Source organism: Vigna umbellata, chromosome 8, assembly GCF_029865625.1.
Source record: "Vigna umbellata cultivar VRB3 chromosome 8, Vumbellata_1.0, whole genome shotgun sequence".
Taxonomy (NCBI): Eukaryota; Viridiplantae; Streptophyta; class Magnoliopsida; order Fabales; family Fabaceae; genus Vigna; species Vigna umbellata.
In genome coordinates, this window is record NC_142172.1 from 18,137,901 (window position 1) to 18,282,079 (window position 144,179).

A 144,179-nucleotide genomic window follows, 5' to 3' on the forward strand; every position below is an offset into this window, starting at 1 on the left:
TGAGCGAAGCAGTAATTAGCTCTAATGGTGGAAGACAACTACATGATAGGTGGATAGTGGATTCAGTGCAACTTGGCACATGACTTCAAATCGAGATTGTTTTTATACTTATGAACCTATCTCAAGTGAATTCGTGTTCATGAGAAATGGTCATGCATTAGAGATTATTAGAAATGATAATGTCAAAATAAAAATGTATGATGGTACTGTTCACAAAGTTAAAAGATATGTGAAGGACTTTAAGAAGAATTTAAGCCGTGCTATTATTAAATGACCTTAGGTGTAAGATCCACGTTGAAATTGAAATCTTAAAGGTGGTGAAAGGAAATAAGATACTGATGAAAGCAAAGAAGATAATGAAGAATTTGTATGTGCTTATAGGAGATATGTTGCAAAAAGTTAATGCAACAATTGCATCGACAAATCCAAAAGAAGTGGTGATGAAGTGGCATCTACATATTTCTTAAATATAACAATTTAACACGATTAAAGTTTGAGACAAAAACAAAAACTAAAATCTCGTTATAGTTTAGAGACCTAAAACATAGTTTCACTCTTTAAAAATTTCACTTTTTTTTTTCTTTTGTTCACTTTACTTTTCAATAATGCTTCAATAATTTATTAATACATACTTTTAATAATTATTTATATTTACTGAACTCAATATAACTAATTTGGTTTAGTGAATGTAGAATATTAATGCATGTAATATTTTACTCTTTTTATTAGTGTCTCTAATGACTTTCGTTATATGAACTGCGTTAAAAGATTTCCTATCATATTTTCTATAATTTGGAATTACAAAAAAAATGTTTTCTCGTATTTAATATGTAATATTGTCTTCTCTGTAACAACCAATTTTCATATCATAATATTCTCATTATTGCTACTTTCTGTTGTCCCTCTAAAAGTTTATCAATGTTTAAAAAATTGGATGTATAGTAATGTAATAAAACTTGTTAACAACTAAGCATGTTTTTTCACTCATAAAAGTTGAATATAATTAACAACAAATAAGTTTAAAGCAACTCAAGAATAGAAATGAACACTTAGGCGGTGTTCCCTTGAACAGATTTTACTGTTCAGAGGCGAATGTGAGCGATGAATTGAGAGTGAGAAGGTGTTCGTTTATGTGGATTTGCGAGCGTCGAAATGATGTGATTTGCGAGATGGGGTTGTTTTTTCATCCCGCTGAAACGAGGAGATTTGCGCTGATTTCTTCACAAATTACGTGTGTGCCCTCGTGATTTTGTTAACTTCACAGGGATGCTAGCAAACGCGTAACCGGTTACGCGCCGGTTACGCGATATATATTTTTCAGTTTTTTTATAATTATTTTAATATTATAATTTAAAAAGATATACATTTTAATAAAATTAGGTATATTATATTTTCTAATTTATTAAAAATAAGTTGATTATTTAATTTTTATAATTCTTAAACATTAATTTTATAAATTATTCATAATTTTTTTTATAAACATTTTTACAATTAAATATAACATTTTATATTACTTTTATAACTAGGGACATTTTGGTAATCTTTAATTTCTACCAATTAAACTAATTTTTAAAATCTATCACATCAATCAAATCCTACACTAATTCTCACAAGCTTTACTTCCAAATCCACTCTCAATTACCCACAAATCCACTCAAAAAAACAACTAAAAAATTACCCTCAAATCCATTCAAATCATCTCTTCCAAATCATCTCTCCCAAATCCAAACGAACACACAGCCTTACTAAACATTTTCGCTAACTAATGTTTTGGGATGATAGAAGGTACTATATTGAATCTTCAAGATATATATATATAACACATGAGTATCTGCGAAAGGGAAATAAAAAAAGAAGTATTTTGCAGGTTTAGAAGCTTCGTTGCTTGACTATAAACATATTTAAATCTGAGAAATCTAAATAACAAGTTAGTTAGAACTTCGTAAAAATGTGTTCCCTTTACAATATTGCAATTCCGAATCCCAAACTTTACAAGATTTGTTTATGTCATGTTATCGAGGTGTATTATATATATATATATATATATATATATATATATATATATATATATATATATATATATATATATATTCATCTATGTGTGTGTGGAGCTAGAGAAGAAAAATGGACGTGATGCTTTACCATAAACAAGCAGCTGAAGGAATCTTTTAATAGGTCACGGCAAGTTAAATATCATTAATTATTAGGCCTAACTCTAGATTAAGTTCATTTAATTAAAGGATTTGTTTATGTGCACGAAAAAACCTTTTAGAGCTTGTATACAAAATTTGAGAATTTTTAAAAGTGTTGAATATATTTTATCAATTAAACAGAAAAATTGAAAACACTTGAACTGATATTTCTTGATCTTATTATCACGATTCATAGGGTTGGTAGAAGATTAATTTGTGTTCATTAAAATGCACAGGGTTGGTCATATACTTGTTTCTTAAAATAATCTATTTGAGCCAATTAATTAAACAAGAAAATTATTGGGTTTGGATAAATCAGAATAAAAAATAAGAAAATCATACAAAATAGATTAAAGTATTAATTTTCATCAGGTGTTCTGGACTGTGATGGAACTGAGCACCCTATCCAGTGTGCTTGTTTTCACTGTTTTCTCCTTTTCTGCACTTCTGGGGAGAGTGGATAAAAAATGTGTCTTTTTGTATTTAAAATATTTATTTTTATTAAAAAAAGTTGTTTGAAAAAATATTTTATTCCTTGAAAATAATTCAAATTAAAAAAAACCTTATTAGGATTGGAGGGGTTTAGGGGAAGGACCATCTGATTGTTAGAATCAATTTTTGAAGGACCATAGTCTGCAGAGTCTTGTTTTTTCTAACAACCCTAGTATGCTTGAAACTTGAAAGAGAGTGACAAAGATATATAGTGTCCTATATATATATATATATATATATATATATATACATGCTCTTAGGTGGTATGGGACATAATTGTCCTGCCAAATTCCATCACAAATTAAAAAAAAAAAAAGAAGAAAAAAACATAATCTTTCAAAGTAGTAATAAATACATAAAAATTCAAATATGTAGCTCCAATTTCAACCTGAACAGTGATTTTGGCATCTACAAAGCTGAAGAAAGCAGTTTTCTGTACTCTTGCTGGATTCTGCAGCAGACAGCTAAATAATAGATTTTGTAACCTTTATATTCCAACTTTGACATATTTAAGTGCCATATGAAGACAACATTTTTCAACAGTACCATGATATATATATATAAAATTTCACATTTATTCTTTTTTATTGTTTTTGTTTTCTGGTTCAAGACCATGATAATACTGCTTCTTGCAGGTGAACAGGATTTAGCAGGACCACGCCAAAATTTTGAGCTGGATTTGAATCCATCATTTGATAATGACTACCCAATTCAAAACCAATGGCCATGATCTCTCTCACCACTCCACACTTTTGATGTACCCATGTGTACTATATCAAATACTGGATAAAATAGGTCAACGACATGTTTTAAAAATTTTTAACATCTATCTGGGTACATCTTACTCTTAATAGTCCATTTAGCATTTTAGTTAAAAAAATAAAAACTACAACTTTCAAAACTTCATATATATAAGAGTAAATCAGAAATAAGAAGAGAGACAAAACTGTGTGTAGAAAAAATCACGTCAAGGTCACATGAAGCTGAATATCTCACAAGAATTGCGTTCGTGTTGATCAGCTTTTTTACTTTAATCAAAGTAAAAATGATTTGCAAAATAAGGTCACAAGTTACCCACATGGAACTCTGGATGTCATAAATGACAGGATACCGTTGAAGCAAGAAAACCACCTAACCACTTCTTTTCTTCTATAATAGAACGTGTCTCATTTATTAGCATTTTCTATAAACTCTGCACTGTTTCCTCATAAAAAAACTACCCTTCCGATTGAGAAGGAGAGTTAAACTGTCTACAACATCGAAAGCAACACATCATTTAACTATCGTTTAGGTATATACCATACTATTATATACGCATATTCATTTCACAATTCTCAATTCACAATTAATTTATCACTTCACCATCTCCCACAACACAAATATAGGACTTTCCACCCTCGTGTCCTAATCCGCACAAGAGGAAATATAAATAGACATTCTAAGCGCCCATCATTTTAAAATTTTTTCTACTTCCATCTTTCATAAAAACAAAACAAAAAGTATCAAATTTTCCATTAATTATAACGTTGTGAAGAAACGTTCATCTATTAATTACTAGAGTTTGAGTAATAAGATGAGAAGCGAAGAATGTTAATTTGAAGAAAACAAAACAAAAGTTTGATGTTCTGTAATACGATGATGTTAGATACAATTCGAGAACATTAAGAAATGTGTTGGTGTTGAAGCTCTTCCTCGAAACAGTAAGTGCAGCGAGTGGTGCAAGAGGAGGAGGAAGAAGAGAGAGAAGAGAGAGTGGTGGTGGTACTACAAATGGCGTTGGAAGAAGAAGAAGAAGAAGCAAGTGCGAGAGAGAACAAGAAATCGACGAAAGCACGGAGGATGTAGTGGTGAGTGTTTTGTGCATTGACCTTCAAGAACCAGCAGAGAAGGTCCTCGAGATCCTCCCAGTCTCTGACGCTGTGGGTGGCCACCATGTCCTCCATGGAGCGGCGGAAATCCACGTAAGGGTGCGTGGAGTCCATGGAGAAAACCACGCTGTTTTTGAAGGGTGGGAGGGTGGCGAGTTTCGCTTCCCATAAGGAGCTGGTAAAGTCCGGTTCGAAGAAAAGCCGGTCGGAGCGAAGGCCGCGAATGACCGTCTCGGTGGCGTCCACGGTGCGGGATATGTCGGAAGCGGTGGAGAAGCTGTCGGAGTTAGGTGAGTCGGTGAAGAAGGAGTCCGGAGTTTGAGCGATGGAGTTGGTGACGTCGTGGTTGGGGGTGGTGGTGGTGGTTGTGGTGGCGGTGGTAGCTCTGAATGAGAGGGTTCTGGGTTGGTGGCAAGATGGCCATGGCCAGGAGGAGGAGGAGGAGGATCTGAGATGGTGGTGGTGGTTGGTGGTGGTGTTGTTGTTTTTGAGACGAGAAAAGAACTTCATTTTGAAGAGGTTGTTAGAGAGTGAGAAGGTTATTAATGAATGGTCAGAAAAGAGAGTGTGTGGGGAGAAGATTATAAAGAAGAACGGGGACAACTTCAGTATACGTTTCGGATTACTTGGTGGGTCAACACAACAATACACGTTTCATAATTTATTTTTTTTTTATTTTTTTTTATTTTTATTTTTTACTTTTTCAGCCATAGAAGTAAATGTAACTCACCCAAATTTATTATCTCCATTTAACTATTTATTATTATTATTAGGTTAAAATATTATGATGGTAATTTTTTCTAAAATTTTAAGTAGTTTTTCATATTTTTATCAGTCTAAATTGATTTCAACTTTTGAAAATATGATACAATAATTTAGTTGTTAATATTATATTAACAATGTTAACTCATCGGGATTTTTTAATTTTTTAATTATTTACAGTGATAAACATACTCGCTCAATACGAATATTTCCTATTAATCCGGACAAATTTAAAAAATACTGATAAAAATAAAAACAAGTGTATTTATCATCTCCGTCTTAAACTTATATTATAACCTACTTATTTACTGAAGATGCACATAAAGTTATGATAACGTTTTCATTTGTCACTTTTATTTGTCATGTGTCATTATTAACACAAGAAACTATATTAATTTCTATAGCAAAATTGATATAGTTCAATAATATATAGAACGAATTTGAAAAAAAAAATCAATAGTAAAATCAATTTATTAAATCTTATTATTGCTAACTAAAATGTAAGCATTGCTATTTTCAATATATTATTTTATTTTATTGAGATAATGATTTCCCATTCAAAATGTATATTAATTAGAGTTAGACAACGTATTTCCCAAATTAATCGATTCCGAATTCAAATACTGATAAATAGAAGGTTGCATATAGTAACTGCTATCCACAATTACCTCTTTTAAAAATACGATAAAAATAGAAAAAGAGAAAAAAAAGTAACAGAATTGAATAACTGTGTAATTTGAAAATCGTTTTGTTAAATGTGTTTGACTTTAAAAATAAATAATTATTCTAACATTAACTTGTTTTTTCTTTTTGGAGGTAAGTTCAAATGGCAAAGGATATGTAGAAGAGTTTAGAATGAGAAGATTGGAAATGATTCAACGATCATAACGGAGTTTAGCTATTTTAGTAATAATATTTTAAAATATGACAAATTTATTGTTTTTGTTTGTACGTGCCAAGAAACATTCAAATAATTTTTTATGGGTATTTATGATATTTAATGAGGCAATTAATAATTCATTAATAACACTATTAAGTATTATTTTTATTAAAATTATATCTATTGTCAGTTACTTTTATTTTTTTCTGAATACACTGTATCACATTGTTTTTTAATTTATTTATAATCTTTAATCTTCATTTCACTTAAACATCAAATGAATGTTTATATCAGTATAGCATATAGTTTAACATTATTTAAAAATGAAAACCAATAACAATTTAAATACATGTCTTTATTTCAACCTCCTAACGTATTTTGTTGATAAAATTAAAATAAAATTTCAACGTTCAAAATAGACAATAGTTCAAATTTATTTCAACAAATTTAAACTCCGAATATATTCCTTCGTGATTCTTAATCAATTGTATATTTGACCTTTTCATTTATGTAACAATTTTTATTTGTTCAAAACAATGATAATTTAATATTATAAATAAAAATATTATTTTTCTTGAATTCTTCAATACTTTGTTATTAAGAAATTGTAACAATAATATCTTGCCTCCAGATACGTTATATTTGATTAAAATATATTACGTGAAAAAAAACTAGAAAATATTGATTCTATATTAAGCAGAAAAAAAATGACCTAAACAACAATTATTTGTTTCTATATCCTTACATAAATTTTGTACATTAAAAAATTACCACATTATATTTTTCTATAAAATTCATATTACAAATCATTAGATTTGAGTTAGATTAACATGTCAAAACATAACAATTATTTGTGATAGGAAAAATATATTAAAAAAATAATAGCAAAAGACATGGAAGACTAAACAAAACCCTTACAAAAAATACATGACAAGCATTTTTCAAAAAATCTAGAACTACTATAAACATACACATTTATACCTATTTAAAACAATAAATAATCATTCTAAATGACATAATATAATTTATAATGAATTTTATCTTTTACTGGTGACAACAATTAAATTTCTTTATTTTTTAAATCTTCAAAATATAAAAAAAAATTATGAGAAATAACTCTACCTGATTTAGTAATATATCAAAATACTTTAGAATTAGTGTTTTGAATAATTTTTGTATATATGTGTTTAATTCATTTTTTAGTTGAAAGAACAATTCACAAGATAATAATAATACACCTTTTCAATTAAATCTAGCGAACTAAAAGTTCAAATTATTTAAAAACATATTTTAAACAACTAAACTATTTAAAATTATAAAATACTTAATTTTTTAGTATTTATATATGGTCGTATTCTATTTTTCAGTTAGAAACCATTACTTGTATGATTTTTAAAATATTTATTATAGAATTCAGTAGGTTTTTTATATTATTTTGTACTTCATGTAATCAGATAACTGCATAAAACTGTTTCACAATAAATTCACATTTATGTCCAAAGTCAACCTATATGTATTTTAAATAAAAATAGTAACGACTTTGATTATTAATCATTAACAAAAAAAAAGTTGATGAAAATTTGAATTTAGTCTGTGATATTATAGCAAAGATGTTTTAATTACGCAACAGTTACGTTAATCTAACATATAATGCTTCTTCATTGATTAATATTTGAATTTAACAATGAATGATGTCATTAGTGTTTAAATTAAGTGTAACTACCTCATTACCGTTTTGTGGCACATTTTTTGAATCAATTATTTAAGCTCGTTCACCAAAATTGCCTCTTCAAGAAACTCTTAACCAAGTTTAATTAAACTTAAGATCCACTTTACAAATCTCACTTTCTTTTCTTTATTATTATTTTTTTTGTGCTGACTTGTATTCAAATTTTGAAAAATGATTTATAGACATACAAAAATTAGATCAACACTTTATATATATATATATATATATATATATATTTAGAGAAAGAATAAAATTAATGGATTTATTAGTTATACGATATAATATGAAGAGAGATAAAAAAAATGTAATAAATATAAATAAAATTAAAGTATATATTTATCATTGTTCTGAAATCTTCTTGCATAATGTGAGTACTTATTAAAATATTTGAAGCACAGCACGAGAAGTTTTTCCATCTTTTGAAATCACAAAAAATAATTTTCTCAATTGCAATAATAGGAAAACATGCTTTTATTAAACATTAGATATCTTTATGATTTATTCTGTTAGACTATTATAAAGAGAAAAATTATCGTTCTAGGTCACATAGGAAATTGTTCTCTTAAACATACTCCACAGAGTGCAATTTTTTATAGTGTCTTTCATTACTAACAGTTTTAAAATCCTTCTCAAATCTAAAGAATTTTCTTTTAAATAGTTTATTTCTTTTAAGAAACTATTATTCTAAACTTTAAATAATTCAACCTCACAGAGTATGTTTATACGATGCGATTTATATTCACTTAAATATTATAAATTATTATAAATTAATCTTTTTTCTAGTCAATGTAAAACTTTCAACACACTCCTCTCATATGGATGTATATACGTCTCATGTATAATAACATTAAACATTAATGAATGGTCTAATAGTGACCTCATAGCATATTAAACAATCAACAACAAATAACAAAGTTTGCTAAATAGACTTTAATTATGACTTTCATACTATATTAAGAAGTGAATTTAAAACATAACTCAATCTCAATAAATTGGCTCTAATGCTTTGTTAAAAAACTATGACTCTGATATCATGTAAGTAATGAACTTTAAACATAACTTAAGCTTATAAAATTAGTTTATAAGGTGAAGTTTGCACCACTTTTATATATATATATATATATATATATATATATATATATATATATATATATATATATATATTATGATTTAACCTTATTTATAATTGATGACTTCAAACAATTTCAATAGTAAACATTGAAAGAAAAAAATTGATATCATATTAAGAAGTAAATTTTAAATTCAACTTAACTTTACAAAATTGATTCTCATACCATATTAAGAGGTAAACTTTAAGCCTAACTTAATTTCATAAAATCAATTTGTAAAATAAGATTTGCATACATTTATATACTATGAAGTAACTTAATTTTTAGTCCGAATTCCAAAACTTTTAATAATAAATATTAAAAAGTAAAAGAATACGATGCATTTTGATGTCCCAATTTCTATGAAAAAGATTACGAAGGTTTTAGTATTAGTTTCTTTGAAAGCTTGTTTTAACTTATACATACATTACACATATTTTCTTTTTTTACTTCTTATTCTTCTTCTACAAATACAAGTAAATAAGTATAATTTTAAAATAAATTTTTGTTTCTACAACGAATATATTTAAAAAGTATTAGTTATCATCAATTAAACTTTTTTAAATACATAATTTTAGTATATATATTCAATATGTATTCTAAATAATATAATTGAATTTAAATATTTAATTAAAAAGTAATTTTAATCAAAATCTAAATTTCTTTAGTACTAAAATTATAATAGGATTATACTTAATTATTTATTTATCAGTAAAAATGGATCAAAAATCAAACAGTGGTTCTTTGATTACGGCTAATGACTTGGTCACATTTCTGTTCAATTGCACATCTTGATATTTTAGGGGCAGTTTTACTAATAATTTAAAAATGCCTCCTTGTTTCCAATTATGTTTTCGGTTTCAATATCTAGGCAAGAAATAGGTGCAAACAACAAAAAATTGCATATACACCAGTTCGAACAAAGAGGATACTGTTTCTGAAAAATGAAGTTTGATGCTTAAAAATTCAAACCACGAAAGGAAATTTACATTTTCCTCGTACTTAAATACTAGGTTCTAGGTTCACGAAGTAAATCAAACATGTATAAGAAAAAAAATTACTATAAAAGATGCAAGAACTAAGCATGAATAAATACTAGTAATTTAAGGGAGGTTAAAATCGATGAGCTACCTTCACTGTTGCGCACTTGACATTAAATTAATTGTACAAAAGATGGTAACATCAGTAATTTTGTTTGTTTTAAACATAAAGAATTATTGATAAAGAAAATAATACTAGAGTTGATCATTTTAATGATAAATTAATGGTTACATTCGCAAAATTTGTTACAGCAAACACTGTCCTAACCTCTTTTATCTAAGCTTTCTTTCTCTTGGCCTCATTTGTTGCATTCACAACTCACCTTGACAACTCTCATCTTCAACATATGCTACAGAAAGCACATTAGCACTTAGCAGCACTACCAGGTACTGTTAGACCACTCAATTTAGGAAATCATGCTGCCTGATGATTTAGGAAAACTTGTACCTACGATTAGGTATTACACGCCTCAACAAACTCAAACTCTGTCTTAGGATGTAACTTTACATCAAGACATAGTGCTCTCAACATATTCCATTGCTTTCCTCTTCACAGATTCAATACGTTCATCATCACCTTGGGATTTCTCATAATCAAGATACTTTTTGAACAAGAACTGTCAATCAAAACAACAATGTTCCACATGAGTCCGAGATTAAAAAAACGAACCAACATCAGCAAAATTAGTAATATAAACATGTTCACACACCTTCATCTTTTTAGGTGGGAGACTCAGACTAACAGCCCTTTCAAACAGCGCACGAATTATATCTTTGTCTTTATGTTGAATTTCCTGTCAAAATAATATACACAGTTAGGATCAATAAAATATTGATACAAATAGAAAATGAGATAGAGAATAATATACTTGATCGAGATAAACACTCCATAGGTCTGTTCTCTTTGGGTATTCCCGAAGAATTTTTTCAAACAAAGATCGCCCTCGATCTGGAACACCAACTTTGAATTCAAGAATCGCTGTCTGAGAGAAAAATTTAATATGCTTATGTTTGGGAAGGCATAACGAAGCTCGATCGATGAGAGGTTGGATTCCATCCTGGTTTTGCTTCAAAAGACTTTGTACACGCCTCAACCAAACCTATAATTCAACGCAGAATAAGTTCCACATACATTTTTTTGTCTAGACCAAAAGAGTAGTATTTTATACTTAAAAGTTACAATTACTTTGCAAGAATGCTTGAACTTCTTTGCCATTTTATTGAGAAGTTCATCGGCTAAATTATGCTGTTCAGTCCTCTCGTACATTCCCAAGAGTGCTAGATAGACCTTTTTGGGATCATTGTATTGTAGAGCTCTGTGGAATACTTTCATAACGGCCTCCTGTACAGAAACACTTATTAAGGATTCCACATAACATCGGTGAACAAGTAAAAACTGAAATTGCACGTTCTCCTCACCTCTCTAGGGTTGCCATACTTATTTTCCAAATTAAAGTAGGCCTTCCAAATGTTAAGCTTCTCGTTCTCTTCTCGGACATTTATGGTCATCAGAGCTCTTCAAAATTATGGATTATGCGAGTAAAAAACAATGTGAAATCAGATGATTATGGTAGTATGATATTCACATGGATGTATTCTGCCAGGATGAAGGGGAGATATACACTGTATGCAAACAAAAACTTTAAACAAAACCATCACGGGAAACAACACACTACATGAATCACGATATTTCCCCTCTTTTATGATGCATAAAAATACTAGTACGCAATCGATGCATATAGTCTCAAGTCGCTTTATTTCAAATGACATCATGTGGAAATCATCATTTAGTTCTCATATTTAAAAGAAGCTATTTAATTAAGTGCTGAATGTTTGCACTTCACTATGTAAATAACAAGATTTATAAGTTAGTCTTTTTTTTTCTATGCAGCATCCTCAAAGTTAAATGTTTACGTAACTGTTAAAACAGTTGCTGATATAACTGTTCGGTTTAAAAATTTGAGTATTCATAATTTATTTACAAAAACATGTTCTTTTCACTTGTTTACTACATTCAAAGTTTTGCATATGAAATAGTAAACAAAATCACCAAATCCATATGAATATTAAAACCAGAACACAGTGAAAACGGTGTGATTATGTGTGAAAATAGGCTAGCTTATAAGATCACTTGCGTATATAAAAACACTCTTCCTTCGATAGAAGAAGGTTCAATGTCTAATAGCCAAAAATTGACCTAAAAGTAAGCAAGAATAAACAAAAAGAGAACTGTTAAAACCCACTTTTGCCATTGATCTGCATTAGCATAGGACTATGTTTACGATACCCAAAAGAAGCTCAGGATTAGAAAAATCCAAATGAACTTCAATAATAATGTTTTAAGTTTGAATTTCGTAATCATTTAAAAATCTAAACAAAAAATCATAGTTCTTCAGACATACCTTTCAGCAATTGAGCGGGCTTTCTCCACATCAGCCATAGAAATCATGAAATCCATGTAATTTATCCAGATAAAACTGCTATTGGGAGAGCTTCTAATCAGCTTTTCAAACTCATCGGCTGTTCTAGGTACATCCTCCTCCAGTAATCTCTCCTCGGCTGCCCTTATTTGCTTCTCCCTGTACAATATACTTCCCCCATGTTAGAAATTAAAAACCAAATAAGAAAAAACAAATGAGATGGCATTCTATAAAAAGCAAATGCCAACGAACTAAGCATTGTATCAACCTTTCTTCCTTTGCTTTCCTCTTTTCACGCCTTTTATTCTTTTCGTGTATAATGACTTCTTCATTTCCATGCTCTTTACTGTGACTATTAGCATTATTTACATCAATTTGATCAAAGTCATCGAGAGAAACGTCAAGTGGTGGAATGTCTCCCCTATCTTGAGATCGTGAAAGAATTGGGAATTGATTCATTTCATCGTCAGAACCTATATTTGAGGTTTCCAGCGAACTATGCATAGAAGTTATAGACTTCTTTCCATCTGCTTCAATAAGTTCATCCGATCCTTCCTTGGATGCTATTTGAAGTAAAGTTCCATCCGTCATATATGAATTTTTCATTCCCAAAGAAATTCTGTGTCTTTCCTCATCCACCTAATGATAATTACAAAAAAACAAGTAATCAGTAATTTAGTACTTTAATACACACTGATCAAACAAGAAAGCTAAGCTGACATAGGACAAATAAGAATTCAATACTTCACTCAATTTAAAGATAATTAAGATATAAATTAGAGTTTGAATAAGTTATTTATCAACTCTGTTTATGCCTAACCAATTTACAACTATTTTTATTCATTATAAATCATATTCAAGCAACCCGTCCATATTTTCATTGGATCCAATTTTTTCCCATGTGGATATTAGGTTGTCTGTTAGGTCTACCCTTATTATGGTGCAACTTTCTGAATCGTCAATATATTTTATCTGAGTGGAAAGAACAAACATATTACAGATACAACAGGTCTCGTGCAAAGCATTTCCGATTGTAAAATATACACAGAAAATTGCAAACAATCAGTTAACAGCTAGAAGTTGCAGTTTACATTATAACCAACAGGCATATAAACTCCTGGAAAGAACATAGAATCCAGTAGCATATCTAAATCTTTATATATTTAAATTACCTTTAATATTCTTGCATTTACTCTCTCTCCAGCTTTATAGTTTGCTTCGATATTCTCAATCTGGTTATCAGAAATTTCTGATACATGGCATAATCCAACCTAGGTAATTGAAGAAGCATAATCAAGTGAGCTCACAGAACTATGATCATAATTTTAAATACAATCACAACGAAGAATACAATTTTCTTGATGAAGCTGTACAAATTTGAGACATCGAAGTTAATAAAAGAATAATAACATCAGATTAATATGAATAACACTAAACTATGCATACACTTATAAAATACTAAAAGCATGGACTAGAAATGGCAGCCGATGTTGTAGAAATACCATGTTTGTGTTGTCAATTACTATGAACAAACCAAATGACTCAACCCGCTTAATCCTGCCAGATATAATATCTCCGACATGAAATTTACTAAAATCAACAATCTCGGATTTGGAAGTATTGGTAACTGTGGATGTCCTCAGTGTAACTTCAACACGTTTTGAAAGAGGCTCCACAGATATAACCCTGCAATTTTTGCAATTTTCGTTCTCAGTACATTCCTTCAGAAATACATCATTTTAAGCAGTGAACAGACTATAGATTGAGTACTTACCTGCCAGATACAAGTTTTCCCACTGGAAATTCTTTCTCGGGTTCTTTAACATATTCATGCGATAAATTGGATAGAAGAATTTTGGCATCAACCTTTCGTGAGAGCATAATGAAGCAACCCTTTGGTGTGACATTCTTAATATAACCCTAACCAAAACAAGACAAATAAATCAAAAAGGAAACAATATATTGAGGAAAATATACATAACAAAAATTATATTCGACCAATTTATCCATGCCTAGTTTGAGAGCAAAAACCATAAACCCTAAAACAAACAATCTCAACTAATTTGCATTTCATAAACCAAACAAAGCATAAGATTTTTTCCATTACAAATGAAGGGAGAAAATAACAATGTTTCATTCATTATTCTGAAGAGAATTACAAAAGAGGAATCGTAGAAAACAAAAGAAATGTTCCCAGAAGTCCTCCTGACGAAAAATACAAAATAAAATAAAATTGATGTGTGATATAATATAGTGAGTCTACAAATTTAAAAAATACAAAGAAATTAAGAGAGATGAATGGAAATATGTGAGATATAATACAGTGGGGTTCACTAATTTCAAAATTATTTCTCCACAGACATCCCTAAAACAAACAATCTTTACTCATTCCCATCTATACAATACTGCAAACAAAAAATAAGAATTTACCTTTACAAATGAAGTAGAGAAAAGTATTTACCTTTATTTTTCTAAAGAGAATTATATAGAAGAGGAATGGTAGGAAAAAAAAGGTGCACAGAAGTCCTACTAATAAAATACAAAGAAAACTAAAATTTAAGAGCAAAATGCTTGAGGAAAAAGTTAAAAGAATAGCAAGGTTGCGGCATTTATCTCTAAAAGGTACCTACAACCCTTCAAAACCCCTTAAGTAAAAACAATGCACAAATTGATATCACTTCAAATGATTCCAAAACCATAACCTGCCTCGTAAATGATGAATGCTGACTTATTGGCAACTAATCTCCAGCAAATGAGATGGTAAGCAAAAACTCAACGTTAAATAAGCTAGCATGAAACCTACATACATAAGAATTATAAGAAAAGAGACAAAGGAAAATGCACTATACCTTTACAATCATATCAAGGTGTAGATCCTCAATCTTCTCTATACATTTGCCATTGGCATCCCTGAAAAATCAGCAATTGATAATATAACCCGTATAAAATATCAGGTCTAACAGATTCAACTATATTATTATTACTATAATAATTATATAACGTTTTGAAATTACTTGGGCACCAACCTGTGCTTTGAACAGGAGTAAACAAATGCACATAAACCCAAACAAACCAAATCTATTGCAGAAAAAAAATTGGCAATAAAAATTGCACTAAAAATTGACATGTGTCCATATCTAGAAAGATTTAGTAATTTATTAATTAATGGAATACGCACCAAAAAAAGCGCAATCAATGTAATCCTTAGAAAATGCATTAATTAGATGTTTCAACTCAAATAAGTCACAAAAAAAAATCCATTTTTGAATACTACATCTGAGTAATGGGTTCAAGCCCTGACATAACAGTAAAAATGTGTCGTGGTGATAGGTTGCCTGAGTACTTAAATTGGAAAAAAGCCTCTTCGCATAAGCAAGGGTAAGGCTGCGTAAAATAACTCAGCCCCACTTAATTAAGCAGTGAGCTTCAAGTTAATGGCAACTGCATATATTAGATCGATAGAAATAATCGGTCTGGTCTAAGACTAATAAAAATTCATCACAAAGTATCAGTAGTATTACTTACACAACGCTCTCAAGATCTGCAGAATCCTGGGAAAGCTTCACATTGGAAGATCGCAATGACAAGTCAAAATGAGTGGTACCCTTTACAGTGTGAGTAATTTCAAGAACTACGCATTTGACAAACTGCCCTTCATGATATCCAGACAGTGGATCATCCACCCACGTGTCTGCAATTTCGGTAAAATGTACTTTTCCATATGTACGAGGACTAATTTGGACAAGCAATCCACCAACACCTGGAAGTATTTTACTAACCCTTCCAGCCAAAATATCTCCTTCATGAACATATTCTGTTAAATCCTTGTCCATAATATTAATTTGTGGCTCTTCATTTGTTCTACAAGGAAGAGTTGAGAAGGGGTGTAAAACCAACCGCAGTAGCTTCTTCTCTGGGTTGAAACTTAGAACGTGACCAGAAACATGTTGCCCAACAAGGTATCTATTCTGGAAATCCTCTAGCTCACTGGGTTCAGTAGCACTATCAAGAATATATATCTGAGCCCCCACGTTTCGCGATATTGTTAACCAGACCCATTCACTTTCTACTTTGCTCACATAACCAGCCACACATTGCCCAATTCTAAACTCAAGATTTCCAGATACATCATCTATGTCACTGGAACCTGAATTGAAGTTGAGAATAAATAGCAGAAAGATTACAATAATTTTAACAATGAAAGGGCAAACAGTTAAAATAAATTTAACAAATAGATAGATACCGACAACATAGAATTAAAAGTATAAATGGAAACCAAAATACAGTTCAATTATGGGTGGGGATGAAAATATATATGTCCTTGCTTCCAATAAAAATGTGACCAATAACAATATCAATATTTAATGGCATGAGCATATAAGGTTATAAAATAAGGATAATAAGTAAAAATAAAATTATTTCTCAATAATAATGGAACGCTGGGATATAGTCCCATGCTCCACTGAGGTCAGTCCAAACATGACTACAGTTTGTGAAACAAATTATAGGTTTTAAAGGTAACTGGTTCTCCTGCACATGTTTCACAAATTGCCCAGGATTTCTATCGTTCACATCTTTGTTAGCGAGTGGTACACTAACCTGTAACCATTTCAGGTCTGACAGAAAGCTCCCACTGTGAGCCCTTCCTGTTGCCATCTGTTTCATTAGGTTTTGCAACAATCCTTGCAGTCACTGTCTGACCGATTTTGTAGCTAGAGAATGGATTTTTCGAATCATTACCATTATGTACCTGTCACAGGTAGGCACTGAACAATTGAGAAAAATAGTAAAAATGAAATAGCACATCAGCAATAGGGCAAGTCTCACCATTGCAATATTAAGGTTACTGCTATCTAAACATGGTCACAATTTACAGCTACAAAAAAAGCAAAACTACGGGCGCTTACATCTGATGAACTGAGCCCCAGATAGTGCTACAAGCTGTATCAATATATACAACTAAAAATGCTGAATTTAAATCTACACCAGAAACGCAAAAATGGTTACCTCTGTTATGTGAATCCTTCCATGTAGACCAAATCCAAACTTCACTTTCAGTTCAAGCATTTTTATATCAGTAATCTAGAAAACAATGTCATAAAAAAGAAAAATCATGATTGTCAGAAAAACAAAAAGTAGTAGTATTCAGATATAATAAAAGAGTAAAGGAGAAATAGTAGAAAATAGTCAGTCTACAAGAGTTGGAAAATGTTAGCAAGCTCCAGCATGGTACACTTTTACTTGTAACAAAAGAAATAATAGCTAATGTTAATCACATTCAAAAATCAGCAAAACAAAACATAATATTGAAGCCTATGGCAGTCCATGCATAAGCTTCCTTGTAGAATGCAGAGAAAACCTTCAAATAAATACCTAAATTTTAAAAACAAACTGATAAATCCACATACCTCTGCCTCAACCAGAGTTCCCACTTTATAGCTAGACTTCTTAGATCTTTTAGAACTGGTGGTCTCATTGACCTCACTTAGAAGTAAAAGCAACCTTCCCAATGTTTCAGGGCTCGGAAGTGCCATAACAGTTGCAATAACACTGACCAAGTAAAACATGTAATGCCATGTGTTATGGGTAAACTAGGAAAATAATTCTCATGTTTAAATTGAACTTATTTTACAATAAGTAAAAAAGTGTACAAGTATATTTATGACACGAGCTCATGAGACATCTATTACACATAAATATTTGGACTGAATCAAATACAAATAGAATTAGACATGATTAAGGAGTAGAAATTAAGTATTAGTAGTAATTGCTCAACACAGGAATCCAAGAATACAAGAGTAAGGACAAGATTTACCCATGTCCATATTTTATGCAGAAAAAGAAAAGGTCTAAATCAATCCTTGCAAAGAATACAAGATGGAAACTTATATGCAAGACAAGCTGTTAGATAAGTCACCTTCATAGCAGTCATCCTAACAAGGCTTACTTGTAACCTCATTGGAGTGACTTTGATTACAACCTTGAGAATGGCGATTTAGTACCACATTGACTAGGACTATGGCAAAACGAAGGTTATAAAGCTTAGACATTTCTCACTTTACAAGACAACTCAGCTTTGTAGAGTTAAAATAGGTCTAAAAACCCAAATTCTAAGACAAACAAACAGAGCTTAAAGGAGCCTTTCCTTGTATCTCAGAAAAAGAACATGCAACCAGAAACTTGTTTAGGAAGGGCTAAAACTCTACAACATACTGAAAGAGCAATTTAAGTCTAGAAATCACAGAGGTGGCACTGGCCTGGCTCATAATATTCATAACCCAGCGCATGGCTCTAAGGACATTGGTACCGACTTTACCATAAAAAGTGAAAAGCTGAATTGATATTTTTAATCAGTAAATTCTGTGCTCACCTCTGCCCATTTTGGTATTGTTTATGAGGAAACCTTTGTGTGTTATAGTCCGATATAGATGCATATCCTATCACATAATCATTTTCTGGAATTGATACAACCTGCTTTGCAGAGAATTAATTCAGTAAAATACATTAATATGCATGAACAAGTTTTATCAGAAAATAGCCAATGGTGAAGAATAATAACACCAATACTTGCCATGTAATTTTCTTTCACAATTTCCACAACTGCCTTCACAGTCTGATGCAATACCAACTCCTTGGATGCCTCCCTTCTACGTTTCTGGAATTGAGTTATTTCATTGATTTTGTAAAAGTAAAGAAATAATATTGGCAAAACGTATCAAGAAAATCGTTGCCCTTCTCAAGACAAAATTGAATGCTGATTATGGAACCTTCTCAAGACAAAACTATTTCTCCTTTCATTTAAAAAGGGAATGCATATTGGAGAGAAGAAATAGTGTAACTAGATATTTTCATTTTTCAAATAGGAAGTATATAAAAATGTTTCTGTAGCATGACAGTGTATAACTTATAACAAAAAATTCAATCAGGTCTTTCTCTGCGCTGTGGAACAAAAATGTGAATATGTGCGTGAAGACAGGAAATGGGTGAGGGGATGCTTACCTTCTTGTTAGTACGACTTACGGAACTTTCTTTAGAACTATTAAAGAACTCTGGTTTTAGAGTTAAATCAACAAGCCGTTCTGCCTTAGCAACATCAACAACCAACGCTTCCACTTCGGAGCCACTCTCCAAAATAGTTCCAGCCACTAAGTAATCATACAGTGAAAAGTGGAACTTGCAATTGAGTCAGAATCACCAAAACATATTAGTTAGAAACTAAATTATAAGTTGAAAGGCCAAAACATACACTGATAATTGGTAATAAAACCAAAAACGTCACTATACTTTTCAAAGCTTAGAACAAGTCCAACATCTGTAACATCCTTAACTCTCCCTTTTGCAACCACACCAATGTTAAATCCTTCAACCCACTTCAAATCAGATGCACCAGAGCCCAAATTCTGCAACTTGGCAATCTAATTCAAAGAACCACACAAGATTAGAAGCAATTGAAAAGGGAGAGGACGCGCAAAGAAATGAATATGGTAAGAAATATATAGCATTACACTGTTTGCTATGACAAGTCCAAAAACAATTCATAGCCTGAACCTTTTTCATGAATTCATCAGGAATTTGCTAAAATTCAAGGGTGATTTTCAGACCAGTCAAAGTGGTACAGACCACTTACCTATCCATGAATCAATAATAATGTCAACTCATTTCCGTTAAATTTTTAGTATTTTGTATTTTCCAAAATTTAATCAAAAGAGGAGGTGCAAATCAAAATTTGCAGCTATGGTTTTTTATAAGGGCTAGCTACATATACCACCTAAAAAAATGCCACGAGAAGAAAGCAAAATTGTAAAAGTGCTCTAAAACTTCATCCCTGATATAGTTGCATAACAAAGTGAACACCTCTATATTATTATCTAATCAAAATAAAATAACCACCTAAATATACAAAAACATACGGAGGTACAACAGAAATCTACTAAACTAAAAAAAAAGAAAAAAAACATGTACTAAATTTCAAAAGAACAATCCAGACCAAAAGTAAGTCAACAAGGCCTAACATGTTTACTGAGCACTGAAAACAGCATAAGATAAACAATCTAACATGTAGAATTAAATCTAACATGTAGGGACATACATATATTGTCGTAGGGTAGTTCAATTTTCAAGCCAACCCAATTAAACATAATTGGGTTACATATTACCTTTTATATTTAGCAACCCAACCCAACCATTACAGCATTGGTTGGATTGAGTAATTAAAAATAATAGTAAAAGTAAAAAATTACAATCTAGCAACAGTACCTAACACACATAAATAGTAATTGTCAACATATTGCATAATCTAAACAGCAATCATAAAATAAACGCCATAAATTTGTTTAACAACTTTGTAATGAAGTCTCTAAGTAAGAAGGCAAACACAATTTAATTGTAATAACATGGATGATATGTAACGTTTAAGAACAGTACTCATAAAACAGAATAAAACTGTGTTTTGTATAGTAGAAACGCATCTATATGTAGTTGAGCTGTATTCATTGGTTTTGAAACCCATGAACTTGGTTCCGAACCCAATTCTAATTGGATGCGCTATAAGAAACCAACTGAATCCCATGACCCGACCCAACTTACAAAAATGTTGGGGTGGGAAGGAATTTATAAGGTTTAAGTGCACCCAATTAAGGAATTTATGGGTTTAGGGTTTAATGACAATTGTTCATACCTTTTCATCCATGAGAAAATAGTCCTGAATAAATGATGCATCAGTTGAAGAACATTCTGTCTGCTTTAGAGATAGCGTTACTCTACCAGTTTCACTACTAACCTGATGTTTAAAAAAAATTACACTGTTTTAGACAGCACTAAGCTTTCTTAAAAATCAAATTTACAACTTTCAATATACTAACATTGGATATGTTGCTGCGAACTGATTGCCCAATGTAATAGGCTTCCAAAATATTGGTTTTGTGGTCATCTGCAGCCTATACAAAACCAATAGAATGAGGTCCCAATTATCATGTGCCAAAGATACAGTGAGGTGTGTAAAAGTGAAAGAAAGGATAGGCCTGAGATACCTTATTTCTTGGAGCAAAGCCAGTTAAATGACCAAGGAAACGAACAAAGCAGCCAGACTCAATTAAGTTACATATATAGCCCTGCACCATACACAATTTAAGTCAATGACATGAAAGAAACTAAAATATGTAACATTAAAAAATGTGACTTTGAAAAAAGTGCTACAAGCAATTCATATATGTTTAACGAGGTTGAGAATACAACTGATCATAAACAAGGGCTACAGCCTGTCACAGACAAGGCATGATAAAACAGCTTTCAAAAACCAAACAATATAATCATCACCAAAGACTTCCCCTCAAGTTGGAGCAAATAAATTGTATGTACCAAGCATGGAACATATAAACTGAACTTGAGGTCCTCTAATGATTCAGTCAAAGTATTTGTAAGTTGATTACTGGAATTGATAAATTCAGTACTAATCTGTACCAATAACAACTTCTTTCAAATAAAGTGACGATCATTCTCAATATAAGTTTAGTTCTTTCATAAAACACTAGGTTAGAAACGGTTGTCTGTTTATCACAATATAACTTCATCTTGAAGAAGATGTTTAATCCACATAAATTCACCGCTCTGCTACCAAGTTGAACGTTACAGATTCAGAAACAGTGTTCCTACACTCCACTGATGTGTGTGTAAATATAAAGGCTACTACTGCCTATAACATACTAAGCATAACAAAAACAGCTTTATTAAAGCTATACAGCAAAAGATAATCATTATTCGATAGACATCATCACTTACATTCACAACAGAGTTAGGCTGAATCTGATTGATATCTGAAGGAATCTGCTGAGCATGTTTAATAAGAGAGCTTTTGGCAGACAGAATCAAATTGTTTCCCTTAACATCTACATTGATTAAAATCAAACATTAAATTACTAATTGTAGGTTTATAATGAAAGTTTTCAACTTGATAAATGACACGGAAAGGCAAAATACAGAACAATAAGAGTACATCCCATTCATATCTAAGGAAAAACATTAAAAATTATGTTGAGTTTCTAATCCACACGACCCAAAGGCAATAAAATGATGAATCATTTTGATGTCACGATGTAAAATTGACCTCCTATTTCTCTGATACTTTAGGCAAAGTACAATTATAAACAAAAACATCATAGTTTTAATTATAGTAGTAAACTAAAAGGCAGAATCAACAATTCCTGCTTAATAGTTCTGTACAGGCATCAATTTTGTCGTGACATGGGATACTACATAGAATGCCCTCAATATCTTAAGTGTACCTAGAACCAGCAGTTGATCAAAATTATATCCGGGTTTCAATAGTTTGTTCATCAGAATAGCTTGCCCTGAAGAAAAAAAGCTACAATTAGCAATTATATTAAGAGTAAGCAGAAAATGCAAAAGCCTTTACCTAACAAGGGAATTTTTACCATGATGATCTGCCAAGTGCTCTGTGGATATTGTACCCCTTGAGAAACCACTTGCATTGACATAAACAATTATATTAGTGGATGTAATTCTGTCAACAACTCCTGAAACAAGGCTGCCCAAGGTAACTACATCATCTTCCGACACCCTGTCATTATTCACATTGGATTAGCATATGTCGTCCCAGAATGTGCCTGCCTATACCTTTTAAAAACTTCACTAAAGTAAGTCAGCAGATGCTTCTCATAAAACATAAAAGAAGTCAAACTACTATTCTTTTATATTTGGAAGTATATGATCCCCTAAAAAAAGCAGTCTGATGATCAATTACACATTCAAAAATTTAGTAGACATTTCCAGAAGCAGGAACTCAACAAGCATAAAGTGGAAAAATGCAAACCTTGTGGGTTTTATTATGAAACTAAGGTTGATCCTCTGTGAAGCAGGAATTGAACTTACTACCCGGCATTTGACAACTTGTCCAACATTGTACACAGTACCTGGATCAGCACCTGGCTCTAATCCAAGTTCAAATCTGCTCTTACATCAAATCAAAACAATGAATATATTACATAATTAGCTCTTTTTGAGAGAAAAACACCAATACCACATGACGATGGGAATTTATTAAAAAATATAGTCATTAGTTTCCAAGAAGCCAAAACATAATCCTAGGAAAGCAATACACAACCAAAACTACAGGCCTGAAATTATAAACTAGTTCAAATTTAAAAATGGGACAAATAAGACAGGACTAAAGTCGCAGATAACCCTTCCATTCACAAGAGAATATGAAAGGCATGATCAGTTGATAAGATCAAAGTCGTTAAAGGCAACTAACAGAAACAAAAAAACAATGAATTGGCAAGTACATATTTCGGGAACCTCCAACAGAGTCAAAGGAATACCCTTCTTGGCAATATTATTGGGTACTGTGTGCACAAGTTCTAAACTTACGACCATTATTTATAATTAACATTAAAACTTCTTACGTTTTAAGAAAATTATACATGTAAATAGAAGTAAAAGTCAACTAAACAAACAAAATTGAGAATTCGCCAATACTGTTTCAAATAGGAGACATCAAACAATCAATAAAATTAAAGAACAGGTAGGGAGTTTATTATTCAAAATTCAAAGTTCAATGAAGTGAAAAGAATGGAGGCTAGATGGCATTGGATATACTGCTCAAGATGAGTGAGTCTCACAAAGTTAATATAAGTTTAGGAAACTACATCCAGATAGGTATTATTATTATTACTACTACTTTTAAGAATGAAGAAATTAGTCAAAGACTAGAAGGTGAAATAATGAACATGGAATTTCAAAAACAAAGGTCACGCGATTTAAGCAACAATCAAAGTATAACTGACTGTGATTATGATACAAGTATACAGACAAATTTGAGACTTGCCTAGGAGCATATCCATGCACCCCATTGTAAAACCGTACAAAGCATCCATGAACTTCAATTTTTGTTATCCATCCATGGGTTATCAAACCATCAGTTGCATCAGTATATGAGCTAATAATCCCATGTTTCGATTTCACCTGTAAAAATATCATATATTTTATTCAAAACTGAATGGAGAACCGGTCATTTTGGTTGGAGTGGGGAGATACTAATAAATGCTCAAAAATCTCTTCTCCATTGAGAAGAGTGCATCAACAAACAAGCATATTGATAGATGTGAACAGAAAAAGGAAGCTTTTTGTGTCACTTCTTCAAACCCCCTACCCCACCCCCTTTGGGTTTGAAGAAGTGGGTGGGGTAGAGTGTGTTTGAAGACATAAAGGCTGTTATCAGCAAACAAATACTGCTCCACAAACTTTATGATCTAAAGACTGTTATAATAGGAAAAACAGAAGCTAAAGTTTATGGACATGCATTATCACTATAAAAAAATTATTATACTGCCATTTAGATTGAATAAACAGGAGAAGAGTTCACATGTAGAAACATACAAGGGTTTTCTTGTGTGTAACCGTCACTCTCTTCGACTTGCAACCGAGCACTCGGAAAACCAATTCAGCTCCCACCTGTAACATAATTCAAGCAAAAACTTCAGCCACATAGTGTCAAATCTGTCCCACCACACAGATGCAACAAAACAAATCTACATTATATTGTCAACAGAAACAAAAGATGACTACTAAAAATTAAGTAAAAGCATGCACAGCAAGAATACAACCTTAAATTTTTTTCCAGGCTTTGAAATTTCCAATTCAGACATATGTCGAAGCGGACAAAGAGCCTTCACACCACCTGGAATTTGCACTATAGCACCAAAGCTATCAACTGAAAGTATCTTAGCCTTCACCACCATGCCTGGCTTGACATCAGAATGAGTAAACACTTCCTCTTCCAAAGCACTAGCCTGCATGATACAAAAACATTAAGATGATTAAAGTGGAATGCCAACATAAAAGGTACCATTCAATTACAAATGCTAAACATCTTTTGGAAATTAAATGTTGTACGATGACAACCTTCAAAACTCCTGTTGCCATTCCTTCCAAATATCTTAACCCAAGAATTCGAACTCGAACATGATTTCCTTCCTTGAACTTCTTCTCGAGTTTTTGGATCTCCCCTTCCGCAATATCTGATATCTGTCAACAATAATTTCAAAAATCTTTTTACATTTTTCCTTGGTCAGGTAAGGCTTATTGTTATTGTAATGAAGTCTAACATTCATATTTCATTCTGTAAAATTCTACATCATTAAAACTTATGCAGACAGTACTTACATTGACAAAAACAGGAGTTGGCTCCGGAATTGATGGAACTTCAAGCAATAGTCCAGATCCTTTATCAACCCTTACAACCTTTGAGTTGTCATATATATCTCCAATTTTAACATGCTGCACAATAATGTAGTTCATTAGTCTACAAAATGGAACAATGATTACCAACATCAAACACTAGGAAAGAGAGAAAAAGGAGAGATATTACTATGCAGAAATAATTTTTTTTCTAATAACATAAATCTAAAATAGTGAAGCACCTTACACAAAAAACAAAGAAATAAAGCTTCACATCGACTTCAACCCCACAAACAACACTGGCAAAGTAATTTATATCAGCAACAATCCTACTTCTATTACAATGTAGGTACTATAAGAATAACAAATGAAAATCACTTATAATCTAGTGGAATTCCCCAATTTATAAGATTATTAAAATCACTACATCAGTAAGATTCAACCATTTTTAAAATGGATAGTTTTTCCATGTAAATTTCCCAGCATTCCTTCTGGCTTCGCCAGACATAACAGAAAGTGTAGAGAGAATTCACGGCAATGCAACACATGCATATACAATGATGCAACCAATTCATTTATTAATAGGAAAAAACATTATTATAGTAGAGACCTGTTGAAGTCATCTTCCCTCTTATTATAGAGATGATTTTAGGATTCTTTCAAATGCATTTCCATTTATTGCCTAAGATTCCTATAAATAATATTAAAACTTTAGAACGTTCTCAATTTTTTTTCCAGACGTGTATTCAAGTTAATCCAAACATGTTCCAATCAGTATATTAATTGTGGAAGCAACAAAAGAAGAAATATATCATTTAACAACATTGAAGAGCAAAAAGTAGTTGGAAAGAAAAGAAAAAACAGTTAAAGAATTCATTCCATGGAATGAAGTATCCCATCAACAATATATAAGCTAAAAAACTTACAGAAGGAGGGGCTCTGTTCTGAACAAGATGTGGATTCAGCGTCAAACCAACAGATCTACTTGATGGATCAATGAATAATATTCGAGAAACAACCTAAATTACATACAATGCACTTAGAAATAGAAAAGTAACTTTGAAAAGTAGTAATATGATTGGCAGAACAAAAGACAACTGTAAAACACATCAACCATATATCAAACCCAATGCAAACATCCATCAAGGCAAATGAGTATGAAGCCAAGAGAAAACAAATGAACACGACAATGCATTATGAAGTTATAAGTGTAATCCGAAATCCAATTATATCAAAGAACAAGGGAGTTGAGTAGAAACAAAACATGAAATTCTTTTGATAGAAAAAATAAAAGCCTTAACACAACTTGTGAAATGCACATATATCCACTTGTACAATTTAAAGTTACAAAAAATACACTTGAAATTAAAGCCGTATACAGTTAAGAACAGTTGAAGAAGAGTAGAAGGCAAGGCTAAAGAGTTTTCATCTGTAAGCAGTTTCTAATGGATTGCTTGTACTATAATAGGCCAATGCTACCTATTAGCATAAAGCCAAACAAGGCATCAAAATGCTTTTTCCATTTGAAAATTAGATCAAATAACACATGGGCATACATGCATGAAAAACCTTGCACTAAATAACTCAGTAAATATAGAAAAGGAGCTTGCAACAAAAGCATTCCACTGTGATAGGAAACTACATGAATGCTACAAGATAAAAAATAAAAAAATAAAAATTGGAGGGCAACTCGTATATGTTGCATGTAAAAATTAAAATTAAAAAGTACCTTCTGAGATTGAATGTATTTCTCCTTCCAGTTTGTTCCAGGATAAATATTTTGCAAATGAAACAGATCAACCTGCATGAAAAGATTCTTAATATTAATATTGTGAGGGTAATGGGGGTGTCAAGAGGATCAATTAACAGTGTGATTGAAGGATTGCAAATACATCAATTATCAATTAAAGGATACACTTACAGTTCCAGTGAAGTATGTGAGAAACGATAACATAACACCATTCTCAAGGATTGACTTCACACGGGCATTTATCATCATTCCTGGAACTAGAAGATCAATTGATAAACCTCTGAGATCTTTTGTCTGAATAAAATGCATAAAGAAAGTAACCATTCAGATAGGAAAGTGAGAACCATTAAAAATAGGTACCAAAATGACAAAAGAATGAACACAGAAAGCATACCACACTTTTGGACATTGTATCAGGATCAGAACTCAGGTAAACAACTTTACGAACTTTATCAATGCTCCTAACCAAACCCTGCAGAAGTTTTCCAATTTTTACTTCACCGCCCCAGCCTTCTGCATGAGGAAAGAAAAGCACAAATTGAACTCGGTTCAATCATGCCAAACAAGAATATAAATAAAACCCACAGCAGTTGATTTTATTTTACCAGTAGAGCTGTCTTTTGGTAGGAATCCCATGAAAGAAGACACACCAAAATGAAGAATGTAACCATGATCTTCAATGCTTTTCACATATGCAGCAAGGACCTGATTTACGTAGTGTGCAAAAAAAATCAAAAGTTCCATCTATCATATTCCTAATCCCTATTACTCTCAAACCACAACAGGCTATATAATATGAAAGGCATTGCAATCATCACATCACGGTGGACCAAAATAAAGTAATAAAAGGTAAAAAAAATAAGAACTAATTTTCTTTTACCTTGTTATAATGCAAGAATCAGATTTAAATCAACAGAAAAAGGTCTAACATAGTATACTTCTAATTTATTATTTATTAAATGTAGCAAATCCTCGGTATAAATTATTTAAAATAACTGTTTTCAAATAGAAATATTGATCAAGTTAGCAATCTAATTTATAAGAAATTCCATAGAGTTCAATTCCTATATATTTTTTATGGAAAGTTGCTCTGTCAGAAGCAACAAGTAATACCGTAAGGAATGTAACACAATAAGCTACAAATATCCAATCTACAAAATATAAATCATCTACAATAAGTAGACAAATGCAAGGTGAATTAAACCACATAAAAGTCCATGTGCTACCATCCAGAGTAGCAGATAAAGAAATAAACAAGCCTAATTTAATTATAGTATACTAGAAAACATACTGACTCCAATATATCACAATAATCTCAGGTTAAGGTCGGCATAGGACTGCATAAAATGTTGTTGAAATTACCATTCCAAATGAAGATTTGGTAAATAGGACCCATGTATGTCATAATTGACAATATCTTAAAAATCAAAGGAGGAAACTAAATTCTAGTCTAGATGAATCGTATAAAAAAGCTACACATAATTTCATGATAAAATAGTGACATACCATGCCTTCCTGAACAACATCCAAGTTGTAGTTCTTGTGCACCAATGAAAGACGCAAGGAAAGCCAAATTTTCCTTCTTCCTTTTTCTTTGTTTTCATCATCCAATCTCAGTACAACACAAGAAACCAGTTGCCCAACATAAAAAACACCAGAAAGGAAAATTTCCCCAACCTGATGCAAGCAAGAAAGAACAACAAAATTAAAATATAATTAGAAAACTTACGATGAGGAGTGAAATTATGTGTGAGAAGAAGAGCAAGAACAATCAGAATTTGACAAAAAGCTTATTGCACACCTCAATCTTGTCATCAAAAATAGGATCCACTGCATCTGATGCGTGTACCAAACCACGTAAACCGCCTGGTAAGCTAACTACAAGATCCTTCTCATTTACTTCAGCAACAACTCCCCAAAGCTTCATTCCAGGAGTTATATTCTGCCATACATGCGAGAACAAAATTTTAAAGCACAGCACGCACAAAAAATAAAAAGGAATCCAACCGGTATGATCTCGATAAGCAAATAATAAAATGTAATAATCAGAGACTAAATGCATGTTATACCACTAGTTTGGTCATCCCGATTGGAAAATCTTGAAAAAAAAATAACAGTTAATTGAATGAACAAAAAAATTCAAATTAAACTTTCAACTACCAACTAAAAAAGCTAAAAGTTCTACGCATTTAATGTAATTGTACGTATTAAGCCCATACATGGCAGGCCACCGTAGCTATTCTTTACATGCAATTACAAATATAAACAATATGCAAAAACAAGAAGCACAGCACAACTTGTAAAACAAACTCGTTTCTAAAAGTTATATTCGTTGGATAAACAATTCGCCTCTTCCATCCTACCAAACACCGCATGGTACCTTGAGAGTAACTTTATGCACGCGCTTTGGCAACTTTCCGGTGATACCCCCACCAGAAAGCGAGCCCCAATCATCTACAGCCTCATTACTCTTACTCAAAGCCTTTCTTCCCTTATTCTTCTTCGTCTTTTTCGTGTGATTCTCGCCACCAAATTTATCATAATCACTCCTTGGATTAAAAAAAACTTCTCCACCTACATGAAACACATTCAATCCAAACCAAATTCAAACAAGAAAATATAAAACTCAGTAGAAAAATTTGGAATACGGAGAGTGACTGGGTGCAACCTCGAGGGAAATCGGGAACCTCGTCTTCTAGCTGCAAAGGTAGTGTTTCCGACTTAGTGGCGGCGACGGCGTCGTTTTGCTTCCTCTCCTTCCGTTTGAATTTTTTCTTTGAGGCGTTATCTATTTTCGGTTTGTCTCCTGACACCTTCGTGTTCTTCGTTCTCTTAGAATGCGGTGCCATGTCGAAACGTTTCTTTGCAGAGACGAAGAAACAGGGTTTAGAAGGAAGGGTTTTAGGGTGGGAAGTGGTAAGAAAAACAAGAAGAAACACATTGGGCTTAAATAAAAAGGGACAAAAATGTATAGAAAATAAAATTTCTATATGCACCCCTTACCTTAATAGTAAAGGCGCCTTTTATAAGTTAACTCTTCTCCCTCAACTACAGCTAATCAAAAGCTCTTCGAACTAACTTTTTTTTTTCAATAAAGAACACTTATAGATATAAATAATTAGTATATCTGTAAAATAATTAAGTAAAAAATTGCCTAGCAATATTTTTTATTATTTATAGTAGAATTATTTATGGAAAATAGTTAATTTTTTTAAAGAATAAAAATCTAGGTTGTTAAAATACAAATAAATATTGCAGAAGTTAATAATTTAAATAAATTATAAATATTATATAACTTTCATCGTAAATAATATCAATTTGTATAATTAAGTGCATTTTTTACTTGCAATGTTACTATCACTGAGTCTTAAAATAATTCTTTCTTTGAACGATCAAAGTTATAATGTAATTATATTTAATCAAGATGTGTTACATTTTCAAAAATAAAGTAATATTTTTATATTTTTTATGTCGGTGTAATAATCTAATTCGAGTATACTAGTATATATAGTAAGGAGCCTTAGACTCAAAAGAGGACGGTGGTTTAGGGTAATGAGCCCTTTTGGAATTAAATCCACTACGGGACCCAGATGGTTCCCTATTTCTAATAGACTGACTCTGTTGTCCTTCAGCTTTCTTTTTGGTCTTCTTCATCACATGGGTCATCTCCACCAAGGTAGGGAACTCCTTGATACGCAGTCCTTTCACCAACAGTTTGATGTCTCCTCTTAGATCATTTTCAAACTTCCTGCACTGCCACTCTTCATCCATAGTCATGGTGTAGAATCGGAGTAAGTGCTTGAACTTGTCTGCATACTCTGCCACAGGCATATTTCGTTGTACCAGCTGGAGAAATTTAATCTCCTTATCATACCTCACACTGTCAAGGAAATACTCAGTGTAGAACTTCTCCTTGAACAACTCCCAAGTAATAGGAGTTTCACTCCCTTCCAAAATCATTTTCATGCTGCTCCACCAGTGGCCTGCTTCCCCAGTCAACAGGTACTCAGTATATGCCAGTTTGTTCTCATCTGGACACCTCTTGGCATGGTAAATTCTCTCCATGTCCTGAAACCAATGATCAGCTTCATTCGGGCTACACTTCCCATCAAACCTGACTGGATGGTGTTGAAGAAAGTTTTCCAAGCTCCATTCTGGGACCGAACCCACAGATGAAGACGCGCCTGCAACGGTCCTACCACCAACCATCATGTTCAGGAATTGCCTCTGAGTGGTATCAGCCGACGCTCTGGCGTTTTCCGCTGACACTCTTGCAGCTTCCAGATTCTACAAGGCTATGGTGTTTTGTTGAACCAGTGTAACATTTTGCTGTTGCAACGCCTAAGCACAGTCTCTAACATTTGGTTAGATTCATACGGCTCGGCCTGAGGGGGAGGATGAGGAGGAAGCCTAGGTGTCATCTTCTGTTCACACAGAGAGAAAGACCATTAGTCCAACTCAAATAAACAACGACAACCAACTTAAACATGACTAAGAGTACACAAGCATAAGCAAGGCACACACATACCCTACAAGATTTTCTAAGGACAGAAACTGCTCTAATACCATAAATGTAACATTCCAAATTAAATAGAAGCATATAATATAGTAAGTCCACATTTTAATATAATAGAACACTTAGAGTAGACTATAAATAAAGTTGTTAAGCTTATAGTCATCCCAAATTGAGTCATAATTTAAAACTTAAATGTAATAGAGTATTTTAAAAGATAAGGAACCATTCAGAGTCCTAATTAGACTAAGCAGCATCATCTTCCTCCAAAGTCTGCTCTAGAGGCACCTCATTCGCCTCTGCTCACATCCAAGTGGATGATAATTGCAAAAGAAAAGCACATCCAAGCAAAACACAAACACAAAAGCAAGGGTGAGCTAGATATACAAAAATAATGTTATAGCAGTCAGAGGCAACATACAAGTAAAGACAAATACACTACAATACACAAACGTGACTGGTTGCACTTAAACTTGACTCGTCCGGACTTAGAATGATTGTCGAGCTATGGCGGGTCATGCACTCGTGGTGGCCTCTACTGCTTTGCAAAGTCATTGCCAATGGGTTTCACCCCACCACACTCACGAGGTTAGTCCGTTATCACTCACCTTGGGTCATACTGGAAGCACCCAAGACTAGGACCTCGTGCTACTACTCACGATATGATTCAATCATCTCTACTTGAGAATGATTGACCATTGTAGTTTCAGGATAACCTCCAAGACTGAGCTACCATGCAAATCATTATAAACACTAAGGGCACCACTATGAATCTTCTCCTTGAAGAACATGGAATTACGTCCAATAATATAGGGCACCACCATGTAACCTCCCTTTGAGATCCATGGAATTACGTCCAATAACATAAGGTACCACCATGTAACCTCCCTTGAGATCCATGGAATTACGTCCATCAACCATACTTTTAAAACCACATACTTTCAATCACCAAACATGTTTCATACACTCGCATACTTTCAATATAATCACATTACCACCATCATACTATGCATTCCAAACATCCCACACACTTAATTCAACCAAAAAGAGAGCAAAAGAGAACTCTGGACTCAGAGGATTCGCACAGTGCACCCTATTCGTAAGGCGAGACAAGAAGGTCTCGCACAGCGCACCCCTTAATTCGCATAGTGAATTAACTCGCAGCATGCACCAGACTTCCAACCTCTCGCATAACGCACCCATGTCGCTATGCGAGAGCTTAGACAGAGACCACACCCCCAAACCCTCTCGCTTTGCGCCCATCTCGCTCTTCGAATTAAAAGGGCAGTGGTTCCAGACCACCCCCAGTTGCATAGCAACAGGATTCGCCAAGCGAATCCACAAACAGAGAGCAGCACCCTCTGGTCATTCGCACAGTGCACCAGCTCGCACAGCGAGTGACTTAGACAGTGAACACCCTCTATAGGGTCTCGCTATGCGAGACAACTCGCATAGCGACTCTGCATCATCTGCAGAACGCAAATTCTGCAGAATCATACACTCACACCAGCCCTCACCATTTGTAGGCCTCTTATCCGATTTCTAACATCCCTAATTCTTGTATTACACCTAATTAAACTTGTCTAGATGATTATATACGTTCCTATTACAACTCTAAAGTGGTTTAGACTCAATTTCTACTCTAGAACACCAAAATCAACAACTTAGGGACCCAAATCCAATTCTAATACTTGTAACTCGTTTTAGACCATTTTGAGGTTCCTAACAAGTGCACTCAAGCTCTCCAATGCCCAAAATCACTACCTCACTTCCTCTCACAATGACCTAAAACCCTTACAGAATACCAATTTTTCCATCCATTCACTGTTACAACATCTCTCAGTCCAAACACATCAACATAGAAATTACAGAAATGAGATACATCCAAAATAGTATACACACATTGCACTTCAGTTCCACAGCCATACAATCCAGCACATGCAAATAAATCTTCTCAATCAAAGCACAACATCAACAGCATAATAGTACAAAAATCTATATACATACACCACATGCAACCAATTAAAAAAACGTATTCTAGCTCCCCTTACTTCAGAGTGACTTGACTAAACCGCACAGCTCACTAGAATTCCCTAACGATACCTCATACAGCACGAACCCAACAAACCCTACAACCACCGGAAAAGTGATGGAAATCGCTATTAGAGTTAGGATTGAGTAGAAATGGAAGAAGGAAAAGCAAGAAGGCACATGCAACCAACAAGAATGCACGTCTCCGTTCAAGAATAGTGAAGAAGCTGCATGCAGGGACTTACCAGCCTAGAACTAAAAACAAATCGATCCGTTGCGAAGCTCACTACGCTGCGGACGTTTTGGCACCACCTAATCGGAAATCTACTGGTTCAGTGAAAAGGAATGGAAGAGAGAAGGCAGAGGAAATCTGAAACTAAGTTTTAGAGAGAGACATAATGCATAAGCTAATGGGCCAGTATGTTTGAAATGTTTTTTTTTAAGTCTTGTTCTATTAACTTAAGGCACCTTTACTCCATTTTTCAGGTCTTCACATTGATTACTTAAAATATTTCATTTTTTCTCTTTTTTTTAACTTAATTACTTTCTTATTACGTCATTTAGCTTATATAAATTTGAGTCTTAAAAACATGTGAAATTTTGTAACTAATATTGGAACTAATGTAAATTAGTATCATTTTTATTGAAAATTTTTTAATTTTAGATTCTTATTTTATATATTTTAAAATACAATTTGTCAGACCTCGGAAATTTAACCCAAAACCCCTGCTCAGATTCGTTTAAAACGCACCCAAAACTCTGTAAACTGACGCCAAGTGTCAAGAATGGAAGATTCGAAAATCAGTAGTGAAGGACAGATGTCTATAGGAGAGTGTACGTCCGTTGGACGTGGGGTAGCCAAAAAATGATTTTTCTGAAAAACCCTGCCACTCTCCTCTGCATGCACCTTCTCCTTCCAAACTCTGACTTTCCATTTCTCCTTCTTCTCTCTAGAAACTTCCCTTCTCTCTCTACTGTAACTCACCTTTTCTCTGCTCCGATCACCGTTCAGGCACCGTAGGAGCATTTCCGGCGTCCCAAGCTTCCTCTTAAACCAAACAAGTTTCAACTTTGAGCTGGTAAGTTTCTCCCCTTAGTCGTTCGTTCTTTTGTTACATGCAAAACCACGTTCTGGTTGCATGCAGGGGTGTAGTCTAAGTTATTTTTGATTTTCATGTGGTTCGGTTTAGTTGGAAGAGTTAAGTGACCGTGAGGGTAGAAGTTGTAGTTGACGAACCAAGTTGCAGTCTGTAGGACGTTCTTTCACAGATCCAGGTAAGGGAAGCTTATCTAATTTAATTGTATATGGTTGTATGCTAGCTGAAAATGAATGCATTGTTGCTGAATGAGTGAATGTATGTATCCAGTATGAGTATGATGTATGATGGTTGAGATGTATGATGGTTGAGATGTATGATGGTTGAGATGTATGAAGTGTAGGAATATGAATATGAGTAATCGTTTTGGAGTATGAATTATTTATATGGATTATATGAAGTATGTAAATTGATATCTGGTGTGAAGTTATAAGGTTATGAAAATGATGTGTTGAGATTTGAGTTGGAAATAAATGAAATCTGAATATGAAATTCTACTATGATAGAGTACGTTCGTTACTGAACGGTCATTGACCGTTCGGTTTTCTGTGAACATAGTTAAAAAGGGATTCTTTCATTTGGATAGAATCCTAGTGTAGGACGAGCGCCCTCATGTGGAAACACTATGTTTGAGCATTCGGCCAAGCATAGTAGTACCCGGATATCCTGAAATAAAGTAATACATATATATACTTTAAGACTAGTAGTGCTCGATCTTACACCTAGCGTCCCTACTAAGTAGTGTTCGGTCTTATACCTAGCACTTGTAATGAGTAGTACTCGGTCTTATACCAAGCGCTCGTACTATTGTATAATCAATCTTGATAAAATAACGTTCGTCCAACTTCAGTAATATTTTCCTTTACCATGTTCGGTCATTTACTGGCATTGGATTTCCGTATGTGAACTATTCTAAATATAGTTCCTTAACATCTTAATTATTCTTCTTGCATTGGATCCGGCCTAGGGCCTCCATACTTGATTTCTTCTTTAAGTATTGGTTTAAATTCAAGAGAGTCAGCTCACTCAACTGATTCAAGTGGTAAATACCTTTCGTCACATATTGCACTATTTTACTCGGTTCATTTCTTAAATCTAAAAGTAACTCTCTTAGTCTTATTCTGTTCTGAACGGGAGAATCATCGATCTCGTTCTTAGCGTTCGTCCTCGTTCTAAAGAGGTCTGAACGTTCGGTATTTTATGTTCTTAGAACTGATGATGAAATTTAACTTATTGGTAATGAAAGATGAAATTGAGAATGATTACGAATGAAATGGGAAGGGAATGTGATATGAATGAAATGATGTGGATTTGAACGAGCGTTCCAGGGAGGAACGACTCATGGATGAATATTGGAATTGGTAAAGTATGACTGTGGGCATGCTAATGCTGGCAGTTCATCCTGATGTTCCGTGAGTACTCGTCCTCACGTAGAGGAGGGTAGGTCATGTGTGGGAACGGCAGGAGGTCCTAGTCCTTAGGGGTACTTTGGACGGAACAGACTAACCTCGGGTGGCAGCTGATGAAAGTATTCCAGTTACTACATCACCCGGGTGCACGAACGCCTGTAGCTACACAGATTCATACAGTCCGGACAGTCGGTCTAGTATCAGGGTTTGATTGATTCGTTTATTTGAATGTATTTGAATGTGCTTGCATATGAAAACGTATGTTATTTCTTGAATTAAATTACATAAGCTTACCCTGTGTTTCCTTATGTTGTCTTGTTGTACGTCCGTCTTGTCATTGCAATGATCATCCGTGTGGATGTGAGCAGATGGAAGCGCGCTACTTGAAGAGGCGCTGGAAGAAGAAAATTTGGAAGATGCGAACCTCGTAGACGTTGAAGTAAAAGCCGAACCGTAGGACGTTCGGTCTATAGTTAGTAGTTTAGCATGAAGTGACCATTCGGTCACTTCCTTTCCTTTTTTTGTTATTTGACCGGTCGGTAATTTGACTTTTGTAAGCCGTTCGGTCATGTTTCACTAAATCTTGTACAGTTTACTTTTGGTAACCCTATGTAAGGCCATTCGGCCAAAATTTGTTAGTTTGTTTAGTATAAAAATGAACTGGTTAATTATTAATGTAATTAATTCTATTATATGGTTTTTACTGTATTTTTGGGATGTTACACAATTCAATTTTAAATATTTATTGAATTAAATATATTTTTAATCCTTAAATAATATAAAATTAAAATTTTTCAATTTTTCAAACTTTAACATATATTAATCTCAAAACTTTAAACATAAATAAATATAGGCAAACATTTAAATCAATTAATTTAAGATAATTATATTTATCTAATTTTAAAACATGACCAATCTATTTTAACATTTAAGACAGAAAAGAATTTAATTTCAACTATAAATATATTTAATTTTTTAAATTGTGAATAATTATTTATCTATTTTAGGAATTTATTATACTTTAAACGTAGATAGACTATTATCGTATTTTGTAATAGGCTCCGTTGGAATTATTAATACTTTATTTTATCATAATATTTGGTCTTAGGATTTGTTTCGTCTTAAAAAAAATTCGATCACCTTAGGAAAACATTTATTTTTATGTTTATTTTCTTTTAGTCTATATCCTTCCACACTAATTTTATTTTATATTGCTTTTAAATAAAAAAAAAATACACGCTCCCATCCCATCATGTATTAAACATCACAAATAGAAGTAAAACAAAATAAAAAAAGATCGCTATGCTTCATTTCACAAAGAAAAATAATTAGAAACGTATCTTAAAATTATAATTTAACTTTTTCAAATTATACACATTTTAAAGTTAACAAAAGAAAAACAAGCTTGGCTTAGCAATATCTTAATTTTATTCTGTGCATTTATTTGTTTATAATAAAAAACCTTGAATTAAAAATCTGACAACTTTTTTCAAACTAAAACAAATCTATGAGCTGCTAAAATATGCCACGTAACTAAGTAATTCATTAAAATTAAATAAGTGTGAATAAAATAAGATATTTTAATAAATATCTTTCCAAGCAGATAATACTACGTAAACCATTACGAGCAAATTAAACTTATTACATCCTTTTTTTCTAATATTCATATTAGAGAAATTCAACTTAACAAATTAAAACCACTGTGCCAGGTTATATTAGCCAATGTAAATCTCAAACACCATCACATCCCAGACAGGCTTTGATTTCTCAACAACAATAATATCCAAGTTCTACAATTTTTGTTTTATTTGAAAATAAGTTCAATTTTAATATACATGTATAAATTTACTCTCTCAGCCAACTAAAAATTACTGAGATATAAAAAGACAAAAGTATTTATCCATATGTGAAGTTATAATTAAATAACAGTATATTTTATATCAAGTGTTCCAAATATTAACAGTGCCTAGAAACTTGGTTACTTTTGTTTCATATCAGACTGATTTTGGTGAAAATTATATAAAGAACAGACAGCAAGCAGATCCACATTGCCATTGCCAATTTTCCATTTGGCTCAACCTTACTTACAGAGGCAGTGAGAAAGTGAAGCTATAAGAAGAAGCAAGAGTAAATTTGAAAGCACCTTTGTGATTAAAGGGAAAATACTACTTAAAGAGTTGCTTTAGAAATATGACACACATAATATTTTAATCAAACAGTCCCCCTTCAGAACAGTTGAGAAAGACAACAAAACAACTCTGAAGCCATGGATATGGAAATATCTTTTGGGGCATTCCCCTATTATATGTTCTTGAATTCGGAAGGAAGGATCCACAAAGCATTCATTACACACTATATATTGCATACAGAATATGCAATACAAGCTGACATCTATACCGTCTTCAATGCTCTTCAATGCTAAAAGTAGGTACCTTCTGGGGGCTGGACAAGCTTCCGGTTATGAGGAGCTGCCATTTCCTTCTTCAGCTGGGTCAGTATGTCCTCCATGGTGTACTCTCTTTGCCAATTTGCAAGAAGACCAAACTTCTTTGGTTCAACCTGTTTCATGTACCAGTCTATTAATCTTGAGAAAGATTATCAGGTCAACAAATATGAGATCCATGCTTTCAAATAAAGGAAGAATGAAATATATTTGATTATTCCCTTATTCCCGAAAAACCCATATCAAACTTGATTAGATCTCCAATAGAAGCGATCTCAAGTTATTACAAATTGAAAAATTGAATTAGAAAGACAGTTAACAAAACAGTTTAATTATCCCAGCAAGCACTGCACAAAATATTTATACAGTGAATACATATGAAAGATTATAAATGATACCACTCCATTTTCATGATTAACACAAGTCATGTTGATCCGTGAATGAAATCGAACACTTGGGGGCTTTTCAGGGTAGTCTTTATCACAAAACAGCTTCAGTTGATAGATTCTTCCTTCATGTACAGTCTGACAGAGAAAAGGCAAATGAGAAGAACACAATTATAGGACCCGCAAGCAGCCTTTTAACTATAAACAAAATGAAAATATATATTATATAGAAAATATAAACTTATCGCAAACTTACATACCCAAGGTCCATACAGGCATAGAATAATACACAATGTTCATGTACAAATACATAAAAGTCGATACTGACAAGAATCAAACCAAATTCTTAATTTTGGACAGAAACCATGCTGGCATACATACTATGATCAGATACACTTGCATGAAGATTAATCTACAGAAGTGACAGAAATATTTACATTATGGGGGCCAATAATGGTGCCAGTCCAAGAGCGCATGTAAATGTCATCACCATCATCCATTCCATAGCTAACTGTGCCATCTCCAATACCTTTTTCTCCTCGTTCAAGCTCCTCCAGCAATCTGAAGTTCCTTGGAACTGCAAATAAATGTACAAATATTTAACAAAACATAAACATTTTCTATTTGAGCAACACAATGTAACTAGTCATTGTAGGATCCATTCTTTTGACAACAATATCTACACAAATTGATAAAATCCTTAAACCAAGAAAATTTTACCACACTTGAACCATAATTCATTCATTAACAGTGTTGAAAATGACGGTAGAAAATTTCAGAAGGCCAAAATTCTGCCATATAAAAAAGCCATTGCGACCATAGTGTCACAATTGCGGCTAATGAGCGCATTCATTACATGCCCACCTTCACAAATTGCCTATGGTAGTTGGCAAAAGATATGCCATGGGACCACCACGTAACAGCACTTTTCATTGAAATATTAGACTGGTACAAAAAATAGAACAGTATATCTTCACAAGGCATTTGTTAGGACTTACGCACAACAGGAAGGTTTACACCCAAAAGACTAGTTCATTAGTTGGGAGAGGCCGAAGGCTCAAATACCACACCAAGTAATTCATCCTACTCAATGTGAGTCTACGTTTAAGGCCTTACCTACAAAGGTACTTTCACTCCCAGTGGTAACCCTTTACTCTGAGCGTTATTCACTCATCAACCAGTGTTTGGTTTGACACCTTGATCCACCACAGAAACAGTTATTTCCCTAGCCCAACTCTCAATGAAAATACCAATTGTAAGGACTTAAGCAAAAGGGGAGAACCCCAATCAAAAATACTACTCCATTAGGTGGAAGACGTAATGTGGAACTCCTAACAGCATTTGACTAATTACCCGACATCATCCATAATGATACAACAAACACATCAACAACAAAAACAAAATCCTTATCCCACTACCAGCCAACATCACCATCCATGCACTTTCCAATGGGAGAGATCAGATACCAAATGCTGTGTAAGAATGCTTTAGGCACAAATACAAGTTCAGTTTCACAACTATATGCATGCTATTGACAGAAAACGTAGACGATCAACTTAGATCATCACTGTCAATCCCACTACTTAAATTGAAAAGGCATGCATTACACAGCATTGAAATTATGGACACATGCAGCTGCAATTGCTGAAGTAATACCTCGACATTACAGCTCAAATCACAGTCGCTTTTAAAACCTTCCTAAAAGGTTCAACCACACATTCTGAATTATTTTTCCAGCTTGCGCCAAAGAAGAAAAACTTCTAACAAGAGCCAGCGAACAACATTACCAACAAAACATACACATTTCCAAAACATGCATACTAATGCAAAAAACCTTATGCCCATGATTGACGACATGGAATAAAAGAAGAAGAAAAAATATTTAACATGATCACAAAAAACAAAAACACCAAAATCCATCCTTTATAGAACTAGGAAAGCAAAAACATTCGACCAAAAATTCCCAGGCAGGAAAGCGCAGCCAACGATCCAAAACTCCTCCGACAAAACACAAACAGAAAACCCCGAAAACAAACAAATAAATAAGAATTGAGAATATAAAAAAGCGAACAAGGAACGTTCTAGGTCAACGTCAAGACGAGGTAGGGGGAAAAATCCGATGACCAAGAAGAAAATTTTGGAAAAAAATAAGATGAAAGAGAAAAAGGGCGTAGATAAAGTAGAGAAAGAGCAGTGAGGGACTGACCCACGACACTGGATCCTCCTGAGCCAAGCGTCATGGATGGGTGGCAGAGGGTTTTGGCGAGATGGGGTTTGCAGATCTGATCGAAAGAATCGAAATTTGGAGACGGAAGAGGAACGCGGAGAGGAAGGAGAATCTGGGTGGGTGCGTGGTGGAGGCGATGATGAATGATGAAAGGGTGGGAAATGGGAATAAAGAAGGAAACGAGGGATTTTGTGGAAAGAAAGAACGATGTAAGATTTTCGCAATGAATAATGACTGTTGGTCCCTTATTGTTTATCTGTGGACCAGAAGGGCCCGTTCTGTTTCGGCCCACTGGTTACCTGTTTCTAAATTTTCTATTTAATACAAAATTGTTGTATTATTGCATCTTGTCATTTTATTTAATACAAGTATTCAATGTGTTGTCGTGTTTTTAAATTAAATTGATAAATAATTAATTTTAAAAAAAATATAAACATTACACGATCGTCTTACTTTATTTACTGTAATTTTTAAAAACAAAAATATCATGCAAAACATTGCTTTTGTTTTTTTTATATACTAAATTTTAGAAACTTTTCTATAACGACACTTCTATTTTTAAACATGTAAGATGTCTAGCCATTAATTACAATTATTAATGTATATCATGTAATTGTTTTTTTCACCCTGTCAATAATTATTCTATTTTAACAAATTTGGTGAATTAAATTTTATGAGATTCTTTTTATTACTTTTTTTTGTAAAATATTTTGAAATTAGTTTGATATAAAATTATCCAACTTGTTTAATAATCATAATATAATATCTGATGTAATGTAATATAATAGAAAAACATTGAAAGATTAAATATTTTTAGATGTTTAGTAAATATCTTAATGATAATTGAATATATATAAACGGATTTTGATATTGATAGTGGTGATGATAGTAATATTGATAGTAATAAGAATGGTAATATAATAATAATAATCACGATGATATAAAAAATAATGATATTAACATAATAATAATTGTAATTATTACTGTAATATTATACAATAAATATGATATTAACATCATAATATTTAAGATAACAATAACGATGATAATAATAATAATTAAGGATAATGACGTAAGTATACAAAAAATTACTACACTAATCAAAGTCATAATTTCAACCATTTAATTGTAAGTATTAATAATTTAAGTTGAAATAATACTCTACCTTTGCATATTCCAAAAAATAAGTTAATATTTAAAATTATTTATTCATCTTTTATAAAATCAGGTTATCAATAGATTAAAAATACTAGCAGATTTACTAAAATTGTGACTAGCTAATTAGCTCGCCTACCCCTTTTTATCATCTTTATTTCAATATATATATTATTTTATTTTAAAAAATTATATATAAAAGTTATTTTGTGTATGGAAACTTATGCTTAGTAGTTATTACGAGTTATTATAAACAAATTTAACTTAAATAACAAGTTCTTTTTCTTTAGTAAGAAACATTAATAACTCATACCTTTTTAGTGAGTTATCTTTGTAATCATACAAACAGTTATTATTGTTGTTATGGAAATGATAAGTAAAAAATGCTTAAGAAGACAAAAAGTGACTTTGTAAAAGTCATCCTAAACAACTATTTTATTAATTAAAGACAATAGTTAAATATAATACGTAGAAAAACTAGGAGTGATATCATGAAATAGATATATATTATCTATTTTAAGGGTTATAAAAAAGATGAAAATGAATAATTTTATATATTTATTACAAATAGTATACAAGTAATTTAATGGATTGCATGACTGATTAACGAATTTAAAATCAAGGTCTATAATTAAATATCCCGAACATAATAGATTTAAATTTGAGTTAAATTATAAATATTTATTAAAATATATTACCAGTCTTAAATTAAATAGCTATATAAAAACACATAAAAAAAATTAAAAATAAATAAATTAAATATTCATACTTAAAAAAACTTTGAAAAAAATATCTAAAAAAGAAGAAAGAAACACGACAAATGATTTAAAAAATATCAAACTCCAAAACTCATACCAGTAATATAAAATGAAAATGGACGGATGAGTTAAATTTTAGTGAGAATAAAATTTATTTATTTTTCTCTTCATTGTGTTGACCAATGATCAATTATCAATAATATTTTATTGAATTATTAATATTTAATTACTGACCAATTATCAATTATCAATAATATTTTGTTGAATTATTAATATTTAATTAGAGAATGAAGTATAAAAAGAAATTATATAAAAGGTTATTTATGTCAACATGCAATTTATATTTTTATTTTATATTTTTTAATAATAATGAGATCATGTTTTAATTGTCTATGATTAAGTACTTAGTCATGTTATTATAAGACTTGTTCGTAGTTAAATATATGTTAGATTATTAAGTTGACATATACTCAACTCATCATTACTTGACCAACACAATATCACTAATGAACATATAAATAATATATATTACGAGGTACGTTAATTATGTTCATTAATTACTATATTTATTTTTGGTTAACACATTAGGTTGACTTGGGCGTTAGATTGTTTTTTGTAAACACAATCCCTACTCAGCTAAAGGAGAATGAGTACTTAGAAGGAGGACGAGTACCTTGGAGATTGAAGGTTGGAAGTGTTGGGATGCCCTTGGAGTCTTTACAGGATACACATTCTACTTTGTAAGAACAATTGACGTCCATCACGAGGACAACTTGTATTTTATGGAAAGAACTTTTATGGTGTCTACAAGAAATAGGATGGTAGGAGGAAAGGAAGCATGACCATCTTCGACAGACATAATTACTATCTTATGAGCTTGGGTGAAGATGTAGTTGGAGTTTGCCGAGTTTAAAAAAGTAAGTGTCGAGGAATGGACACCCTAAGGTAGGAGAATGTTAGGCTGAAAAAAAGGTTCAAAACTGAAGGAACGGTTGGCAAGAGAGAGGTTAAGAAAACCCTTAATAACACAAACTTGATGTAGAAAATCGCACATTGCATCGATCTTGTCTGTGAAAATGAAGATGAAAGCAAGTACAACCATATTCCCAAGACACAACTCCTTGGCAATAGGAGGGAGTCGTCAACACTCCTACATAGATGACATCATTGATACCCCACTTCCTAAGAAGTGGAAGACTCTTACCTTGGACCAATATGATGGTATCACCAACTCATATGAGCACATGAGTGGTTCACCTGTCTCTCTCTCTATTTCATCGATTGTTTCGATACTATGGCTTCATTTTTTACAACACATTTAGCCACATGTCGACATCATCACCTTACCTTCATCGCCCTCCTCAATGTTAGGCAAGAAATAGGGAAATCCATGTGATCCTTTATTGAAAGGTTGAGTAAAGTAGCTTTAAAGATCAAGAACCTAAATCTTGAAGTGGTTATCCACTATATAACCATGACACTAAGGCTTGGTTCCTTTGCGAACGTATGACATCGGTTATAAGCATGGATGAGTTAAGGTAGCAAGTCACCAAGTTAATGCGAGTAGAAGAAGTAAGAGAGTACCGAAACAAGATAAAAGTTGTGACCATGTCAAGTGAAAGGAAATATGTTGAACGAGACACACAAAAAAGGTAGCTCCCATCAAATGGAGTCCATACCTGCCCAATTCTTGCATTACACACTTCTAAACGCTCTCAAGTATCGTATGTTACAAGAAACATTGCAAGTGAATCTCATATCACCACCCAGGAAATCACATAACCCACCGAACGCTAACATGAACAAATATTTTAAGTATCATCGCAACAATGGTCACACCATAGATGAATGCATCACACTAAGGGATCAGGTTGAAGAGTTAGTTCGGGTCAACCACGTTAAAGGGTTTGTAAGGCGCGACGATGAAGGAAGTTAGCATTTTGGATACCGAAGACACAGATCCACCCTCTACATCATGACCCGCCCCACCCCCATCTAACAAAAACATAATACTGAAGCAAAACCCTAGTCCCGAGATGAAAAGTGAAAATCAACCATTGAAGAAAGCACAACACAATTCCGTGCAAATCATGATCTATGAACGATCATAGAATTGCAAGCAATTTGCAAAATTAATAACATCAAACCCTGTAAAAAAACAAAAATTGTGGGGAAATGGTTTATCACCGAAAATAAACCGCATCTGGCGAAACAAATGAGGGAAATCAAGTAACGGAGGTGAGGTGAGAAAATTGTCCCAAAAGAATAGAGATGTGTCCATTGAATAGGAAGAATCACAAAATGGGTACCGAATCAGAAGATCCAGGTTGAAATTTTAATAGATCAAGAGAGAAAGATAGTGGAAAGAGAGGGGACCTGAAAAACGAGAAAGAAAGCGATGGAACCAGAGGTGGTTGCCGGAGCTGCCGTGGAGGGTGGCGCGAGTAAGGGTGGCCGGGTGAGTGTAAGATGAGATCTAATGAATAAGCTGAGAAACTGAAAATGGAGACCAAGATGGAGAATGGCAGCCCCACCGACGCGGAAGAGGCAATTGGGTATCAACATGGCCTTGTTGTTCCCAAAGTACTAATTCTGAGTGATGTTCTCGGTGCTGACGACGACATAAGTATTGCGATGAACCTCAAGCATGTCTTTGGCGAGATCGATGGTGATGATGCCGGCGCTGCAGTCCACGCCGCCAATGTTGAAGCTTTTGACATTGCTTGTACTTGTTGACGATCATGGCGCAAAGGGAGGGCGTGGGGTTGACGACGAGGATTCCGATGTCCTTGGGTTTGACGCGGGTGTTGGTGAAGAGGTTGTCAAGGGCGCCGAACATGACCTGCTCGGCCTCTTCCCTGGCGGTAGGTTTCCTTGCCGAGACCAGAGCGGAGGAGAATCTTGAACTGGAAATCGAGGGAGGATGGGAGGAAGTCGCCGATAAGGGTGGAGTGGTGGATGAACTTTTGGAAGTGGATAGTGAGGTGATTTGGGGGACGGTAAGAGGAGAAGTCGAGGAGGTAGATGGAGGTGAAGCGGGTCATGATGTAGATGGTGGATCCGTGTCATCACACGTGCCAAGAGTTAGGAAGGAAAACGGTGAACACACGTGGCAAGACGTTAGCCACATCAGCTGGTTTTTAACGGTGTTAGTTTTGGAGGACCAAAAATTAAGATTTCCTTAAAAAGATGACTAAAATGTACCTTACTTTGAAAGAAAGACTAAAAACAAAGTTGCTTGATAGTTTAGGAACTAAAAACATATTTAACCCAAAAATATATTTATTAAACATAACTTCTTTCACACATAGCCAATACTTTTAATTTTCCATTAACACAAAATACTGTACTACATTGTTTAGTAGTAATTATCCCATAGCCCATTAAAGTTCTACTCAATAAAAGCAATGTCATTCATATATTCCTCTCTATTTGATGATACATGTTGTAGTTATAATGAACATTAGTATTTAAAATTTGAGGATCAACACATATCTTATTATTACTCAATTTGTTTTTTTTCTAACTTTCTGACTATAACAATTAGTTATCTACATTTTCTATTAGATTAAGCTGGAACAGTTTTAAAGATGTTAAAACGATATATAAGTTAACGGAAATGAATTATTGGCAATATAAACTAATTTTACATTTGTTATTGGTTAAAAGAATCCTTTATATTTTTATTTTAAAATATAAGGACTAATAATATATTCAAATGAAAGAGAATTAGATAAAAATAAACACCAATAATAATCTATTTTCTGAAAAACCAATTTATATTTCCTTTTTCTATTTTATATTTAATTTAAATTTTTTATAGATTGCTATCTCATTTTTGTGTAAGCCAAACCTACACTGACTTTAATTTGACTTATTTGTGATTCCTTTTCTTAAAATTAGAAACTGAATACAACAATTTCTTTTTTATAAAATTTCTTAAAAGATGAGCACAAATTATTTTTTAGAAGAAATAATAAAAATAAGAAAATTTTAAAGAAGCTACTTAAAGATTTTTTTTCTAGATTCCAATACAAATCATGTCTGACACATATTTCATAATTTTTTTCTTCCTCTATTTTATTTTATTTTTGGAAGATTTTCCTCAATTATCTGTCTATTTAGTTTCTGGAACATAGCCTTAAAATTATTTATTTATTATTTACTTGTTTTTAGTTCTATATGATAATAGAATTAAAATTCTTATTTTAAAACAATAGCATGGTACAATACACTGATCGGTACTCAACATTTATTATTTTTAGTTTTATTTAAAATAAAAATTTTCAGAGAGAAATAGCATATATAATCAATATATTTTATTACAAAAATCTTAAATTTAAAAAGAAAAACAATAAATTATTTTCTTAAAACTCTATCATTGTTCGTTGTTCATTAATAATAAAATCATGGGAAAACAAAGGGTTATTTTCATACGCTTGTGTTCTGAGTTTCTAGGTTATGACAACATTCTCACTATTCAAAATCACTATCATTCTCAACACCTTTTAGATCCCACGCAGGGAGTTTCAAAGAAGAACGAAGCATAGACCCAACAGCACTCTGGTGCTTCTAGAGGGTTCCTTTCGTCACTGTTCTGCCACACCCTTTCAGGCTTTTCGTCGTGGTACTGAACCTTGAATCATTTCTGTCTTTTGGTTAGGGTTTGTTTATACTCGTTAGTGGTGCGTTGTACGTGTTTGATGAAATTCCTGTTCCATTTCAAGATCATGCTATTTACTGTGTTAATGTGGTCTTTTAATTTGTAAAGTTGCAGATGTCACTTTATATTGGTAATCTGTCAGAGGATTCTCGAAGAGATGAACTTGAACGTGTATTCCGTCAATTTGGACAATGTAATGTTCAGTTGAAAAGAGATGGATATGGCTTTGTAGTATTTGATTTCCCTCCTAATGCGGAAAAGGCTCTGAGAGCACTGAAAGGTAAAAGTATATGTGGGGAGTTGTTGACAGTAACGTGGTCCAACAAACAGCCTAGCACACATTTTTCTAGAATTTCTAGGGGTGGCAGAAGAAATGCGAATGAGTTTAGAAGGAAAACGGGTTTCAGGGGATGGTCGAATCAAAAGATGGGAAGGGCAAATTCTGTGGTTACACCTGATGAGGAGAGGGGATATCGTCGCGATGATTTTAAAGATTATATTGGGGAGGAAAAGGATTATGATGGAGACTCTCCTGATGAAGGGGGTGGAGTTATTCCCAAAACGGAGGAAAATGATAGATGGGGTGAGCCAGTTCACGACCTGGTTGACAACGGGAATGAAAATGCGATAGAGTTTGATCGTTATGAGCCTTATCAGGGCCATGATAAGAAGTATGAGAATGAAGATTATCATGTTGGTTACTCTGGTGGTTCTCCTGAAGTCAATTCCCCAGAGAATGTGACCAGAGCACATATTGTTGAGGGTACCACAAATCGTCCAAATGGCTCAAAATTCCATCAGACTTGTTTTAGATGTGGTGATCCAGGTCATAAAATGCGAAATTGTCCGAAAGAACATTCTTCCCAGTGGAGATACAATAGGTTGGGTGTTCGGCAAAATAGTAGAATAGACAAGAGCCATGAAGATGTGAATAAATTTGGATATGCTTTCCGGATGAGGCTGCAGTCTACTGGGGAGGCTTTGCGAATGAGACACCAGAGAGGTGGGAGGCGGTTATCTGTAAGCAGAGAAACATATAGGCATCAAAGAAAGGAATACGGGGAAAAAAAGAGAAGCAGAAATGAAATGGAGTTGCCTAAAAGGTCTAAAGCAAAGATACGCAAGAGGTCAGTCTCGTCCTCTTTTTCATCTGATTTCTCTGAATCTCGCTCTCTTTCAAATTCTCAATCTTCCAAGTCATTGCAAAAGTCTAGTTCCCGTTCTAGATCAAGACCAGTGTCTTCTAGATCACATTCTTCATCATCAAAATTAAGGTCTTTATCCGTATCACTCAGTTCGCCTTCATCATCTCCAATTAAAACACGGTCAAATTCAAAAAGCTCACCCATTAATGGTACAGCTGTTGAAACTGTGGATCACTTACCTGCACAGGGGCAGACAATTGGTGGCAATAAAATGGAATTGGAGAATTCAAAATCCAAGGACACAGGTGTTGATGTAAATGGAAAAGCTGCAGCAGTTTATGACACAGTTGTGAATGACGTGGAAAAGAACCAATTTGTACAGGAGGATAATCATGAAAATCATGTCTTCTTAAAACCATCTGACAGAGTTACAGATCTAAATGAACCACCTGTTGAGAATTTATCTCCATTTATAGTAAAAGGGACAAAGGGTCTTAGTCATACCGGAAAACATGTATTGAATCCTGCTCCTGAAACTAATGTCAATCTCCATTCTGATATTTCAACCATTGTATCTATGGAGGAGATGCACATGGTTCTTAATAATTATGGCTTGGAACTCCCAAAAGACGATGAAAACAATTTAACAGTTGATGCCTTCTTTGGTTGTGCTCGGTTATGGCCTTGGCATCTTGTTTATTACCGTAAGTTGAAGAAAGGCCCAATCTCAACTGAGAACTATGCCAGACGGGTTGCTCAGAATCAGGAATTCGGCATTATAGATAAGTATATAAGAAGCAGTAGCGGATGGGGAGAGTTTGGTTTTCAGAACTCGTAATTATTCTTTATTGTTCATACTGCTAAGATGATGATGCCCTTTAGATTCATTCTCAGGGAGCTACATGTTTTATATTGCCTTCTAGAAGGCTCGCAATGGAATTTAGATGTGGTTACTAACTGCTAAAAAGGTAATATGCAAACCATACTGTAGCTCATTGTATTACTTTGCTTGCCTTAATGCTTATGTCTTGTATTTTGTTTGTCACACTCTTCATATTATTTTCCACAATTGTTATCAATGCTTGATAGCTGTTGGTTATCTCTCCACAACTACAATTTTTTTTCTCGTCCAATGTTCCACTAGAGAGACATAGTGCATAACAGGATAATCATTATTATGCATAAATTAATATGACATTTCCGAAATTAAAATTGAAGAAAGATCTCTTAAGTCTGAACGTAACACAAACAAAAAAAGAGAAAAACGTAACAAATGCTGTAAAAAAGGGATATACCTCTCTCACTCTTTGATCGTGGATAGAACCTAAATAAGAAGGAAGTTGATCGTGAAATTAGATTGACACTTTGTTGAAAAGCTGGAACACTGATGTTTATGACAACAAGAGATGGTTTAATGTAGATCGTAAACAAATAATATTGAGTATATTATTGATTCAAAAAGGATGATATTTGGTTAGTCGAATTGATATAAGTGTATAATGTGTCATTGATAAATTTACCGAACAAGCTTTTAGAAAGTAATGGTTTCCATCGGCTGAGGGTGAGAAGGTCTAGAGTTAGAGGTTGAAAAGAAGATCGCTGTCATTATGCACTTACTGGGAAGAGGTCTATTGTGTCGTGAGAAGATGACTGCTGTGCATGAAGTTCGCAAAGGATAAATACAATAAATTAATTAATCCGACCTTAGTTTATATTGGTTTTGTTGGTGGGTTATGTGGAACTGTATAAAATTATTGTTGAATATGATAGTTATATTTTTCCTAATAGCAAAATGAAAGTTAATGTGTTATTCTTACGTGGCCTGTATCAAATGGGTAACTTCTTTTATTGTCACTCTTGATCAGGAAAGTCTATTAGACTGAGATTTAGTTTTCCTGAAATTTCCCAACTTGTCAGATAATTGTCTTCCTTAATTACTTGATAAGTCATATTTGTCAGTTGCTATTTTCCATCATATGAAAAAAGTTACATTCTTTATAGAACTGTGATTGCATATTTATCCCCTTATAAATTTTTTCAATTGCATGGATGAGTTATATTCACTGTTTTTTTTTTTTTCATTCTTCTAGGGTTGCACAAGGGAGCGGCGGGACTAGGGTGGAGTTTTTCTCTTCATTCTGCAGTATACAGATAGCAAATTGTGGAGAGACATCGAGTTTTTGAAGAAAGTAGTTGTTCAACTCTTGTCTGTTAATCTTTTTGAAACATTTTGAATATTTTGGCAGCTAGAATCTAAAACTCACTTTTAAGAAAGTGATTGATGATACATTTGTATCATTTCCTATGATGGTTTATAGGTTACATGTATTAAAATCTGGATTCATGCTTGCGATAGTGAAAAATGATTAGATGGTTCTACACTGCAGCTAATGCTAATGTTATAACACAATTAATTTTTGTTAATTTATTCTGTTAATTGTAATTTGAATGTGTTATTCAACACTATGTATTTGTTAGTTTTTACACCTTTGAAAAAAAAATCGAAGTCACTGTTTTCCTGAGATCAAACATATAACTATTTTAAGATTGGCATACTCTTAAATTGGTTTGGTGTTTTTTTTTATTGTTCAGGGGTGCGCTTTTATTCATACGAGGCTACAGTTTGCGTGCATTCACATTTTCTTTCACAGAATGTGATTATTTTTCATTATATCAGTGTAAAAGATGAAAAGATGGTAAAATAAAAAGAAGTGATAGAAAATTTAAAGCAGACATGTCTAATGGTGTGTTTCTATAGCTACTGAAATCAACTTAGGTTCTCAAAACCACGGTTAAGAATTTAAAAGGTAGGATTAAATTTGTGTTTGCTTTTGACTTGGAATTAGAATTAATGGAGGAAAAATTTACTATGATCAAAACAGAGGATAACAGTGAAGATTTAGAAATAGGAGAATTAGAAAATATTTTATAAATAATAATCAAATAATTTATCATTAAAATATCAAATTATAAATAAAATTTCATTTAAACGAGTGTCATTTTTATAAAAATCTTTATTTTTCTATAATCTTTTTTTAAAACTCTTCCTCTTCTAGACAAAGCTTGTATATTTGATTAGACTTATGAATAAAGTAAGTTTTTTTTTTGTTATTTTTCTTTAGTCAACTTTTTATCATGTTGCATGTAAGTTTTAAGAGGTTTGTATGTAAGTATAGATAGCTCAATTTGATTATTTACTCTTTTGTTATATTATGAGGGTATGTTCAAATTATTAATTTAAATCTTCTTTGTGTAATAAGAGATACTTGAGGAGTTTGTTTGTGTGTGGAATTTCTATGAGAGATGATTTTTCTTTTAAGATAAGGGAAACTTGTTTATTTACAGTGATTGATTTCTAAATTGATTGTTTGATTATGATGATGAAATTGAAAATTGCTAATATATTGATTTGAATTGGTGATTTGATTGAATTAAAAATTGTGTTTGCTGAACTAATATTATCTAATTTGCCTATTTGAGGCTTATTTTAAACTAAAACATGATATTTTGAATTAAAACATGATTCACAAGGTTTGATTGTTGGTATGACGCTAGGTAGTACCATAGAATTGTCAAGTACCAAGTTTAAATTTGAAGTCATTGAGTTATAGTGGGAAGGATGCTGGGCACCAAATTGAGACCGTTGGACACTCACTTGACAATAAGTTATAGTGGTTTAGGGTGTTGGACACCAGCCTAAAACCGTTGGGCTCTCACATGACAGTAAGCTTTAGGAATTTGATGCTACGTGTCATAACCCTTGCGTTGGGCGTCACGAGCCTTTCACTTGGAAAAACATGGACATGTATTCATGAAATTAAGGAAGCACTAATTCTCAAAGACTTTACTTCCAAATTCACTCTCGTTTACCTCCAAATCCACTCAAATAAACAAAAATATACTTTCAAATCCTCTCAAATCCCCTCAATCACTCTCCCCCAAATCTATTAAAGTGAACAAGGTCTTAGTGAGCTTTTATGGTGTTGATGATCTCATTAATGCATTCATGTTCCTCTTTTGACCCAATCTATTGCCTTTATTTGGGTATTGATGTTCAGAAAGAACAAGAAATCTGAATGAACTTTTTAGAAGATATCAAAATAGGAGTAGTTTTGTATATAATCTTTTGTTGATTTTTTTATATTGCTACAGTCACTTTATGAATGTGCCTTGTTGTAATAGAAAATTTCATAATTTTTTATATTTAAATATAATATTCAAAAAGTATAAAGAAAATATATGTAAATTTAAAAGTACGAAAATTTTTAAAATTTTAACTTTTGGATAACTTATAAAATTATTTCATTTTAAATAGTTCAAAATTTTTAATAAAATTTTAATTTCTTTTAAATATTATATTTAAATAACATATTTTATTATAAAAATATTGCAAATTTTTTATAAAACAATTCTCGAAAAAAAATTGTGTATGAAACACGTTATTTGATTATAGAAGCAAAATGAATTGAGCACATAAAGAGACATTGAAAGAAAGAAGATAGTTGAAGGATTTGTGGGATTTTTGTTGACCAATCACTAAAATCCAATGAGAGGATTATGAATAAAACAAGAGAAAATTAATACCAAATGTGTCACCATTTATAACAAAATACGCTTTGCATTTATCATTATTAAATGCTTCACTCAATTCATTATTATCCTTCTATATTTTTTGGATTTGAATTTGCTATATCACTTTTAAACTTTTGTTGTAATTTTTATTCTAATATAAAACTTTTATATCTATATTTTATTAGAGTTTTATTTAGTTGTTAGAAGAAGTATATATTTTGAAGATGATTTTTTCATTTATTCTTTATATTATGACATCATATTTTAAAAGAGAGATCTTATAAAATTTAAGTCTTGATCTTATGATATAGTATATGATTCATATTAGATGATCTTTATATAGATTACTATTGAAAATTTTCGATTATAAAAGCTCAACTTTAAAAACCACTCAGAGGTAAAGAAAATTTCATGTTTTAATGCATGAATATTGTACAAAAATATAGATTAAAAAACTCGTGTAAAATATATTTTTTATAAATTTTATTAATAACTTTATTTGAATAAATTTTAAATTATGTTTTATTATCTGTTAGAACATTTTCATTAAAAGGATAATAACATGAGATGTTAATTTTTTTTTTACTTTTCTTATCCAAGAATATTATGAAACTTCATTTAATAATGTTATTTAGTCTTTAACTTAAAAAAATGTATTAATGTGAAATCTTTTTCTAAAGTAAAAAATGGTTTTTAATGTAAAAATAATAATTTTTATTTGTATAAATTAGAATTTAAATTTAGAACTAAATATGTTTTTTTTAATTATTTTAAAAAAAATGTGCTTCATTTTTAAATTAAATTATAAATATTTTCTCTACACACTTTATGGAAATTATGTGAAACATTATCTCCAATACATAATATGTGGAGATTATTTATAATATAACTTTTTCAAATCTTCTGTTGAGAAAAATATTTTAATTTTCATAAAACATAGAAACTAAATATTTTATAATTTAATTTTAAAAATAAAATTAAAATTTTTATAATAATTTGGAGATGAAAAAAATATATTTAACTCTACGTTTATTATCATATTACTAATATATATTTATTATTATAATATGCTAATATGATATTAGCATATTTGTAACACTAAATGTGACTCTGCAATATTATGCTTTGCATTTCAATTGTTTCCCTTTTGACAATTCTACAAAATCAATTAATTTCAATATGACATATACTCTAATGTACAATTCACCATCAAGATTAACTTGATTATATTTAATTTTATTAAAATGAATTCAACTCAAATTTAATAATGTATCCGTAGTTAATTTTGGAGAAATGTTTCGTGTGAACAAATTTGAGGTTCACATAGTTACAATTTATCATCACAGGTGGTCATCCTCGTGAAAAATAAAAAGTAAATAAAATATTACTATAGGATATAAATCAAATTAACAATTTTGGGGCAATAATTTTAATACTAAATTAGCTACTTTTGCTTTTTTTGTGAAAATTTGAGGCATTAAGATGATATGACAATGAAACTTATATTTTTTTTTTCCATTTTTTATTTTCCACTTTTGTGAATTAATAATTAGTTGTAAAAATTCTTTTAACATGTGTTAGTATTAACTAGGGTTATTCATAAGAATAAACTAGACATAAGAAAATCACATAAGAGCAAATCAATTTCTAATTACTTGACTATGTAAAATAATTTTTCCATTGGTCAAAATTAAATGTTAAAATAAAAAAAAAATGGCCTCGCTTATTTGTCAAATAACATTTTTTTTTGTGATATAATATTTAAAATAAAAATGTCCTATTTTTTTTCACTTGTTAGTAATTAGGTTTGTATTATTTGTATTGATTGAATAAGAACTTGTCAATTGATATAATATTTAATATGTTTAATATAAAAATAGTTAAAAAATAAATTTTAAACTTAATCAATCATACAAAATCAGTTTATAAGGTGAAATTTATATTAATTTATATATTTTAAATTAGTCTTATTTCTAATCAACTTGGAACTTTTAACACACTTCCTTCAAGTCAAAACATATATATTTCGAACGTGAAACTAAATATTTAATTAGTGATCGATAATGAGTGAAACGATAGATACAACAAATAATAAATTTGGTTAGGATAATTTTTAATTTATGAATATGATATTTATGTTAAGAAGTGAACTTTAAAAGCTTAACTCAATTTTACAAAATCGGTTTATAAACTAAGATTTGCACTTACCTATATGCTCAAAATTGATTTTATCTATATTTAGTACGAGACTTTCAATATAAAAATAATTATTTGTTTAAGATGGTGATATTTACCATTACTATTATATTTGTTATATCTTATAAGCTACTAGATTAAGTTAATTTAAATATTGATCATTTCCACCTGTAAGACTTAAAATATCCTTTATTAAAAAAATAATAAATAAAATATATTGACATATATTTTGAAAAGATTCAAATTTATTTTTTTTGGTTGAACTTTTTTATTACATGTCTATATTTAATCGTGTTGTTTTATGACTTGTTATTATTAATTAGAGATTAAGTTAAAGACAAAAAAAATGATAAAAAATAGTTAAATAATAAATGTTAATAACTTAAAATTACTTCAATTCGTAATATAATAAAAACAATTAAAATGGGCTTACTCATACATGAATCAAATAAGGAATTCAAAGATAGATAATTAAAGCATCTTGCATATTATTTAGTATAATCAAACTTACATTATTTATTAATGACAGAAAAAACTAACTCACTAAACATTTAAGATGGTCAACCTAGTATAATAATCATTTATTAAATATAACCTCTATGACAAGCAACGCCATTTACTCTAAACTTTTTGTGATTTTTTTGACATAAAGGTCAAAAGTTGAGTAAGTAGCATTTCTTATAGAAAGGGTTTAAGGGAAAAAGATAACTTAAAAAAAAAAGATAACATGCAAGAATGATGGTAGAGATGTCTAACACTTTATCCATTTCTTATGACAGGGTTTTTGTCATCAGGAAAATAAATCAAAGTGGTGTTCTTGCATCTGGGGCAATGGTGTTTATCCTCATTGATCATCATATACATGAGACAATTAGGGCATCCCACTAGTTTAAGGGAAATAGCTTCTGGGTTGTTAGGGTTTTCAACATTGTTGTTGTTACTGTCATCTTGGTTAAGCTCAGTGGACACACATGAGTTTGATGGTGATGCTGGTAAAACTGCTGGTGATTGAGTTGCAGATTGATTGCTATTGTCAACTATCCTTGGTGGAGATAGGTTCAAATTCAACCCAAGTTCTGCAGCATTTTCATTTCTGTCACTCATGGTTCTGAATATTTTGCTGAAGTATGTCAGTTTTTTTCACTTGAATTTTTAGATAATGAATTAATACACATAAAAATATATAAACTAAGTTGAGTATTTATATACCTTAAAATCCCACAAAGAGCAAGGTTTGGCTAAAGGTAATTGAAGTTGTGAAGGAAAAAAGAAATATCAGGATGAAAAGAGAAGATGTAAGAAGCTCCAAAACCAACAATGTGATGTGTGTTAAGGGATTGACCTTATGCCTTTTTATATGATTAAAATGGAGTGGTTGAGTTAATGCAATTACTTTGATAAGAGCGAAATTTATTTCTTTTTCTTCTCACGTTACTTTTATCAGTTGAGAATTAATTGGTAATAATAATTTATTGAGTTATTAATATTTGTTTTTATTAAAATCTAGAATATGACTTTTCATAATAACAAATGGCAAGATAAGAGTGAATTGAAAAATTCAAACGTATATTTTTTAGAGTTGAAAAGTGAAAAAATAAATTATTTATAAAAAAATATCTAATATTCAAGTAAATAAGAAAATTTAAATTTTCTATAAATATAATAATAGGTTGAAATATTATGAATACAATATTAATTTAGAGAATAAATTAGAAATAACAAAATGAAATAAAAGACAATAGCAACCAATGCAATTTACTCTTTTATTTTTCGTGTAATAATTGTATATTGTATTAGGTTTACTCCATTTGTTTATTTATTTATGACTTGTATTGATTGAAGAGACTGACATTTTGTGGAATATTTAAGATTGTTGACTAGATAAATGCATCTATTTATTAAATATAATTTTCGAGTAAAGAGATGACTTCATTAAAGAGAAATTATCATCTATTACGACATCATGAATGTGATACTATATTATTTTTTAGTCCTTACCTAATATAACCATTAAAAGAATTTCACTTGCTTCAAAGTTCATTCGTATATTGATTCTCTACACTCAAAATGATATGTTTAAGCTAGCATGAACATTAGTAGTTGAGAATTGAATATTGATACGCTGTCGTTGAAGCTATCAAATTAATATTACTTTTCAAGGCAACTTCAGTATTGCCAAGTAGTATTCAAGAAGGTAGATAGGGCTAAAGTAACCCTGAGTCATCTCCCAACGAACACGGAATTGCTTTTTAATATCTGACTCTTACGGAATGTTATGCAATGCTTATAGATAAAAGTAATGTTTGGAGAATGTTTAAAAAACAAATAAGAAACTTAAAAACAGTTACGATGAAATAGGCTAATTCCACTACTTTTCCAAGATAAATTCATCATCGGTTATTCACAGATAATTGTTCAATTGATTATTGTTTAAGTTTCAAATTAATTAAAGTATATTCTTAATTAATTCGAGGGAGATCATGCATTTAACCAAAGTAAATTCTCAATCAAATGCAAAACCTTTCTAGATTATTCACAATAAATTCAACCAAAGTACATTCTCAATCAAATTCTATTGTGTTTAATCATGTCTATTCTTAAATCTCCTAACCAAATTAAAAGCTAATCAGTAATTCTCAATTGATTATAGTTGAAATTATTACTAATCAATCAAAGTACATTCTCAATTGATAGTAAAAACCATTTAATCATATGAAAGTTCCTAAATTAAATCAAAGTATATTCTCAATTTAAACCTAGAAACCCTAAAACTCACATAATCAATAGAAACCCTAAAACTCATATAATCAATATGCATGTAGATTCAAACACATTATGATGCAAAAATCTTTGCTTTTAACAAGATAGAAAGATGAAAGATATAGAGAGAACAACTTAAATCAATAATCAAAGTAAACAATTGCATTAACTGAACGTAACCTCAAAATCCGTCATGGAATTACAGCAGAATAGCCCTATGCATGTAGATTCAAACACATTATGATGCAAAAATCTTTGCTTTTAACAAGATAGAAAGATGAAAGATATAGAGAGAACAACTTAAATCAATAATCAAAGTAAACAATTGCATTAACTGAACGTAACCTCAAAATCCGTCATGGAATTACAGCAGAATAGCCCTAGATGCTTAGCTCTCCATGAATGGAGTTGAATACGAGATGAAAGAAAAGTAAGAGGAGTATGAGAGAATGAATGAATTAAGTGAAGTCCCTTTTTCTGCCTCCCTTGGGTCTCTTTATATAGGCTTGATTGGGCTTGGACTCTGAATAGTTTGTTGATAAGATATTTTCTGTTGATATATTATATCTTTCAAATATTCATTAGATTAAATCAGTTTTAAAGAATATTTGATAGATATTAATTCAATTATCTTATATCCTATATCTTCCAAATAACTAAAAGATTTAGATAATGATAAAATTATTTGGAAGATATTTTCTGTTGATATTCCCAAATTAAATTCAACAACTGAATTTTATCTTTTAGATTTTCTGACTTTCCAAAATTGCACAAATATCCTGAAATTTCCTCTATCTGCACTTTAGCCCCTTCTGAATGTTTCAAATAAAATCTGATTTTGGGCCTTGAATTGCCATTTGGACCAATAAAACTTATATTCTTAACTGCACAAATAAACATTAGAACATTCAAGAATAATTTATGCACTAAAACTCACTTTTTACGTCTCTTTCTTTCCCAAACCCAACCATTCCAATCATCACAAATTCACTTAAAATCAACCATTTAAGCACAATTATTTCATCAAAAATTTAAATTTTAAATCATAAATGTGGGCATAAGTATGCACTCATCAAATATCAACACATATTTTCTTTGTAAGACAAATGAATAACTTTTATTGGAATATATGACACGTGTTCTTCAAGTGTTTTTTTATTTTTTTTTACACTTGTCCATCACATGTCTCATTTTACATAAACATTTACTTATCAATCTCGTATATTTAATCTTCAACATATCATTTTCTCAATATAAATCTAAATTACTAAATTAGGTTCCCGTATCATAATTTTTGTACTTTTAAGAAATTCTTTCAAAAATTTTATAAGAATCAGGAAAACCATAATTTTTTCTTGATAGATTTGATTCACAAATCTAATATATCATTACAAAGTTAGAGTAGTAAAAATTCATTTATTCGGTTTACATTTCCCATTTGATCTTAAATCTTACTATTTTTTTAGTAACAAATTTTTTTATTATGATTTGATTCAAAAGATAAAGTCCATAATTAAAGAAACAAATTTACAGTTTAGAAATCATAAATTATAGATTTCGATCCAAATCAAAGGTAAAAAATTGGTTTGAATTTTACTTCATGTTCTAATCAAAATATAATATAATTTTTACGTTTGATTCAAACGTATATTTGAAAAAAAAAAATCAACAGTACAGCAAACATCTTATATTTAACTTGGATTAAATGCAATTTAGTTCAATTTTTGGTTTTAGTGTGTTTGAACTTTTCTCTTTTCTTTTGTTCATTACTCAAGCTCCAAAATTGCGTTTTTACAAAATTACATTCATCCTGAAGAAGTTGTCGTAATTGGATTTGGGTAATGGATATATTTTAACTTCAATTTACACATTGTTATGTATTTATAAAGTGTAGGTTTATAACTTAATTATCTAAAAAATTGAATAAATTAACAAAGATTTATCTTTTTTCTTTTTACTAGTGTAGAAAATAGTTTTGACATCAATAATATGTGATATTTTGTTTCGGTTGTAGAACTGAAGCATATTTAGACGAAGTAAAAGAGTAGTCTTTTAGCATTTGTATAGTTTCAATTTTATAAAAACAAAAACCTATAATTTTGTACCATGGTAAAATAATAAAGAAAATAACAACAATTTTAAAATTTCACACACTTTTGAATCTCGGTTGTAAAAGAATCGAAACTTATTAGTTCACAAAAATTTTAAAATTTTTTAAAATTGTTACTTTATCTTTATATGTTTCATTCGCTTCAAATTTGAAATATATTATAGGATTTTAAAAATCAAAATTGCAATTAAATTTCAAGCTTAAGTTTTAGTTTATTTCTAAATTGACTTTATTTAATTACTCTTTAGAATCTTATATAGGTTTAAACATCTTTAATCACACATATTTCATTTATATTCTAATATATGATTACTTCTAGGAATGTTATTCTTAAAAAACTGATTAGAGAGTTGAAAAAAAAAATAATGTGTAGGACCATTAGGTGTTCTGTATCTTCTTAATTTTCCTTTGGTTTTTTAATGATTTTTGAATGAACTTTCATAGAAGACACTATGGATTTTACTGACATGAATTGAATTTAAAAACTGAATTGATTACATAGAGATAGAGAAGGTGTGACCGTTAACCTGAATTAATTATTTTTTTATGCTTAACTTAGTAAGTATTTTCTTGAGATGGACTGATTCATCGGTAAGTTGAGGTAAAATCAGGATTAAATTAAGAATAAAATTAATCCAAAGAAAAAACAACTCCAAACTGGTATTTTCATTTAATGAACTTTTTGATTATATTACTGTGGTAATTTTGATGAAACATGCTTTAAAATTAAACGATTTTTTGTTTTTAGCATCTTATAAGAGATATGTCATATAAATTATCCGTTTGAACAACTTAGTCGGTGGTAAACTCATTAAAAATGAATAAAATAAACATATGTAAACTGATATAAACATTTATTGAGTATAGAATTAATATTTAGTAATTTTAATGAACATATGTTGACATCATATAATATACATAGAGAGATTAAAAATATAATATTAATTAAAGAGTAACATTATTAAATACAACATATAATATAAAATATTGGAGTAAGTTAGGTCAACAAAAGTATTAAATGTAGCATTTAGTTTATGAACACTAAATGTAAAATTTAATTTATAAATACTAGTTGAAAAGAAACTCTTCAAATCTTTATATATTTAAATAAAAAAAATAATGGATGATTATATGATAGTATTTTTAGTATTTGAAGTATTCATTTTTATTTTTATTTTGTTTTAATTTAAAAAATTAAGAATAAAATAAGAATATGAATATATATCTTCTTTAAATATTATTATATGTATTTTAATTTTATAATATAATTACAAATAAAATAAGATTATAAAATATGTAGGCCGATAAATTTTCTTTATAAATATAATTGTTTTTAAATAATAAAAAATGTGTGTGATCAAATATATAATATTAAATTCACATTCATGTTTTGTGAATATATATATATATATATATATATATATATATATATATATATATATATATATATATATATATATATATATATATATATTAAATATATAATATTATATTAATAAATTCACATTCATGTTTTGTGATCAAACAAATAAATTAAATATTCATTACGTTATCTTTTTTGCTTTTTAAAAATGTTTTACAAAACCTATTATAAAAAAGAAATGGTTTTTTATATACATTTTTCAATATAATATATATTTACCTGTTATATGTCATATAAACTCTACTTTGTTTTCGTTGAATAACTTGGGTGTGTTCTCTCGTCCAAACTGCATTTTTTTTTCAATTCCTTATTAAATTGAACATTGAAAAGTTAAAATTTTCATGAATGGTTTCAAGATTTTCCAATTGTTTTTAACATATAGATATAATTAATTAACATTCATGGATCATGTACAATATACATCACAGGTCAACGCAATCTCAAAGCGATCAATCGATTAACTCTCCAAAACTTTCAAAATAACATAGACTGATAAGTCACTAGTAACATTAGTGATCGATCGGTATCTCACATGATTAAGAATATTTCATGTTAATTAGTAGGGTAAAACATATTTATAAGACATTAGGCTGGAATTGACCAATCCTTCATTTCAGAATATATAAATATAGAGGTAAGGTAAGAAGGTATGTGATTGCATTGGACATTTAAGACTTAAGTGTGATAATCGATTGATATAACTGAAAACTTACTTGAGCATTAGAGTACCTTTGACAGACTTCCGGACTAATAATGTTTAACATTATCTTATTTAAAAAATAAACTTAAAAATAAGTTGAAAATATAAATATATAAAAATAATTTATTTTAAAAAATAACTACAATATCTCTATTTAACATATTTTTATTATAGAATATTTAAAAAATTTATTGAAAAAAAAGAAAAATAACCACACGAAAATATAAACCATGATTTAGTTTATTTTAAATTGAAATTGAATATAATACACCTAAGTTTTGTTTTATATTCGACTAAAAACTCAAACCAAACTGAAAACATGGTGTCTATTAATGTAAAATATTATTATAATATTAGTTATTATAATGTTTACCTTTTTAAACTTTTCTTACAACGTACTTAATTTTAACTTTTCCATCTCTATCTTCTTTTATAATATTTTTAAATATATTATTAATATAAAGAAAAACACATTTACATTTTATAAACTTAATGAAAAATTAAATATATTTTTAGTCAATAAAATTAATGAAAAAATAAAATTTGTTTATATCTCAAATTTTAATACATTGGTCTCAAAATTTTAAAAATAAATGAATATAATCTTTTAATCTAAATGTGTTAAAAAATGTTGATGTATTAAATGCGTTTTAAGACGAGACTTGAATTTTTTATATCATTTTGACACATTTTAAACAAACTTAATAAAATTAATATTATTATATTAAAAAGACTATATTAATTATTATCAAAATATACAAAATTAATTCTAATACGTATTCAAGTTAGGACTAAAAACATATTCTAGATAAATTTCATTTTGTAAGTACATTTTTTTCATGTATAGAAAAGATAATTTTAAAATTGTAAAATTAAAAATTTTTAGTTATATTTAAAGAATATAAATTTTAATTTTAATTATTTTATTTTTGAACTTTATGGAGTTACATGTTTTTACTTTTGCAATTGGATTTTGTTACTTAGAATGTCATTATATTTGTAATTGTAATAAGTGTATTTTTATTGTTAATTATCTTACCAGGGACATAGTCTCTAATTTAAAAATAAAGAATAATTTAAAATCAATAATAATAATTAATTAAAATGGTAGCTAATGTTAAAAATAATTTAAATTTCAGTTTATAATTAATTATTATATTTTTATTTGTAACATCCCATTTTAATACTATAAAAGAAATTATCATATATTTCATAGTTAAGAAGAGTTAACAAAAAAAACATATAAAAAGTAATTACAGTTACAAAAATATAACCATAATTCAAGTTTTATATACCAAAGCTCTAATTCTAATATTGTCTAAACATTTTAAAACTAAAGATTCAACAAAATATGGAAAATTAAAAACTATACTAGTCTAACCATCTATATATTTGCATCCTCCACTCCAAACATCCTCCTCTATTCACTAATTAGGTGATTACTGTCAAGGAGAGAGATCAAACACAACAAACGAAACATAAACAACACGATAAGCTAATTTTGAAAGAATCACACATACTCTTAGTACAATTCATAAACATAAAAGTTCAATATCATCCATTAAAACCAAGCATAACTTTACATACATATATCTAAACTTTAGACATGATTATCCAGATACATGTATTGATGTCGAACTATTGAGACACCTTTGCATGTGTGGTGAAAAACAACATATCACCCAAATGACCACCCAAGGTTAGTCCGTCAAGCACCTATGGTCAAATAGATCCAAGGTTAATGACTTTCTCCTACTCCTCACCACATAACTATTCATCTCTACTTGAGATTGGATAACTATTTGAGTTAGAAACATTTCCCAATTTCAAAACTCCTACAACAATACATTATACAATCACAACACAAGGATCTTTCCCACAAAATTCTCTTCCACATACTTAAACTGAAAATACTTTCATCATTTGCATTCACAAGACATTCACAACCTTATCACAAACTCTATATAACTCTTAAACATACATACATTAAATTGCATCTAAAACACTTACATCAAGCTTACATGCCAAAAAGACATTGGAGAACCCATAGAATTAATAGAAGTTCAAAAAAGGCAAAACTAGGAAGAATAAAGTGGCGTTGAGCGACACCCCCGTATTGTTGAGCACCAACCTTCTTGCAAACTTGGAGCCTAAGCGCCACCTTGGTATAACTAGGGATAACAATGGGTTGGATCGGACACGAATAGTGTGATACTCGAACCCGACCCGCATGTAAAAAATTGTACCCGTACCTGCCCCGCTACGCACTGGATACCCGCATAAAAAAAAACCCGCAGATTATTTTCAACTCGCGGATACCCGTTTCAACCCGTAAATTTTTTTTAAAAAATAATATTTTATGACTTTTTTAAATTGTTTAAATTAAATTGAAAAAAAATATAATTTTCTGAAACAAAATTGGGCCAATGTTCAAATCATTTATTTTATGAAAACGAGTCAAAAGTCCAAATCACCTTTTTTATTATTAATTTTTTTCTTGAAAATGGGCCAAGCCCAAAACCTTATTTAGGGTTTCTTCCTCAAGTTCAGATTAGTGGTCCTTTTCCTCCCCATTTGGTGCGGTACGAAAGCAGGGGAAGGATGCCACATGGCAGCCCTTATTCTCACCCAAAAAATTAGGGTTCCAGAATGCAGAGAGCTTGCATCGCGAATTGGACCAGGGCAAGGATGCTTCGCGGCAGCTGCTAGAAATATTTCCCCGCGTCAGAGGTTCTCTCGTGATGATAGGGTTTCGCTTTTAGCAAAATGATGAAGATGAAGTTTTGATGATGTCCAAATCAAGTCAAGAGAAATCAAGATTCAAGAAGATCTTATGAAGATTTGTATTGCAATAGAAAGCTTTTGTAATAATTGTAATTTAATGTTTAGAACTTAGGTTCTTAGTGGTTTTGATTCCATGTACTTTCATATTATGTAATTGATGTTCAGAGTCAAAATCACATTGTTTTAATCGATTAAAACTAGTATTAATCGATTAAACAAAGTAAAAGCTGAAAACTTAAACTGTCTTTGATTTAATAGATTAAAATACCTTTTAATCGATTAACTAATCAATTAAATAGTTGATTAATCGATTAAAGGTGACCGTTGGAGTTTTCTTGCCGTTGAACTAGTCGTTGTACTCATTTTAATCGATTAACAAGAATATTAATCGATTAAAAGCGTTAAATGGCTGGAAACGAAGAACGAAAGAGTATTTGCTTGAGTCTATAAATAGGCTCTCATTTTCCTTCAACAACAATTCTTCCCTTGTGCTCTAAAACTCAGAAATTATTGAAAATTGTGTGTTCTTGTTCAGCTTGAGAAACTCTCGTCTGTGGAGCTAGTGAAGTGCTGCTATGGTGACAGAGGAATAGCCGATTCATCCGTGGTGTGTATGAGGAGGTGTTTGGAAGAGGAAGTCATCCTTCGTGAAGTATTTGGAGGAAGTATTTCATCCTTTGTGAAGACTCAAAGGAGGTGTTCATCATTTTTGAAGTATTCGTAGGAGGTGTTTGTCCCTTGGTGTGTTTAAAGGAAACATGTTTCATCTCTTGTGGCTTCAAGAGATGTGTTTTCTAAACTTTTACAAATTGTCTCTTTGTGATTGTAATTTGTAATTGTTTTGTGAGTAGTGAACTGTTTATCTTGATTTGAGATAAGCGACTGGACGTAGGATTAATAAGATTCGAACCAAGATAAAATCATTTATGCAAATTTCTCTCAACCTTACTCTCTTTATTTGTTATTATTATTTGTTTAGTAAGTTTAATTGAGTAGAAATTTAAAAGGCACACGTTTGTATTAAAACCCCTCTTAGTTTGTTATCCCACGCTAACCAGTTTGCTACAGCCGCTCTGACATTCACCTCTTCTCTTCTGTAGCGGCGCTCTCATGGTGGCTCCTTCGAAGGAGGTGACAGCGGCACAAGTTGCGTTTTTGGTTCCCTAGAGCCGTTATTGAGAGGCACAATTAAGTTTGCAATTTTGTTCTGGAATATCTATTTGGATTCTTCTTGAAGGTTGCGCAAGAGAAAGATGACGAACTCACAAGATTTACGCGACAAAGATGACTGGTTGGTGTTGCTTGTGACCACGATTTATGGTTTGAAAATGGTAGATGACGAGATCTGTGGAGAACGACTAGAGGAAACCCTAGGATTGAACTTCATTTTTTTCTCTCCTTTTGTGACGACAATGTGAATGAAAAGAGAGTGTAGGAGAAAAAAAAATTGAGATTTAGGGGTTTGACGACAGAGACAAGATACAACAACTACTTAGAAAATAATTTAAAGGACGAAGGATAAAATTGTAATCTCATTTTTCAGACGGGTAACGGGTACCCGCGGGTACGAATAGTATGATACCCGAACTCAAACCGTTAACAAACGAGTATTAGAATACCCGCTACCCGCGGGTACTAACGCGAGGACGAGTTTTTATGTAATTCTTAGGTTTAACTGAGTGCTCAGCTTTCTGGCGTTGGGACACCGCTAGACACTTGATACGATCCTGTCCAAAGACATTGGGTCCAAAAACAACTTTAAAAATAGAAACAAATTGTTTGCAATTAAAATAAAAAAATTACAATTTATTTAATTTCCTAAATTATTCTTCAATTGTGCTCATGATCTTCACGCTCTTTAAATTCTTCTCTTCATGGAAGATTATAAGATTCAAGATTCAAGATTCAAGGAGACGTGTTTTGATCTTTGACATTGTCATATATCCTTTGAATTGCAAATGTTCTTCTTCAAGTTCTTTTCAAATATGTTTCAGGAGATAGTCTTCTATCATACCCTCTTCTTAAAGAGGATCTGTCCTCAAATTCGTACCCCTTAAAGATTCTTTATCATTTTCCCCTGTTTAGAGAGAATTCGACCCAAATTCTAGAAGATCCTACGCACAACCAAAAACATAAATCAAAGAAAAAAATCTAGAATAATCCAAAATAGAAATATATTAAAATGAGATTTGGATCCTTGAAGAGGTCACTATCTTATTATCAAAGATTTGGAGGTCTCCCTCAAGGTGCAAATACCCATCTAAAAATTTCATCAAACAATTTTAAATTAAAGATGCAATGCTCAAAGAAAATGAAAAGAATACTTCCCAAGTAAACAATCAAACTATAAGTATGACTTTGTTTATCCAAATGAATTATCAAAAATAAGTTCTTTAAATTCTAAGCTTGTGTCTTCCTTTTCTATCATCTTGTCTTGTTTCCATTGTTGATGTCATGGTTTCTTGATATACATATTAATTTGTCAGTTCAACACACAAACAAAGATTGTCATTCAAACACCAAAACTCGTGCAAGATCAATGTAAAGAGTTAATTGGGACTACAATTAACATAAAAACACAAAAAAGGAAAAATAAATAATTAATTTCTACGAATCAAATGTAGAAATACACAAATTAAAATAAGAACATAAAAAAATACGAAAATTAAAAAATCAAGGGAATTTTATTTTGTTTTTTTTAATATGAAGGAAAAATAAGATAGAAGAGGTTCAAACCAGAACCTTGCTTTAAATACCAGATGATACGATCCTGTCCAGGAAAAAGTACGATCTTTTTTGAATTTGAATTCTCAAGGAGCACAATAAAAATAAATCAGAGAAGAACACAAAATAAGACAGAGATGGGGACACCACAATCTAGCTGATTGATAAGTAAAGTGAAGATTCGCCACAAAGATGTTAATCTTTAATAAGAATCAGAGTTCTAATCCAAGAACTAAGAATCCTCTCTAAAAAATGCAAACACACATATTATGACTTAAAAGTGTCTACATATGTATTTGGTGCCCCTATATATAGGTACAAATGTTTAAGGCACCTAAGAAACCCTAAAAGAAAGCTCAAAGACATTGAGCCTAAAAATAACTTGAAAAACAGAAACACATTGTTTGTAATTAAAATTAAAAAAAAATACAATTTATTTAATTTTCTAAATTATTCTTCAATTATACTCATGATCTTCACATTCTTTAAATTCCTCTCTTCATTGAAGATTATAAGATTCAAGATTCAAGGAGACATGTTTTTATGTTTGACCTTGTCATATATCCTTTGAATTGCAAATGTTCTTCTTCAAGTTCTTCTCATATATGTTTCAGGAGATAGTCTTCTATCATACCCTCCTTCTTGAAGAGGATTTGTCCTCAAATTCATACTCCTTGAAGATTCTTTATCAGCATTCAGCGCCACACCAGAAGCTTAGAAGCTCTATATTTTTTTTATATGCTCCTAAAACTCATTCCAATGACCCAACTTATATCTTTAACACTAAAATTTGATTTGAAACATGTTATACTTCGAATATGAAATTGGTCCATTACATCAACCTAACTATTCAGAAACACATACAATAAATTTAATATGCTACCAACCAAATTTTGTTGAACTAGTTAACAAAGCATGTCTTAATGACCTAACAACAGGCCTAACTATCATATTTACTCATCCGATCATTACTACAAAGTTTCACTTGTCAAAAGCCCTATTTTTGTACCAAAACTAACATACTGTATTTAGGACTGGGCATAATTAATTGAATTATACTATACTACAGTTAACTATATTTTTAATAAACATTGAACTATTAAATTAACTGTATTGCTTAAGAGTTCAGTTTTAAAAAACTGAATTTATATCAATTAATTAATAACTAAACTTAACATCTAATCATGTCTCTGGTTATCTGTCTTTTCTCTATACTGCGAGTTCTACTGTTAATGTGGGTACTGATCATATATTAGACCAAAAATGACGCAACTCTCTAGTGCAAGTTCTTCAAGAAGTAATTCATAAAACAAAAACTTTTAAATTAACAATATTTTATAATACTTTTTATAACATTTCCTTTACCATTTCAACTAACATTTCTATTGCTCAGTGTATTTTTTTACCAACTTTTATAAAGCTTATATATATATATATATATATATATATATATATATATATATATATATATATATATATATATATATATATATATATATATATATATATATATATATATATATATAAATACAATATTTTATTGGATAATGATTATTTAATCAAAATTAAAATTTCACATCAATCATGTAAAAATTATCTACAAACTGGATGACCATTATGAAAACCAAAACTCAAATTTGAATATAAAACATTAGTGTCAAATAATCCATGTTTATCTGTATTTTATATAGTTTATTATTCATAAACTTACTTGACTGATGATTTTTGTTTTCAAGATTAGCATAACAACTTGGACATTTTAGCACTTAAAACCCATTAATCTTTCTCTTTCTCCCGGTCTGTAACGTCTGCAATGGAGCTATGCAGCAAAATCGAATTAAACAAGTAGTAAAGAGATAGGGGAATAGTGTCTATTAAAGCAAAAAAAACAAGTTTCCAGTTAACTTTACAAACTGCACTGAAAACATTACGAGTTCAGTTTTTCTAACATGAACTAGATAATAACATAAATAGTTTTTGGTTAAAATAGATTAGTTTTTCTTAGTATAAAATAATTTAGTTAACTATAGTTTAGTATAGTTAAGTTATTTTTGTCAGCCCTAACTGTATTCCCTTTTTACTACGTTATATCCCACAACAATTTTATACCTCCTTAAACCTCAAAACTGTAGCCTTAAAGATTTATACAATTACATATTCTAACCTACATTCATACTCCTTAACACTAAATTAAATAAATTATTAGTTTGTCTACTATAGCCGGGCAACCGACCGTTCGAGGGGAGTGTCATCCGCACCACCAACAGGTAATCCAGTGATCACGAGCCAGGTAAGATGGATGTCATTAATGGCCAGTTAATATATTTAATGATCATATCAAAGGCAAATATATGGTATTTATGGGTGATTGGCAGATTATATTGCACAAATATATTGTATTAATGAATAAGTAATATAATTAATGGGCTGGACAATTATGAGGCCAATAAATACAATATTAATGTTCAGGTAAAATCATCTTATTCCAAATTACGATCAGAATACACAAGGGGCAGTTTTTTCTGACTTGAGCGTCGGTGTGTATTTTCTGCAGGACCACCCCTGGCCAGGAGGATAACTTAAACACTGGACGAACGGATTGGCATAGTGAAGGTCATATCTGCAGGCAGAAGAGGATAGGATTGAAGACGGACAACCTCAGACCCCAATTAAACCGAAACAGTTTGCTTTATCTGGGTTGGGAAAGCTCAAGCAACTTTAGAAAGCAACTATTCGTGCCTCAGTTTAAAAAAACTTTATTTACACCTACAATATGTGAAATTTTGATTCAAGTAGACCATTATAATCAATGATCATTAAAGAACACACAGAAACGCTAGGATTATACATACAATCAGATAATCTTCTCACATGCATGAAAAAAGTTCAACTTAAAAAAAGAGTAGAAACTAACTTACTCTTTTTAGAAAACCAATCGAATGAAGTTGAAGATATCAGCGTCATGATCTCCTATATACTTCTTGATTGGCAAAGAAAAGACTAAAGAGTTAGAAAGTTTAGAGAGAAGGAAGAGGAAATCTAGAAAGGGAGTTATAGGAAGATGATAAGTGTTTTAGATAATGAGACGTATTTAAGAAATTTTATATTATTAAATCATTTTAACATTAAAATATTTGGTCTCATTATTTTAAAACACCTGTAAATTTTAATACTCCATTTTATAAGTTCTCACATGATTCATAACAAAGATTATTTTAAAAATTAATAATTTATAATTTAGAAAATAATATTTAACTTAATTAATATAATGATTAATTATTTTTTTAAAATTAGTTGTTATTAGCTATTTTCTTGTAATAAAGTTTTGTTATATTTTTTCCTTTTATATTCATTTGATTATATAATATAAATATACACATGTACATGTAATTGTATGATTTTATTCAACTTTAAAATTGCATTTTTTTTATGATATACATTTTATATATATTAAATCTAATAAATATATTATATTTAATAAAAATTCGAACAAATAATACTAAAATATTCATTTAATGAACATTGAAATTAACAATACCAAATACTCATTTACTAAATATTATGATTAATAATAAATATTGAAATTAATAATACAATAATCTATTTAATGAATATGCTAAATTTTTTTTCACACAAAAGCTTTAACAATTGTCTATATGTAATAAATTATTTCTATTTATGTAATAAATTTGATGTTAAAAATGAAATGGTGTTGGAAATTATTTATTTATTTAACATGATTTCGACTGTTAAACAATATATGCTTATTATTGTTGTTTTTAGTACAAATATTATTTATGATTTTTGTTTTTAATACATTTACCAAAATTTGAACGTTCTAAATACATCACGTTTTAGTTCGTCTATGTAATTTAATGATATTTTTTTTCCTAATAACTTCTTTGATTAGTCATTTGAATTTGAAAATTTGTAGAAAAAACAAAAAAGAATATAAATATTACTCATAAAATGCCAACATTCATATTAGAGACGAAAATGGATCGGTTCGGACACGGATAATGTCTACTCTAATCCGACCTGTAAAATTAAATTTTGATTGGTAACCCGCTGCTACTTATGCGAGATCCGCTTAAAAAATATCCACATATATCTTAAAACCTGCAAGTACCCGCAATACCCGCAAATATTTAACAATTATATTTTTTTAGAATAAAATTTAAATAAAATTACAAAAAATATATAATATAATATAAATTAAATTAAATATAAATTAAATTTAACATAATAAAATATAAATTAATTTTATTTTTAATTAAATTTAATTTAAAAAACATAAATTAATTTATTATTATTATTTTTACTGGTAAAGAGTATCTGCATATTGAATAGTACAATACTCGTACCTAATCCGTTTAGAAATGATATTAGAATAATCGCTACCCGTTATCCATATGTAATAAATATTTGTCAATAATAATTATTCACCGTAAATTTTATAGGCGGATAATGAATTTTTTTGTCATCCCTACTTAATAAGATTTCTATTGATATCAAAATTAAAGTAAGAAATACTCATTAGATTAAATAACCTTTTCTTTACCATTAATATTTTTGGTGATTTTTGGTCGTTAGTTCTTTTCATTTTAATAGACTTTTAGGAAGAAATATCTAGAACGTAAAAACCATTACTAAATTAAATCAAAATGTGATGTACTTTTCAAATTTTAGCTAACATACTAAAGGAAAAAAAACAAAAAAAAAATGTAAAAAAATTTATATAAAGAACGAAAACATGCGAAAACCGAAACTTTATGAAACGGAAATAAACCTATTATATGAAACCAATCCATCTTTTTAATTGTAGTACTAAAAAGGAAAATTATTATTTTTTCTAATAGAATTAAAGTTAATTAAATTTGATTAGATCCAATTATTATAAGAAAATTTAATTTTCCACCTCTTTTGAAAATATATATAAAATACAGACAAGATAAATAGATTATGTGTATAATACATTTATTAAGTTTACAATGAAAATGGATAAGTACAAAAGTCATAAATATATTCATCTCATGAGAATGGTGATATGAGTGTTGGGAATTCAAGTATGAATGTAAGTCTCACATTGGATACAAATGAAATAGAACATTATATAAAGATGAAAAACCCGCCTTAAGGTTTTGGATAAAGAGTGGTGTCAATCCTTATATGGTTGGATTCAAATTTTATTGGTGTTTGTGTCTTTTCGGTGAACCTCATCTTTGATAACCCGACATGAGTTATAAAATTCTAGTTTTTCAAAAATAAAAGAAAAATATATTTTAACACATATAATTTTTTTATATTCATTTAACATTATTATTATTATTATTTTAAAAATTACACAAGTTTATTTTTTTATGATATTGTGTGTCACTGCATCCTTATTTAAAATAAAGTCAATTTTTTTGTTTATAATTAAAAATAAATTTAATGTAGTAATACTTAGCAATTAATATTTTCATTAATATTTGTAATAAAGTTATGATAAGTAGATTGAGAAGTGGTACAGATATGATATTTAGTAACATTTTAAAATGATAATGATTACGATGGTTTTTCTTATAATCCGATTAGGATGATAATCTAATCCGAAATTACCTTTCATTGACACATGAAAAAAAATAAATAAATAAGAGTCTATAAAAGATGAATGATATCTTATCAAGTTTGTTTTTGAATTTTGATGCAATGGGGCAAAACCTTGATGAAACTCACACCATTTCTTGCTTTGATTTCCTTTCATTTCAGTCTCTACCAAAAGTCAAATCTTTGAAAGAGAAATTCAAACACTATTTTTCTTCTTTATTTCGTCGATCTCCTAAGACCTCCACCAACCATACTCAGGTTCTGTTTCTTCCTGCTACTTTTATTAATCTGCATTTCTTCTGTTTAAATTGTTCATTCGGAGATAAATATAAATATTGTTTGGAATTTGTATTGGGATGCCTACTCATATCGGTTTTGTGTTTCTAGATTAGTAAATGATTTTAGAGAGAGCAATGTGATTGGCATGAAAAAAAATTACAATGAGGTTGATGTTTGTAAAAAAATTTTAATTCTGTCCTTTGATTTTAAGTTGTCTCAATTAAATTCTTAATTTTGAAAATGTGATATAATTTAACTCTGTTAATATACATCTGATGACGTTAACTCAATGTCACATGTTATAGTGATTTTTAAAAAAAATTATTTAAAAAAATTGTCACATGTCAAATGAAGATTTTGTCATGTGGTAGAGTTAGTTTGACATGACAATTTTAATCTAGTCATTTTATTTAATTGATCTAACCTTAATCTTTTAATTTCATCACTTTCCAAATTAAAACTAAATTTAACTTTTATATAAATATATAATGATATTTTCAAATACTAATATTAAATGATATATTAAAAATAATTAATGTTAATAATGATAATATTAAATTTATATTTTACATTGAACTTTATTTAAATTTTATTTTAAATATTTATATATTAATAATTTCTATACAAATGTTAGAGTTTGTTTAAAAATAAAAATATTATAAATTGAAATATAAAATTTTAAAATAGTTTTATAAAAACTTAAAATACTTAATCTTATTAAAAATATTTTTAACAATATTAAGTTCATCTAAATTTATATTTTACATTGAACTTTATTTAAATTGAATTAGTTGGCCTATTTTGTTACCTTATGTTATAATTATTTTAATGATGTTTTTATTAATATTTTTACTAAGATTAGGTTTAATTAAATTAATATTTTAAATTCAATTTTATTTAAATTTTAAATAAATTTATTTTAAATTGTTATAAAATTATTTTAAAATTTTATATTTGTACTTATAATATTGATATTTTTAAACTAACTATAACATTTGCATAAAATTTATTAATATATAATATAAATTTAATATTATAAAAAGTATTTAATATAAATATCAGTTTTAATGAAAATATCATTTTATATATATATATATATATATATATATATATATATATATATAAGTTAAATTTTTGTTTTAATTTAGAAAGAGATGAAATTGCTTCAATTTAAAAAAAAATAAGACTAAAGTAAAATCAAATTTAAATAAAAGAACTAAATTGATAAATTTTGACATGACATTTTTTTCAATAATAACATGTACCATTGTCACGTTACACTATTTTTATTAGGTGACAGATATTCATTTGACACGTGAGAAGTTTTTTAAAAAAAAAAATTAAAAATTCAAAAAAGTTATGTACGTGACATTAAGGTAACGTGATAAGTTATATATTAATCGAAAGGGTCAAATTATATTACATTTTGAAAATTGAGGACTCATTTAAAACAATTTAAAACAAGAAGACTGAATTGACATCGTCGAGAGTTTAAAAAATAGGAAAATTTATTATTTTTATTAATTTAATTAAAAAAATAGGGTTATTAGAATCTAACATTATGATATTTTAGATGTTATAACATGAAAGAAATTTGAATCAACCCGTATTGTCGTTTTTAAATGTGAGTTAATTCGATTTGAATTGAAAAAAATTTAGATTTTTGAAATATTGGTAAAACCGAACCTACATGTTGAAGAGTAGGAGTAAGAAGAATTTCAAATTCTTGCTTAAAATTTGAAATTTGTATAATTTAAAATTTCTTTTATAAATTCTAAAATTTATGTCAAAAGAAATTATCAAAAAGTTATATTTTGTTACCAAACATTTCAAATTATCTACTAAAAGAACTATCCCATAAAAAGTTATCAACCTAACTCATTAGAAAGAAAGATAGAATGATGAGTGGTCAAAGCTTCAATTGCAGTTCTTGCATGCCCTCTTCACAACTTTCATTCATTTGGAAATTAGGTTAGCTGCATCACCACCTTTTTTTTTCCCTGTTAACATTTTATTTTGTATTAAGTATATCTATTTGACACGATTTATATATAATAGTTTAAGATATTTTATCGATTTTTATTAATAAAGTATTTAATATATGAAGTAATAATATTTTTATAATAATAATAAATTATAAATTATAATTTGTAATTTATGAATTCTAAAAAGGATGGCGAGAAAGATGAGGCCTCAAGAAAGAGCAGAAGCAGTTCTCAAGTTTCAGAAGAATTCCATGAACACCATTCTCCAGAAACTCCCAATTTCGATAATCATTCTACTTTCATTTCTCCTCAGTTGAATCAATTTTTTGACTCCTGCCTCCCTAATACAACAAAAGGCTGTCAGAGGGTTCTACTTTACAGGTAATTAATTTTCTCCTTTTTAGTTTAATAATTTCATTTAAAATTATAATTCATTTATATATAAAACTTTAGTATAAGTTTTTTCTTTAAAGTTTAAAAGTAAATAAATATATATTTTTTTTAATTTGATTGTGTTAATTTTTTGAATGTGTCAAGCGACATTCATGTTTATGTTTGAGTAGTTTATAGTTTGATACATTTTAATTTGAAAAACCATTTAATACATAAAGTAATTAACATTATTGAATTAAGAGAATCATATTCATCCACTTCTAAAAATATAAAAAAAAAACGAATTTTAATTTTACATCCAAATTTAAGAATTAAAACATATTTAACATTTGAAATATGGATTTAACATGAGTTGTTTGAACGAAGGGCAGTTCCATGAAACATGGCATATCACTTAGAACACTTCTTCGCAACAGTGCTAAACTTTCTGGTCCTGCTTTGCTGGTATGTCAATCTTTTATGAGCTGAATGATGCTGTTCATTCGCTCACTGCAGATTAATGTATTGTTCTGTTATTGTATTTGCCAAAACATTTAGATTGTTGGAGATAGAAAAGGAGCAGTGTTTGGTGGGCTGGTAGATTGTCCCTTGCAACCTACTTTCAAGAGAAAATATCAAGTACCATAATCTTTTCTTTTTCTTCAGTTATTGCTAACATCGTTACATATAGTCATTTTGTTCTGTTTCTGTGGTTACAGGGGACAAATCAAACTTTTGTATTTACAACTGTATATGGTCAACCAAGGCTTTTTCGACCTACTGGTAAGACTTCTTACAAGTAACATCATTCGTTTTTATTTAATTAAGTTTATATATATAACAAAAATATAAGTTCTTACAAGTTGATATGATGGTTGTAGGTGTGAACAGGTATTATTACTTATGTTTGAATGATTTGGTTGCATTTGGTGGTGGTGGAAGTTCTGCTTTATGCTTAGATGAAGATTTGTAAGTACTTTATTAGTGTTACTTAAGTAATTTATTAACGTTCTAAGTAGCACTAATTGAATCTCTGTGCTCGATTGAAAAGGTTAACTGGAACCAGTGGACCGTGTGATACATTTGGAAACATGTGTTTGGCTCATACATCAGAATTTGAATTGAAGAACGTTGAGGTAAATGCTTACTTCAGAAGTTGATGTTGATGTGATTAACTTATTATTTGTCTTTAGGCCTATGATTACCATTGGATTTAATATATGTTTTAATCTTAATGCAATTATTGTATACTAATATGGCATTAAACTAAGAAATATCTTATAAAATTAGTTTGTGCTAAAATGGTGAATAAGAGAGGAGGCTGCAATGAGAAATGTTGGATAAAACAAGGTCAGAACAATTCAATTTTTAACTAAGAATTACTATTAAAAAAAAGAGAGAAAATGTTAAACAAAACCTTACCCTCATTGTTTTCTATGAAATTTGGCTTTTAATTATCCAATGATGTGTCATTGTTCTATGCTATTATTTTATTTCTAAAAAAAATGTTAAACATCCTTATATATTATGATATTTCAGTTAAGCTTACATCTTTAAATAAATGTTTTATTTCCTTGATTATTTTTTTCTATTACCATAACTATGATTTGCTATTTTTACACAATTTCTTTTATGTGCAGTTGTGGGGTTTCAGATATACTTCTCCTTACCTTAGTCAACATTAAGATGAGCACAATGAAGTCCTTAAGCAGTGAGATATTAAAAAGAACAGATTGCAATCGCAATATCATTGTTTAATGGTTGGATGGTTTTACTTTTAATTAGACCATAGAAATGTCAATATAGATCCTCTTTGTGTGGATTGAAGTTAAACAACCAAAAAAAATAATATGCTTGTTGGTAATATAGAACATTTCTAGTATAATTACACATAATAAAAATTAGTTTTGGTATATTCTTGTGACAGTATTACAAAACACAAGTAATCATATTATTTAATAGGAGTAAATACAGAAAACAAATATGAAGTTATGCATAAGTTATAAATTTTCTTTTGAAAAGAACAATTTATTTTGAAATGTGTGTTATAGTAAGGATAAGAGGGAGTAGCAAATAATTCTTGAGTATTGAAAAGAAATTTGATTCTTTTCATATATTAAAATTAATTTATATGTAAGTTAATTTGTGTAAATTCTTTCCATATAATTTATCGTATAGTTTCGAAACCTAATTATATTATACATTAAGTTATATGTAATACAGTTTAAAAAATATGACAGTCAATTTAAACTTGTTATGTAAAGATGTATAAATAAATTTTCACTTGTTAACAATTACTTTGTATTTAGTATTTATTTTAAACCAAAAATGACTTTCCATTAATGATTGAGAAAGATGCGAAATCATTTAATTCTAGTTTACAAAAGATGAAAAGACGTCTGAATTTATTTAGACAAAAAATAAATACAAAATTTACATGAAAAATAAAAAATGAGTTTAATTATTTAAGCTTGAGTAGAAAGCTTTGAACCAGTTATGTTCTTCAAATTATTGTGTTGCAAGATTAATTTATCTTGCAATTGTTGAAATGGAATAATTCTTATATTATTTTTAATTTAGTTGAAACTTCCTTAGCTGAGTTCCATAACTAATATTTAAAAAAGGCTTTTAATTTTATATTTGTTTGGTCTGAGTGACATTTGAAATTATTAGAACTGTTCATCCTTCATTGTTTGTGCAATCAGAGTGAACGACTCTGATTTGCAAATTAATCACTTTTTTTTTAAATGTAAGAAATTCTCATGGTTTCTAGATTCTGACAACTTGAGGTAATGAAGAAAATGGTGAAAAGGGGCTGTGAATTTCAAAGACACCAGAAATCATATAGGACAGCTATCGTGGATAATATTTGAAAAAGCACTGTACCAAATTAGTATTACTACAAATCTTCAATGAATAAGTTGGCAAACAGAAATGGTTGACGACTAACACAACGATCTGTCTCATCCATCGGTAAGAAATATTTAAATAGACTACAATGAACTTCAGGCAGCAGACAATATACGTTTCAGACATCCCATCAGTCTAATCGATGGTCTTTTAATCTTTTACATTACTTAAATGACAAAAAAAGAGTTTTGCTCAACATGAATTTTCATAACTAGTCTACTAGAAGTTGATGTCTATTGCCTTTTTTTTTAATAATGTCTAATAAATCAAGAAAAGCACCCCGAATAAGAATAGTTACAACCATATAAATTTCCGATGAAATGGCCGACAAATCAGTTATCTCACTAATTTAACAGTTTACGTTACAAAATTATCTACGGACAACATAAGCTTCGAGGTTTTGAAGACAAGGCAAATATTGCAGCTTCTGTCACTTAGGTTAGCAGCCATGATCAAAGGCATAATAATGTTGCTGCAGAAAGCCTGAAAGTACATTTGCTCCATCCCTCTCATACACCATTGTGTGTGAGAACCAAGACCAAATAATCAAAGAAACCACTACCTTCATTAACTTCTCCAATCCATGATTCTGACCAAGCACCAAATGGCAGCAACAGTCACTCCAAAACAGCATTTTGGCCTGTACAACTGACGCATTTTATGACTCAGTGGGAGCATCTTCGCCAGGCAAGCCAAATATTCGAAGATTCCGGTCCATTGATCCAACAGCTATGTATTTAGAGTCTGCACCAAATTTTACACACGTGGCCTTACCTGGGAAGAAAAAGTTCGATTGCCGTCTTAGTAACTGAAGAAATAAGAAACTCTCAAACCCTGAAGGAATTATAAACAATGGGGGAAAAGATACAAAACCTGTTCCGGATAAATCAGGGAAGGTTTTAATACAGTTCCATTCAGATTTCACATTTGCAACTTGGTAAATCCTACATAAATTAACAGGAACTGGTAATCAATTTCAGGTTAAATCTAATGAAAGAAGGTACTGACAAAATAACAGGCTTCAGTTGAGGATATTTTTTCTGTAACGTTCAGAAAGTCACCAAACCAAGTACTAGACATTTTTCTTCACCTTATATCCGAGCCAGCAATTGCAAGGTAGGATCCACTGTGGTCGAACTCCACTGCAAAATACAGAATTACATGAAGGCATTTTGAAATAGGTATAACTTTACAAGTACAGAAATAGGTTACATAAGGTCATCGACAACTGAAGATGTATACCAGAGTTTGTTGGTGTTTCCGAATCATATGGAGCAAAATTCCTAAAGTTCTTCAATTTCCGTAGATCCCAAAGCTTAACACCATCGTGAGCAGCAGTCTGCCGAATTTAAGAGTACAATAAGAATACTGTACAGACAATCGTATCATGTTTTTACAGTTAACAATTTCTCACATACCGCAAGGAAGTATCCGTTCTCAGAAAAAGAAATGGCAGTTACTGGACCAGCATGTCCATCGAACCTAGCAACATTTGCCTACAACCAATGAAAGAAGGTATCAACACAGATAACAGTAAATACTAAAATTTAAATTCAAACAAAGTAAAAGAAAAATTGTTTACCTGGCTTTTTACATCCCAAATCTTAACAAGAGATTCTGTGGTACCAGTTCCAAGGATGAGACCATCAGGATGGAAAGCGGCTGATGTGTAGCCTTCAGAAGAACCTGAAGAGTCGAAAACCTACACAACACCATATTACAATAATCTGAATCAGAACTTATATACATTCAGACTGAACAAAAAGGTAAAAATCTAATACTTAGAAAGGATGAGTTTTAAAGAAACTAAAAATTATTTACATTCTCCAGAACCCTCTTATAAGCACTAAATTAACTTTCACATTCTGACAAGAAAAAAGTGCTCTACTAAAAGAAGATTTATGTGCACGCATAGTTCTTATGGACCGTATTACATAAAAAAAGGAGACCAAACCTGAGTCAAACATGTCCCTGAAGAAAGTTCATAAAAACACCAAGAGCCATCAAGTGAAGCAGTCACAAAATAATTATTGGTAGCATGGACAGTGACAGCTTGCACCTGAAAAATTGAAAAAGCAAATCATCCTTGCATCACATGTAGAGCATAAACAGGACAGGCATAATTGAAAGGAATTGGGAGAAGCCTTATTTAAAAACAGCAATCTTAAAAGGCATGCAATTTCATGGTTCTATATAAGCAAAATTTATAATGCTGAGTGGATATTATGTTTCAAGCTGGACAACATCAGATTACAAAATGATAAATCAACTGAAAAGTAGAACTGCAGTTATAAGCATTACATTAAAGCAGTAGGAACACCGAAATCTAATGATAAAGAATATCAAAACCTAGCAGTCAAGAGTTTCAAATAGCTGAATGGTTGTTAGGATATTTACAATATTGCAATTATGGGAAATATGCAGGGCATATAGGTACAGAAAGAATAGAGATTGTGAGTAATATTTTCTTGGGCATAAAATACCATATGAAGTGAAGGGCATCATACAAGCGATAAACATTAGCCCTTATATGTAGTAGTACTAAATTCTCTAGATATGAAAACAAATACAATGACCAAACTGAATTTTGGACGGCAACAAGCTACACTGCATCTAGGTAGGATCAGAGACAAAAGGAGCCTATCAACAAAAAGATACGGTACAAGAGAGCCAATCAATGAAAAAAAAAGGACAAATTGGCAAACCTTTGAAAAAGAAAAAAAAAACGGCCCATTAGTGAAAAATAAATAACTGAAGCAGACAAAATGCATAAATTTGGTGGAAATTGGGTTCCATGAACTTCACACAAAATGGAGAAACTATTTTCAAGGTGGAATAAAAAATGTTTTATTAGAGAAATGGGGGGATACTGAAGACCATTAGGTCAGCCCCGGAGGTTTTGATACCACGTTCAAATCATAGTTTAGGCAAAGAAACTGTGATTTTAGAGCCGAAGTGTTCAATTTTACTCGTATAAAATAGAAAAGTGGATGGATTTGACAGATGAATCTGAAGATAATTCAGATTCCAATTCCATTACTTGAGAGGATGGAAAATCTATAAACAAACATCTTACCAGGGTCAGTAAGGATGCCGTTGCTAGGGTACAACTGATTCTTAAACAAAAGATCAGCAGGGGAATGGTAATTTTTATATTAGATCTGCAGGAATGTCGGTGTCCTATCCTATGCCTGTTTTTTAGTATTGATGATACAAGAATAAATTAGCTGAAAATGAATATTCTACCGTGATTATTTGTGATATAGATGAAGCACAAATCATGGGAAATGGCTTCCGCTGAAATTAATGGAACACTCACCACTCACATCCAAATATTCAATGACTGTCCTATGACTGTTTATGTGGTCAAATCAAACTGGACTAGGGAAGTTATCTATGGTGAAATTTCCAAAATCCAAATCCAAGATGAAGCACAAATCATGGGAAATGGCTTCCGCTGAAATTAATGGAACACCCACCACTCACATCCAAATATCCTATGATTGTTTATGTGGTCAAATCAAACTGGACTAGGGGAGTTATCTATGCTGAAATTTCCAAAATCTAAATCCAACCAAAGTAGGAAGTATACACAGAATGCATTGCAGAGACTTGCAGCAACTGTGAATTACAGAGCAACACGGTAAGAAACTAAATAAGGTGCTATCTCTATTATGTTTCTAAGCAGAAAGATTATAGAAGGTTAGGCAATCAGGAAGTAAAACATTTGGAGGTGATTATTTGAGGACATTCTAACTTGGTTCTGATTGCGGAGTTGTGTTTTTGAAGAATTTCTACAATCTTTCAAACATTTTACACTAACTTATTTCCCGTTCAGCAAAAAATTCATATTAAGCCATATCATCAAACATGGAAAGTTATTGATTCGTGTAAAAAAAATAGTCCAATCCTATAAATAACCTTAGACTCCACCAAATCTATCAAAACAACTATCACACAGCAAAGACCATGGCATCTGCCCATGGGTAATATTTAATACCATGTCAGCAAACTAATCACCAAAAAATGTGAAATAAGTATAACATTGAAGAGGAATTGGGACTAAATTATTTAGAAACACCTAATAATGCCAATCCATAAGCTTTTACAATAAAAATTGAGCCACTCAGAATCAAGTAAACACCATGCCCCAAACACTTGATGATATTGTTAACCTAAAACTCATCTTGAGTAAGAAACTCGTAGGCCTGCTTCAATTTCATAAATAAATAAAAAATCAAAATTTAGATCTTCAAAAGTTAGGAGGGTATTCGACATAAATACTACAAAAGCAAAAAGAGAATGATTTTATACACGATATAACTGATTCTGATATAATATGGTGACATTAATTCTATTTACCTCAGCTGTATGATCCTTTAAGATGTGCCTGCAGCTATAGTTACCATCATCTGACCCTTGCCACAGACGAACTGTCTGCAATATAAAATAAAAACATTGGGCACTGGAAAATGCAAAGTAGAAACAGCTAGCAGATTAGAGAAAACTTCACCTAACTAAGTAGCATTTGGAATTTGATAACACTAAGTTGAAATAATCACATTACTGACTAAACTCTCTACTACGAGAAACCTAGTCTGAAACTTCCGATCCGATCAAACTCGTAAAAAGTTACCCTTCAAAAATCAGTCTAGCAACATACTACACACTTTAAATTTCTAAGTTCTTTGGATTTCACATTCACAAATAAACCATTATCTGTTGGCCAAGTAAAAAGAATAATCATTATGAGAACAATTAGTGTAGCAATGCATGGATGGAACATTATTGTGATGTTATACTATGTCAGCACTTAGGCAGAGAGGGTTATCAAGGCCCATTTGGAACAGCTCATTTGGACTTTTCTTATGACAAGTCGACTAGACTAAGTGTTCTTGACAGCATATGACATGTTCATTTGATTTTTTGTTCACCTTATCATTTCAACAATCTAGCCAGAATAACTTATGAGAACAGCCAACAAGCTTATATAAAAACAGTATAACCCTATTACCCTTTTGATGAAAAAAAAAAAAAAGCAACTTATATGCAAGTGCTTACACTATTATTTGAACATATTCATCCAAAAAGACCCCAAATAAAACACTTCCAACTTCCAAGCAATTAATAGTAGAGGATCACCCTTTACCTTATCTGCTGAACCAGTTAAGATTGATTCACCCTGAGCTACAAACTTTACACTGGTCACCTACCAAAAACACCCACAATCAGCAAAAAAATTAAAGAAAAGATAACTCCAGCAATTCCAACTGAAATAAAACCTTTTTGGAGTGACCACTTAGTGTAGATAATATCTGTCCTGAAGATCGGTCAAAAATAACAGCATTTGTATCAATACCTCCAGTTGCAATTAAGTCCTGTCAACAGAGAATAGGGTGATCCTGGATTACCTCCCATTAGTTTTCAAGGGAAAAAAAATCAAAGAGCCTTCTTGTATGCTTCTATTCTATAAAGTTTAAAAACCATACCTTAGAACAATGGATATCAAGGGATATAATGCCTTGTTTGTTTGTTTTGTGAAAGGGATGACTAGATATCTGGGTATATGACTCCAGAGCTTCAATAGGAGCCAAAGTGGCAGGAATCTGAAACAAACCAAATCCAATGAAACAAATGCAAACATTATCTACATATTAAAAGCACTAAAGAAATAATTGAAATATGCCACAAAAATTTATATGCACACGTGTATATTACAATTTTAGGATGCAAATCAAAGCAATCAACATGGAATATTACAAGTTAAACAAAATCCAACAAGTAAAAAAGGTTAAACAGCAGAAATGAACCCAGTATGGAGAAAAAGGAAGGTAGTAACAGCAATGGAAACATGTGAAAACGTCAATGTACTTGTATTATCACCAAGAATACCTGTCTCTTCTTTCTCTGCTGGGAGAGAGCAGCATTGCAATCAGTTAGCTCAGAAATTACGCTAGAAGATATTCCAGGATGAATTTTCTTTGCACCAGGAGCCAGATCCTCATCCTCAGCAGCTAAATGCGAAAAAGATAATTCAGATAAACAATCAAAACAACAAAAAGAGAAATAATAGCCGCTAGGTAAAAATGTCCCTAATAAAGTGCCAAATGTAAGCTTTTTAAACACTTTCATCTATAACAACAATGAAGTAAGCAGTTGCTGTATGAGAGTTTAATCAAACTCAGACTAAAATGTAGTCTGCAGAATTGCAATATATAGAAGAAAGAAAAAGATATCATAATGTCGAAACCTCTTTTTCCATTGCTCAGAACAGGGGCATTTGCAGTTGGAGCATTTAGTGCAGAAACAGGGTACTGCCTTTCTGCTTGCGCAAGTAAGGACCTAGCTTCATCTCGTTCCTTTTTAAGTCTAGCAATCACTCGGCATGCAGCATCATGCTACAGATTAAAACAAATATAAATAATGGCAACTGAGGTACTGGAAAATATAGTAAAGCTAATAATATAATCCTGTAAAAGAAAATTGAGAATCTAAAAGAATCAAGAAACATGAAAACTTTGGAGATAGTATAACACAAGGCTGAGAAATGCAATGCAGAACTATAAAAGGACAATTGTTATATTAATAACTTTGTTGCTCTTACCTGGTAGAGAGCATGACTAAGCTCTTGCCTTGCCGTGTGCAATTGTTGCTCCAATGCAAAATTAGATAACATCAACCCATCCCATTCCTACAAATTAGGCAAACCAAATCATCCTTTGTAGATGCCTATATAATTGTTTTCTTCAAACAGAAACAAGACTATACATGCCTAAGCATGCCTAAACATTTATACAGAAAACTTTTTAACAGAAACCATCACTTAAGTCGCAATCCAATAATGCAGTGCAAATAATGTTTGAGAAAAAATGCAGCAGACTATTTCAAGTAAAATGTACCAAAAATCATAAAGAATACTTCATAGCCTAAATTCCATACATTTTGGAACATTCCAAGCATGCCAGGGATGCTAGCTGCCTGGACAGGTCTGGGCTTCACTATCTGCACAAATGATCCTGATTTGATCAGTACACTGCAAGGGAACTCTTGAAAAGTAAAGCACAACAGTAACGTAGAGGGCTTAGTCTTAGTACAAAATCCACACTCAATATTGGAAGAATACAACTGAAACCATTACCACCATACCTTCCCTGTCTTGATTGGTACAATGTCATCCATAGTAAGTGGTTCGCCAGTAATTGGACACTTGCCATAATCCTACACAGTATTTTATTAACAATGTTCATAGCATGAAATCTCATAATGAATAATATAACCTCCTATATACCAGCTTAGAGAAAAAAAATACAACATATTATCAAATTAAGTACCACCGCAACACCCAGCACATAGCAAACGCAGACACCACAACCACTATAACCAATTGTCTTCTGATTTAAAATCACTTCCCTTTGTTATCAATTAGACAAACACAAACAACAAAGCAAACAATCAATTATGCAATGCTTCAAAATCTTCCAAATCAGAAGTCATATGAAAGAACTACTACAAAACAATACTTTAGATTGTATTCTTTCACAACTCCATTTCTGACACGAGAGGGAGAGGTATTTTTCTTCAAAAACTAAATCAAGACGGAATCTAAATCCAGTCACAGAGCCAAGAAACTAGTTCAAATTTGCCTTCACTAACTTATAAAAAGTGTAATTTCTTCCTCCTTTCTCAATGATCAATTAAAACATTTTTTCGGCTACTCTTCAGTCAGCTTTCTTTTTATCATTCTTCAGTAAACTAAAGAACAAAAAATGAACACGCATATATTTACAGAGAGAGAAGCTTATAAAGAACACAAATAAATACATGGGAACTAAAGAAGGGTTACCGAAATGTGTCGCTCGATCAAACGCTTCTCGAAGAGAAGACCAGAGTTCCTGGACACGACGGGCTCTTCCGGAACTTCGCCGGAGACTGCAAACATAGGGAAAACGACGACGTAAGGTCAGATCAGCGAAAAAGAAACCAATTTCACCAAAACAAAAAATAAATAATAGAATGAGAGAGTGAGTGTGAGTGCGGAATCGGAATCATAAGAGAAGAAGAAGTTACTGGAACAATTCATGGTTGGGGGCGAGGGATAAAGAACGCGAGAGTTAGGGTTTTGGGTTTTTTTGAGCTGTGGGAGTGTGTTTGTGTATGAGAGAGAGAGAAGGAAACTGGAGTGACCCAAAGGAAGCGAACCACAGCAAATGATTCAGAGAGAAAGACTCGTTGTTTGGTTTATCTTTTATTACAAGTGGATATGATATCTACCCGGCCCGGCCCAATACCCGGATCATTTATACTATTCGGATACGGATCCAGTTGTTTTAAAATTTTGATGGAAGGTTTAAAGGAAAAGTGTTTTTAGTTTGTATAAGAAACTATTTTTTATTAGTCATCTGATTTCTTGGTTTGGGGGCATATGTGTCATTCTAGTAATGTTATTAAACTCATTGGATTGGATCCTACGGTACAAAACAATTGGGCTGAAAACTATTGTTCTGATTCAAAATGCATGTATGAAAACTATAATTAGAAACCCTTCAACTCCACATACATTTTAAGATCTTACACAATGAAAATGTATTTATAGATAATGTATTCTAGAATTTTAGATCACACACTTTAGAATCCATTTCTAAATTTGGAAATACGTTTTTGATTGCATAATCTATAATTCGATTATGAAATCTGAAATACATTTATGAATTATAAAATTAAATAATGTGGAATACGTTTTTGAATTATGTAATTCAAAATGTTTTTAACTTCAAAATAATTTAAAATTTTCTTGCAACTATGTGCAAAAAGAAAGTATAGGGTGCTAAAAGAACGAGTTTTATACATAAAAAATACACTTTAGTGTAATTCAATTTAAACAAATTATTTGGAGTAATTATGGAGGTCCAGAAAGAAAATATGGGGTGGGGTGCTAAAAGAATGAGTCTTCATTTTGTTACATAAAAATTGCCCTTTACATAAAGTAAACTTGTGTGAGTGAACTTTGATAATTTTGTTACACCACATGCTACAATGCTAATAAGGAAAAGTTTGAAACCCAACGCTAGACAAAATTTTGATTAAGGACTAAAAACAAAAATCTAAAAAAGTTTAGGGGAAAAAATAAGTTAAACCCTTAATGCTAGATGTGTGGTATAGAGTATATGAAAGGAAAGGTCACACATAGATGAATGGTTTTATCTCTTCCATAAAATAATTAAAAAAATATAGTTTCTTTAGCATTACTTATAGTATTGCATAATGTGTCTCCATCTTGTAAGACCCATGAAAAATATTTAAATTAATAGTAACAATTTTATTACTAGTAGTAATAAATTTCTTTGTTAATGGAAAATATAATAAGTTTATGTAAAAATAAAATGTGGAAAGCTAAATAAGAAATTTTGATAGCTTAATTGGTAGAAAATTGTGGTGATTTCAAGAACATGGGTTCAAACTCTTTTTTATCGTTTTGTTTAAAAAAAATTAAAATATTGATAGTGGATAAAGCATCCCAAGTTTGAAGGCATTATTGAGAGATCCAATATATCAAGTGGTGATTAAAATATTAATATAATAAAATAATATTAAAAGTAAAATTTTTGGACTATAAATAGCCATGAGAGGGGATGTTATTCTGCACAAAGAGAGGAAGAATCAAGTGAGAAATAGAGAAGAAAAAGTTAGGAAGAAATTTTTAGTTGCAAAAAGAGTAGAGGTTCTTGAAGGTTTTCGGAGAAATAAATTCTGAGCAAGAGATTAAGTCTGGAATAGAGGTAGGGGAGCTAACCTTTCTAAGCTTTTATATTATGATTTAGTATTGTTTTATTACTATTCATGTCTTGAAATTCTGTGTGAATATTGTTAATGAAAAACATATGTACTGTATATCTATCTATATTGAATTTCTGTGTTAATATTATATGTTGTTGTTTTGAATCTGTAAATAAGAAATTTGTTAAAACTAGTTGAGGAACACTTTGGCTAAGGAAAGACTTGGTACTTAAGTGGTCCATTGTGACGCACCTTTCTTTCCTCGAAGTCTACTCGACCAGTTTTTAACTTAAATCTTGTTGAACAAATTATGTACTGTTAAATTATTGTGCAATATATCTTGTTGGAATGAAAATTTCTGATGAATTCATGTTATTGTGGTAGATATGAAATTATGAATTATAATTGTGATGGTAGGATAGAGGAATCTTAAAAATCGGAGTTGTTACATCCCTGATCATAGAGCAGCCCTGGTCAAATCCAGTAAGTTGTGACTAGTCATATGTACTGGCATTTATGGTGAGTTTGATTCGTCAAACATTTGATTCTTCTCCGGTGACTATTTATGGTGATATTTTAGTATTGTTAATTTATTTTGTGATATATTCATTTTGTATGATTTCCACGATGATTGTATTTTATTATATTGGATTTGACTTTATGCATCTGAACATGATATGAGTATTATGGGGAGATTTTGTAATGGTATAATATGAGTTGGGGAATGTGAGCATGGTATGAGTCTCGTGGAGAGATTCTGTAATGATATGGTATTTGTGTATATGTTGATGTTGAGGGTCCTGTCGTTGGATATTATCCTGATACTCTAATAATCATCCAATCTCAAGTAGAGAAGGATGAATTATGTAGTGAGAGGGGCAGGAGGTCCTGGTCTATGTGCCGGTTTTGTACATAGTGTTGAGGACTAACCTTGTGAATGGTATGGAGTATTTTAAAAGTGTATTTGTAAGAAGAAGTAAAAGTCATCACAAGTGCATAACCTCCCGTGACCGCTCATCAACGTATCATCGGAGTGAGTGTCTATTATGTATTGTGGAATGAGTGTGTATTGAGTATTGTGGAACGAGTGTCTATTAAGTATTGTGGGATGAGTGTTTATTGGGTATTGTGGGACGAGTGTCTATTAGGAATTGTGGTATGATGGGATGAGTATCTATGGTGTGATGGTATGAGAGTGTCTGACATAATTATTATATGATGTTTGTTGAATGTATCAAAGTAATTATGCATGTTTTATAAATGATTTGTTGCATGTTAGCTCACCCTACTTGTTTGTGTTTGTGTATGTGCGATGATCGTATAATTCGTTATACGGGAGCAGATGAAGGAATGTCGTCTGATCTAGTGCCAATGAAGAAAGAGATAGAAGAATAAATTAAAAGAATCTGAGTTATATGTATGAGTTTGTAATTGAAATTTGAGTTTAAAATATATATATATATATATATATATATATATATATATATATATATATATATATATATATATATATATATGGGGTTTGCTAACGCGCGTACGCCTGTTTTTCAGTTGGTACATTTTAGCAATGTGTACCGGATTTTAGTAGACAAAAATATCCTTATATACCATGGATTCTAAGGTTAAGGGTATTTTAATAATTTTCATTCTCAAAACTTAAAAAAAAAAAAAGAAACCCCCCAAACCCTTACTCACCTCTCTCATTCCTCTCAACCCTTTCTCTTTCATCTTTCTCCCACCAATCTTTTCTCTATCATCTCTACTGTAGTCCCAATTGAAAAAAAACATCCTACTGTAGCCCCAATTGAAAAAATCAGAAACACCCTATTGTAGTCCCAATTGAAAAAATTAGAAACACTTGCCGTCAAACAATCTTACAAAAAAATGATTTTATAATGAGTTTTGATCTTATAATTTTTGTCTTATCTAATTTTATCCAATTTTCACAAACATAAAGGAATTGGTAATTGACCTCGAAAAGATCAGAAATATTTGTTGTTAAACAATTTCTTACAAAAAATGATTTTATAATGAGTTTTTATTTTATAATTTTTGTCTTATGTAATTTTTTCTAATTTTCACCAGCATAATGACATCAGAAGAATTGGTAATTGGCCTGGAAAAAATCAGAAACACTCGTTGTTAAACAATTTCTTACAAAAAATGACTTTATAATGAGTTTCATTTTATAATTTTTGTCGTATATAATTTTATCTAAAGGAATTGGTAATTGGCCTGGAGGGTTTTTTTAGAGATGATGATTCAATATATGCAGATGATGAAATTAGAGAAATTAGTGAAGATGGTGAAATTGAAGAGATCTTGAATGAACCTTTGCCTGAAGGTGAATATGTCAATGACTCAACTCTTTACAAAGGCAAATTGTTTAAAGACAAGTGCTTCTGATCTTTTCAATTGGGGCTACAGTAGGGATGACAGAGAAAATGTTGGAGTGAGAGAGATGAAAGAGAAAGGGTTGAGAGGAATGAGAGAGGTGAGTAAGGGTTTGGGGGTTTCTTTTTTTTTAAAAAAAATTTTGAGAATTAAAATTATTAAAATACCCTTAACCTTAAAACTTAGAATCCATGGTATATAAGGATATTTTTGTCTACTAAAATCCGGTACACATTGCTAAAATGTACCAACTGAAAAACAGGCGTACGCGCGTTAGCAAACCCCTATATATATATTTATATATATATAAACTATGAATTTTCAAGTGTGAGATTATGGGATTTACATATCTATTAATAACTTTTTATAAAAAAATAAATAAAACAAAATTTAAAAGTATAAGAATGTATATGCTTTTTTTACACAAAAAAAATATTTGATATTTGTACCTTGTGGCATAAATGCTATATAATTTATAGAATTTACTTTTCAGATACATGTACAATATTTCAAGAACATTAATATAAATGATACAGAAAGTTTATTCTTTTATCTCAGTTTTAAAAGATTTGTCAAAATAAAAGCATTAAAATATGTCATATTCTTATGTTCACAAATTGTATGAGAAATGGTGTTTTATCCATAATAAAATGCATAACTTTTTTTATGATAGTTAAAGTTAAACACGTCATATAAAAATAATACTTTTTATGACAAATTTAATATTAACTGTTATAAAAAATGTATTTTTCTTTAACATTTATTTTCCTACTTGTATAAATACCCTTCATATAACCCAAACATCATATTTATTTTAAATAAAATCTTAACAATTTGGTGTATAAAAAATTACAAGTTTTACTAAAGGTTAAAATGTTAAACTTGATACAAAATTGTTAACTAATTTTAACATGTTCATTTACAATAAATACTTTAAAGAAAATGAAACCTTTTATAGTAGTTCATTCTTTAAGGGAAATAAATCACTAATATATACCTAATCAAATATTTAGATGAAATTAACAATTAAATATTTAACATATTTAAATTAATTCTACATTTCCCTCTCATAAGTCACTCATGTTAGTGAATATAATTGAATGCATGTGTTTCATCAAATAATTCACACTCGTAACTTTTTAATTGATGTGAGTACTATAAGGTAAATACAAATATTAAAATATAATAATTCATATATTGCAATTGAACAGTAGAAAGATGATGATTTACATTTGCTGTGATATATTATAGCTTATTTCCAGACGGTAAGCCTTGTCCCAATAACGTTAAATGAGTTCCTATTACTCTGAAAAGTTAACATGTTCAAATTGTATTAATTATGAAATAAAATAATACAAGAAAAAAAAGTAATAAAAAATTTTGTGTTTAGAACCGTTCTAATTGTCAAATTATTAATTTACTGTGAAACGAACACAAGATAACAAGAAATAATTGAGGAATAATTACTATCAGTTGTCAATAACTCTACAAATAAAATAATATTAGTAAAAAATAAAATTTACATAGATGTACATTAATTTATAAAATCTATAAACGTATTTATGCAAGTAAGGTGCTAAGTATACGTTTTTTTCTCCATTTTGAAATGTCTATATTACATACGTTTGCATCTTAAGGGTTTTATTTCTAACACTATGAATGGCAACAAAGTATAATAAGAATCTATATATGTAAACGGTTGAGATCAAGTATGATAAAATGTGTTTTTGATAATGAATTGCATTAATGTTCTTTCTTAGATGTTTAGATTGTGTTTTTAATGATAAACTTAGTTAATGATCGTTCTTAAAGTGTTTAAATTGTTAGATTAGGTTAAAGTTATGATAAAGTAGGTGTTGTATAAAATAGTAAAATTGCATAAATTTTGTATAGGCTTCTGTCTTAATCGATTAAGTATAGCTAATAATCAGTTAAAGTGAGTAAGAGACAAATATCAGAAGTACTCTTTGTTTTAATTGATTAAGAAATTAACTTAATCGATTAAAATAGTGAGAAGAGCCTAGTCGATTATGTAAATAACACAATCGATTAAAATGTATCAGTTGTGCATCTAGGCTATATATATGTGCTCTAACTCATTTTCAGAAACGAAAAACATACTCAGAGCTTTTAATTGTGAAACAAGAACATTCTTTGAGAGGTCTTGGAGTATTCTTGGAGAAGCCAAACCTCAATTGGGAAAATTTAAGTTGCAAGACTTCAAGAGTGAAAGAAAAGACTAAGGAAGGATCTGAATTCTGGTTTCTTTGTAGTATCAACACTAGATGTGTATCGGGTTTTGTTTTTTCTAGAATTCTTTGTGAAATGTGTTTACCTTTGCTAAGTAAACAAGGTTCCTATTGTGAGTGTGTGTAGCATCACCCTTAAGTGTGTGTTCTTGATTCCTAGTGTGAGTGTGTGTAGTCTCACCCTTAGGATTTTTGTGTTCTTTAATATTGATTCTTGTTATTAGTGGCTTTCCTTCCAACTCAGGTTGTTGGAAGAAGATTTGATGTAAACTCTTAAAGAGTTGAACCAATATAAATATTTGTATTGATTTCTTTCTTTATTCTTGCATATTATATTGTTGAATATTTAAAGTGTAAAGATCCTTTGAAAACAACCTTATACACCTAAAAATTTTTAAGAACTTTAAAAAGTGTTTTCAAACCAATTTTCCTCCTCTCTTGTATTGAGATATAGGAGTTTCAATTTTAACATAAGCATTTTTCTTCTCACTGAAAAGATGATGTAAACATCCATATATCTATCTTTTTCACGTAAAGGACACACTTTATGGCCATTGGTGATGTATCCACCTAAATTATCATATGTTAGAAAGTCATTGATTGTACAAAATAACATGACACACATCTTAAAAATGTCACACATGTACTCTTCAAACATGTCAACACATTTATCTTCAAAGATTCAACCAGTGGGCTTAAATAAACATCAATGTTATTTTATGATTGTTTTTGACTTAAGATCATAAAAGATAACTCTCATACTTGTGATTTGTGTACAACCATGTAGGTAAGTTGTAAGTCACTCCCAATATAGGTAATGAACTATGTTTATTACTAAGTTACCATATGAAGTCATTCCATTTGTAGTAAGCCAAAACCTATCATTGGAAAATTTTGGGAACATGAAACTAGTTTTCTTCAATTGCAAACCATTTATCGAATACATCAAATGACTATCGTTTTTACGTCAAATTGCATGTCATTACATAAAATCACCATCATGATAAAAAAAGTTACATTACTTGGCCTACAATTAATGGAGCATAGACATCCATAATAATATAGTTGTTCTAACATGACTAATAATTCCACATTGTATAGGAGTCAAAGTCAAGAGCAAATTAATTATGCATTTCTTCCTTCAACTCTATAAGAAGTTTTTTATGGACAAAATCATGATATTTTTAAAACGAATAATACCTTGGATGTGGTTATTGACCATAATGTTATCTTAATGAATTTGAGGTCAAAATATTAGCATAATTTGTAAGGACGAAAACAAGGTTATAAATTCAAACTCCTATTCTATAAGAGAATTCGAACCACATCCTCCTCGATTAGAGGTTTTATTCTAATACAATAAATAATCTCACATCACTTAGGAGTTGAAATCAAAAACAATTTAAATATACTTTTTTCTTCAATCCTCAAATATACGGATAAAATTGTAATGAAATTTTTGACTCAAAAAAGTTAACTATAGCTCAAATACGATAATTATTGACCCTAATAAGATTATATTGTAACATTCAAAGTTTTGCCAATACAATACTTTCCATATGCAACATTATTAGAGGTTGTATCATTTATAAAGATATGAATATTTTTATTACTTCAGGATAAATATAGATACAATACAACAATAAATTTTATATATATATATATATATATATATATACCAATCAATTAATTATAAAAAAAATTGCATTTAAAATAATTATGATAATGGAAAATAATGCTATTATTAAAATAATAATACTAATAACTAAATTTAATAATAGAACAATATAAATATATTAACAATAAATGACTATTTAGTTATCACAGTAAATAAATGTTTATATTATAATTATAATTATAATTATATATATATATATATTATAATATTATTATTATAAAAAGAATATTTGTATCTTAATAAATTATATATATATATATTATAATTATTTATTATATGATAAAAAAATATAATGATATATAGCATAAATAAATAAATAAATATGATATAAATATTATTAAAAATATATGAAGATTAACACCTTATCTTAACATACAAAAGAGATAAGGCTGAAGTGTGGGGTATTTTGGGTGAAAGAAAATTTTACGGTAGAATAAGAAAGGAAGGAGGAGAGATAGAGAGATAGTAAGGAAGAAATAGGAGGAAAAAAAAAGGATAAAGAAAGAGAGAAAATGATTATTACTTACTTACATCATTTATAATTTTTTTTGGGAAGAGAAAGAAATATTTATCATATTATTTTTTATTTATTTGTTATCTATTTATATATTTGTATTAAATGAGTATCTCTAATTATTTATTATTTATTTATTTTTATTTACACATTTATCTTAATTAATTAATTGATTAATTTATATTTATCTCCATTAATTATAATTGCATTTTTTATTTGTTTAATTTTACTTTTAGTTATAGAATATTTATTTATTTATATTTATCTTGAGTAGAATAATGATCCTATTTATTTAATTATATTTGTCTCTAATTACACACTCATCTTATTTATTTAATTATATTTATCTTTAGTTTTGCATTGATTTTATTTAATTAATTATATTTACGTCACACTCATTTTGCTTATTTATTTATATCACCTTCATTTGCGCATTAATACTATTTATTTAATTGTATTTATATTCAGTTACACATTAATCCATGTTATTTATTTATTATATTATATTAATTGGTTTTAAATATTTATTATTTTATTTATGTATGTCAAATAATTATCATGATAGTAACTATTGTGGAGTGATAAAATTAATGATAAATAAAAATTTGATTATTGTAGTGGTAGGTGTCACTTTAGATATTTAAATAACTAAGTTTTACTAAATATGAGATGTTTTAGGTTATTATATTTTGATATATTATACCTGTTGTTAACAACTCATTAAGGTTTCAAGGGACGAGTTTCTCTATCGTCACCTTTGTTTCAATTCCTTGACAAACCAATCATTTTAGAAGGATTAATGTGGTCACTTTCTATATGCTTCCCACCATACATATGAATCCACTCACTAACCTATTTCCGCTAGATGTTTGAAGTTTAATAAGTAAGAGTATTATTACTTAAAGAAAGAATAATAAATAAATAACATTCTTTCTCTTCCTCCTCTTAGTATTAGAAAGATATATGTAAAATATTTGGTGTAAAAATCTAGTGTGTAAAATTATGATGTATAAAAATTGTAATGCATACAAATATGTATAAATATATCTTTAAGGTTATATTTCAGTTTTATTAAATTTCAAGTATAATACGATTTTCTCTTAAATAATAATTAAAAATTAGACTATTATAGAAGAATCGTAACATATCTCAATGAACTTTAGGTCGAAACATTGAAGTTATCTGTAAAGATAAAAACGATGTTCTAAACAAACAAACTTCGTTTCCTTATCCCTCAACTAGGATAAATAAAAAGTTAGTTCCAAATATTAATCTTCATTCCTCTTAGACCTTGATTGGGGGCTTATTCCAGTACATGATAACCTTACATCGCTTACGAGTCAATGTTAAGAGTAATTTAAATACATTTTTCTTCAATTCTTCGATACACTTTCTGAAAATAAGATCACAAAATTGTAACGAAGCTCTGAGCTTCAAAGTGGACAGTTCATGTAATGTAATGATTAATCATAATAATGTTATTTCAACAGATTTAAAGTCAAGATCAACTATAATTTTTTTTTTGCAAAATACAAACATATAAATATAAATATATAAAGTGATAAGTAAGTAATTAAAATGGTATATTTTTTTTTTAGAATAATATCATAATTTATAAGTTGAATTGTTGAAGTAGTAAAAAAATTAGAATACTTGTAATACCAAAGTTCACCAAAATTAGTAATTATGAAATGATAGTCACTAAAAAATGAACAAACCATGTTCTTGCATATGAGGTGATTGTGGTTAGTCTCATTGATCTCTATTAAGAGTTTAAGTGAATTTGAATTTTATATTGAATAAAATTAAATAAGTTGAGTAATATATACGAAAATTTAACTTTACACTTATTATTTTAAGATTTCAAGTTAAAAAATATTGATTTTTTATATAAATTTATTTATGACCCATTAGTATTCTTAGTATAAGTTCCTTCAAAAGATGTAAAAGTGATATTAAAGTCAATAATATTAATAAGATTGATGGTGTAATTGTGATATAATTTTTTCTTATAAAATAAATGTTGCCTTGAGATAAATAATAATATATACTTGAGATATATAGTTGGTACCATGATGTTAGATAAAGGTAGAATTGAAATTATACGGATAAAAAGCACAAGTTCATGTAAACTTGATATATCTTTCTTTTCACTGTTTTGTTAAGTATGTTTGAATACTACCTTGATAGTCAATTAGTCTATTGACTCCATATGGAAGAATAATTTCTGTCGAAAAAAATCTGATGAATTAGTAATTTTCTATCTATATGATGTTTCAACTTGAAAATGTTTAAAGATTTTAAATTTCTATTTTTTTTTATAAATGATGGATTATTTTCATAAAATAAGAAAAACATTCTTCGATAATTAATTCCATCAAACTCTAGATATGTTAGTTTTATCTTTATCATTATTGATTGCATCTTCATGCTTTATTCTTGTCGAAAGTGTGTAGATTATTACTTGCATGTTTTAGAAAAATTTCTTTGATATGATTTATTGTTTCCCATGTGCCTGTGCAGAAGGTATATCACCGTATATATTATGCATGTGTCAGAAAATATTCCTATATAATATTACTGGTGCCAACATGCCTGTCATATTCTATGCTACACGAGTTCTTTTGAAACCTATAAATTTAAGGTATTAAGTGAAAGTTTAAGATTGATTACATGCATATCTCTATGGAACAATTTAAAGTTAAAACATAGATAATTTGCCTTTAAAATTCAACATTTATATATGACAATTAATGCTTTAATGCTTAATGAAAGAAAATTATTATCTTCAAAATATTTAAAATGTTGGATTTGAAGCATAAAAAGTTATTTTTATATAGTTAGCACATTGCAAATCAAAACATTTCAAACCCAATTAGTCTATCCATATCTTAATTTTATTCCAAAATTCGATCTACACAATATATCATGCCATGGAGGTACCAAAACAAAAATCCTTGTTGTTAAATCTTAAAGATGCCAACATGTAGAATATGTTTGATATATAGATGGGACTAAATTGATGAAACACAAAATGTAATAAATTTTTTTAATTATTTAAATATTTAAAACGAACGATGTTACGCATGTAACTGTTCAGAATTTTCTTGCATCAATCAATATTGCATGTGGAAATACTTTACAAATTTTTTGGAGATATATTTAAAACATATTTGTTATATTTTTTTTTCAAAATATAGGGAAAAGAAAAGCATGTACGTAATGGTATTATTATAGAAGTGGAAAAAAAGAAAGGAAATGTGTGAGAATGAGAGTGTGCATGAATTATCTAAAAGAAAGAAGAAGAGAATCACTTAAGATTTTTGGTTAGAAAGAAAAGCTGATGAATTAAAGAAAAAGGTTTTGTTTTGAACCTTATATTTTAGGGTTGGTAAATGAAAGAAGAGAACCAATGAAGAAGCATGCATGTGAAAACCAGATTAAGGCTATCTCATAGGCATAAACATAGGTGTCTTTGCATCGATGTTTTTTAGACACGTGCCACTGTCTTAAACATTGCATGCTGCATCTGTCTAACCAAAGAAAGTTGCATTCTTATAGTTGATGTTTCTCCACGTAAATTCCCTTCTAGAGAGCTTCCAAATTGCCCCTTTTGGCAAAAAGCTCGAGGGCTTCCCTTGCTCAGTGGAAATTCTAAATTTTGATTTCGATTCTGGGAATTCTGTTCATGTTTTTCTCTCTCTCTTATTTAGTTTTGCCTTTGATTCCGAATGATTTATGTAAGATTCCATGTGTTTCAAAGGACCAAAGGTATTACACATGCTGTACTTGTCCTTCTTCTCCACCAACCAATCCTGTAACAGTCGCATATGTTCAAAGCCATCTTTCATTTCTGCACCATAATCTCTTGTTTATATAACTATGTTTTAAGTTTATTCAACTGTATAAAATAGTTAAGTGAAATTTATAAATAGTTATATATTATAAATTGGTTTTATTTTTAGTTTATAAAAAACTTCTAACAATTTTTAATTACAAAATTATTATAACTCTAATTTATGTTTTTTTAATATTTTATTTCCATATTTTAGAAAAATTCTTAACTAAGTTTTTTTTTTGGTTCAATTCAGTAATGATATCTTCATTTAAAATACAATTAAAAAACTATTTACTTCTTTAAAATATAAAATTAAAAAGTTACATATATAATTAAGAATTAAACCAAAATTAAAATTTTTAAATTATCATTTAGTGGAATTTCACTTATTTATTTATATATGTACGTGTTAATTAATTAGTTTAGATACAACTAGTGTTGAGCAACTTTTACTACATTTGAGTCAAACAAGATGTCGTTTATTCCTTTCAGGGTTGCAACACCCATGAAACAATTTCAGAAGGACAACCTTTGAAAATGGAATCTTAATCATTCTTTTGCACTTTGGGAGATTTTTATTGGTGAAGCCTCCATGATACTCTAAATAATTTAAAGAAAATGGTTCCTCAAATTTTAATTTTGTTTTTTTAATCAGTCACCGTTTAGAAAAAAAAATACTTTTTTTTTTCAAATTTAAATAGTTAATTTTTTTATCAAACTAATTAACCAATATTTAAAGCCTTTGAATTTATCTACTACGTGAGCAATCAAGATAGGGATACATATATAAATTTCTTGTGCTTTCTCTTTAAAAAGTATCATTTGGTTTATCTTAAAAAAAAAAATCAAGATAGGGATATTTGGATTAGATAATAATTCGGTCTTGAGTTCCATTAATTCTTTTTCTTCCAATTAAAATCTTTTCAATGATGGAAAAAAAGTTAAGTTGATGAGCCTCTCGCAAGCCAAGTTGAAGTTATGGCAAGTTATTCCACATTTGATACAGTCTAATCAGTATGTAGATTAATTGATACACTTTTCTACAAAATAAATAAATAAATAAATAACTCAGGTTTTGGTATAGCATCTCTTTATGTGATATTTTATGGTGTGCATCAGATACAGCTTTTAAATCAAGCTGTGATTTTCACCCAAGATATCAAGCAAGCAGAATAAGTTCAACAAATTCTAGATTTTCTTGATTTACATTTTAATTCTTGTTAACTGCTTTCAAAGGATTTTTATCTGGAGAAGATAAAGGATCGTGTTTTAGCATACTAGGATAGAGAGAATATTTTCTTAATGGGATTTATATAAAACATAAGTGATGTAGAATTATTATGGATGATGATAGATATAATTTGTAAGATAATTATTGTAAGAAAATCGATCATTTATCATCATTGTTAATTTATGATTAGATTTTTTAAGATGTGTAAAAAACAATTAATTTATCATAAATGTTCATATTTTTATTTTATGCTGTAATTTTTTATATGTTTGTGAGTGTATTATTTTTTTCTTAAGCAAATATATTTGTTGTTATTTCACTATTAATGGAGTTTGATGAAAATGTTAAATAAATTAATATGCATATTCATATAACATAATTTTTTCAATAATTTTTTCAACATTCATGTTAAATATCTACAAAATTTATTAGAATTTTAACATTTAAATCATACTATATTCAAATAAATCTCGTACACTATAAACAGTACATATGTGTATAAAACTATCTCATCACATTGACATACTTTATCTTTCATTCACATACATTTGTGATTCACAATATACATTTTTTCATTCTCAATATATCAAACCAATATCACAATAAGTACCTAACAACCAATCAACATATCAAAGTAGTAGTGTAATTCAGAACAGAAAAATAAGGTGGCATGCGACACCCAAAATCCCATAGATCTAGACTCATTGATTTAAGAGCACCCGAGAGTCTAAAAGTGGTCATTAGTGCCAACAAGTCAGTGAGCTAACGGTTGGATTGGCATCCAACGGTACTGTAGGGGTGTCCAACGTTGCATTATATATCAAAATTCATTTTCATGCGTATTATATTAGTTCAATAATTTGTCTAAACAACTTTACCTTATTCAACCCTTAAAATACATATAATTAGAATTGAAACATGCTTAGATTCAACCAATTTAGCAAATGCAATACATGAGTTCAATCAAAATGACTTATCAAAGACTAAAACATTAACTCCACATAGTCATTTCCAGTTCACAACTCAAATATCAAACTCAACTTACAACACGATTTTCTATCCTTCCAACCCATCATCATCATATTAACCAAATCAATCAAGTGTCGCATACCAATTTAAAATAAAAACACAGTGTATTAACCAATCATTTTTAAGCAAAAGTCCAAGAATTAAGATTAGTTTTCCTTATCAAGGTTAAACAACCCTTTTCCTCAATGATGTTCTTTAAAGCTCTATCTAACACATGAAAACCTAATTTCTCAATAAAGATTTCAATTAGATATCTAAGCATATAATCAAGATCATAGAATAACAAATTCAATAAGAGAACTTTAACATATCTCAAACGAGAAAAAAAAGAACTTACTCTATTTGTTAGAAGTCTCACATCGACTAGAGATAAGATCAATTTATAATATATAAGTGAATGCAAATCTCACCTTACAAATTGATTTTATGGAGTTGAGTTAGACTTAAAGTTCACTTCTTAAGATGATTTCAAAGTTATGATTAGAGTTTATCCTAACAATTTGTTGTTTGTTGGGCATGTTGTCAATTTATAATATATAAGTGAGAGAAAAGGTAGAAGAAGTTTAAAAGAATATATAAAAAGATGATAACTTTTATAAAATGAAATTATGTTAATAGAAAATGTATTTATAATATAAACTTTTTATTATTAAAATATTATAGTGTTATTTTCTAAAGGTTTATCTAACCCTAAATATTTTTAAAAATCAAAATTTAGAGTTAATCCAAAATGCATCACATTTACTTAATTATTTATTTGATCTAGTATTTTGTTTATACTGTTTTTCTAGTTAACTAGTTTATAAATCAATTATATAATACGAAATCAACAAGTTTGACCTTTTTCTAAACATATATAGTTATGACTTTTTAAGTATATCGATCTCGACTTTTCTTCTTTATCTGTATCAATCATTGACTTTTGCTTTTTTGTTTGTTTTCTCAAGATGGTTTTTGTAATATATAAATAAAAAAGTCCATCTTATTTATTAACTTTCATGTAATTGTAATGTACTAAAATTTTGTCGATGTATACACTTTTGCTTTTAAAACATGTTATAAAAGCTTATTAACTCTTAAACATGTTTATTTCATGTTTATTGTGAAATATTTATAACTCTTCATATATATTACTATATAAATTACGCTATTATTAAAAACATTTGAAATTAAATATTTAATTCTAATAACTTCTTTAAATATTTTTCATTTCATGTAATTCTTTATCAACTTTCTTAACCGCCTAGCTCCATTGGTGTTTTCACCGGTACAAAAAACAACATATAACGTCACACATTAACGTCGAATGTCCCAACGTTAGACGTCAAAAGGTTAGTGAATTCAATAAACATTTGAGCGGGAGATTGAAAATTCATTCACTTTATCTTAGCGCGCGAGACCCTATTTTCTTCTCAAATTTTTCTTGAACGAAGTTTGACGACCATCACATGTAATCTTTCTTTCATTTCATGCAATGCATGTTAATTAACTACTTTATGTATGATTTTTGTTTGTTTTGACCAATTATTTTCGTGCTTTTGTCCTTCATAGGCGCATTTTGCTTTCTCTCTCACTGGTGACGACACTTTATTCTGATGAACCCATCTTTTGAAGGTTAGTTTTCGTTTTCGTTTTGAAGAACTTATTTGTTCAACTTGTTTGTTGTTTTTTTTGTTGAACTTGTTTGTTGTTGTTGTTTGGTTGAACTTGTTTGTTGTTGTTGTTTTATTGAACTTGTTTGTTGTTTGTCATTGTTTTTTGTTGTTGACACCACACTACACGTTCATAGTTTTTGCTTTATAAAATACCAAAAACTGAAATTTTTTGTTTTTTTGTTTTTCAGGTCTCGTAGAGTTGTAAAAAAGATCACAATTAATTAAAAAAACAAAAAAAAAGTTAATTAACGTCGTATATTGACAAAATTTAACTTAACGTCGTATATTGACAAAATTCGACATATATTGACAAAATTTAACGTCGAATTTTTTAAGTTTAACGTCAATTTAACGTATCATGATATAACGTCGTTCGCGAATTCGCCGTTAAAAGCCCAAAATATTCGACGTTGCACGCGATTTTTGTATTAGTGTTTTTAGTGCAACTCCCTAAAATATTTCATCTAAAGGTTTAATGTCCCGGTAGATCCCTATTTTCATCCAGAATCTCAAGTAGGTATCGGACTTGTTCGACGTCTCAATTGGGTCCCTATTTTTGTAAATTTGAATCAAATAAAGGCTTACCGTCAAATTGATCAAGCGTCGTTAAGGAGAGTGTTACGTGACATGCTGACAGTGTAATTTTAATTTACGTGGCATTGAAAACGTGTGTCAATTGTATTATTTTAATTTTTGAATTAAAAAATTAAGTGTATAGAGTGGAAATATAATTTAAGAAAGGGCAAAGTTGGGAAATCAAATTAAATTAAGTGTTGAAAGCCCTATTCTCCTCTGCAATTGTGAAATCGAAATCAAATTGGGGGAATGTGAGTTTTAGGGTTCCTAGACAAGGGTCTGGATGTTTGTTTCTTTTGCTTGAATCAAGAATTTCAGCGTTGGAAGCACTTTTTTTTCTATTCCTTTGCTTTAGCCGCAACATAAAGAGATTTCTTCCTTTCTCTTTCTTCGGGGTATGGCTGGGCATCGCAGGAACAAGAGACGACTCCGGCGATGATGGCGCGACGACGGTGTGGAGATGGCGCGACCAAGCGGAGTTCATGGTGGTTTGTGGCGGCACGTTGGACGTTCTTCTTCTTTCCCATTTCCCTTTTTTCTCGTTATGGACAGCGAGCGTTTTCTTTTCCTCTTCTCCTTCACGATTTTGATTGGGGATTTGTGGCAGATGGGGCGCGAATGCCCTTCTCGCGGTGCGGTGCGGGTGATAGTGACAGAGGTTCCTTCTCTCCGTTTTGATTTACGACGCAAGGAGGAAGCTTTCTTCTCCTCCTTTTCTTTTGACTCTCGATTTGGGTTCTATTTCGATAGAGTTTTCGTTTCAAACTGATGTGGGAAATCCTTGGTTCTTTTGAATTCGAAACTTGAGTTGGGATTCTTCTGCTTTGGAGCCCCAATTTTTTTCCCCAATCTGATTTGGATTTCTCAATTGCAGGACTGCATTTAAATTTTTTTATTTTGCCCAGTTTGCCCTTGAGTATATCTGATTTAACCTCTATGCAATCCATTTTTTAATAAAAAGATCAATTCAAACTCGTTTTTAATGCCACGTCTGATTAATCAATACACTGATCATGCCACGTAACACAAACTTAAACGATAGTTTGTCCAATTTAACGGCAAGCCTCTAATTGCTTCAATTTTACAAAAACAAGGACCCAATTGAGACACCGAGAAAGAAAGAGACCTATTTTAGATTTTGGACAAAAGTAGAGACCTACCGAAACATTAAACCTTATTTAAATCATAAAGAATATGAGTATGTTTCACTTATACTTATTTTGGTTTCAAAATAAAAATTTATTCTCATTTCCATTTATGTTTGACAAGTATGAAATTTATATTTATATTTATTATTATTTTATAATAAATATATTTATATTGCATCATATATGCTTAAATATTTATTAAATATTCATATATATATATATATATATATATATATATATTATTAAAAAAAATAATTTTTATCCTGTCAATGTGAAATCATAACAAATAAATTATAATATTATTGATTTTAAAATAAAATGTCAAATAAACTAATAACAATTTAATAATTTAAACCAAACTATCATAAAAGTTTGTATTTCATTCATAAATTAAATTATAAAGCATTTAGTCTAGGCATTTTATGAAGGTCTAAATAATAAACTCATCAAAGTCGTTATTAAGAACATTGACATTTCATGGAGTTGATAATTCAAAGTTCATTAATCATTTGTCATCATATAAAATTTTATTAAAATAAATAAATAAAATAATACAAAGCATGAGAGATCACACTAATTCCATAATAAAATATTACATTTTGTGAAACATAGACTAACTAAATTTTAAATAAATACATTTTGGCTAAATATTAAATTAGCTACATTATTATTTACTCATAAAAGTCAAACTAGCAAATTAATAAACACTCATGTTATCTTTTCCTAAGACTCCAAAGAATAGATCCAATAAACTATGATAAACTGAAGTAGAACCATTATCTAACTAAAGCTTCTGAAAACCTTCCCTTTAAGGATGTTCTAAAATATAAATGATCCCATAAGCTTAACATAAACGTAGAAGTTTACACTCCTAAAAGTAACTTAAAAACTATTCATATATTATCTCTGTTTTTTTTCTTCTAAAAATATTAACACATGTAGCTAAACCATGATAAACACTAGTTGCACTATTAGTATTAACCTTATGTCAATTAATAAATGAAACTTGTCATATAATGTAACATCCCAAAATATAGTAATTACCATAAATTAGAACTAATCACATTTACATGATTAAACAGTGCAGTTTTAACTAAATCAGCTATCAAAGCCGAACGTTAAATAAATACAAGGTTCAAAAATTAATACAGGAATAACCAAGGTCCAAGACGAACGGTTTTACAAAAACTAATAACCGAACGTCCCAAAATTCTAAGTAAGCTAAACCTACTGGACGATCTAAGTCTCGGCCTTCACTTCGACGTCCACCAGGTTCTCTTCTTCAATCACTTCTTCCAAAAGAGTGTCTCCATCTGCTCACATCCACACGGATGATCATTGCATGGACAAGACGGACGTACATAAACAGTAGACAACACAAGGAAAAGCAAGGGTAAGCTTAGGTAATTTAATTCATACAACCATCATACAATTTAACATGTACAAATAAACATACAAGACATACAACGATTTATCAGCATAGAATTAATCATTCAAGCTCTCACAAGACCGACCGTCCGGACTGTATGAATCCATGTATCTACAGGCGTTCGTGCACCCGGGTGATGTGATAACTGGAAACACTCAACAGCTGCCACCCGAGGTTAGCCCTATCAGTCCAAAGTACTCATTAGGACTAGGACCTCCTGCCATTCCCACACATGACCTACTCCCCTCTACATGAGGACGAGCACTCACGGAATATCAGGATGAACAGCCATCAACAGCTTTACCATGGTCATACTACACAACTTATCACATTCCAACCATAGAGTCGTTCCTCCTTGGAACGCTCGTTCAAAATCCACTTTCAATATTTCAATTAAAATATCATTCGCACATTATAACTTTTCCTCTTAATCACATTTTCATTCTTTATTCCACTTTCATAAATTGACGAGCGTTCATCCTTTTCAAAATAAGGACGAACGTTATCACAGTACAGAGAAATCCTCATTTTCTGAACAAAAAGGAACGAACTCCTGTCCGCTGATAGACGTTACGAATACTTAAATCAGTTAAATGAACTGATTCTAGAAGATCTGAATAATACTTAGAATAATTTAAGTACAATTACTTGAGATCGAATCCAATGGATAGGTACGCCACAATTATCTAGATAAATAAACCGAGCGTGATTTAATTCAGGAGACAACACCGCCAGTCAATGACCGAACGCCAACTAATAGTTTGGACGAACGCTATTTACGTCCGTTCAGGAATCAAAGATAAGGACGAGCGTTCAGTATAAAACCGAACACTACTTAGGACGAACGCTAGGTAGATGACCGAGCACTAATTTGAACGAACGCTCGGTATAAGACCGATAGTTCATTTTGACGAACGCTTAGTATAAGACTAAGTGCTACCTATAACGAACGCTGGATATAAAGCTGAGCGTTACTATTATAACTTCAATTAATTACGATCGTTGGGTACCACTAGGCTGTGCCGAACGCTCAAACCTAGCCTTTCACAAGAAGACGCTCGTTCTTAAACAGAACTCTTTCCGAATGAAAGAATTCCTATTCTAAGTCATTTTCAGGGGAAACCGAACGGTATAAGACCGTACGATGACAAACGTGTTTTATCATAGGGAAGAAATATCATAATCAGATTTTTCATCTTATTCTAATTCAACATTTCTCATACAAATTCTAAATCTTATACTTTCACATACATCCTTAATTCGCATACTTTATAGAATTCTTCATATTAACCAATCAAACCATACCAAAATCATACATCTCTAAATCCATGCGTATCAAGATCGACATGCAGTTAAACTCACAGACTCATATTCAACACAATAGCAATCGTTCCTGATAATCAAATCAGCATACAGTTCATGCATCCATTTAAATTCATGCTTTCACACGCATTATACAGTATCAATTAAATTACTAAGCTTCCCTTACCTGGTCCAGTAGTGAACGCCCTAATAGAGTGATTTTTGATTCGCCCAACTATGGCTTTCTCTACGCTCAACGACTTCCTTAAGTCCTTCACTAAATCTAATCAAGAGAAACGTAGAAGAACTGAGATTACATCCCTGAATGCAGTTGAGTCTGGGCTCACATGAACTCCAGAAACGAGCGTTTAGAGTTCAGAGGCTTACCGGTTTCAGTATCGGAAGTTGTTCGGTTCAGATTGAAGCTCACAACTCCGGAAATGCTCCTATGGTTTCTGAAACGTGATCAGAGGAGATGGTGGTGAGTTAGAGTAGAGAGAAGATGAAAGGTTCTAGAGAGAAGGAGGAGAAAAATGGGGTCTGAGGTTGAAGGGAAGAAGATGAGTGCAGAAGAGAGAGGAAGGGTTTTCCAGAAAAGTTCATTTTGTTCCTTCCCACATCCGCACGAACGTGCGTCTCCCCCTTCGACACCTGTACCCCCATTTCTGATTCTCAATCTACCTCGGTGACACTTGGCAGTGCGACAGAGAGAATGCATGTGCGTTTTTAATGCACTGCAGAGGGATTTTTTTCGGGATTAATAAAGGGAGGTGACAGGTAATTAAGAGTGTGCATTTTCCGAGGTCTCACATATAATATCTATATATGAAATCATACTACTCTTCCTAATTTGAATATTAAAAAATTTTAGTACAAAAAAATCAAAAACAATATTACTCACACTTATTTAAATTTATTTATAGTCATACGCACTGTCTTTTTAATTAATTAAAACTTAAAATTTACTATCATTTATCATCTTCCTGAAATAATTTGAAAGTTAAATAAAACAATTTTCTAATATGTGGAGGGTTTCCTATATAACAAAAAAGAGTTTCAGAACGTACTATAATATAGGTTTAATCATTCACTAAGTCCCTATTTTCGCATGGAATCTCAATTTCGTCCCTTTCTTTCTGAAAATATCAATTGGGTCCCAATTTTATGAAAATTGCAACAAATCGATCCTTTCCGTTAAATAGTGTCAAACGGCGTTAAAAAAATTTATGAGTGGATGCTGAGATGACGAACGAACGCTCGTCCACCAGCGAACGAACGCTCGTTCACCAGCGAACGAACGCTCGTCCACCAGCGAACGAACGCTCGTCGACCACCGAACGAACGGTCGTCCAGTGTGGAACGAACGGTCGTCCAGCAGTAAGAGGTCCACGAGCGTTCGTTCGCTGGTGGACGAGCGTTCGTTCGCTGGTGGACGAGCGTTCGTTCGCTGGTGAACGAGCGTTCGTTCGCTGGTGGACGAGCGTTCGTTCGTCATCACAGCATCCACTCATCAATTTTTTTAACGCCGTCCAGCCAATTTAACGGAAAGGATCGATTTGTTGCAATTTTCATAAAATTGGGACCCAATTGATATTTTCAGAAAGAAAGGGACGAAATTGAGATTCCATGCGAAAATAGGGACTTAGTGAATGATTAAACCTATAATATAATATGCACATACCCGCTACGGAGAAGATGCTTTATGTGAATTTTATAAAATTGAAAAGACTAAATATTATATAACTTAATTTGAAAACAAAAGGCTCTTTTTTTTTTTAATAATAGTTTAAAGATAAAAAACACATCTAATCTTAATTTAAAAATAGAATGAATTTGAGAACCAAAAGAATATATATAAGTGGTATGTTGTTTTCGTTTTATTAACATAAGAATGAGTTCCACCAATAAATAAATATGAATTTATTTATTTAAAAAATTGTCTCCTAATTAAGTAAACAATAAGTAACATATGGCCAATGGAAAGAATACTCTTTACAAGTAACTCAATCTTTCTAGATCGGGTCCTTAACTTAAAAGGGTTTTTGGACACTTTATTCTCTTTCTCTCTTAGTATACTAAGTTTACATGCAGATTTGACAGCATTTTTGTTGTATATGCACACGCATTATTAATTAAGCTATAACATTTAAACATAGTGAAAACATTAAAAGTTTCATCTTTAGTGCAAAATATATCATTATAAGCAAATTAATCAAAACAATATGATCATTTTCTAATAGCTTTAGTTTGTCCATGACATTTTTCCTTAAAACTTTCATTAGCTTCTAAAGTAAAGCCATGCAGAAAAATAAAATAGTTTTAGCAATTTTTTGATCTTTTTTTTTCAGCAAAAACATTTAGATAGATATAAATAGTATTTTTTTTTGTGATACTTTTTGTCTGTAACTAAAATCACTGTCGTGTGCAGTAGAAGCTGAGATCTATGCAATGTATATCCGGAAAGCTATAAATGTTCCCAAGAAGAAAAATTCTATAATTTGAAGTTTGTGTATCCACTATTGTCAATGTTTTATGGAAATCATAAATGAAAAATACTTTTTATTTAACATGTTCATGGGAATAAATCGAACGAATATCGTGTAATGCTTTAAATCTACGTAAAGAAAACTATATATTTTGAAATTTCTTTTTTTGCCACTGAAGTGAATTTTGGTTTTAGTCACAATTGTTTTTAAAGATTTCTGGCATTACGAAAGTGAAAGGCGTCTCTATTTTGTTTCTAATAACGTGATTAATATGTATTAGTTTTTCCTTTTTTTTTTCTAATTCAGTAATGTTTTAGGGGAGAAAAAAGAGTGTACATCTAGTTCTCACTGAGAGACAAAATTGCTTAATCTTTTTAAAGCATCCAGAGTTAATATTTTAACATAATTCTGACATGGTTATCTCCCATTAATAATAACTTCTTTAAAAATTTAAATATTTTAATTGAGTTTTTATTAAAAAATTATATACTAAATACTTAAAACTAGTAGTATAATATACATATTAAGAAATATGAAGTTTAGAGATGGTAATAACGTGTTGAAATGGATGATGTTGGTTATCTTATTTGCAAACAAAAAAAATTATCCCTTATATGTTAAATATATGTTTAAAAATATTTGCGAATATTCATTAGAGTGATGAATATTTAAAAAAGATATTTTATTAAAATTAAATATAAATAAAAAAAATATAATATATAATATAAAATAAAATAAATTTTAACTTTAATTAATTTAACTTAAAAATATAAATTTAATTTTAATTTTAATAAAATATAAATTTAATTTTAATTTTAACTTTTTACGAGTAATAAAGGTAGTATGATACACATACTTGATCAATTTATAAATCGATTTTAAAATACCGTTACCCACAAGTAATGAATATCAATTATTTATCGCAAGTTTTATCTGCAGATATCCATAAAAATGGATATTTTGATCCGTAGATACCGATAATGTGTTTAATGTAAAATATCAAATTATTTTTATTGTTTTGATTAAAAACATGTTAGATAATAAAATTGTTAGACTCCTTGATAAGTACAACGACTAAGGACGTGTCACCATCATTACTTTTAATGTAGGTGATGATGATAACATGTTTTCAATAAAACACAACAAGAAAATTAGTCAGTAAAATAATATTTATTAACAAATTTCACTGATAAATTTGCCGCTAAAACAAATTTTATTGATGAAATTTACTAACAAATTTTAAGATTTTAATTATTGATAAAAATATTTATTGATAATGAATCCGTTGGTAAAATTTATCGGTAAAATCGGTAAAATATGTTGGTAATTCATAATTTATTCTTGACGGATATTATCCTTGATAAAATGATCATCAAAGATCTTGTTTTATCTTTGACAATATTATAGTAAAATTCGTTGATAACTAATTTTTTTTAATCTATCAATAATTTAATTTTTTGAACATTTGTCGAAAAATTTGTTAGTAATTATTTTTTGAAAATTTGTCGATAAATATTCATTGATAATTCATTCCATATGATTTAGTGGATCATTTTTGAACCAACCTAGTCTTGTATCTCTCAATGGTTCCATCAACCTTGTATTTTACTTGTCAAACTCACTTGCACCTAATATTTTTTTTAGTTGTAGAGTGACTAACTTTCAAGTATTATTCTTTTCCAATGTCTTCATTTTCAAATACATAGCTTGCTTCCAATTTTTTGTGAATTAATTACAGTGTTTAGGCTTGTAAGAAAGGTTTTATGTCTAAGAGAGAATTTTTCAAGCCGACAGCGGATGACAGTAAAAAAGACATTGTAGAGAACTGAAATTAGTAAAGTTGAACTGAAGTACTCAAACACAAGTGTTAAAAGATAAAATTCATAGGACATTCGTTGACGACATGATGGTCGTCTAACCGAGATGATAAAAAATCATGTGATCGACGATCGAAACTGGAAGTTTAATGGTGGCAGCGGTAGACGACGAACTCTAGTGATAGACGGCGCCACGAGGGATGTAGTGGCATAGACAACAATACCATATCAAATATAGTGAAAACTATGTATAAGATTAATATCCCTTATATTAAATATACATATATGATACTTTATTTATAATAAAAAGAATATGAATTAAGTCCAAAAATAATAAAAAGGATAATGAACTAACTAAAAATAAAAAATAAAAAATAAAAATAATTTATTTAATAAAATTAATATAAATAATTTAAATTTTGTAAAATTTAAGTAGTCAATTTTTATATAGCAAAAAATTATTTGATCTTTTTTTTACATTGCTTCAGGAACGTATATTAAAAGTTTAAGAATTCTTGAAGCAGAGTGCAAGAAGTTGCATTATTTATTTTTGGTTTAATAAGTATTTTGGTCCCTCTTTTCGTAGGGTCTGTTCAAATTGGTCCTACTTTTTTTCAAAAGTTCACTAAGATCCCACTTTTCGCAAAAACGATGCACGTTAGTCCTTTTTTAGGTTTAATACGTATTTTGGTCCCTCTTTTCGTAGGGTCTGTTCAAATTGGTCCTACTTTTTTTCAAAAGTTCCCTATTTTGATCCCTATTTTGATCCCTCTTAGTAAACTTTTCGTATTTTGGTGAGTTGTACATTTTGATCCCTCAAAAGTTCACCTCAACGAAAAATGTACAGCTCACCAAAATACGAAAAGTTCACTAAGAGGGATCAAAATAGGGATCAAAATAGGGAACTTTTGAAAAAAAGTAGGACCAATTTGAACAGACCCTACGAAAAGAGGGACCAAAATACGTATTAAACCTAAAAAAGGACTAACGTGTATCGTTTTTGCGAAAAGTGGGATCTTAGTGAACTTTTGAAAAAAAGTAGGACCAATTTGAACAGACCCTACGAAAAGAGGGACCAAAATACGTATTAAACCTTTATTTTTACAAATTTTTTAAAGGATTAATTTTTTTTTTTCATACCTAAACTATTAAAAAAATTACGTTTCACTCCTAAACTAAATTACAAAATATTTAATTGCTACTTTTATTAAAGTTATTACATAAAATGTTATTTCCAACAAACAACATGGGTGTTAGAAAAAAAATATACATATCTTCTTTAAATTGTAATAATGATTAAAAGTAATTATTGAGCTAATTAAAATGATTAACTGTAACACTTATGAAAAATATTTACCTTAGTAACAATTTTATTACTAGTAGTAATAAATTTTTCTTCATGAATGGAAAATATAATTAATAAGTTTATGTAAAAATAAAATGTGGAAAGCTAAATAAGAAATTTTGGTAGCTTAAATGGTAGAAAATTGTGGTGATTTCAAGAACATAGGTTCAAACTCTTTTCTACCTTCGGTGATTGAAATAGCAAAACACCAAAACATCTTTCGGTGATTGAAATGATAAAATATATATGTAATAATAATAATAATAAACATCAAATAGTACCAGAATCTTGGCCTATAAATACCAAGCAAGGGGGAGGGGGATTTTGCACCAAAAAGTAGAGAGAAATCATAAGATTAGGAAGAATTTAGAGTAAGAAGGATTTTAGTGTGGAGAAGGGGATTTTGCACCAAGAAGTAGAGAGAAATCATAAGATTATGAAGAATTTAGAGTAAGAAGGATTTTAGTGTGGAGATTCTGAAAGTTTTCCGGGAACAACCTCTGATCAAGAAACCAAGTCTGGAATAGAGGTAGGGGAGCTAACCTTTCTAAGCTTTTATATTATGATTTAGTATTGTTTTATTACTATTCATATCTTGAAATTCTGTGTGAATACTATTAATGAAAAACATACGTGCTTGTTATATATCTATCTATATTGAATTTTTGTGTTAATATTATATGTTGTTGTTTTGAATCTGTAAATAAGAAATTTATTTAAAACTATTTGAGAAACACTTTGGCTAAGGAAAGACTTGGTACTTAAGTTGTCCATTGTGACGCACCTCTCTTTCCTGGAAGTCTACTCGACAAGTTTTTAACTTAAATCTTATTGAACAGATTATGTACTGTTAAATTATTGTGCAATATATCTTGTTGGAATGAAAATTTCTGATGAATTCATGTTATTGTGGTGGATATGGAATTATGAATTTGAGCATGGTATGAGTTGATGAATATGAACATGACATGAGTCTCGTGGAGAGATTCTGTAATGATATGGTACTAGTGTATATGTTGATGTTGAGGGTCTTGTTGTTGGAGGTTATCCTGATACTCTAATAATCTTCCAGTCTCAAGTAGAGAAGGATGAATTATGTTGTGAGAGGGGCAGGAAGTCCTGGTCTATGTGTCGATTTTGGACATAGTGTTGAGGACTAACCTTGTGGATGGTATGGAGTATTTTGGAAGTGTATTTGTAAGAAGAAGTAGAAGTCATCACAAATGCATAACCTCTCGTGACCGCTCATCAACGTATCATCCGAATGAGTGTCTATTGGGTATTGTGGAATGAGTGTCTATTGGGTATTGTGGAATGAGTGTCTATTGAGTATTGTGGGATGAGTGTCTATTGGGTATTGTGAGATGAGTGTCTATTGGATATTGTGGGATGAGTGTCTATTAGGGATTGTGGCATGATGAGATGAGTATCTATGGTGCGATTGTTGTATGATGGTATGAGGGTGTCTGACATAATTATCATATGATGTTTGTTGAGTGTATCAAAGTAATTATGCATGTTTTATAAATGATTTGTTGCATGTTAGCTTACCCTACTTGTTTGTGTTTGTGCGATGATCATATAATTCGTTATACGGGAGCAGATGAAGGAATGTCGTCTGATTCAGTGTCAATGAAGAAAGAGATAGAAGAATAAATTAGAAGAATTCGAGTTATAATTATGAGTTTGTAGTTGAAATCTGAGTTTAAAACATATATTATATATATATATATATATATATATATATATATATATATATATATATATATATATATATATATCAACTATGAATGATCAAGTGTGAGATTATGGGATGTTACCTTAAATGTAATTCTACAATATATCAATTATGAATTATCAAGTGTGAGATTATGGGATGTTACATCAACAATGTAATTCTAAACTAACATAAAATCAAATTGAAGAACCATATTTAAACTATGAAGAACTGATTAAGTGTTTAAAACATAAAAATCAAATAAATATAAAAGAGTTAAAAGAGTTAAACATATATATACTTAAGCATTGCGATATAATAATGAGTTATCACAAATCTAACTATGACCTTTTCAACTATAGATCTCCAATTATAAACATCATCAAAGAATGCCTTAATAAAAAGTCAATCCATGAAACATCTTCCATTAGTAGAAATTCAAAGTCAAAAGATAAAAAGTAATGCATTTTAAAGAAATTAGCATAGAATTTTATGTAACTTATTTAATCATCAATTAAAATTATATTAAACATGTCTGGTTTTTAAGCAGCTAAATAAAATAAAATAAAATTCCTAATAAGTTAAACTATGAAGAAAGCCTATTTTTACACCATGAAAATTCTTACAGTAGAAAATCCTATTTGTGTATGAAATGACCCCAAAAAAACCGAAACAAAGGTTTGCAATTGTTTTTAAGACATGCTAACATTAACACAGTGAGACATAGGACAAAGATTTAACTGTAGAAAAAACAGAAAATTTATGTTCAAGTTAACCATGTCATTCGGGTCATACAATCCATTTATAATATATGTTCCAAAAATTGAGTTCAACTACACCCCACCAAAGTAGTGAATTAATGGCCAAACGTTAGTCTCGCGTTGACGCCCGCGAGTGCCAGGCTTTGACGGCTCTACGAACAACCTCGTTCCTCTATATATGCACGTAACAAACATTCTCTGTTTTTGACAACCCTCATACACCCCATCATCTCAGCAAACACAACACAACACAACTTCTCTCTCAACTACTTTCTTTTTTTCTTTTTTGTCTCTTCTTCTTGTTGTCTTCTCCTTAATAAATTTGCATTTTTTATCGAAAAAATATCCCCTGAGGCTTCATTTTCTAAGCATATATGCATTGGTTTTAGTCACCAACAAGACTTGTTTCAACACCTCTTTGTGACCACACCAAATTTCACTTCTTTCTAAGTGTGTGTACATAGATTTCCTTTTTCTGTGCAAAACAGGATTCATCACCACCATGTTGCAGGATGTTATCCAACCCCCAACACCAGATGAGCAACAACTCCCCATTGTAATCACCTCAAGCTTCTTATGTTTGGTTTTAATGCATGTGTTGGAACTAAGCTAGATATATGTATACATATATGTCTTTGTGTCCTGCAACATCTCACCATGGCTGAATTGTTTTCCTCTGGTTTTTTGTGATCGTGTGTGAATAACAAACACAAGTTTCTTTAGAAAATGGCTTGTTTTTTCTGTCAAAGTTCACACCTTTGGAGGGAAGAGACAGAGAAAGATAGACCCCAGAAAAATAAAACAAAATATGGTCTAAGTTTGATGCAAAGATTAATGTTTGAAACCTATAATTATTAGCTTCTTGGAGATGTGAAATCAAAACGTTGTAAGGTGTTTAAAAATTCATCTGGGGTGTTCTTTCTTACATGTTGTGGCCATGTTAAACTAACTTCTCTAGGAATTAATTAATTAATTAATAGTTTGGATGCATGAATCATGAATGAATGATGGAAGATTACGGTTTGTTAGTGTCAGTTTGGCATGTTAATTAATTTGATCATAATTAGGCTCTGAGAAATATGCAGAATGCTTCCCTTATTTGGTGATATTCCTGGGGCTGAGTGGAAGCTGCATAATGGTATTAGCTATGATGGGAAAACCAGAAGCCATGTTCAGAATTTGTGAGATGGAAGGTTTTCTTTCCTCTATTTATATGGTTGGAGAGAATAACGTAATTTTATTGACTGAAGAATTTGTGAGTGTGTGGTCTTTTTGATATTATTATCATCCAAGGACCCTACCACCAAAATGTTAAATGTCACTTTCGAAGGGGCGAAGTTGTAAAAAGATGTTACATTTCCGTGATAGTCACTTAGACAAATAGCTTTCGGTTGGTGTGGAATATATATATCTCTTTGGGGGCTTGTTGTGTAAGCTTTGCTAATTTTGATATTCTTTATTGAGTTAGATAGAGAGAAGGGTGTTAGTGAGAAAAATTCACATGAATGGCATATATAGCATTATGGGGTTCCCTTCAAGTGGCTTTCAATTCCCATTGAAGAACAAAATTCCACTAAATGAACAAAAATAACATAGCAGGAGGTTCCTTCTTTGTTTTCACATAACTTGTATTTCATGCTAACATTGGCTACCTTGGCTCCTACCTGTCACATGAAGGCATAGATGCACATCACTTTCACCAATAAATAGCCCAACAATGTCAATCCTTTTGGAAAATTTCTCTTCAGTCTATTACCAAATATGGACAAAACTGACTAGACTATGCAACAAACCAGAGTCATATGTAGAATTCCCTGTTGGGGCCTTTGCACATTCATTTATTTCCTTCTCTTCTTCATAAATAAGAAGGGGGTGCTCTGGCAGATACTATTATATCATTTGGCATGTCTTTCACTTTTGAATGATTTTCAATTCATCAGAGAATATTAGCCTTTGAATTTCTTTTCTGTTCTAAGTGATCAGATCAGACTCATGTCTATCAACAAAAAGAGGAATTGGATTCAGATTTCAAACCCATCATAATGAAAAAATAAAATACTATAGAGAATCACGTTTCTAGTTTGTTTTATAAAGAAGAGAAGAGGCTCTGTTAGGACTATTCTCAGACTGTGTTTGGTAGAAGTTTTTTTTTTGGTAAACATGTTGTTCACAATGCTTATATGCCATCACTCACTGCAGGATGAGATTTCAAGCCCAATCAGTGCTCGATATTTCGAACTTTGTGACCCTGATTTTTTCCAAGACACACTGCAAAATTCTGAGGTTACCTCCAGCTCAAATTGTTGCCATGAAGACAAGTCCTCATATGCCACAACCATATCTCCACCTTTAGATGCAGTAGACAACAAGATCAATATCAATATCAATAGCAACATAGTCACCACCTCATCTAGTACTACCACAGCCAGCACCACTACCAACAACAACAACCTCAACAACAACAACAACACAACAAACAGCAATAACCTGTCTCTCTTCTTTGACTCTCCAGATGATCCTGACAATGACATATCAGCCTCCATAAACTTCTCACCATCTCCTTCTTTTGTTGTTCCACCACTTCTCCCAATCACAACTCAGCAGGATCACTTCGATTTCTCTTCAGCTCAGCAACAACTGCATCTATCTGCATCAGGTTCAGTTTTGAAGGGCCTCTCTCAGTACCCTACTGATCCTGTGGTTGCACCCCTTATTGGGGCTCCATTAGCCTCAGTTTTTGATGATGATTGCATCTCTTCCATCCCTTCTTATATGCCTCTCAACCCTTCATCTCCCTCTTGCTCTTATCTCAGTCCTGGCATAGCAGCCTACATGCCTCCTCCTGGTTCCCTTACCACTGCGTTATCTGCTGACAGTTCTGGATTGTTTGGTGGGAACATTCTACTTGGGTCTGAACTGCAGGCACAAGAATTGGACTACCAGGGAGAAAATGGTGGAATATATTGTACAGATTCAATTCAGAGGGTGTTTAACCCCCCAGAACTTCAGGTATTTGAAACTCGAAAGCTAATTATAGTTTAATAGACATGTTCCTAGTATACAAGTGTTTACATTATCAATCAATCAGAAATCACTACTGATATGTTTTTTAGATAGTTATTTTAAAAATCAACAAATAGGAATAATGTCTGATTCGATGATAATAGAAAAATTCTTTATACTCAGTGCATATATTATTAATTCTTCCTGTCAACGGTCAATAAACTAAACAAAAATTTTCAGTTCCAGTATTCAATGTGTTCAGAAAAAAGAAACACGAAGTACAATGGTCAAAGAAATTTGTTAAAGCTGCAAAGGTTACTATACCTTGCAGCAGTGAAGTTTTTTTTTTCAAAATAGAAAAGGCCATGTCAGAGATGGACTTTTAGGGAAGCTCATGGTCCACAAATCTCTGAACTATAAACTCATAGGTGCTCCATGGACTTTAAAGTTAATGTGCAGCTTTTTTAATAGTGAGTGGGCCAACATCTTTTCTGTGTTGAACAAGAAAAAAAAAATTGATCTTTGATTATAATTCCTCTCAGGCACTTGGTAATGAGAGTCAGAAACTGGTATCTGCTGGGGGCTCTGGCACTTTGGCACCAGAAATTTCACACTTGGAGGACTCTACCTTGAAGGTTGGAAAACTTTCTGTCGAGCAGAGGAAGGAAAAGATTCATAGATACATGAAGAAGAGAAATGAAAGAAACTTCAGCAAGAAAATCAAGGTACTCTATCTCAATAACAACACTAACAAACAAAGTTGAAATCTTATGTTATGTTACATGAATTCCAATTATTGCATCAAGTCAAAATTCAACTAATGATGCAGTTTTCTTTTTTCAAAAATGCAGTATGCTTGCCGCAAAACTTTGGCAGATAGCAGGCCACGGGTCAGAGGAAGGTTTGCAAAGAATGATGACTTTGGAGACAGCCATAGACAAGGAAGTAGCAACCATGAAGAAGATGATGAAGAGGTAAACTTGTCCATAAGGAAAACAAAATCAATTTTTTCATACACTAAGATTAATTGTGCAAGAGTTAAAAAGTATGTATCTAGAAAAGTTAACAAAAAATAACTTTTACCAATTAACTTATTCATAACAGAACTTCAGTTTATGCAGAAATTTGTTTTGAATTTTCTTTCCTGCAAGTGTTCATAGAGGACTTTTTCCAAACAGTTTGAAGAATAGAAGAAATTCCCTATGACTTTGCCTTTTCAATTATTTGATGGCAAAATTCCTTGATGCCATATTCCTTCCATTCTGTACTTGCAGATAATTGTGAAAGAAGATGATGATTTGGTCGATTCCTCAGATATCTTTGCACATATCAGTGGGGTGAACTCTTTCAAATGCAACTATTCCATTCAGTCCTTGATTTGAATTAACTGATATAGTTTGAATAGTGAAAGCTTATCTATATTTAGCTTCTGTAGATTAATTTTGGCAGGACTCTTTTCCATCATTTGATGGTTTGAGGAAACTGAATAATTGGGTCCAAATAAATATACCAATAAATGAAGTGACTTAGGAACATACAGAGATTAGAAACTGTACACAGTTTTGCAGATATTGTCTTTTTCATCAAGTTGTAACAGAACATCAAGTTGTATTAATCAACCAAGAAAATCCAAGTTTCCCCTCCCCAACACCATGTAATCATGTAATGTAACACATTCATGTAGCTTCTTTTATCATATTTTAACTTAGGAACCTCATCTTAAGTAATTTTTCCACACTCTCATTATTATTATTATTATTATTTTATAATCAGGAGTTAAATTCGTATATAATCAATGAAGCAAATATTGTTAAATGTTACAGACTAAATTGAAAGATAAAGTTAGTTTTAAATTTGGAAGGATTGCGAAAATTATACATTTTTTAATAATAGATATAATAAAAAAAATCATTTTTTGGATAAGATTACTGAAAAATAGTTTTGAAATATTTTTTTTATTGGATGCATAAAAAAAGTCAGTTATTGCATCAGACAAACAATCTATAAGGAAAAAAAAGTGGTTAAAAAAATAATTATAGATATAAATTTTAAAATTCATGAAAACATTTTTAGGGAATTTTTTATGCTTTTGTTTCTTAAATATGTTTTTATTTTTCTTGTAGTCTCTAAATAATTATTTTGTTGATTTTTATTTAATTTAATTAATTAATTGGCTCTTTTAGGTGTGTTTTTTAACATTTTTTAATAAAAAAATCGCTTCCAGACAAATTTTAACACATGTTTTCCGCTATATATTGATATGTCAAGTTAACAAAATGAATATAATGATTGGAAATAAATAAATAAACAATGACGGTGCAGAAGATAAGAAAAAAATTACCAAAATCCAACAAAAAAAATTAAAGTTATTATATTTAAGTCAAACTTTTTATTAACTTTCAAAATCAGCTTAAATTGATAAAATAGTTTTCCAATCATTCTTTGAATTAATTGATTATTTTATTAATAAATGTTATTTATTAGTTATTAATATGTTAGTTTTATGTGAAAACCTGGGGCTAAACTTGAAACTCTTATTAGCTAACATGTCAACAATAAAACTTTTGTTTTTATCATTTGCCAACTCTCAAATGAATGGAAAGGAAACAATTGTACTTCTATTTCAGAAACTTTAAGAATATTTGTCAAAATTCTCATCCAAACTTTTACAACACTTGAAAAAGTATAGTTATCTTCTTCTTCTTTTCTCTTGTAAATAGTTTGATTGTAAAACATAAATGATAAATGATTTTTTACTTCCATCCTCGGAAGATAATAGCATGAAGGATTTTATCTTATGATTTTTTTTTTCAATAGTTGATACAATATTTACTAATTAAAACTAGCTTATGAAAAATTAAAAATGATTAGAAAAAAGAGTTTTGAGTAAACGAAAGGATTGGCATATAGATAGAATATCGAAGGAACCTATGTTCTTCTTTTAAAATCTTAGTATTAAATTAATTGTTTAAAGATGAATCAATCATGAGACTGTGATTAGTGACATTACAAACTATTAAATAATCAGTTTGAAATTGATTGTTCATTTACTTTTTATTTATACCCGTTTTAAAATGGAGAAATTAAGATTCCACCGAGTTCAAATATTATAAAAATTTTCTCAGACAAATTTAGGAAAATATTATAAAAATTGATAATTCATGTTAACAAGACCTGTGTAAGACCCTTGATTTTAGCAAAGATAATTTTCTGACATCCTCACCATTAATGCACGCCACATCATTACTCAGCCAGTAAAACCCACTACCTAATCTGATCCCCTCCCTCTCTGTCGTACACGGAAAAGCCGCGCCCATCATTTCTCTGAAACATTAAAAACGTACCAAACACTGCATGCACACACGCAACCTGTCGCGGGAGAAGCTTCCCATTTCAGAGTTCGGTGTGCAGGTGTCAACTTGGGAGACGTTCGTCGACCGAACGTGAGTTGACACAACTAGAACTTTTGAAAATTTCCTCTCTCACCTGCACCATTCATCTTCTTCCTCAGAACCCAACCTTTCGTTTCCTCCAACTTCTCTCTAGAAACCTTCACCTTCTCTTTACTGTAACTCATCACCTTCTTCTCCGATCACGTTTCAGAACCGTAGGAACGTTCCTGGCACCGTGAGCTTCAATCCGAACCGAACAGATCCTAGTTCTGTAACCGGTAAGTCACTCGACTCTGGACGTCGATCTGAACGTTTGTTCTGTAGTACATGCAAACTAAGATTCAGTTGCATGCATGGGTTATAGGTCTGAGTTGTTTCTGATTTCTGGTGTTTTAGATTAAGTGAAAGTTGTCGAGCGAAACCTGAGGGTAGAACGCTGTTAGAGGTCGAACAAAACCTTGTTTTTCGGGAGTACACTGCTATCCAGGTAAGGGAAGCTTAGTAATTTAATTTATACTTGTATGTTGTATGTAAACATGATATGAACTGAATGTATGAGATGTATGTCGGTTGAGTGTGCATGGTCGAACGTTGCTGTACTGAATGAATATGATATATGTTGGTTGAAATGTATGATATGGGTGATACGTGTGAATATGAAATATACATGCTTAGAAGCGAGTGAACGTAAGTGAAACTTGAATATCAACTTCCCTATGATAACGTGTGTCCGACATTAAACGGTTCTCGACCGTTTGGTGTTCTAGTAAATTTCGTTGAATGGGAATACTTTCATTTGGGAAAGATTCTTGTCGAGCATGAGCTATGTAGGTCTTTTACTTAGAGTTCATAATGAACAGTGTCGAACCCCCGTGTAATACAGATCATCCAGCTGTGTCGACCAACAGTGTCGAACCCCTTGTAATACAGATCATCCATCTGTGTCGACCAACAGTGTCGAACCCCCTTGTAATACAGATCATTCATCTGTGTCGACCAACAGTGTCGAACCCCCGCGTATAGCAGATCATCCATCTGATTCGACTGACAGTGTCGAACACCCTTGTATATCAGATCATCCATCTGGGTCGACCGACAGTGTCGAGCATCATTGTAATACGGATCATCCATCTGTGTCGATCGATAGCGTCGAGCATCCTTGTAATACATATCCTTCATTGGTGTCGACCAATAGTGTCGAGCACCCTTGGTAATACAGATCATCTATCTGTGTCGACCGACAGTGTCGAGCATCCTTGTAATGCAGACCATTCATCTGTGTCGACCGACAGTGTCGAGTACCGTGTTAATACAGGTTGTACATCTATCTGGTAGTCAGTATTATTTTATTTTGGAATGATGAATATTATATGAGATGAATAAATGTTTGTGAAATTCGAACGACTGTTCCAAGGAGGAACGTCTCTATGATCTAAATGTGATATGTTGTATAGTATGACCATGGTAAAATCGCTGATGGCTGTTCATCCTGATATTCCATGAGTGCTCGTCCTCATGTAGAGGGGAGTAGGTCATGCGTGGGAATGGCAGGAGACTCTAGTCCTATTGAGTACTTTGGACTGATAGGGTTAACCTCGGTTGGCAGCTGATGGATGGTTCCAGTTACTACATCAACCGGGTGCACGAACGCCTGCGGTTACATGGATTCATACAGTCCCGACAATCGTAAATTATGAGAGTTGGATGAGTTATTATATGCTTGGACAATTATATATACATATTGTTGTATGAATTGTATGATTGATTACATATGTTAAAGTATGTTGGTTGTATGAATTAAATTACCTAAGCTTACCCTGTGTTCTCTTCTTTGCGTTGTCGATCGTCTTTGTACGTCCGTCGTGTCCTTGCGATGATCATCCATGTGGATGGGAGCAGATGGAAGTGAGCTGCTGGAAGAGGCGCTGACGGAAGAAATTTCGGAAGATGTCGATCCGGTTGAGGTAGGGATTAAGGTCGAGCCCTAGAGTGCTCGACATGTGGTAGCTGTTAGTATTTTTGTTAGTCTTAGAATTTGAATACCGTCGGCTACGTTACACTTTGTATCTTAAGCCGTCCGACGTTTTGGACCTCGTATCTTGTTGTAAAGACTGCACTGTTTTAATGATTAATGTAATTAATTCTGATTATGGTTATTACTGTATTTTGGGATGTTACAACCTGGAATAGAAAAGTTATGTTTTACAACACAGCTTCATAATCTTATTTTAATTACATATAGTAAGTTTTAATTTTTAAATTAAAAATCATGTTCATGAGCTGGATTTTCATAGAATAAAAAGGAAAAAGGATTAAATATGACTCCTATTGAAATATATATATATATATATATATATATATATATATATATATATATATATATATTCCAATAAGTGGAATTCACATCAATGGTGTGGTGAGTTGAAATAGTTTTGAATGGTCAATTTATGTCAAATCCAAAACTTTTACTCAATGGTTGCCTAAAACTTTGTACCAAGTATCCTCATCTTAGAGCATATGTAATGGATACAAAATTTAATGACTTATTTATATTATTAATTTTATTAATTTTTATAGTACGGAAAAAATTTAAGTATTTGCATCATAATTAGATTTTACATTAAAGTTGTTAAGTGAGTGGCTAACTTAATTTGATAATAATTTTTCTATTTATTTTAATTATTTGAAAATAGTTTTGTTTAACAATATTTTCATACTAAACTTTTTACTAATATAAGCTATGTCAACTATTTTTTCCAGCAGTAAATTTTGTCAGAAAGAGTTATTTAACTTCAAATAAAATTTATAAAACCTTTGCGTAATATTATTAAAAATAATTGAGATGGTTAATTATTGAATGTTGAAAATATATAGATATTGAGTAATTTATTATTTAAGAGATAAGGAGGGATAATAAAAGAAATCTTATATATTATTTTTAATAGTTTAAGAGTTGATCTCTAAGATAATTTAAATATTAGTTATTTCTTTCACCTTTTAAAACATCTTTTAAGGTTACAATTATGATGGAGCACGAGTTCCAAAGTCTCACGGTAATTATCAATGTTCTTATTCAAAGTCCACAATGTTAGGGTCAATCACCCTTATCGGAGATATTGTTTGCTTTGGAACATATTCCATCATATTTTTGTCCTTAAAAGGTGTCGTGAAGGATGAAAGGAGAAATATTTGAACCGTCTTAAGTTTCAACTCCTGTGTAATGTAAGACTGTGGAACGTGGTAGAAACATATAAGTCTATCAGTCAAGGTCGTAGTCAGCATCAATGTTTCTATTCCAAGTTCACATCATTTAGGTCAATCACCTCTCTTATGAGATATTGTTCGCTTTGTAACATGTACTCCATCACATTTTTAGCATTAAAAGGTGTCTCAGATGGTGAAAGAAAAACGAGTGTTCTAAACTAGTCGAATAACATTGTTAGAGTAACAAAACACAGGCTTCAAAACAAACAATACTAAAAATAAAAAATAATTGATCTTAATAATATCACATGAGAGATTATCAAAGCATTTTCTAATAATTTTTCGTCCATATTTGAAATTCATAAAACAAAATCACAAATGTATACTAGTTCTAAAAAAATTCAATAAATAGGTGTGGCATCTGTTTTTTTTTTCGTGATTTTAATCAATAAAAGATTTCTTTCTAAAGTTAATTTTAAGTACTAGCTCATATATATATATATATATATATATATATATATATATATATATATATATATATATATATATATATATATATATATATACTTTAATTATGTTCATCCTAATTAACTATAACATCTAAAAATATTCTTCAACTAAATTCATTTTTATTTTCAATTATTTGTTGTTCATGATATCCAAGTTCTGCCAAATAATTCTTTAAAAAATGCTTAGATGGAATAAGTATAATTAAGTTATGGTAGTTAATTTCTTTAGGATACCAAGTTGCTAAGCTAAAACATCAATGGCAGGAGGTTGAAAAAACAAATAAATAAAGAATGACAAGCTTTTGAGATAGACGAAAAAAAAAAACTCATTGATTATGATGTTGCAAACCTTAACAAGATATTGATAAATTTACTGATTATCAGATGTGGGATAATTGAATGCAATGTTAGTTATCTTTAATGTTATAAATGTTGGTAAGTGATTAATCGAGTATTCATAAAAAATTTACATTAAATAATCCTTGCGAACTTGAATGCTATAAATAATGATTGATCATTAAGTAAATATTCATCAATGTTCTACATTAAATAATATAAAAAAAAATTAAAAAAAATTAAGTCAATTTAAGGGTTCTCACCTCAACTTAAAAAGTTTTAGTGTGAATAAATGGAGCTTAAATAATTGTGACATGAGGCGGTTTGTAACTTATTCAAATGTATGAAAAAGTTGCATATTTATCTAGAAAATTTTTATGAGAAAATTTATTTGTAAATGTAATTTTGATGTATTCATTGTATGTATTTATTTATAATCTTATTTAAATTGAATTTTGTTGATCCTTTAAAAAAGCGTAACTAATGAATTTTAAAACCCCGTTGAAAAGTTTAACAATAAGAGAACTTTAAAGTTTATTGAAAATTCTTAGATAAAACAACTCATTAAGAAAAGTTAATGAGAGAGTTAATTAAATTCACACATTTTCTTATGTTTTCATTCAAAATTTTCAAATCTATTTTATAACTCTTAAATATTAATGAAAAAAAGTTGAATACATAATTTTTTCAATTTTTTTTCTAATTTTACTACTAAATCATCTTATAAATTTTAATACTAATATAACAATATAATCTTAACATGTGTTTATATTGTTTATAAAATATAATTTGTTTCAATTTAAGAGCTCGAGTTTAAATATACTTTTCAAAATAGTCTCCAACTTCATGTTTTGATCCAAGTTTTTCTTTTATTTCACGCTAGATGTCGTTTGGTTAAACCGGGATGTTATATGCAGAAAACACTCTGATATTAAAATTAACAAATGTCACGTGATATTAATAAGTGGAATTCACATCAACGGTGTGGTGAGTTGAAATAGTTTTGAATGGTCAATTTATGTCAAATCCAAAACTTTTACTCAATGGTTGCCTAAAACTTTGTACCAAGTATCCTCGTCTTAGAGCATATGTAATGGATACAAAATTTAATGACTTATTTATATTATTAATTTTTATAGTACGGAAAAAATTTAAGTATTTGCATCATAATTAGATTTTACATTAAAGTTGTTAAGTGAGTGGCTAACTTAATTTGATAATAATTTTTCTATTTATTTTAATTATTTGAAAATAGTTTTGTTTAACAATATTTTCATACTAAACTTTTTACTAATATAAGCTATGTCAACTATTTTTTCCAGCAGTAAATTTTGTCAAAAAGAGTTATTTAACTTTAAATAAAATTTATAAAACCTTTGCGTAATATTATTAAAAATAATTGAGATGGTTAATTATTGAATGTTGAAAATATATAGATATTGAGTAATTTATTATTTAAGAGATAAGGAGGGATAATAAAAGAAATCTTATATATCATATTCAATACTTTCACATCGTTTAAGAGTTGATATCTAAGAAATATTAGTTATTTCTTCCACCTTTTAAAACATCTTTTAAGGTTACAATTATGACGGAGCACATGTTTCAAAGTCTCACGGTAATTATCAATGTTCCTATTCAAAGTCCACAACGTTAGGGTCAATCACCGTTGTCTCAGATATTTGCTTTAGAACATATTTCATCATATTTTTGTCCTTAAAAGGTGTCGTGAAGGATGGAAGGAGAAATATTTTAACCGTCTTAGGTTTTGACTCCTGTGCGATGTAAGACTGTGGAACGTGTCAAGACCCTTAAAATTCAGTATGAGTGGAAGCCAGGTGTTAGTGAAAGGGTTTTTGAAATTCAGAAAGTGGAAGACAGGTGTGGGCAGCAGAGTGGCCGATCGATTTTTGACGGTGGTATATAAATCAAATTTTCAGATTTTCGTGCCACTTTTCTTGCATGCACCTTCTCCAAAACTTCTGAGTTCTTCATTTTCTCCTTTTTCTCTCTACAAATCTCATTCTTCTCTCTACGAATGCTCATCCTTTTCTTCTTTTGATCAACAATCAGGGTATGCCTGAGTTCTCCTAGTGTCAAGAGCTTTTGGTTGCACCGATCAAGTGTTAGTTTGAACTGGTAAGTTCATTCTCTCTTTAGAACGGTTGTTTTCTGCCACATGCAAGTTGCATGAGTTTATCATCTTCTTTTATGAAATTCTGGTAGCAATTATGGTCTTTTATTTGTTCTAGCTTCGTAAATCGGGAAACTCTAAGTGTATAAGATTTGCTCGTGGTGAGCCATATACTGCAACCGTGAGCGTTCGGCTGAGTTTAGAGGTAAGGAAAGCTTGTAATTTAATTATGATTCTCTGTTTTAAATGTTGGCATGTTTGGATGATGTTTTGTTTAGTTATTTGGTTGACATGAATTATCAATGTTGTTGTATGATTGTTTGTATGTGAGTGATGGTTTATACATGGTGCGAACTGGGTATGAATAGGGTCTGAGCTTAAATCTGCAGTATTTTGTAATTGTCTCCGAAAGTCAGTCTTGACCGTTCGGTTTTCTATTGGGTATTCGGCCTGGACTGGATTCTCCTTTTGTAGAGAGAATTTTAGTCAATGACCTATTGGGTATAATTGAAATTTAAGAGTTTGATCAATTAATAGTTTTCTATTGTCATTTAATAGTCAGTCTAGTTAGGTTACTCTACAGATAATGTAAGTCTTTGATCCTATAATTATTTTTCCCATTTTATAAATAAGCATTTTCGTATGTTAGTGTTTTTAACCAACTTATACCTATTGTGTAATTTTGTAGTGCTTAAACCAAGCACTCGGTCTCAGTAGTTCTCGGTTTTGAACTAAGCGTTCGGTCTTATAATATATTTCGTAATATATTTGTATTAGGTATTAAGAATGTTCGGCCAAGCTCAATAGTGTTCGACCCTAGTTTGTAGTGTTCGGTTTAAACTCTTAGGTCTCTGATAAAAGCTTTCATGATTTTCGGTTAGGTTTAATTATATGTATTCTATAGTATTCCGTACATTCTTGGAGTTCTGTCTAGTAAAGACCGTTCGGTCATAACTGTTGAGTAGCGAGTAAACGTTCAGTATTACCATAAGTGTTCGGCTTTTGATGAGTCTTACCTAGTATGGACCGTTCGGTCCTGTTCTGTGGATAAGTGAAAGACCGCTCGGTCTTACACTAAGTGTTCAGTTATGTTAGCCTAAAATGTATTCTCTCGTTTGGTCTTGCTTCTAAGATTGATGTTATCTCTTTCAATTCTGTTCTAAGATGGGATCTTGTTTTCTTGGCTCGGTTTGACTATATTGATGATTAAGTATGATGATATTTAAAGTGTGATATGAATGGAATAGTATGGATATGAAGGAATATTCCAAGGAGGAATATCTCAGGATTTGTTATTGAATGGTAGAGTATGAATGTGGTTATGCTTAGCTGGCGTTTATCCTGATATTCTGTGATTACTCATTCTCAAGTAGAGAGGAGTAAATCATGTGTGAGAATGGCAGGAGGTCCTAGTCCATAAGGTGAACTTGGGCGAGGTATAACGGACTAACCTCGGGTGGCAGCTGTTGAGGGCATCCTAGCTATTACATCACCTGGGTGCAAAAACGTCGTAACTACACAGAATTCATACATTCCGGACAGTCAGAGTAAAATGGTCGGTCATTGCATGTATTACCGTTCGGTTATTGTTGGAAATGTATGATTGGTTGTTGCATGATTAACCTATTGATTTTATTAAATCTGAGATTTTGTGTGAATTATATGTTTTACTGGATTAATTAAATTACATAAGCTTACCCTACTTTGCTGTCTTGTCATGTTGTCCGTCCGATTATTCTTCTTGTTGCAATGATCATCCTGTGGATGTGAGCAGAAGGGGACGAGTGTTTGCTGGAAGAGGCTTTGGAAGAAGTGAATGTTAAAGCTGAACCATAGGACCGTTCGGTTGTTAGAATTAGTTTTATTTTGTATAACCGTTCGGTGTAAGCATAGTTATGGAACCGTTTGGTTTAGTCTTTCATTTTGTAAAGTTTAAATTCTGGAGTATTATTGTAAGGCCGATCGGCCATAAACCGTACCCCTTTTCTTTCAGAACTAAACTGTAATATTGTTAATTATGAATATTCTATGATATGGTTTTATACTATATTTTTGGGATGTTACAGAACGTGGTAGAAACATATAAGTCTATCAGCCGAGGTCGTGGTCAGCATCAATGTTTCTATTCCAAGTTCACATCATTCAGGTCAATCACCCCTCTTATGAGATATTGTTCGCTTTGTAACATGTACTCCATCATATTTTTATCATTAAAAAGTGTCTCAGATGGTGAAAGAAAAATGAACGTTCTAAACTAGTCGAATGACATTGTTAGAGTAACAAAACACAAGCTTCAAAACAAACAATAATAAAAATAAAAAATAATTGATCTTAATAATATCACATCACATATTATCAAAGCATTTTCTAATAAATTTTCGTCCATATTTGAAATTCATAAAACAAATTCACAAATGTATACTAGTTCTAAAAAATTCAATAAATAGGTGTGGCATCTGTTTTTTTTTCGTGATTTTAATCAATAAAAGATTTCTTTCTAAAGTTAATTTTAAGTACTAGCTCATATATATATATATATATATATATATATATATATATATATATATATATATATATATATATATACTTTAATTATGTTCATCCTAATTAACTATAACATCTAAAAATATTCTTCAACTAAATTCATTTTCATTTTCAATTATTTGTTGTTCATGATATCCAAGTTCTGCCAAATAATTCTTTAAAAAATGCTTAGATGGAATAAGTATAATTAAGTTATGGTAGTTAATTTCTTTAGGATACCAAGTTGCTAAGCTAAAACATCAATGGCAGGAGGTTGAAAAAACAAATAAATAAAGAATGACAAGCTTTTGAGATAGACGAAAAAAAAAAACTCATTGATTATGATGTTGCAAAGCTTAACAAGATATTGATAAATTTACTGATTATCAGATGTTGGATAATTGAATGCAATGTTAGTTATCTTTAATGTTATAAATGTTGGTAAGTGATTAATCGAGTATTCATAAAAAATTTACATTAAATAATCCTTGCGAACTTGAATGCTATAAATAATGATTGATCATTAAGTAAATATTCATCAATGTTCTACATTAAATAATATAAAAATAAATTGAAAAAAATTAAGTCAATTTAAGGGTTCTCACCTCAACTTAAAAAGTTTTAGTGTGAATAAATGGAGCTTAAATAATTGTGACATGAGGCGGTTTGTAATTTTATTCAATTGTATGAAAATGTTGCATATTTATCTGGAAAATTTTTATGAGAAAATTTATTTGTAAATGTAATTTTGATGTATTCATTGTATGTATTTATTTATAATCTTATTTAAATTGAATTTTGTTGATCCTTTAAAAAAGCGTAACTAATGAATTTCAAAACCCCGTTGAAAAGTTTAACAATAAGAGAACTTTAAAGTTTATTGAAAATTCTCAGATAAAACAACTCATTAAGAAAAGTTAATGAGAGAGTTAATTAAATTCACACATTTTCTTTCAAAATTTTCAAATCTATTTTATAACTTAAATATTAATAAAAAAATTAAATTCATAATTCTTTTCATTTTTTTTCTAATTTTACGACTAAATCACCTTGTAAATCTTTAATACTAATATAACAATATAATCTTAACATGTTTTATATTGTTTATAAAATATAATTTGTATAATTTTGATCCCATACCATCTTTCTTTGAATAATTTACTTGTACGGATGAATTGTTAGATCTTTCACTGTCTGAGCTTCTATTATTCCATTGCATGTTCTTCATTTGACCCCATTGGCCTAATAATGATGAAATAGAGCTAAAGTTATTTGAAGTTATAGATAGAGAAGTTTCATTCACATGCAACACTTAAAAAATTTTACCCTTCTCCTAATCCCTAATCTATTTCTGTGTTGTCTAGGAAAAAAAAGAGAGTTAAAGTACTAACATTAAATGATTGTCTGTGTTAGTGGGAACTATGAATTTAATTGGAATGTACTTTTTGCACCCTCCTCTGCTTAATGCAAGTAAATTAAGTTTATTCATTTTATTAAATGGCAATAAAAATTGTTCAAATGTAATTTTAGTCGTTTATTAATTCTTAGTTCGCGAATTTATTCCTTTTATTTTTTTTATTCAATTATTTTTTATATGTTTATTTTTAATATTTTAATGTGCTAAATGAATTTCTTTTGTACTGTAATTTTGAATTCAATTGGATTAAAAAATTCTATGCACTTTTGTAAAATTGATTAAAATGATAGCAATTTGTAGTCGTAAATTTGGTATCTCTAAGTTCGAGTACGAATAATTTTTTATTTTTATAATTTAATGGTTTAATTTTTTTTGTTACACGTTTAAATATAGACAAAAACTATGAAGACCAAAATGACTCACGCAATTAAGTGGACCAAATTAAATTTAAAAACTTATATGTAAAATATAAAATTATTTAGGCTAAATTACAATTGTGCTCCTCTTTAATTTTTTTTATCCATGATTTTGCATATATTCTTACTCAACTCATATTTAAAAAAAAATGAAATTTCAACCAAATAATTAAATATAAAAGCAATTGATTTCATTTATGTTATTTGGTCAAATAAACCTAAAAAGTTAATATATATTTTTTTATCGGCATAATTAATCGATATTCAAGACTTTACTTCAAGTCAATTTAATCTGAACGGGAGATAAAGAAAATAGTATTTTAAGAAAATAAGTAAAGTCAGACTAATTTAAAATTCCATAAAAAATATATGAAAAATTTGATTGAACCAAAATGAGAAATTCTAGAACGGAAAAAATTACAATTTAAAATAAAGAAACAAAAATCCAAAATCACAAATAAAATAAAAGGAGAATTTGATGTTGTATTTGAGATTGAAATTTATGAAATGAGCAATTAATGAAGAAAGAGGAAGGAAAGAAGAATAAGAATGTGTGATGCATATATATAGCAGAAGTGGAACTGCAGAATTATGCAGACTTTGGTGTGGTCAAAAGTTGGGTCAATAGGTTCCCCAAAGTATATATGTTCCTCAGAATCTGAACAATGGACAACTTAACCTAACCCTAATCCCTCTTTCTCTCTCCTTCACATGCCATGAAAACAACAAGTTCAATGTCATGATGTCCATGCATTAAATTAGAGGGAAAACAATTATCAATTTAAAGGCTGAAAGTCTGCAAGTGCCACCTGCTTTGGCCTCTAGTGGACTCATGTACCCATCATGCACACCAGCTCATCCATCTATTCATGTACTAAATTCTCACAACATGCTCTTATCTTCTAATTAGGTTTAAAATTTCATCTCATGAAAATATAAAACTTAAAATTTATAATGGTCTAATAATAAACTATTAATTCACAGTATTTGTATATACGTTAATTAATGATTTGTTGGTTAATTTGAAACAGAGTGGAATTGAAGTTTTCTTGGTATGTAAGTGCAAACTTTAAACAATGTTGTTAATCATAATCATTAAGCAATAAGAAAAGAAAGAAACATCCTTACTCAATAAGATACCTGTTAGATTTTTACTAATCAAACATTTTCTCGATAGCATTTGTATTTTATTTACATTACAAGTATATCAGAGAGTACAAAATAGTTTTTTCAGAATGCAACCATGTAAAGTACCTGAATTTCTTTATCCTATGTGGGAATGGTTACAAAGAAAGTGGTCCCACGAAAGAACCCTGATTTTGAGGAGTGTGTGTGCAATTTTCTCCCTCTATTCCCTCCTCAGATCAGACTCAAGAGTGTACAATTTTTCAACCAACAAACGTGGCTTACCAAACCTATGTTGGTACCTCCATTATGTTATGCCATTACCTTAACTCTGTGGGTTACTTAGTTTAGTTAGTTTTTTTCTTTCTCTTTGTCCCTTAACTCTACCTACAATTCTGTCTAATGTCCTCTTCCAATACAGTTACATTTTTTTATATATACATATTTTTTGAAAGATTACAAAACTACTGCATAAAATCTATAAATTATATTATAATCATCACATCTGTTATTGGTGTCTTGATATTTTGTTTCCCACTTTCCCACCACTCACAATCTTCTGCTCTCCATCCTCTCAAGTGGGTTCATTCTCATTCCATTTTTTAGTGTTGCTGTCTGAAAATCAGTTACTTCTCCTCAGTTTGTTTCTGCTTTCTGTGCTTTTGATTGAGGTTGGTTCTTCTTGTATGGTATATAAAGTTGGCCTTTTTATTTATTTTTTTCATCTTTATGTTGTTGATTGTCCAGTTTACTTCTGTTTTAGAATGTTGAATGACCTTCCTTTTCTGGTTTTGAGATGGTGAAATGCAAGATTATTGGTGTTGTCTTTAGTATAACAACAGATACTGTCATTTAAATGAACTCATTCAAGCACATTTGTCTGGTTTGGTACCCTTACAAATTCATCAATGTGCAATTTACTCTGGAAATTCTTGGACTTTGTCTTGACCTTGTGCATTTATATGAACTGCGTATATTCCATTGTTTCTTTTTCTTTTATGTTTTGTTTTAAGTGTAAGAAAGTTGTGTGCCATGCTGCCATAACTTGTGCAAAAACAGTTGTATCTTTTGAATTTTTTGTTTTTCACGCTTTTTCTTTTGTGATGCTACCTTTTTATTCAGTTCTTTTCCCTCCTTTTCAGGATGCTATTCTTGTAATGCTTAGTTTCTAGTTGAAGGAAGATTAGGGTTAAAAAAGGGTTTTTGAGCCACTGGGATATTGTGGTGTGATAGAGGAAGAAGATGGAAAATACACTGAGTTGGGTTCACAAAAGGTGTCAAGGTAAAAGAGATTCATTATATGAAGCATCTGAGTCAAAAAAGTTGGCTAAAAGAAGAATTTCTCAGCAAGCCGTGTCTGAAAACACTATCCAATCACAAAATAGTGTTTTCCCAAAGCATTTATTCTTTCTACTTGTTCATGGACACTACAAGATTCCAAAGCTTCTGGCAAGTGCAGATGAGATGTATCTTCGTCGCTGTCTGGAATCTGTGCACAATAGTGCATTGAAAGCTTCTCAGCACAACAAACCGGTGAGCACATCCTTAGAAATCAGAAACTTGTGGACTTCAGCAGAAAGTGGTGGTTCGGATCAGTTAGTCTTAGCACAGCCTGTAGCTTCCATGACTGAGAGTTTAGTTGATAGTACTGATGCAGCAGAGAATTGGACTTTAGGCACTGTAATGGGGACTAAAAGTATGATCAATATACTGAATAGTCCTTTACTTCAGCAGTTTAGTGCTTCAGAAAAAAATGAAAAATTGAACAACATGAACTTGACTGATTCTAAAAATATGATATGCTATGATTTTGTGGATTCTCCAAGTGGCTTTAGTATCTCTTCTCATAGAAAAGTAATGGAAACACCAATGATGCAAAGTCATGAGTATGGTTCCATTTCAGTTAATAAAAGAAGCACTTCCAAGAATAACTCTGCTTGCTTTGATTGGATGATGTCTTCTGCTGCTTCTAACGTGTCTCAAGGAATGCTTCAGTGCACTTGGAAGCAAGGTGTTCCTTATTTTGTTTTTTCTGCAGACGATCAGAATGAGGTATATGTAGCCAAATTGAGCAAGGTAGACACAACACATGATGAGGATTTGGACTATGTGTACCTGTTTCACTTGAACAAGAAAAGCCAGAAGGGCCGCGAGTTTCCTGAGGGAAATTTGCAACTTGTTGGTAAGATGAATGTATCAACCTGTCTCACCCTCTGCCCTGAAAATTTTAGAGTGATGGAGACAAGGTTTATACTATTTGGTGATGGTAAAATTTGTGACAGAGAAATGTTCACTTCAAATCATTCTCACGTAAAGAACAAGGGCATGGCTAAGAAAACATCACGAGTGTTAAGAACTACTCCATCACCTATACACAGAACACTCTCAAGGTTCAGTAGATCAAAAACCGTGAGAGAAAGTTGTGCATTGGATCAACAATCATGTGGTCTAGATGAGAACAATTTATTAGCATCTAATGTTCCACCAAATTTTGAGTTGGCTGCCATTGTGGTCAAAGACCATCTTCCCTCTAAAAGTGTGGACAAAGTAGGAGGCTGGGGTATGAAATTTCTCAACAAATTTGGTGTGAATCAAACTACATTTCCTTCTGAAAGTTGTAATCGAAAATGTGGGGCTTCCTTAACTAGCACAAGCATCATCATTCCAGCAGGCCTTCATGGAGGACCTAGAACAAGAAATAGTGGTCCCTCCAGTCTCATTGATAGATGGAAATCTGGTGGGTGCTGTGACTGTGGTGGCTGGGATGAGGGATGTCCCCTAACAGTACTTCAGAGAAGATCTACCAATGAGAACCTTCTGTCTCATGTAGATATGCAAGGAGAACGCAAGTCTATTGAATTAGTTACTCAGGTATGTTGATATCCTGTATTTTTGTGATTAGTTTTCTTTTGAACTGAAAATGTTAGTTGGAAACTGTAAGAATTTGGTTTTGCATTATGTGTATTTTTTATTCTCCACAAAAATTAGTAGGGAGTGTATTGTATGTGTTGGAGATTCTACGTCAATTAAAGATAACGGTAACTTTGTAACTTTATAGTATATAAATAAATGTAATCCTTACTTTCCAATCCGTTTTGTAGGATTGAATTAAGCTTAAATTTCATATTTTAACTGTATGAATTGATCAGGTAGGGAAATCACCATGTTCATTGTTCAATTTGACTGAAGGTCACCAAAACTAGGATGTGATAATTCCATAATCTGTCTTTGACACTTAAAGTTCTGCTGCTATTTTGTATAAAAGTAGACAGCATGCATCTGTAATGTTCTATGTACTGTCAGTGTTTGGTTAACAAATGAGAGTTATTTTTCTATGCAATGAGATGAACATATGACCCTCTGATTTCAGGATTCAAGCAATTCCAGCCCCTCCTTGAGGATGGTTAATATTCATAATGGATTATATTTCATCCATTTTCAATCACCCTTGTCTGCACTACAATCTTTCTCAGTAGCAGTGGCGATTATTCACACGCAGAGTCCTACTCTTCATCCTAAATGATGCATGGGAATTGTGACAACAGAAAAAACAAAGTTAAGGTTATTTAGCAGAATGATCATCCTCTAACTAGGTGTGCATATATCAGGCAATTGATGAGAACATTTAGGTGAACACATGAATCAGGTTTTCATTCCATTGTTTATGGTTGTTGTTTGTCATAGTTAAGTAGTTCTCTTTGTCCTTTTTACTCAATTCTTGTAACCATATTTTTTTCCCCTGTTCTTTTTGCTGAAGGGGGTGGAATGTAAAAGCTTTTTGATGGAGAAAATTTGGCAAATCCTAGTATTGTGATTGGATTTGTTATATTTGCTGATAAGAGGATATTGTAATTAGTCCTTAACCTGATGAATAATTGTTTGAAGATAGCAATTGAAGCACATAAGAAATGTTCAATTTCTGTTAGTCAAATATGGTAGTTCCAATTTTCTGAAAAGTGTCTGATCAAGTTGACCCACATTACATCAATTAGATTACTATGATTAGGATCTCTATAGCATGTGATTAACTCTGCCATTGTCACCTAACTTCTACTTGCTCAGTTGACCAAATGGGAAAAGGAGATAGCATGAATGATTCCGAACAAAAAAAAAAGAAGAATAATCAAATGGGTATTTAAAATAGACTTGGAAAGTAAAAAAGGAAAAAGAATATTTAAACTGTTTTAAATTTTAACTTCATGCAATGTAGAATTATTGAGTGTGATATAGGACCATTTGTTAGAAAAATTGTTTTGTTAAGGTTTTGTTTTCTATTTGACCACTTCATAACCTACATTTAGAAGGATTTTGACTATTGAAAAAGTTAATTTTTATGTATATAAAAAATGAAATTGGAAGATAAAATAGTGAATATAAAATGTGTATAAATCTATGAGTGTGAAACTAATAATATATCTTTTATAATGTACACCATTCCGTCCATAAATCATTTATCATTAGATGGCTTCATACTAAAGAGATTTGAGATGAGATACTTTGAGTAGATGTCAACATCAATGTAATGTGTTATATGTAACATCCTAAATATGTCACACTTGATAATTAACATTACAATTACGGTAACATCCCGTAATCTCACCCTTTAAAATTTTCTAGTTGATATAAGTCTATACATGTAAAAAGGTCCTAATTATAGTTCTTCTACTCCTCCCTTCCTTGGCACTGAGTGAGGCGACATTCCTTCATCTGCTCCCGTATAACGAATTATACGATCATCGCACATACCCAAACACAAACAAGTAGGGTGAGCTAACATGCAACCAATCATTTATAAAACATGCATGCAAACCTCATATAATAATTATGTCAGACATACTCACACCATCATACAACAATCACATCATACATACTCATCCATTACTTTGATACACATGGTAAAATGACATCACAAGACTTGTTACTTTATACCCCGACTCGTCCGGACTAGAATGATTACCGAGCTATGGCGGGTCTTGCACTCGTGGTGACTTTATGAAACTTAGGCACTACCGCCCGGCACTACCGCCTTATGAAACTTGGGCACTACCGCCCGGCCACAGTCACGAGGTTAATCTGTCATCACTCACCTTGGATCATATGGAAGCACCCAAGACTATGACCTCCTGCTACTCCTCACCACATGGTTCAATCCTCTCTACATGAGAAGAAAGACCATTGGAGTTTCAGGATGACCCCAAAAACTGAGCTACCATGTAATCATTCTATACACCCCCAAATCACCACCATGTATCCTCTCCATGAGGATCATGGAATTACGTTCATGAATCATACTGTCACTTTGAAACTTAACCCAAGACATGAATAACTAGATACCATCATATTATCACAGTGAATCCAACATATCTCATACATTCACATACTTCACACATAAATCACATCATACTATGCATTTCAAACATTCCACTCTTCAAAATACAACTACACATACAATTTAAGAATATAATTATTCAAGATTTTTACTCAATTCAAATAAATTTACTATTTCGTAAAAACATTACTCTTCACTCATATCATTAATTAAATATCTTAACCCATCAAACTAATTAAAAACATGTTTAGATCATGTGGTAAAATATTTAGTTCAATCTAACGGTTAATAAGGTAGAACTCATAATTTTTGTATAAATGGTCCAAAACCGGAAATTAGCAATATTTACATCGTTGGGAAGATGCGAAATTAATATCTCTAAATCTGTAACTCCGATTTTAAATCTTAACGGTCAAAGTAATTATCTATGTGTTAGGAACTACATATTAAAATTTCAGGTTGATCCAACGGTTAACTAGATAGATATTGAGGTTTTATCGAGGTAACTCAGGTGTAGAATTTTAAGTGGTTTTCGGTTATACTCAAAATGCGGAACGAATTCCTCTAAGCACAGACATCTAATTACAAATCGGTACGGTCAAGATGACTTAATATGTCTTATGAACTACATACTAAAGTTTGGGCTCAATCTAACGGTTAAATTAGTCATAATCTATATTTTACCGAGAGGATTCAGTAACAGAACTACAGGGGTAATTAATTTACTCAAACATGCAGGATTTATCTCTCCAAGTACAGACTTCTAATTATAAATCCTAACGGCCAAAGTGAAGAAATATGTCTTAGGATTAATATATTAAAAGTTTAGCTAAATCCAACGGTCCAAATAATTATAAGAAAAGTTTTACCACAGTAACTCGAAAATAAGAAAATTATAATCATGAAAACTAAATTTATACAAGTGAATAGATAACTACCATTACCAAAATTTTAACATGTTCATAACTCATATTCATCATCATAACATGGATAAAAATCATATATAAGAAGCATTAGCTCCCCTACCTCAATTCCAGACTTAATCCCGTGCTTAGAAATCGTTCCTCGAAAACTTCTAGAATTTCTCCTTTTGCAACTAGAATTTCCTCCAACTCTCTTCTCTCAAAAATTTTCTAAATATTTGGTGCAAGTTTTAGCCTTCTCCATGCTTGCTATTTATAGTCCAAAATTTTACTATTCATCATTTTTTTTTAAATATTATTTATTATTTTAATTTCACCACTTACATAATGGATTCACCACTTACATAATAGATTCACCACTTACATAATGGATTCACCTTTTGCATAATGGATTTACAATGGAGTGATAATGGATTCCTTAATTATGACTTCAAATATGAATGCTTTCTCCATTATCAATATTTTAAATTTTATTTTACATTTTTTATTTATTTTATTTTTATTAATTATTATCACTAATAATAAAATTGTTACTATTAAGGTAAATATTTTTCATGGATCTTCCATTATACACATTACAAAGTTCAATCAGAAAAAGAGACACCATAGAATAATATTGTGCAGATGATTGATTAAAAGATAAGTGTTGGGAATACACCAAAGCACTACGCCAAAGCAAAATAATAGGAGAAGAAAAGAAGAATAACACCAATTAAAAGATTATAATGAAAGTAGGAACACAAATACTCTCTTTTTCTAGAAGATCTCTCCAAGAATTTCACTTCTCTCATGATTTTCTCTTTTAAACAGGATTGTTAATTGGATAGAATGAAATGAAATATTTTTCTTAAGAAATATTTCATCAATTAAAGGAGAAATTCTATTAAATTTCCTCCTTATTTAAAACAGTCTTAGTAGTCATATCAAACATATTTTATAACATGGATTTTCTCTATCTTTAATTTTTTCTTTTCATTGAATCCAGTGAACCCATATGTCATTGTGTTGTGACAGTGAATGAAACATGGAATTTTTGGCTATATGGAATATTTTTGTTCTTTTAACAATTTTTGCATATTTTTTTAGTACATGCATTTGCCAATAAATATGAATTACACAGCTCTTAATTTTTCAGTGATAATTTATTATATAGATGGAAATAATAAAATTATGAAAACAAGTTTATGAAAGAAAACTTAATATTGCCAGCTAGCATATGCAGAAAAGAAATATAAAAGAAAAACATTTTACGTTATTTAACTTAACAAAAAAAACACTTTTATAAACTTATATTTTGTGATTCAAACTTAATTTTTTTTAAAAATATTTTGTAAAACAAAATTTATAGTAAAATTTTATTATAAAATTACTAATTTCTATTTAAATCAATATTTTAAATAATCTTGTATGATTTCAAAAAAAATATACATATAACAGTACAATCAAAGCACCTTTAGCAATACTTACAGATTTTTATTACATCAAAATTTATAATCTGGTTTTTGCTCAGAAGATTTGCCATTATTATGGCATGCATGTCTTCATAATTACTATCTGTTTGATATTTCTCTTTTTTTTTTTCATTTCTAAGAGAAACAAACTTCTTGCATAGTGCCATAATTATTATATCTAAGAAGCTCCTCTTGCTGGTGCTGTGGTGTAGAGATTTTGTTTTCAAAGGTTTTTCTCAGGGATGGCAACGGGTCGGATACGGATAGTGCCTACCCGCAATCCAATCCGTCAGATAAAATCGTACCCGCTATCCGATCCGTTACCCGTCAGGTATCCGTTTAAAAAATATTTTAAAACCCGCGGGTACCCGCGGATACTCGCAAAAAAAATATTTAATACATTTTAAAAATAAAATTTAAATAAAAATACAAATATATATAATATGAATTAAATTAAATTAAAATTAAAATTTAATTTTAATAAAATTTAAACTAATAAACTATAATTTTATTTTATTTTTAATTAAATTTAATTAAAAATATATAAATTATTTATTTTTTATTTTTTTGCGGATAACGGGTACCCGCGAGGCGGGTAGTATACTACCCGTACCTGACCCGTTTAGAAGCGGGTATTAAAATATCCGCTATCCGTTACCCGCGGATAGTAAATTTCGCGGATAGTTACTACCCGCCGCGGATAGTTACTACCCCCTGCAAATTTAAAATAAATAACTTATAAATTTTTATAATAAAATTTAATAATACATAATATAATATAAATGGTATGGTGTAAACTCAAAACCGAGTGGTTAACACTAAGTACTAAGTATCGTTCAGTTCATCCACTATATCAATGTTGGACCATAATTGGGTCGGCGTTTAAGCTATTACTGTTTAAATCATTATTTGGCCAAAAGTCCAGTAGACGGTTAAAATAACTAAAGATATCTGATTAGAGATATTGATAAAATCGTTAATGAATAACTAACCGAATCTCCAAGTAAAAAGTCAGGTACATTCTACTTACGAAAAACTCACACTCTATTCAAATAGTGATAACAATTTACTTGTGAGCAGAAACTCTTCAAACACACGCCTAACTTAGTGTTAGAGTGTCTTTTGCAAGTACCTCCCTGTTAAATTGATTTTTTTCGCCTAATATAAGAACAAAGTCTAGTCCCCACTAATGTAGTATAGGGATGACTAGAATATCAATCCAAGGACTCAGTTTGTTAAGTTTCAAAATGTAGAGTCAGATCTTGTGTTATTTATTTACTATCTAAACTACTAACTAGGTGGGGATAAAGAAATATAGTTGAAAGAAATGAAACTAAAAAGAAAATTTGTTTAAAAGATAGAAAGAAAATTAAAATGAACTAAAATGAAATAAAAGAAGTTAGTATTCTAAACTACCTAAAACAGATACTGAATCTAAAACTAAACTAGTATGATCTGCCTAAACTAATAGTTAATAGAAGCAAAACTTTATTTAAAATGAAACATTCAAAATAACATGAGATCACTACCTAAACTAAAACCAACACACAAATCATTCAACAAATGTAAAGGAATTAAAGAGTAGAGCTAAAGACATACACAAAATTCACAATCATAAACAAATGCAAATTGATTTGGATGAAAAAGTCACAATTGCACTTCAGGAAGACATCCTGTAAAGATTTAAACTCACTTTGAAATATTTTGGTTCATATTGCAGAACCTGTTTTGGCAATTCACACTCATTCACCAAACCAATGTACATAAACCTAATCATCAAACAATTTTATTTTCACATTCAATCAAA

At 30.5% G+C, this 144,179-nt stretch overlaps 9 protein-coding genes and 1 long non-coding RNA gene across 15 annotated transcripts; 4 read left to right on the forward strand and 6 right to left on the reverse strand.

Annotated features, from left to right (window-relative positions):
• Nucleotides 1-4,210: 4,210 nt before the first annotated feature.
• Nucleotides 4,211-5,290, reverse strand: LOC148194192 (transcription repressor OFP13-like). Its single transcript, XM_088097623.1, has one exon. It carries the CDS (start codon nucleotides 5,060-5,062, stop codon nucleotides 4,346-4,348), a length of 717 nt encoding a protein of 238 aa, XP_087953749.1. The 5' UTR covers nucleotides 5,063-5,290; the 3' UTR covers nucleotides 4,211-4,345.
• Nucleotides 5,291-10,160: 4,870 nt separating this feature from the next.
• LOC124837056 (RIBOSOMAL RNA PROCESSING 5) lies at nucleotides 10,161-30,344 on the reverse strand. Of its 2 annotated transcripts, none has more exons than XM_088096393.1 (40): nucleotides 30,105-30,344; nucleotides 29,817-30,010; nucleotides 29,238-29,378; nucleotides 28,943-29,113; nucleotides 28,042-28,141; nucleotides 27,831-27,946; nucleotides 27,608-27,730; nucleotides 27,416-27,487; nucleotides 26,613-26,705; nucleotides 25,672-25,785; nucleotides 25,411-25,533; nucleotides 25,113-25,298; nucleotides 24,886-24,960; nucleotides 24,335-24,471; nucleotides 23,321-23,455; nucleotides 22,923-23,068; nucleotides 22,773-22,838; nucleotides 22,270-22,376; nucleotides 21,522-21,602; nucleotides 21,354-21,428; nucleotides 21,170-21,271; nucleotides 19,739-19,907; nucleotides 19,492-19,637; nucleotides 19,064-19,147; nucleotides 18,863-18,963; nucleotides 17,901-18,042; nucleotides 17,500-17,574; nucleotides 17,092-17,242; nucleotides 16,018-16,639; nucleotides 15,342-15,402; nucleotides 14,267-14,412; nucleotides 13,995-14,178; nucleotides 13,665-13,763; nucleotides 12,761-13,131; nucleotides 12,475-12,651; nucleotides 11,492-11,588; nucleotides 11,259-11,414; nucleotides 10,942-11,172; nucleotides 10,783-10,866; nucleotides 10,161-10,689 (listed from the first exon to the last, which is right to left on the reverse strand). In XM_088096393.1, the coding sequence occupies exons 1-40, from the start codon at nucleotides 30,283-30,285 to the stop codon at nucleotides 10,582-10,584; spliced, it is 5,742 nt and encodes a 1,913-aa protein (XP_087952519.1). In that variant the 5' UTR covers nucleotides 30,286-30,344; the 3' UTR covers nucleotides 10,161-10,581. The 2 variants fall into 2 exon arrangements, with proteins under 2 accessions (XP_087952519.1, XP_087952518.1); XM_088096392.1 differs by having other exon boundaries at nucleotides 27,831-27,949.
• A 590-nt stretch (nucleotides 30,345-30,934) lies between these two features.
• On the reverse strand, nucleotides 30,935-31,648 carry LOC124837040 (uncharacterized). The gene has a single exon (XM_047312322.2). It carries the CDS (start codon nucleotides 31,646-31,648, stop codon nucleotides 30,935-30,937), a length of 714 nt encoding a protein of 237 aa, XP_047168278.2.
• Nucleotides 31,649-38,614: 6,966 nt separating this feature from the next.
• LOC124837041 (ubiquitin-conjugating enzyme E2 variant 1D) lies at nucleotides 38,615-41,686 on the reverse strand. The gene is made up of 4 exons (XM_047312323.2): nucleotides 41,522-41,686; nucleotides 39,753-39,892; nucleotides 39,328-39,453; nucleotides 38,615-39,045 (listed from the first exon to the last, which is right to left on the reverse strand). The coding sequence occupies exons 1-4, from the start codon at nucleotides 41,553-41,555 to the stop codon at nucleotides 38,905-38,907; spliced, it is 441 nt and encodes a 146-aa protein (XP_047168279.1). The 5' UTR covers nucleotides 41,556-41,686; the 3' UTR covers nucleotides 38,615-38,904.
• A 6,191-nt stretch (nucleotides 41,687-47,877) lies between these two features.
• LOC124837051 (uncharacterized) lies at nucleotides 47,878-51,687 on the forward strand. Of its 2 annotated transcripts, none has more exons than XM_047312332.2 (3): nucleotides 47,878-48,082; nucleotides 48,227-50,231; nucleotides 51,354-51,687. In XM_047312332.2, the coding sequence occupies exon 2, from the start codon at nucleotides 48,233-48,235 to the stop codon at nucleotides 50,099-50,101; it is 1,869 nt and encodes a 622-aa protein (XP_047168288.1). In that variant the 5' UTR covers nucleotides 47,878-48,082; nucleotides 48,227-48,232; the 3' UTR covers nucleotides 50,102-50,231; nucleotides 51,354-51,687. The 2 variants fall into 2 exon arrangements, with proteins under 2 accessions (XP_047168288.1, XP_047168289.1); XM_047312333.2 differs by having other exon boundaries at nucleotides 48,233-50,231.
• Nucleotides 51,688-56,497: 4,810 nt separating this feature from the next.
• On the reverse strand, nucleotides 56,498-57,357 carry LOC124837053 (uncharacterized). The gene is made up of 2 exons (XR_015781410.1): nucleotides 57,241-57,357; nucleotides 56,498-57,139 (listed from the first exon to the last, which is right to left on the reverse strand). It is a non-coding gene; the product is annotated as an uncharacterized LOC124837053 (long non-coding RNA).
• A 16,862-nt stretch (nucleotides 57,358-74,219) lies between these two features.
• On the forward strand, nucleotides 74,220-78,630 carry LOC124837054 (uncharacterized). Its single transcript, XM_047312336.2, has 8 exons — nucleotides 74,220-74,379; nucleotides 76,573-76,766; nucleotides 77,150-77,222; nucleotides 77,316-77,396; nucleotides 77,477-77,540; nucleotides 77,639-77,726; nucleotides 77,809-77,893; nucleotides 78,398-78,630. Exons 1-8 carry the CDS (start codon nucleotides 74,224-74,226, stop codon nucleotides 78,440-78,442), a joined length of 786 nt encoding a protein of 261 aa, XP_047168292.2. The 5' UTR covers nucleotides 74,220-74,223; the 3' UTR covers nucleotides 78,443-78,630.
• Nucleotides 78,631-79,716: 1,086 nt separating this feature from the next.
• Nucleotides 79,717-87,895, reverse strand: MAC3B (MOS4-associated complex 3B). 2 transcript variants are annotated; one of them, XM_047312321.2, is made up of 18 exons: nucleotides 87,735-87,894; nucleotides 87,511-87,596; nucleotides 86,814-86,885; nucleotides 86,607-86,669; nucleotides 86,272-86,358; nucleotides 85,918-86,065; nucleotides 85,560-85,681; nucleotides 85,157-85,273; nucleotides 84,950-85,045; nucleotides 84,817-84,876; nucleotides 84,030-84,104; nucleotides 81,622-81,726; nucleotides 81,250-81,369; nucleotides 81,086-81,163; nucleotides 80,910-81,006; nucleotides 80,758-80,809; nucleotides 80,541-80,611; nucleotides 79,717-80,441 (listed from the first exon to the last, which is right to left on the reverse strand). In XM_047312321.2, exons 1-18 carry the CDS (start codon nucleotides 87,745-87,747, stop codon nucleotides 80,326-80,328), a joined length of 1,578 nt encoding a protein of 525 aa, XP_047168277.1. In that variant the 5' UTR covers nucleotides 87,748-87,894; the 3' UTR covers nucleotides 79,717-80,325. The 2 variants fall into 2 exon arrangements, with proteins under 2 accessions (XP_047168277.1, XP_087952850.1); XM_088096724.1 differs by having other exon boundaries at nucleotides 79,717-80,611; nucleotides 87,735-87,895.
• A 28,923-nt stretch (nucleotides 87,896-116,818) lies between these two features.
• Nucleotides 116,819-121,325, forward strand: LOC124837037 (uncharacterized). Of its 3 annotated transcripts, none has more exons than XM_088095973.1 (5): nucleotides 116,819-117,177; nucleotides 118,785-119,619; nucleotides 120,156-120,338; nucleotides 120,465-120,587; nucleotides 120,888-121,325. In XM_088095973.1, exons 1-5 carry the CDS (start codon nucleotides 117,113-117,115, stop codon nucleotides 120,993-120,995), a joined length of 1,314 nt encoding a protein of 437 aa, XP_087952099.1. In that variant the 5' UTR covers nucleotides 116,819-117,112; the 3' UTR covers nucleotides 120,996-121,325. The 3 variants fall into 3 exon arrangements, with proteins under 3 accessions (XP_087952099.1, XP_047168275.1, XP_087952100.1); XM_047312319.2 differs by having other exon boundaries at nucleotides 116,819-117,166; nucleotides 118,810-119,619; XM_088095974.1 differs by lacking the exon at nucleotides 116,819-117,177 and adding an exon at nucleotides 118,378-118,482 and having other exon boundaries at nucleotides 118,810-119,619.
• A 13,805-nt stretch (nucleotides 121,326-135,130) lies between these two features.
• On the forward strand, nucleotides 135,131-138,589 carry LOC124837038 (cadherin EGF LAG seven-pass G-type receptor, putative (DUF3527)). The gene is made up of 3 exons (XM_047312320.2): nucleotides 135,131-135,340; nucleotides 135,812-137,540; nucleotides 138,040-138,589. The coding sequence occupies exons 2-3, from the start codon at nucleotides 135,912-135,914 to the stop codon at nucleotides 138,190-138,192; spliced, it is 1,782 nt and encodes a 593-aa protein (XP_047168276.1). The 5' UTR covers nucleotides 135,131-135,340; nucleotides 135,812-135,911; the 3' UTR covers nucleotides 138,193-138,589.
• Nucleotides 138,590-144,179: the final 5,590 nt, after the last annotated feature.

What these genes read in the sequence shown, in the direction of transcription:
- LOC124837040 (XM_047312322.2), bottom strand. Translation starts at nt 31,648, where the DNA reads ATGATGGTTGGTGGTAGGACCGTTGCAGGCGCGTCTTCATCTGTGGGT.
- LOC148194192 (XM_088097623.1), bottom strand. Translation starts at nt 5,062, where the DNA reads ATGAAGTTCTTTTCTCGTCTCAAAAACAACAACACCACCACCAACCAC.
- LOC124837041 (XM_047312323.2), bottom strand. Translation starts at nt 41,555, where the DNA reads ATGACGCTTGGCTCAGGAGGATCCAGTGTCGTGG. An exon ending in CCATTATTGGCCCCCATAAT is followed by an intron (nt 39,454 to 39,752) that starts GTAAATATTTCT and finishes TTTCTCTGTCAG; the next exon opens with ACTGTACATGAAGGAAGAAT. An exon ending in TTAATCATGAAAATGGAGTG is followed by an intron (nt 39,046 to 39,327) that starts GTATCATTTATA and finishes TACATGAAACAG; the next exon opens with GTTGAACCAAAGAAGTTTGG.
- MAC3B (XM_088096724.1), bottom strand. An exon ending in GGAAACACCAACAAACTCTG is followed by an intron (nt 80,810 to 80,909) that starts GTATACATCTTC and finishes TGTATTTTGCAG; the next exon opens with TGGAGTTCGACCACAGTGGA. An exon ending in ATTGCTGGCTCGGATATAAG is followed by an intron (nt 80,612 to 80,757) that starts GTGAAGAAAAAT and finishes TAATTTATGTAG; the next exon opens with GATTTACCAAGTTGCAAATG.
- LOC124837056 (XM_088096392.1), bottom strand. Translation starts at nt 30,285, where the DNA reads ATGGCACCGCATTCTAAGAGAACGAAGAACACGAAGGTGTCAGGAGAC. An exon ending in GGTTCCCGATTTCCCTCGAG is followed by an intron (nt 30,011 to 30,104) that starts GTTGCACCCAGT and finishes TGTTTCATGTAG; the next exon opens with GTGGAGAAGTTTTTTTTAAT. An exon ending in GAAGGATTCACATAACAGAG is followed by an intron (nt 17,243 to 17,499) that starts GTAACCATTTTT and finishes TACCTGTGACAG; the next exon opens with GTACATAATGGTAATGATTC.
- LOC124837037 (XM_088095973.1), top strand. Translation starts at nt 117,113, where the DNA reads ATGTTGCAGGATGTTATCCAACCCCCAACACCAGATGAGCAACAACTC. An exon ending in CTCCCCATTGTAATCACCTC is followed by an intron (nt 117,178 to 118,784) that starts AAGCTTCTTATG and finishes GTTGTTCACAAT; the next exon opens with GCTTATATGCCATCACTCAC. An exon ending in TTAACCCCCCAGAACTTCAG is followed by an intron (nt 119,620 to 120,155) that starts GTATTTGAAACT and finishes AATTCCTCTCAG; the next exon opens with GCACTTGGTAATGAGAGTCA.
- LOC124837054 (XM_047312336.2), top strand. Translation starts at nt 74,224, where the DNA reads ATGGGGCAAAACCTTGATGAAACTCACACCATTTCTTGCTTTGATTTC. An exon ending in CCTCCACCAACCATACTCAG is followed by an intron (nt 74,380 to 76,572) that starts GTTCTGTTTCTT and finishes AATTCTAAAAAG; the next exon opens with GATGGCGAGAAAGATGAGGC. An exon ending in TTGAATTGAAGAACGTTGAG is followed by an intron (nt 77,894 to 78,397) that starts GTAAATGCTTAC and finishes TTTTATGTGCAG; the next exon opens with TTGTGGGGTTTCAGATATAC.
- LOC124837051 (XM_047312332.2), top strand. Translation starts at nt 48,233, where the DNA reads ATGTCACTTTATATTGGTAATCTGTCAGAGGATTCTCGAAGAGATGAA.
- LOC124837038 (XM_047312320.2), top strand. Translation starts at nt 135,912, where the DNA reads ATGGAAAATACACTGAGTTGGGTTCACAAAAGGTGTCAAGGTAAAAGA. An exon ending in CTATTGAATTAGTTACTCAG is followed by an intron (nt 137,541 to 138,039) that starts GTATGTTGATAT and finishes CTCTGATTTCAG; the next exon opens with GATTCAAGCAATTCCAGCCC.